This window comes from Stegodyphus dumicola, chromosome 9, assembly GCF_044657685.1.
Source record: "Stegodyphus dumicola isolate Sdum_Otavi_A_Nest chromosome 9, ASM4465768v1".
Taxonomy (NCBI): domain Eukaryota; kingdom Metazoa; phylum Arthropoda; class Arachnida; order Araneae; family Eresidae; genus Stegodyphus; species Stegodyphus dumicola.
The window spans coordinates 167,517,476-167,661,654 of record NC_140776.1 but is presented as its reverse complement, the minus strand read 5'-3'; the positions used below and the strand labels follow the sequence as shown (position 1 = coordinate 167,661,654).

At 33.8% G+C, this 144,179-nt stretch overlaps 1 long non-coding RNA gene across 1 annotated transcript; it reads left to right on the top strand.

The window, feature by feature from the left end:
• Positions 1 to 35,354: 35,354 nt before the first annotated feature.
• On the top strand, positions 35,355 to 98,041 carry LOC146995546 (uncharacterized). The gene is made up of 3 exons (XR_015043236.1): positions 35,355 to 35,560; positions 61,015 to 61,147; positions 96,193 to 98,041. It is a non-coding gene; the product is annotated as an uncharacterized LOC146995546 (long non-coding RNA).
• Positions 98,042 to 144,179: the final 46,138 nt, after the last annotated feature.

Sequence of the window (144,179 nt, the reverse complement as noted above, 5' to 3'; positions counted from 1 at the left end):
GATTTTTTTAATAATTTTTTAACCCTTGTTTTGGATTAGCCCTTATATATTTATTACCTTTTGAGGTATGAATTAACATAGTGACTTTTTGCATTCAGTTTGTATTTTAATGAACTCTATAAATTCTCTCCTTTCAATATTTTTGTTAGATGATACTTTCCTATGAAACGGGAGATCTAAATCTTCAGGTAAAAATTTAAGAAATATTGGGTTCAATAACTGGCCGTATGAACAAGTAGTAACATCCTTACTACTTAAATTTCTAACACAAATTTGTAACTGATCATAGAGTGTGGTTAACTGAAAAACATTTGAAGAGCTTTTTAAGTTCCAATCGCAAGAGCATTTGAACACCTCTCTTCTAAACTTTTAATAACTTGTAACCCGCTACACATTTATACGCAGAACCAGATAATAAAATTCTCAGATATGTATATTTGTCTATTTTGAATAGACCAGGGTTAGAGTAAATTGCATTATCATATGAATTAAAAAATTCCAGCCATTTACTGGGAACACCAAAGAATTTTTCTATGCTCAATTTAGGTAACTTTACTGAAGCACTACTTTCAACAACATTGTTATCGTTCAGATTATTACTAATATCATTACTAGCTGCAAGTACACTTCTGTCATCGACTTCACCATTTACGTTTCTGTATTTTACCAGTAATCTTAGCTTTACACGTTATTAGTTTTTCATCATACTCATCACATGCAAGTAGTTCGTTATCATATTCTTTTCATCAGTTATTAGAACGTCGATCTTTGAGTCCAGGTTTAAGTTTCTCATGGTATTCGATTTAAAACTCATGTGATGAATATAAAACTCCTATATGCTCTTTGTTTAATTCTGCCGATAAGTTTCTCAAGTTTATTTAAAAGTGTACTAACTTCACTACGCGCAATAGCAAGTTTCTTTTTCGTTTTTCCTAGATCATCCGTCATGTTTTGTTTCAGAGTTCGATATCAAGAAATAAATAATTCAGAACATTACCGACCAAATTCTATGTGGCAAGGTCCTCACTGTTGTTCCTCCAGACAATGAATGGTCATGATGTACCTCAAAGTTTCCCAGAGGTCTGGGGTTACATGGGGTTGATTGTTTCCAAGGAGTTTAATTAATAATATTAACATGCAACATTTATTACTATGATAAGCACAATACACAACACTATAGGGACATACTGATGATATATATTTAAGACTGGCGTTACAAGGTTTTTGCCCTTTCGAGGCTTCAAGATATGCGTCTTAACATGTTGAGTTACAAAAACTAACTGAAGCATTTTTGCGCGATGATAGCGCTATCTATCTACTAAGGGCAGAACAACTCTAATTAATTAACTTTTTCTTTGCTTATATGAGAAATGCTTTGGAACTACGATTTAATATGCAGACATTTGCGAGAATACACATACATACACACATAAAATGAATTTTCCCCTGAAACTTATTTAAGGTAATTTAATTTAAATTTTAAACCTTATATTTTGTTTGCTATGATATGAGCCATTGTGGAAATAAAATTCGAAATTCAAACGTTTTTGTGAGCACTCACAAACAGAAGACTAAATTTTGCCCTGAGATTCATATAAGGTAATTTGTCGTGATGTCATTTATCTAAATGTTGATTATTTAAATGCAAAAGAACCTGCACATGCAGAAGTTCAAATGAATTTTCGCAAACTACTCCTCCCCAAATGTATGAATATTACGCCTGAAGCGCCACCTGTTAACCTTTTCTCGTCCACAGTTGGCAACAAATGAAGTAATCGGAATTCATAATAATGCTTTCGTTGGAAAGAACATCTCTACAAACAACACATTCAGGTTCTGGATTCTTCTGATTGTGGCCAAAGGACAAAAGCATATTTCAAATAGTCTGCGATATAGTAGTGTTTTACAAAGCTTTTTCTTTTCTTTTCTTTTCTTTTTTTTTTTTTTTTTTTTTTTGGCAGATTGTAGACTATATTCACCTTCATCTGTATGGGAAGGGGCGGACGACGTACTTGGTTTTGGACAATCCTTTCTTTGCACGAAATTTAGTAACGTACCTTTCGTTTCCTTCTTGCTCATCCTGGTAATTGATTTTTAATCTACCTAATGTTAAAAGAAATAGAAGTTGTAGCACAGTATTGAATTCAGTGGTTTTTAAAAACTTACGCTGATGTATAGTTTTCAGTTATCCAAGCGTGCAGAAGAATGTAAGCAAAATAAAAAGGGAAACTTAACCTAAGACGTAGGACCTAAGACACTATGTAACCTAAGACACTACGATAGATATTCAGCGTTAAAGTAATCAGCGATACTCACGGCAGACAGGGTCACACTAACTGGTGTACTAAGTGTACGACACGGGGATTTATGTAAAGTGATTTAGATACATAGTAGACAATTTTTTATATTTTTCATCATCGATCATATTATTATCTAAACTAGTAAAGTATTCCTATTGTAATGTAGGTGCTGTTGTACGAGGTTGTGTTTCCAAAATCCCAAAATCACGATTTGGACACCCCATGAAAAAGAGGCAACGAATGAAACTGTGACGCTGAAAATTGTTGAGCTTCATTTATAAATCATAATAATCAATAGAAGAGAATATCGTGAGCGTTCTCCTACATGTAACTTTAAAAATAATGTTTTTTTGAGTTGTAGCAGCGTAGATTTTTGAGTGCATACTATATTTTGTAAAACGCTGTAATTGCGCTTGTCACTATAATTGCTTTATTAAATGGTTTAAAAAAATTAGATCCTTGTTGTGAATTCTGATTATTTCGAGATTTTAGCAAAGCTATTTTATCATTCATGGATTCGTTTACTAAAAACAGAAAAGAAACCTCAAGGCGAGTGCTCTCCGTTTCTTTATTGAACATTTTGGAAAAGTTAGATTTTGAGCAATTACGATCAAATACAAGCATATTGTGGGGAGGTATCTTTTGACGTTTTCTACTATTATTAACTGGAGGCTATTTTACTCCTAGTTTAAAACACTTTAGAAATATCTTTAAAAAATAACCGAATAATATATCATTAGTCACCGTTTTACTAGGAAATTTTGAATAAGCTCTGGTAAGAGCAGGATATATTCCCGCTGAACACCAGAATACGCAACTAAAACATCAATCTGAATAACGTCCAAGTAAACGACAGTTTGTATCCATGCAAAAGCACAAATTGCGTCTCGACTTTATGTCAAAATCAGTTTTCAGAGTGCCGTGCGCAATTTCCTACCCATAAATCATTACATTTTGCGCCAAACTCAGTTAATGAATTATTATACGGTAAACTAGATTATTCTGTCAAGGCAAAGCACACAAAGTCCACTATTCTAAGGGAAGAGGTTTCGTCGAAGACGAATTCCTAATACCAACGGTTCCTTATTGTATTCGTTACACATTGGGAAAACCGACAATAAACCTGGATGTTACGCATGGAAGACATTAGCCTGGATTCGAACGCAGGCCAAATTACTAGTATTTTACGGTCTTTATCACTCGACAAGGAGTGAAAACTACTTGCAGCAACTCCTTTTCTCATATACAGCAATCCATGTTAATTTTTACCGATCAAAGCCACAATATAGTAAATAATTTCAAAACCATGAAACTGCACATCGGAAAAATATCCAAGCAATAACCTTAAATAGGAAAATTTAAAAAGGTTATTTCCTTTTAGTAAATAGCGGTGGAAATACAAGATATTCAAACAAATATTCATCAGACACGCTACGTACATAGAACCGATGATAGATTCATAAAATGTATTTTACCCAAAAAATATCTTAGTGTTCTCGAAGTTTTTACAAAAATACTGGTAAGTCTCATTTAATATCGCAGACCAGAAGAGCAGTTACACTTGAGGCTACTAAGAACATTAAGCATAGCGCAATGGAAAGCGGATCTAAAAGACGAAATTCTGTCGGATATCTCAACACTCCGAATTCAGACTACGACTAAACCTACGACTCATAACTGAGCTACAACTCAGGTAGGAAGTAACAATTAGGGAGAGCTAATGCTCTCTCCGGTTTTACAAAGTTTTCATCCGTGAAATCTCTGGTAAATTCCATTTCTCGAAATTACTGAAGGGTATATTCGGTTAAAGTTACGTCTACAGCTGCATATAGGATCAATTACAGTTATTCACTTACAATGTCCCATTACAGCGGTGGGACCAAAATCTCTCCAAATCGTCGCCAGTTTCGGCGACTATTGACGATTTCGCTGTAAATTTAACGACAAAAATTAACTTCCGAAACCATCGCGAGCTTGGCGATATCTCACCAACTTAGAGAGAAAAGCATTTACTCAATGTTAAATAGAATTGCCCTGTATTCTTATTTTTCCGGCAGAGCACCTTCGCTTTTGAACATTTCATGTTACAGTACAAGACAAATATGAAAATTCACATATAATTTCAATAAAAATACTTACATATCTAAAAAAGTCGTAAAAATTTTGTTTTTAAAGCTATATGTAAGGTGTAATCCGATCCCCTGGACACCGATGTAATACGTTGTGTTAATCAACAATGATATTTGCAACACTTATAAGCACAAACTGAAATACGATCTTAAAACACACATGTGTGAGAATGGAAGTATTGAATTGTACTTTACTGTGAACACTGTGATTCCTGAAAAAAGAGAAGTTCGCAAACAAGCGAAGTGGATACAATTTACATATAATTTCTTCCGTGTAATTAATAAGATGCAGCTAAAAAAGCGCTTTCTTCAGGCACGCGTAAAGTTTTCTTCAAGCCTCTGGCTAGAATTCTTGCTCCTGCGAACACGATAATTTTCCAGAGCACCCAGTAAGATTTGGGACACTTTGTCGGGAAGAGGTTAATTGAAGGATTCCCTTTTAACTTGCATTAAACGTGTGGAAAATGAAACTGCGTTTACTGCAGAAACATTTTCTGGCGAACGGCAAACTGAAAAACACAGCTACGATTCTAAAAGTTACATATAATATTCTCAATAATCACCGCTTTACCTGAATTTGGTAAAACAATTATTTAAAAATATTTCTATAATATCCGTTACATTTACGTTTTTTGCAGAAAAATTAAATCTTTTATAAAACACATTTATGTTTTGTGCAGGAAAAATTAAATCTTTTAGAAGACATTTGCTTAAGAAGAAACTGGTAGATAAAATTTCGATAGTATTTTTTTCTAAAATAAATATATTTGATCACTTTAAGACGCATTTTTCTTCGAATCAATGCCTGTTATCAAAAATACGGCGAACAAATAGAAAACCCAAAAGAAAGGGCCAGATTTGATCTAAAACTGAAATTATAAATGTTTCAGTTTCTGCTGCGTGCAACAACTGTAAACTATCTTCTCATCTATTACAACTTTTTTCAAGGTTATCAGACATATATTTTGGAGCTACCAACTATCAATGATTATTTTATGAATGGTAATCATCGGAATATTACATATTTCTTTAGATAGAAAAGCAAAGTATTTGTAAGATTCTCTATTGTGTAGGCGGATAAGTTCTTCTTTAATATTTTCATATTTATCTAAATAACTTGGACTCAATTTATCTGTCATCATATGGTACGGATAAATCGTTGTGATGTGATAAATCGCTCTGTACTTTGTTGATTCACATTTAATACTATTATTGAATTTAATTATTACTTAGTTCCCGAAGTTTATGCAGTTTTATTTCAGTTCACATCAGGGATCCCCATTCCTGGATTATTCTATCTAGATCTAGTTTAATGAATTGACAAAGGGACGTATAATTTTCTTCCCTACAAAAATATGTCATTTGTGATTTTTCGTCATTTATTAAACAGCGAGCTAAGCTTTAAAGCTAAGCCGTATTTTTGTTTAGAATGTTTCGATACATTTCATTAAAGCTAAATTTGATCACATTTCATTGAGACTATATTTATTTTTTAACTTATACTGTCGGTTCCGTGGAACGACGCCAGGCAAACGAAAATTCCAGTGCCGGTCCCCAGGAACCGACGCCGGCCACACCGAAAGTTCACTGTCCGTCCCCGGAGACCGGCGCCGCGCTCAACGTGTTAAGAAAATTTCGGGCCGGTAAGTAAATATGTATTTAATTCAAATATATGAATTGGTATGTAATCTATATAGATGATTGATTGCATTTGAGTTCCATTTCGAATACTCAAAACTTAAACACAAAGAACTAGAGCCAGCAGATACATAAATCAGTTTATTGAACACAATTTAACAGAATCGTTACAGGTGATGAGATGTGGGTCGCTCACTTCACCACAGAAACCAGCAACTCACGATTGATTGGCGTCACAGGGATCCACGCGTCGGACGATCTTCAGTCAGTCTACGCACGGAAATTGATGTACACGGTATTCTGGGATTGTAAAGACATTCTGCTCATTGACGTATTGGCGAGTGGTGCTCCGGTGAAAGCTGATCTTTATTGCGCTTTACTAGAGAACATCTGAAGAGCCATTCAGAACAAATGGTTTGGGATGCTCAGTGCTGGTGTTGTGGTGTCCTATGACAACATCTGACGCATTCGGGGAATTCCACAAAATATATGTTGCAGACGTTTCGCTGGGAGATGTCTGACCATCCATTCTGTGGCTCCGATCTTGCTGTCAAGTATTTCCCCGTGTTATTGCACCTGAAGACGTTCTTGTCCGGGCACACTTTACACAGGTGAAATGTTGCAGACAACTGTGACGGGCTGCCTTTCTTCCCAAGCGACAGACTTCTACGACACTCTAATGGTAACCGACGCTATGACAATTGGTACAGTTCCGATATTTCTTATGCTGAGAAGTAGCAGAAATATAGCTGTATCTTTTGCAATAGGTCTTTCCAGGTAATAAGGCTTTGTTTTTTATGATATGCGGCAAAGTAATTTTTCGGACGACCCTCGTATTGTTTAAATAATCATTATCAAATGAATTAACCTTCATCTAAATCAAAATCTAACTCATTGAAATCATCATATATATAAATTTCCTTCTAAATCCAATCAACTTCCTCTGCTAAATTTTAATAATCATCTAAGACATCTAACTAAGCATAACTACCCGAAACACATCTTCATGTTAAACCATCATATATATATTATCATCATCATCGTCATTGAAAACACCGCCAAATTAAGATAAATCATCATCGCTCATCAACTAAATAAAAAGCAGTATCATCTAAATCACCACCATCAACAATATGATTCTCATTTGATCATCGTATTCATCACCTCAACCGTCTAAAATCACCATCAAAATTGTTATCTGAATAACCAAGAAAGAAATTATGAAATTATCACCAGATAATTCAAAACCATCATTTAAATAATCATCATGATCGAAATCATACCATCAGTTTAAACCGTCGTATATGTCATCATCACCATTATCATCCTCGTGATAGATAAATCATTATCCTCCAGATCGCCTAAATAGAGAGCAATATCAACCAAATCATCATCTTCTTCATCCTCATTTAATCATCATCGTCTTCATTGTCTAACTCCTCTAAATTATTATATAAATCACTCTCACATCATGTATAAAATCGTCATCAGTCAAAACTGTGTCACCATCAAATTCATCTAAATATTTATTATCACTTAATACACATAGTCATTTTAACCATCATGAATATCGCGTCACCATGACCATCGTCAAAATAAGATAAACCATCATCCCCCAAATCACATCAGTCATTCTAAACCATTCTATGTATCATCTTCATCATTGAAGTCGTCGTCAAAATAAAAGAACTTCTCCTAAATACAAAGCCCAATCACCTAAAGTTTTATTATCATCCTACTCAATTATTCATACTCTTCATCATTAAACCATATACTCACGATCACCTAAATAAAAAATCATCAGCAGTTAATCTAAATTCTCGTCCTTAAAGTACCAGTTAAATTATTTAAATCATGATTTTTTAGTGTTTCGCTAGTGTGCCGGCAACAAGAGCCAGTTTCATTCAGGTACAGACAGAAGGATATCAAAGGAAGTTCACTATCAAAATACAGGTACAGGTATAGTAACCAACCGCCCTCGGGAGATGCCAGAGGCTTGGGTACGTAGCCGAAACCTATGCCTTCTTAGATAACGGGACACTCGGAAGTGACGTAAGAGTTTGAATAACGTAATGTTTCAAAAAGTTTTGTTTTTGTTACAAAGAAAATATTTTTTAAAGTTTCATTTCTTCCGGAAACGACGAATTGTTTTCTTTTTTTTAGGCAACGGCCTCTTGAACCTCTTGAAATCTTGTTTGTAATGACATTAAAAATTTCCCTTTTATCATTAAATCTGTGTTTGTTTTTAATATTTGTTCATTTTGCATAATTTTAATATAATAATAATAAGCAAAATGCAAAATGTTAATCGTTAAAGAAAAATGCGACAAGAGATATAAAATTAAAAATTAAAAGAGAAAGAATTAAATTTATATATCAAGTCTTACCAGAATAGAAAAAAAGAGAAAGGATTTTAAAGAATAGAATAGTTGAAGGGGTGTTGAAAGCCCAAAACCTTTCATAAAAGGAGGATTTCTGATATTTGCATTTTAAAATTCTCTAAAATTTTAGCTTTCTTAAAACGAACTACTGCTCACAGGTACCTGAAATTTTTATACCTTCTTTACTACGTTTCCAAATATTTGCCGAAATGAGCTTTTTATTATAATCAGTGCTCAATTTTACTACGCGTAACAAAATATTCTGTAAAATACTCTAAAATTTAAAATGATTAAAAAGCTCGTTTCAGGATACTCAGCTAAGTATTGTGATGTTCCTTCCCTTAGCGAAAGACGTTTCCAAAACATTTTATCTGCGTGCGGCGGAAGGCGGTTAAAGGAAGGGAAGTAGTTACGCCGGAAAACAGAGTGGAGGCAAGCTGGTGGGAAGAATACGAGACTTGTGACTTTGGCGGTTGGACCGGCAGTCATGCCGTGTGCAAAGAGATAACTTAAGCTAAATGCATAGTAGTGGTATTTGTTTTATTGTGTATTGTGTAATAAATTAGTGGATAAAATTTCAAAGCTGATGGAGATTATTTTCCTATTATGGCGAGTGCATGAGAAATAGACGAACCCGCCTCGGAGTTGAAACGGCTCGCGGTGCAAATCGGCGCAGTCGATAGGATAAGATTGTGAAAAAGGAAATCACTAAATAGTGAAAATGATAAATAAATATGGTCGTAAAAAGTTACTGAAAGTTATAAAATGAAATTCGGTGATAGGTCACGAATGGATCTACGATGTGAGAAGATTTTTATGACGAAAGAAAATGGCGCGTTTAAGGCCATGTGTGCGAATAAATTCATCAGATTTGTGAACGCGTGATGTGCTAAAAGGTTAACAGCCAGTGTGTGGTAAAATGTGATCATCAATGTTCATCATCCTAGTGAAATCGTGAAAAGTTAAATCAGGGGTAACGTGAATTACCGTGTTGTAATCATGTCAAGTTACGTGCCAGTGCAGTGTGCTCATGATTAAAGTTTACAGCGTCAAGTTGTGCTCTTCGTTCGACATTTCCACTATCGGGATCAAAAGTAAGTCCATATTAATTTATATATTAACCATATTAAGAAAATTAAATTGGTTTTATGTCTCTTAATAATTAGAATGTCTGTTAATGATTAGAATGTCAGGCGTTACAGCCAGTAGACACTGAGAAAGTATATTTTATATGCAAATGAGAAATGATGGTTCTTTTTTTTATCAAGATATAGGAGATATTGCATGTTAAATGAAAGTTAAAATAGTTCGAAAATATGATATCAGAAGTGATTCTGAAGCATTTGATTGTTTACTCAGATTACTAAGCAAGGTCGAACGGACTTCTTTGTTATCTTGTTTTACCAAAATGTTTTAGTTACTGAAGTTAATAAGTAGATTAAAAAATATTCGTCTAACCATTTGAAACAATACGTTTAATATGTGTGTCAATACAGGAATGCGTAAATGCGTTACGGCGCAATGCCGCAGTATTCAAAACATTTTATTTTCAGGCTAATTTAAAAGATTAGCATATTTCTTTTTGTATTTATGTGTTTAACAATATATGGTTAAATATATGTTAAAAGTTTAACATGAGAATCTATTATTCATTATTGTGTTCCCTAATGATAGTGTATGCTAAGTAAATAATTGTAGCATTCAGTAGTAATGAAATATGTATGTTTGCCTGTAAAGTCAAGTGTTATTATTGTATTGCATGTGTAAAGCTGTAAAACGGAAATATCACAGATTAATAAGGGTCTTAAAAGAAGAAATAGCGTGTCAGAAGAATCAGACGAAGTCATAAAAACCATGCAGACTTAAATTAAGTTAAAGGAAATGGGGCTACAGCTAGAAAAGTGTAAGTTGGAGGCAGATGCGGCTAAAAACCTGTTAAAAGAGATAGGATTTAGGGAAACACAATTAGAGAGAGAGCGAGATAAAAATTAAAGAAATAGAGAGTAGGAAAATAGATAAAGAAGGAAGCGTATCGGAATCAGAGGAGGATGGGGTTTCAGATTCTAAGAGCAAGGGAAACGATTATTGAAACATTTGAAAATAATGAAAGGAGTTATGATTGACCCACCATCGAAAGCTGAGAAATGGCCGTTCTTTTTACATCATGCTGAAGTGATGTTTAATCTCTATAAAATTTCTGCAGAAGGGAAAATTATTTAGCAGACTTTAAAAACAAAAGTTCAAAGTTTGATCGCGACTCTCGATGAAATGGATTTAAATAACTATATTATTATTAAAGACACAGTATTCAAAAAATTCCAGATTCCTCGGAAAAACCGATCGAGGCAGGCTGGTGGGGTGAATACGAGACTTGGTACTTTAGCGATTGGACCGGAAGCCATGCCGTGTGGAAAGAGATTACTTAAAACATGTTTTGCACGCCTTATATTATGTATATAATTATATGTATACTATACTAGTGATATTTGTTTTATTGTATATTGTGTACCGTTATGTGTAATAAATTAGAGGATAAAATTTCAAAGATAGAGATTATTTTCCTACTATGGCGAGTGCATAGACGACCTGCCTTCGTGGTTGAAAGGGCGCGAGGTGATAGATGTACTTTAATTATGTAAAAACCTTCAAGCCTGTAAGAACAGCAGATTTTCAGAAAAGGTAATCCAAAAATGGCCAATTTAACATTATCGCTATAGGGTTTCCAACACCCCTTAATAAAAAGGAGTAAAATATTTTTAAAAAAATGGCATTTATGGAAATACAAAAAAGAAATATATTTAGCTTATAAGAGTATATAATATTTCTGTAAAATAAATAAAGTGAGCATTTAAAAACAATTTTTTTAAAATAAAAAGCCAAAACGAAATATTTATAGTTTTTAAAATAAGTGTTACTTTTGTAAAATGAAAGAAGTTAAAATCTTTTTAAAGTAAAAATAGCGAAAAGAAAAATTTAAATTAAAGTTTCACGTTATTAAAGTTAAATACTGAAGAGAAAAACATTTTTGATACGAGAAAGGGAAAATAAAAGAATTTTGTCAAAATTGTCAAAATTGCATTTACACAAAATGCAACTTTGATAGAGATTCGCTTTCCTTTAAGCCTCGGGCGTCTCCCTACGACGGTCGGTTACTATTAAGCCTGTTATTGTAAACTGGCTATTCAAATTACAGTCGGTATGCGCAAAGGGGGCCTGAATCTTCATCCTGAAAAATAAACAAAATTATTGTCACATATCACATAAAAATATCAGTTAAATATTATTGATAATTCAATTCTGAGTCACAAGCATGAGAAGATTTGAGAAGGTTATATGGCATACGCAAATAACCAAAATGAAAGGTACTCGAAACGGATGACTGTGCACTGTCTGCAAAGGTTCAGACCGGATCTTGGTCGTTTGTGGTAGGCATTGACTTCCAAGTACAAAAGTGTTTTGAAAAACGTAAATTTTTGCGCTTTGGTATTTTTAAATTTAAAGTAATTTGTTTTGTAAAAATTAAGAAGTCTAGCTCTTCATATGTTTCTCCGACACTCATAATTTTATGAGGAAAAAGTTTGCACTCGTTATGAAATAATTTTGAACATAAGTATCTCCGTCTGATTTCGATGGACATTAGTCAATTGTTTTGTGATTTATTTCTTATAACCAAAACGGAAGTTTCCGAAACAGAAGTCTAGGTATTGGAGGAAAGAAAATTAGTCAGATTTCGTACTTTGTGCAATATTAACCGTTTCATATTTGAAAAGACAAAACTTTGCATCATTTAAAACAGTTTATTAATTGAAGTATATCCACGGTTGCACAAATAAAGTGCGAGTGAATATTTTTTGGACAGAGAGTGTACTATTTGACGAAAAGTGCTCAAAATGGCGTAAATGGATAAAATGGATTTTGTGGGAGTAAAATCTCGTTTCTGGTTAAATTTCAAATTAGTAAATTATTTATTATGATTTAAAATGTAGAAAACTTATACTTTTATTTTCAGCTTTTTTGAAATGAACTCATTTGCAGCGTGTCAAAAAATGAAAATACTTCTCTCAAAATTTAATTTTTAACGTTCTATTTTGGAAATGAAAATACCAATTAACAGTAGACAGAACTCTTCCTTGACTTTGTAAATTGTTCTAGAAATCCTTGACTTCCTTTAGCTGGTAAAAACCTGAAATCTCTTACTAAATTTGGCATGGAATATGCCAGTAAATTTCAAACGTAAAAATGTGCGCCATTTGTTTTTGCATAAAAATTTCTCATATAAATAATTCTTGGATTAGACTTTTTTTTAAAAGTATCTTGACCCAAAACGTTTAAACTGTTTTCTTAAAACATTTGTTTGCTATTGAAAATTTTATAAATATAACTAGGTTGAGTTTTGAATTAATGAAATTACAACGCATAACCACATTTTTGGAACATTTTTTATCCGAAAACGTGATCGCATATAAATCAAGTTGTTATATCGCTTAATTACAATGCATCAGGTCTTTAGTAAATAAAGAAAGCAATAAAATACACATGGTGGTTTGGCAATACCAAAAATATCATATCCTGCAGCAGCTCTTCTTGATTATTTCATACCTTAGGAAACACGAGCAAATATGTGAATTGTGGAAACATTGCAGGAGAAATGATTATCGGGGAAATTATTTCTGCAAGGTAGGAGGTGATTTGTATTCATTGTGGATGGGGAAGAGAATGTTATTCTAGGGTTTCGAGAAATAAGGAACATAATTTGGATAAGAGTGCACTTTCGACCAAAGTGAATTTGCGGAATTAGGAGTCATGTTTCTTCTTTCTGTAGTCATTTGAAGCCGTGGTTCTGAACATCAAAGACTTAACGATATCACATTTGATTTTAGTGAAGTGTAGTTCATCCAGTGCTTTCTTCAGCAGTAGTTATGGCTTTCGCCGAACGAAACAAACACAATGCAAGTTTCAAATGCCAAGTCATTCATTTTGCGAAAGAAAATGGAAATCATGCAGTTTGGTTTTCGTGAGTGCTTCGTACACGAGTGGAAGAAACCTGGAATTTTATAATGATTGTTGCGCCAAAGAATAAATGTGCATTGCATAAAGAAGTAATGAAATAGCTTACCTTCGGCGAAAGTGTTGGAAAGTTCATTGTAGAAAATCCCCATCATCGCTAGAATGAATTAATAGTAACAAGAAACAGCGTACGTTTCTTTGCCTTCAAAATAGAAAAAATGAGTGCAAATGGAAGTGAAAACTCTAAAGCAAACTGAGTTTGTGTATTCGATTTACTTCACGGAATAATTCAGTTCTCCGAGAAAAAAAGACACAATTTTTTCAAAGGCTTCGGAAATACAGAGATAAAACTTTGATGAGTTTTTAAAAATATGGAAAAATTTAATTACTATCACGTGCTGCAAATATGGATGTCATTCCAGTAGCTTTGATACCGTAGGAGATAAATAAACAATGATATAAAAGAAAAATAACGGTTAACATAGAAACAATAGGCCAACGAGAAATCTCAACTCACCGTACTGATCTAATGCTTAGCCGAACGTACGAAATTAAAAGCCCATCAATATCTTTAAAAGAAAGACTTTGCTGAAGTGCAATTTCCCGAAAGTGTTTTCACCCGTATTCACGAGAAATGATCGGCGGAGAAAAATGTTGTGAAATTGTGGATAAGAAATATTTGGCAAAAGCTTCCTTTTGTCTCAGATAATCAAGAAAGTCCAATACTTTGGGACATGTTCAGCCTCCATCTAACGGATAACACAAATATGTTGTTGAAAGAGTGTTATACAGATATGACAGTTTATCCAGGCGGATTATTGCCATTAGTTCAGATATTAGACATATATGTCAATAAATCATCGATAGAATATTTTAAACGTTAGTGGAATACTCGAACAAACGTGAGGGTGAAAAAAACAATTACAAATGGAGACCAAATACGTCATGCCAGTCCATAAATAGCGTGTCAGTAAATAATAAAAGCACGGAGTAAAATTAAACCCATTTAATATATGTGGTATATCTGAAGGTCTAGATGAAACGGAAGATGATTATTTATCTGTGGATCAGAGAAAAAGTGACGGCGAAAATGAAACAGAATTCGATGATGTGCTTGAAGGTATAACTTAAGCCGAATATGAGGAACTTGGATCTATGGAAGTATGGATCAGATGTGAAGGTGAAAATGAAACAGAATCCGATAACGAAAATTTTTAAGTACATAAACTGTGTTATTTCTTTTAAAGAAAAAGAATTTAATTACACGCAGAAATCTAATTTTCGTATGCTCACTTTTTCCATATTTCTAAACATAACATTTTTATAGCTGGCGTACAGCGCGTACACATAAATTTCCATCTTGCATTTTCTTTTAAAAGTGGCCTTATACGCCTGAATATACTATAACAAACATAGCTGAAACTTAAGTGATAGAGATATTTACATGCCTGCTGAAGCATTATATTCTGTTTTTTTTCCCTTCTGTTAGTGTATAAATGTTTTCAAAATTTCGATGTTACGTTTTCGATCTTTGTGTTGAGAAAAGAGATAATGAATTCAAATTTTTATCTCGGAAAACAAAATTCCAAATCAGATTTCTAAAGAAGAAGTGAAATTCTCTATAGCTTTACTTTCCGGACTAATTAAAATTAAGAAAAAGAAGAGAGGAAAAAATAACTGATTTGGGTAACCAGAATATTTAGCCATTCAGCATCTATTGATGGGAATGTATATAACTCTAATGAATAGTACAGAAATAAGGTAAAGTTAAGTTTCAGTTTGTAGGCCCTACATTTCAAAATGGTTTTAATACAGCTTAAAGCGCATAGCTAAAGATTATGCTCTCAACCGCTTTTTGAATAATAACGTCAGAGAATAATTCTTACAGTTACAATGTTTTCAAATAATCCATTCCTTCAAAAGTAATCTATTGCACTAAGATAATGTGTTTTCGAGGGCAGAAAATGAAACAGAACGGCGAGATCCATCAAAGTATTATCCTGTAATGCTTTAACAAATCTTTCGCAGTCTTAAGTAATAGAGAAATGTGGTAGAGCTTCATCTTACACTATAGTATTGTAATCATATTATTTATATTATGTGACTATGTGTCTCTATTCCATGTGTGGGAAAAAAAACGTCTCCAACAGGTTTATATATACGATACCATTCAGATAAACGCAAAGAAAACCAACATTTCCATCTAATAATATTTATTTTATTTTAGTTATACCATTTTCTAGTTAGATAACCAATTTGTGAGCAAGAATTTGTATCGTAACAGTGAATCATATTGCTGCCAAATTCCAAATATAAAAAACTAAAGCTCACGAATCACAAACCGAGAATTTCTGTGAGATTTGTGAGGTGCGAAGGAATCTCTATTTTGAAAGAAATCGAAATTGATATAAATTCGCTTTATAACATATTATTCAGTTTATTTCTCTAATTATAATATGATTCTGATTTAATGTATACACACATTTTAAAAGTTATTTTTTCGCTCATTTTAATTTGTAATCTTGAATTTTTACACTAGAAAAATCCTGAGTAGACACGGAAACTGTGGTATGTGAAACTACATTTAAACAAGGTGAAAGCAAATTAAAAGCTAATGTACATACTACAATAGCTTTTAATTTGTTTAGAATTACAATCTTAGTAATGCAACTCAAGCTGATTAACACATAATTAAAAGCGGATAAACATTCCTTTTTGAACGTTTCTTTGAATCTTGATATAAAGTTCTATAAATATCTGCAGTTGGATAAGACAACTCTCAGGGTCAAACAAATTTTAAAAAGAATGATTATTTAGAATATCGCTAGTGGGTGTATGAATGAAATTTGTATAAATTAATTTCATGAGTTCAATTCTGAAATATAAGCCATGCAATATTTATTTGCACAATTTAAAGCCAGTAGCATAACATAAAGTTATTGTTGAAAAATACTGTCATGTGTAAAGCTATGTGTTAAAAAAGTTAATAAACTGTGACTTTCCAGGTAAAACCGGAAGACCTCGCAGCCATGAAAGGCACTGAAAACATAGATCTGAACTACGAAAGAGTGTACTTAGTTGCTGCTAAAATAATGCTGATATCTTAAAGTTAGCATGACTAATTACTACCTAATAATATATCAGTAGTTACACTTACCGAGCAAAATATTATCAAATGCTGTCCATATACTAAGAATACCATAAAGTTCTTCATAATAAAAATGTTATTGATAATAAATTTTGGTAAAATGGAGCAGGTGTATGATTTATTTGTTCTATTTTTCTTTTCCGGGGCTTGCTTCGTTTGGTAATTAAATCAATCGTTCTACAGTTGTTATCGAGTTCTGGCTCTTGTCGCAGTTCATCCGGTTTCCTTTTCGGGTTTGACAGTTCTTTTCCAGTTCCAGCTTGTTTTTCAGATGAGGATTCTTTTCCGTTTTTTGCTTTTTTTCCAGGTATTGCGTCTTTTCTGACTCGTCTATATTTTCCAGTTCTGGCATCTTTTCCCGCTCTTGCTTCTTTTCCAGTTTTTGCATTTTTTCCAGTCTCTTATTCTTTTTCAGTTCTTCTTTGTTTTTTAGTTTTTGCATTTTTTCCAGTTTCTTCTGCCTTTTCAGTTCTTCTTTGTTTACTAGTTTTTGTATCTCTTTCAGTTGTTTCTCCATTTTCAGTTCTTCTTTCTTTTCTAGTTTTAGTATCTCTTCCCGTTTTTTCTTCTTTTTCAGTTCTTCTTTCTTTTCTAGTTTTTGAATCCATTCTAGTGTTTGCTTCTCTTTCAGTTCTTGCTTCTTTTCTAGTTTCTGTTGCTTTTCCAGTTTTTGTTTGTTTTTCAGTTCTTCCTTCTTTTCCAGTTTTTGCTTCTTTTTCTGCTCTTGTTTCATTTTCAGTTCTTGCTTCTTTTCCAATTTTTGCTTCTTTTTCAGCTCTTGCTTCTTTTTCAGTTCTTGCTTCTTTTCTAATTCTTGTATCTTTTCCTGCTCTTGCTTCTTTTCTAGTTTTTGTATCTTTTCCAGCTTTTGCTTCTTTTTCAGTTCTTGCTTCTTTTCTAGATTTTGTGTCAATTCCAGTTTTTTCTTGTTTTTCAGTTCTTGCTTCTTTTCCAGTTTCTCCTTCTTTTCCTGTTCTTCCTTTTTATTCAGTTCTTGATTCTTTTCCAGTTTTTGCATCTTTTCGGGTTCTCGCTTCTTTTCCAGTTCTTTCTCGTTTTCCAGTTTTTGCTCCTTTTCATGATCACAAGGAGGGTTTTCCAATCTACAAAATAATCAGTATATCTTTATTTCAGTAGTAAAAAAGTTAAAGTAATGCAACGACTATCACGTTTAACATGTACAACACTTCCATATTTAGATACTACTCGTATATAACACTTTTGGCTCAGTTTCATAGGGAAAAATCTCCCCGTAGATTTATTGCCTGACAGAATGTTTTTCTACAAAAGGCGAATTTGTTGCTTTTGTTGTTCTGACCTAAAGCCAAGCAGAAAAGTTAAAGCATTTGGCGTGATTTGTATGCAATAAGCGACCTCCATGAATCTCACGTAGAGCGTAATAATTTGCAAAGTTTCAGTGTCTTACTTTTCCTTACTTAATTTTTACATAAGTTGTAATAATAATAATAGTAATAATAAACAGGTGGCTTAAAACAGAGGGAAACAATGGCGAAAATTGCAAAACAGGAGGAAAAATGAAACTGAAATGAAAAATGAAACAACTACAAACAAAGGATGGAAAAAGCATTTCAGAAGATATACACGTAACGTTCTTTCTGAATCAGCAAAACCTGCATTTAAACGAGTATACGTTTGAAAGCTTTGCATTCATTTATTTTTTGAATTAATTACTATTTCTTACGCATGCCAGATATTTTAAATTTCTTCAATTTTTGTATAATTTACTTACGTATTTTAACCATTTCTTATTATTATCCAGTAGAGGTAACCTTACACATCATTAAAATATCTCCGAGTTTCCTCATTTAAGTCATCTTTCTCGCAGATCAATCTCTTTGCATCGCTGGCTGCACAAGTTTCAAATTTTCTCTCGTTATTCCGAATTCGGAACATATTGCTGGTCTATTTCGTCGTCCAGCAGAGCAGCACTAGGATTTTTGCCATCATTTGTTTTCAATTGAAAAATTTATTCTCATCTTCAGTTGCATTCTTAAAGTTTTATTATTTATACAGGAATAAAGAAAGAAATCAAACAAAGCAAAACAAATTAGGAAAAGAAATATCTGTTTTCTCCTATATTTATTGTTCCCTGTAATTTCTTTTGCCTGTTCCATTAAATTTATTGAAAGAAAATTTGCTAAGTCTTTCAAAATGTATTTCCTAACTCCTTATGCGAATTAAGCCTTTCTGAGCGTTTCGGCTACACTTTAATGGCTTTTACAATTTAATGTTTGAATATTGACAGCTGCCTATGCTGAAATATTTTCTCCATTGACCATGAAAAAAAAGAATTAAAGTTCCAGGAGATTTTACAATGAAGGACACATATTTCTTATTTGAAGGGCAAGAGGATAAAAAAAGATATTTTCGGATGGGAATATGTAGCATTTTAAACACCGTGTTTGTAAATTTCATCATATAGTAGCAACACTTGAGTCATAAGTAATTATGCACATATATGAGAGAGACGACGATGACGAAAAATGAAATGGCAAAACATGGCCGAAAACAGTTTCCTGGCCGGTACAAACAACACAAAACACAAGAAAGAACGGACACCAGTTATGCTTAGCACAAGAGAAATTAAAAAATGGGAACAAAATTAGACACTTATGGACCTGAAAGAAGGTGTTCGAAATTACGACCTGCACCCTGATGCAGGTATCACATCTCTCGCACATCGAACATAAGATGTTCTGGAAAATACCGTGCATCCCCAGGACTTTCCCAGCAGCTGCCACAATATGTGCCACAAGTTCCTGTGTGACTTCTAACAGGGTTTCGTGCACTAATGTGTTGACGTACCCCGAGAGGAACTGTAATGCAAGTAAGGTCTTTTGATCTTGCTGAACAATGCACTGGACTACCCCTGCCAAACCCATGTTTAGGATACTTTCCGAAGGAACTTTCGAATACTTTCTTTGATGACGATCCCCTGTTTTTGTTCTTATTTCTTAGTTTCCGCTGCGCTAAGAATAATAAACAAATACCTTTACACTGTTCGTACCCTATTTTTCTTGTGTTGTCTCTCGTCACTATGGCGCGAGGAAAGCGTTTCCGATCATGAATTGCAATAAACGATTATATATATCCGATCAATGACAATGATTACATGTTTTTAATTTAATTTTTCCTTTTACAATTGAAATTTTGTTCTTCATGATGATTTAATTCCAGTCCCCGTTAAAACATTGTTAACAATTTACCTTCAAGTTCCTTCAAAACATCTTTCAAAATATAACTTACCAGTACGGATTCACTATTTTAAAATAATTCTACTTTAATTAATCTTAGGAGATAATATAATCAATTAATCAATATTGTTAAGGAAATAAATTATTTATATATATATATATATATATATGTTACCGTGAAAGATCTAAATTGGAGAATGTCGACTTTCACCGGAGAATGTCAACATGCACCAAATACGTCGGTGAAAGATGGAATATTGCATTACATTCTTGTACATTCGGACCCTCACCGGTGTATGTCGACAATCACAGATATGCTCTGGTGTAGGTCGAAAAGAGAGGAGTATATATACACGCTCTCATTGCAAAAGGAAGTGTTCCACAAATAAATGCTGTTGTAAAAGCAAGGGCCTCTTGTGTAATTGAAAGTGTCATAAGAGTTTAAGTTGTTGCAATAAATAAGATTTGAATCACGTAATTTAGTAAGTTTTAAATTCTATTATTTTCCTTTCTCATTTTGAATGTACAGTGTGTTTTAAGTTCTTAATTTAAGTGCGTTTTTTCGTGACCAAATTACGGAGAAAATATAATTGTTCAACATTTACCATTAGTAGATGGTGAATATTGACATTTACCGGTGTAAGTCAGAAATAAGAGTATTTGGAAAATATTTCGGACATACAACAAGCGACTATGTGAATGTTGACATTCACCGGTGAAAGTCGACATTCTCCAGATTTCGGTGTTTCACCATAACATATATACGATAAACGTATATATATAGATATATATGTATATGTGTGTGTGTGTGATTTAATGTTAGGAATTCTGATCGCACATACTGATCTATAGTACAGAGCAAATTTGGCAGATGAATAAGATAAAATATTCAGACTTATTTCAATTCACATTTGCGGCCCCAATTCATTTGAAATTCTAAATTTACCTATTTCTAGAATATTTATATTTCTCATATTGTTGGAATAGGAAGAAAGTAGCACGACGCCGTGTCAGCGGTGACAGAGATAGGAAAAATGTGCATAGTTCTACAATATTGTGGTTTAGTAAGAGAAATATTTGATTCAGGAAATTTTATATTCCCACTTAGCTAAGTCATCATCTTTATGTAAAAATCATGTGATGGGGATATATATATCTACATAAACATATATTTTAAATAATTAATTTTTAATTTTTAATTTGTTATTAATTTGAAATTATTTAATATTATATATTAAAAAATAATTGCAATGAAAAGTTAGAATCTCGAAATTTTTAATATGTTTGATGAGTACATTCTCAAAACTCGAGCTAAATAATATTATAAATCTCTGTAAATCTAGAAATATATATTCTAACAGAAACAGGTGAAGAGAACAATTTATATTAGTTTTGTTCCGAATAGAGTATGGGATGGATTTCAATGTTTACTTAATTTGTTTTACATATATATATATATATATATATATATGTATATTATTTATAAACATAAAGTCCTTTTTGTCTCTGTTACTTAATTATATCAACTATTTGAAACTTACTTCTCATTCACAAATTTTGCAAACTGGTCCTTTAAAGACGTGTATTTTGTATATTAGCTTTATGTTTAGATATTTCATTAGTTAATGCAATAAAATTTATTCATAATCAAAAGGTATTACAATAAATTTGAATTCTTCACAATGTGATTTTCCAACTTAAACATTTATAACCTATTTTTGTAATGAAGGAATGAAAAAATCTTTAAGCATTATAAATCTGAAAACGTATTATTTTCCAGACCAGCGTTTTTGTCAAAAAATTATTAAATGTATAATTAAACTGGACCTGAAACATTATGTTTTGTTTTATTATTTTTTTCCGAAATGACTTACGTCTCCGACACGTATTGCAATCTCAAACATTGGGGTCCAATTCTTCGAGTAATTGTTCGCTGTAGTATATTTCTGCTTCTCCTTCTTCTTCTTCAAATATACGCCGATAATTATTTGCGCTGAAATATTTTTATTTTATTAAATATATATGTTCATATGTTTGAAGTCATTAACTTAATAAATGATTATTTATACGTTTTTTGACAAAAGTAATAAGTTACAGTTTGCGAGCATTTTTACACATTGTCAAAGATTTTTAAAAGCGCTATGTTCCACGAAGAAAATATCTTTACTTATTCAAAATCTTCAAAAAACAATAAATATGGAAATGAATATTCGTCTTATTAGCCTAAATTCCATTATGAGGATATACAGGTATAATAGGAAATGAAGCTGCGGGCACCAGCAGCTCAGAATGTCATATTAAAAGGTCTGATTGACATCTATCATCTCACATCAAACCTTGCAATCAGGAAAAAAAATTCCAAACACGTTTTCATAAAATAACAAACAGGATGGGACGAGGAAGATACAACAAGATTGCTCCACGGTTACTTCCCGGAAGTATCCCTATAAAGAATAAATTTTTTTCTCCAATTAGATTGGCAACAAATCATGGAAAGTTTCCATTTTATTTCCAGAGATTCTTAAAAAGACACTTAAAATGCGAGCGCGAAAAACCTCCAAATCTAGCAAAACCTAAGCTTTATAAATGGCACTCTCCATTACTTTCCATTCTTAGAAAAAATAACCAGGATTTGCATCAAAAATTCCAGAGAAACTTTTTTCTACAATATGAAATGTGTGTCTGCACTTCATCAATTTATGAAATATATTATTGAAAGTGAAGGAACTGTCATTATAAGTATCTAAACATATTACAAGAGTGAATAAGCAAGTATTTAAGAACAAGTAAAATTTTTAAACGGTGGCTTCCGTTGACCAGGCTGATCAAATTTCCAGTCGAGCGCAATTAATCAATGTTTGGGCTCTCAATCTGATGGCTCCGTATGCTGAACCGATGACTGATCAATCGTTTGCACAATTTCTGCACAGGATTAAAAATTGCCTTCCCACAAACTTCTTCACTTAATGGGCCATGCGTTCAAAACATAGATTTACACGTTAACTCAAATGTATAAAAAATTAGCGAAAACAAAAAGAAGTATTAAACGCACAATATCTCTTCGGATCTTCTTATGTTCCTGATTATTACATCTGCTGAAAACAATTTAATACGTTTAAATGCAATTACATTTCACTGAAGTAATCTATTCATTGTTTAACACTTTTCTGCTGTTGACTTCAATAAATTTATGATGTTTGGTATTTCATTTGTTTCCAGCAACACCTAGTCTCTTTGCAAAGAAAAATAATATGAATTTTTTTAGTTAAGAAATGATTTAGATGAAAAATTAAATTTTACTGAAGATAATGTCTCGGTTGTTTCCGTTAAAAGAAATTGGCGCTTTCCTAATTCAAAAACATATCTCCATATGTATACATAACATACATGTAATTAATTTACACAATAAAAAAAGGTTCTTCTCATGGTATCTTGAAATGGGTAGATACGATAGCTGAAAAACAAGTGTCGAACAAAAACGGAGCTGCAAAGAGTGATTTGTTTTACTGATATTTATTTTAAGTAATTCTGTTATTCGATGCATGTAATTTTGTTCAAATTCGTGTTACAAATTGCTTTATTCTCTGATGTAAAAGGAATTATCCCAAATTTTATTCAGAAGATTTAAATAACGGTTTCGATCACAATACGCGGCAGTTACTAGTAAAATATCTGGAGCAGTGACTTTTTTGACGTCATTTAAAACGCTTAATTACAGGGCCGTAGTACAATTCCCAACCCACCCCCAAGCCCAGGAGTATTGCAATATACAATAGTGACGTGATCGAAGTTTCTTTGGAAATAATCGTTGTCATCGCATATTAAGTAATCATAGTCATCAGCATCATTATTTACAGCAATGATTCTTAAATGATTTCGACCTACGGCTCCTAATGACGCCGCTGAAAACTTGCTCAACAGTGACAAAAAGAATATTTAAAAATACAATAAAAGCTTGAAAGCTAGGGAAAATGTCTGAATTTAATTTCCTTTTATTTAAATAACGCTTAATTTTTTAAAGGAAATTGAATATTTTAAACAGGAATTAACAGTATAAATATATGTAGGATTTTGCCTATTTGTTTTTTTTTTTTTTTTCCTTCGTAACATCATATCCTCTGGAAGGGAGGGGGGGTTGAGTTTGGAAGGAGGTACCTTCTAATTTCAAAAATTCTTGGTAAAACTTTTCGACTATTTTGGAAATATGTTGGCCCTTCTCACTTTCAAATCGTAGAGTTTGTTTAAGAGAAATTTTTATGTTAAAAAAATATGAAATAAATAGTATTGCCAAACTTGAAACTTATTGTTATTATTATTACTTGAAACTTATTGTTATTAAGAAAGCACGTGATTCCATATAACGTCATTGTATGTGGAAAATCTTTAGTTAATGTCAGTATTTTAAATGAATAGCTGCTTTTGGCAACTTTCATGTTTCATCTTTATATACGTGACACGATATGCTATCGCTACGTTAATTCTTTTACTGAGATTTTGAAAATTTGTTATATTAAAATAAATTTAAATCATAACCTCAAATGTATTACCTGAAGTGTCAAAAGTCTTTGTTTCCTGACTTGGCAAGAAAAACGAATCGCTGGTTGCTTGGAAAGAATGAATACATTTTCTTCATAACGAAATGTCTCTATGCATTTTATGCTATTCTAATTTTATTAATAAAAATTTAATTTCTTTTATTGTATAGTTCCTTTCTGAGTAGAAGTTTAAACTTCTGTAGGTATTTAACGTATTTTAGATGCAATGTTACTTTACTACAGCTACATATTTTTTTTTTTTTTTTTTTCAATTTACTATAATGTCTGAACGCAAGAAGACAGCACAAATGTTACAGCGAGCTACAGAAAAAATGAAGTAAAAAACACTAGGAGACTCAGCAGGCAAGTACAAGAAAACTTGCGTGCTTCAAAAATGAATGAAGTTACAACTAGAAACTCAGCAGGCAAGCATAGTGACAAGAAAGGTTACGCATTCAGGAAACTGAAGAAAAAACGAATAGGAATTCCAGCAGACAAGCAGCAACTCAAGAAACTTCGCTTGCTCAAACTGTATCAGAAACTAGTAGAAGACACAAAAGACATTCAGAAAACCAAGAAACACTGCGTGCTCCGGAAAGGGAAGCAGAAGCGAAACGGAGGACAATTAGGCAAGTGGAACGTCAACAGAATATGCGTGATGAAGAGAAGAAGTTGCAAGTCAACGAAGGATACAAGACTCTCCGCGTCATCGTCAGATTCGACAGAAAATACCAGAACAGCTCAAGAACCTGCATAAACAACTCAAGACGCTGCAGATTACGGACAATTTCGGTTCGAAGAGGCAGAGCTTATACGAGGAAACAAGCTTCGCATGAACCCATCACGACATACACGTAGTACTCTTCACAATGCAGGAAGTTTACTTTGAGCAACACACTGTATACCTAGAGCTCGTAGATATATATAGTAAAGATTTTGCTTTGTCAACAGCCCTCTAGTAAAATGTATGAAGTTTATATTGACATCTCACAATACCTGAACGAAATTTTTCTATTTACCTTTTCATTTACTATTTTCTAAAATTTTTTATCAGTAATCCTGTCTATATATTATAGATATCTAAATCAGAAAAATTTTATTAATTTTCTTTAAATGTATTTAAGTGAGGAATACTTCGCCCCTGTTCATACCGAAACAACACGAGGTAATTGTAGATAGCTAGAAAGTAAAATGTATACAGCAGGCTGTACAGCAAGAGACATCTATAAATGGGGATAACACAAGAATGTTATATACTGGCAGAGTTTTAAAATAAGAACATATACATCAGTGTTTTAAAAATACGAATTTTGCATCAAACTGCAAAACAAATATCTTAAAATCTGTCTTTCATGCATAAGAGTTCAGCATTCGGAAAATTGTATTTTCGTAAACGGTTTAGCAAAAATAACAAAAATTATTGCCTTGAGAAATGGATAATCTTGGTATGAATCCGAATTACGCCAAGACTACTCGTCAATGGTTGTTTAGAATACGCCCTTAATGTATATATATAACCCTTAAAAAACGTAAAGTGAGTGAATCTATTATTCGAGTGTGTCTTTATATCTTGAGTAATTAAGAAATACAGTAAAGTTGCATTTATCTATCTCGATAAAGCTAACGCTATTGCCCGAATAACAACGTTTATTTAACACTTGATATAACCAACTTCATATACATCTTGAAATAAAACATAAATTTCCTAATCAGATACTACCAATTGCAGAAAAAATACAAAAATAATGGAATTTCTAATAACACTACAGGTAACATACCGAGGAATAAACTGCGCGGCAAAACTGATGCAATCTACAATATGTAAACCAAAAAATTTATGTACCGCTATAGAAATGCAATAGAATGAGAAATGAAACTATGATGAGATTTATAATGAAAAATTTACCATAAACTATTAATATATGACATTAGTAAATATATACTTTTAATACTATTCATTTAAATATGCTGAAACTTTCATAATATTCATTACTTACAAACGCTTTCTAATCCATCGAAGCATAGCACAAGCCATTCTCAATTCAGTGCTGGTGCACGTCAATAAAATAAGGATAAATCCAAATTTTTACAAAAAATCAATCGCTTTGACTCGTTTCTCAAAAAACGTATATCTACAAATGCAGTATTAACATATCACATCAATATAATTCGGGATCAAAAAATCTCCAAACAACGCATTAAACGCAAAAAATCGCATTAAGGCACAATGAAGAATTTTCACTCTTACAATCACTTTTACAACAATATAAAATAGAATCGAATTTCTAAACTAAGTGTTCATTGTTACACCATATTTCATTCTTGGGGAATCTTTCAAGATTGTTCAGTAATTCTAACTGTTAACTGGTTTAAATAGAATTATGATTTCATATATATGCACAGACTTATACATGTATATATTAATACGTATATGTAGTAACATACATCATCTTATTAAATGTAGGCGCATAATTCTAAATTAATTATACTAGTAAACATAATTTATATATTGATAGCAGTAGACTTTTAAAATTATTTATTACTATCTGCTTGCTAACGATTATATAATTAAGTACAGTGGTACCTCGACATACGAGTTTAATTCATTTCGTAACCTTGCTCGTATGTCAAATTGCTCGTATCTCAAAGCAATTCTACCCATTGAAATTAATCGAAATGCCATTAATCCGTTCCAGCTTCCAAAACACTACCTCAGTTGTTTTTGTTAAGTGTTTTTGAATAAGAAAAATGTATTTTCTTATTCGAAAATAAGAAGAAACATTTATCTATAAATAACCAATACATATTCTATAAAAACATAATTAAAAGAAAATGTGAAGTGCCTACGGAAGCGCTTAATTTTTGTCACTGGTCTTCGCTCTTTTTGTCATGATCTGCTCATTTTCACCCGCAGATCGTTTAAAAAAACTGTCCAAGGAGGTTTGTTTCTTCCTCCCTGTCAAGGTATTGCGGAAAAGAGTTAGGCAAGTTTCGTTGAACAACTCCGATGCACGACTAGTTGGAACTTTTTCGCGATGATTTTTATCCACGAACTCTACAACATTCTCCTACATTCCCAAGATCAGTTTTATATCTCTTGTAGGGATAACCTCCTCTATCTCTGGCTCCTCTTCAAAACTAATTTTTCGTTGAACCACCGTATGCTGCTGCAAATGCAGATCGTGTAACTCCTCGGCTGTCAGCTCCTGAGACTGTTCCTCGACGAGTTCGTTCACATCTCTCTCATACGCCTCCAGACTCATGGATTTTCCCAGAGAAACAAGCTCCTCTACCACTGACACTTTGGGTTCCAATCCTTCGAATGCCCTTTCAGCTACAGCCTCAGGCCACAGCTTCTTCCATACAGAGGTTAAGGTCCTCGTTGTAACACCCAGGCGAACCTAATCAATTATTTTTAGGCATATCACGATGTTAAAGTGGTCTTTCCAGAACTCTCGAAAGGTAAGGTTTGTGTTCTCCGTTACCTCAAAGCAGCACCGAAAAATGAGCTTGGTGTACAACTTCTTAAATTTAGAAATCACCTGCTGATCCATGGGCTGCAGGATAGGAGTGGTGTTGGGTGGTAGGTAGGGAACTTTTATAAACTTGAACTCTTCTAGTAAATCATCTTCGAGATTTTGTGGTTGAGTAGGGGTATTGTCGAGGAACAGAAGGGCTTGCATGGGTAATAACTGGCAATTTTTCTTTTAAAATATTATATGACTTAAAGCCTCTGGGATTTTCCGAATGGTATAGTAGCAGAGGTTTGATTTTACAATCGCCACTCGCACTAGCGCAAATTGCTAATCTATCCTTCATGGGTTTGTGACCTGGCATCGCCTTCTCCTCTGCCGTTATGTAAGTTCTATTCGGCATCCTTTTCCAGAAAAGCCCTGTCTCGTCACAGTTGAAGACTTGCTGGGTATCCTTTGGCTACTATCAGTTCGGAAAACATTTTGATGTAAACCTCAGCTGCCTTCACATCCGAACTTGCTGCCCTACCATGCCTGACGACGGACTGAATGCCGGTCCTTTTCCTAAAGTTGTCAAACCACCCCCGACTGTCTTCCGATTCCTCGTTTGTAGAAGTGTGTGGGATCTTCTTTAGCAAATAACCGTAAATCGCTCGGGCCTTCTCACATATGATGCTTTGTGTTAAGGTTCCTCCTTGAAGCTGCTTCTCTCTCACCCACACCATCAGTAGTTTCTCCATCTTTTCACGGAGAGAGGTCCGGAGCTTAGAAATTATTGTAACGCCCTTAGTTGGCGTTATACCCTTTATCAACTTCTTTTGTTTAACCCTTAGCCTGTCGAGTGATTTTCTACGAATACCTTTAAAAATGTCACTAATTTTGGACCGAGCTTCCCTTAAAATGTAGGGAAAACAACCCTAAACCTCTGAAAATTGCTAGTTATTGCTATTGTTAGTTCTTTCCCCTTCCAGGACACTTAATCAAGGGTTCCGACTGTAAGTGAGATGGATTACTACCATAAATCAGGACTTAGAAGGGAAGGGCTAGCTCATAGAGCTTTTTCCCCTGAAGCAGAAAGTGAGAAGTGATGACGTAGCCATGATGACACTGAGCACGCCAATATAATTCACAGCTTGGAAATTAGCGTTTTTGAACCAGCGTTTAAAATGAGCTGTGTGTGAAAGAGCTATAATTTGGAAGAGGCAATGCTACTGCTTTATGCATTTTAGACTGAACCATTAAAAAATTTAATAATGCTTACTCAATTTTAAAGTAATAGATAAAATGTGCTATTCTTTTAACATAAAGTTCCGTGGCTTTTTTTTTTATTTTTATTTGTAGGTTTTTTTTTTTATTTATTGCACATTTATTTCTAATCATTTCTTTATTTGCATGCTAACTGAGAGAATTTTTCTACTGCTTCTAAGATAATTATAATAGTAGCTATTTAAATTTACTCAAAAAACAACTTTACATTGATATAGGTTTAAACATATATGACATATATGGCAACATTTCTGCTAACCTACGTTTGATTTTTTGCCTAATTGTAAATTTTACATTTTTATAATTATCTTCCGATTCAATATAATAGATATTTTTTAAATAATTTTGTAATTTATACTTATATCTATATTACAATTAAATAAATGTATATAAGATTGTTACCTTAATTTTGACAAAATAGCTTTATTCAGAGTACCTAAAAAAGTTATTTAATTTTTCAAAAGTGTGAGTAAAGGAAGCAGGTCTTTTTATGCCAATTACTTTGATGTTTTATACTATTATATTTTATCTAGAATGCTAATCTAGCACAAAATCTAATCAATAATTAGTTACAAAGGATACAATAAGAATAACTTTAACAAGTACTTAAAAAAATTAGTTTGTTAAATACTTGTTATTCTTGTTGGTACTATTCATAATACCGAAGATATTATCGATTAACTCATAGAAGTCAGATGCTTTTTGATTTCCTGTGGGGTGAGTATACCTTTTGCGGTACTTTTTGAAAATAATGTTTTCTCTGGAGCGACTTTTTGTCTCTCGTTTCCCTTGAACATTAAATAATTTGGTTTTAGTTTGTGACACAATTTGATTTCTTTTCAATCTCTATTTAAAACCTCTTTAATAATATCAAAATTTAAAACAGTTACATCTTCTAAAACAAATCCTCTATCTAAAACGCGGTTTCTCAGTAATTTGAGGCAGAGCGCGAAATGAGACTTCTGATTAAAACAAACTGCACATTTTGAAAAGAACCAACTTAGTCCAGTTTAGAGTCATAGCAGAGTTTTCAATATATATGCATTTCGTCGAAACTGAGAACGCATATTTTTTCTACAGAATACAAATATTCTCCTCTTTCCTTCTTTAGAGTAAGAACATTACTTTGAATTCTTGGACTACACTAAAATTTAGAAAACACTAAAAAATAAAATAAACACCATTTCTTTAATTTGCTAATACTAGGTAAAGATATTCCAAATTTTTCCTTATTTTTTTTTTCTTTCCAAAATTATATCTTTAAGATGACAGAGCTCTTATGACAATGCAACGTGAAATATTTTCACTAGTCCACCTGATTTTTTTCTTCTTTTTCAGTAATGCATTAATCTGCGTCTTTATAAAAATAGGCTTTAGACATGTTTCCAAATTCTCCGATGTGTGCTCCCCCCAAATTTCGCTATTTGAGATTTTAATTTCTGATACCAATTTCTGTCTAGATGTCGTCCACCTTCTTTGTCGCTGAAAACATTCTAAAATTTTTCTTTTCTCTATTTTTCAATACTTTAATACAATTTAATACAATTTTCTAAGGATATTATTTTGTTCTTCAAATTATCAATGCATTCTTGTTTATCCTTAAACATTCAGGATGATCTACATTTTCATTTGTGAGTTTTATTTCAAAATCATTAAAATTTGATTTAGTATTGTCATCATCAATTTCGATTTATTATTGTCATCATAATTTACTTTCGGCACAGCATTCCATTTCAACAGTTTCTTTTTGTGGCTATCCAAACAAGCGATTTTTCATATCATCTTCATAAACACTGCATAGAAAATGTTCGCTGCAGATTTATCCGCTCTTCACATTAATAAAATCTTCTCTTTGACATTTGTTTATCCATTCTTTCGTCAAAAGCAAACTCTCATTTGGATCCTTTGGTTCCATGAAATAAAATATCTCATCCTTTCATACTTCTATAAGTGCTAGGGCACGTTACTGCAGCGCAAAAAGCCATATTACGTAAACGATACTTTACAATATAGAATTTAAAATAAAAACTGACTAAAATTGCATATATATAAATTATTTTAAATATATACATTATTAGAAAACAGATATGTATATTATTAAAATTAATTTGGGATATGTAACCTCTAGAAAATCGTCTCGCAGCTCAATGAAACTACTGTTTTAAACGCGGGAAATCAGGACAGGTGGCATCACAGTGACGTCAGATTATTGCCTGTTACGTCCCCCCATCAGGCTCGCGTCGGCGAGGAGTCGAACAAAAAAATGAGCTAGCCCTTCTATTTATCCCTGACCATAAATATTAGTACCCGTAGATGTGAGCTGTCAAGAAAGTTGCAAAAGACTCGTTTCTCCGTGATGACCGTATGATTGCTGCAGGGTTCACTTGCGAATACTATCTTAAAAGTTTTCTTTTCTCTTACTTTGAAACAACTTGGCTTTAAAATTTACCCGCTCTTTTTTTTAATTATTATTAATGTTTACTATAAATTACCTAAATCTCTGGGTCATTGATTATCATATGAATTTCAATGCAGCTTGGTTAAACTGCTATTAATAAAATTCCTATTAAAAATATCTGGTGCAATATTCATTCTTTCTGTGAGATTCCTGCAACATTTGAAAAGCAATATTTATAGTTCGATTGCATTTGATACTATTTCTGATTTTCTATGTTTTTGTCATAAATTAAAAATCTTTAAATCTTTCAACATTTTTCTATGTTCTTCATTTACATGCAGATATTAATTTTTTTAAATAATTTCTTTTATTTTTAGATATTTATTAGATTTTATAGATATTTATAGACAGATATTTTATACATATTTAGCATAATATTTGTATAATTATTCTGAAAAACATCTGTTTTATTATTTCTGCCAAATTTAATCAGTTTAACTTGATGTCATTTTTAAACTTGCTTTTTAAATAAACTCTAGTTAAATATTAAGGATATTGCAAAATTTTAACATTTCAGGCATATTTAATGCTGAAATTTACTTCGTTTTTAAAACGGATGTTATTTTCTGGAACGATTTCGTTTTTTGAATGAACAATATATACGTAAAAATGTATACAAATATGCTGTTTTAAGTAAAATTAGATATTCAGCGAAGCTAGAATTTGGTAACTGAATGTCTTAATTTCAAGGGCGAGAAAAAAGTTTTCTATGATCATACGTGGATAGCTGTTTTGAAAAAGGATGGGTTTCAAATGTGACTTATTTTTCATCTGATTTATGAAAACAAAAAATTAAGTGATTTCAGGATATAGCATAAACATTTTTTTAAAATATCTTCTCGATCTCAAAGAAATTAAACATACCTGCCCTTGGTATAAATAAATAATAATAATGCCTTTGTTTCCGCTTTTTATTAAGCAATAATTTCGAGATTTTTTAATACAAACTTTAAACTTATTAACTTTAAAACTTTTATTATTATTTTATTATTATTTTTATTATTATTATTTTTATTATTACTTTTATTATTATTTTAATTATTAAAACGGTATTAACTTTTAAACATCTGATCTGTTTTTAAAAGCAATAAACAAAACATTTAAGAGTTATTTAAGGGCTGAAACGGTGATAATATCAATTTAAAATTTGCATTTCACTTTTTTTACATACACTATTCTATTTTGAAAGGGAATTTTAACCCAAAACAGTCTTCATTAATTTTCAGTTGATCATGAATTTATCGACTGAGTTTAAAAATTCTTGCCTTCCTGTCCTTGAAACACTAGTACACTTTGTCTGAAAAAGGATTAAAAACATTACCCTATAACAAAAACCTGAAAAGGAAAAATGGCACATAGTTAATAAGAAACAAATTTATTAGTTTATTATTATATTATTTATTAGCTAACAATATAGTTGTTGAATATGGTATTTTTGTAAATAAAGGGTATTATTGTACATTTTGTAAAAAATAAGTAAGCATTATATTTACTAATTATAAAAATTATTTATTATTTAAAAAGTCATTTTAAGAATAAAATTCAAAATTTTTTGTGGAATATATTTTTGAGGATAATTTCTTTCCTAGGAATTCCAGCATTCAATTTTTTGAAGCATTAAGTTTTAAGAAATTGTCTTGCTTCAACGCAGATTTAATTACTCACATGAAATCCCTAACAAAAGAAAATGTCTTTAACAACAGTTTTTATTAGAGTAAATATTTTTATTATTTTAATACTACTAATAATATACAAACAAATATTTCAGTTCACTACAGCTGATTGAATAAGAATGCTGGATGTGTGATGTTTATCCTGGATTTGTTGTTGGCAACCGAACAGGTTAACGGCTTGGTGTCTTCATGATTTTCCCCATGCGTAATGCGAATTCAAGCCAATTTCATTTTGAAAATTTTGTAAGATATTCTCTTAAAACAGATAATCCATGTCTATTTTAACAACTATAAAAAAATAATTTATGAATATTTTTCGTTTTACGACAATACGAGCAAAATAATTTTCTCTGAAAAAGTATGTGCACCAGCACTTCTTATCGGCCGCAGTTCACTGCATCGTTCTTATTCTTTACAGTATTTTTTTCTAAGAACTTTTTGTCATTAAAATGCACTATTTATAATCTGTCATTTTCTTTTGTTCTTCTGTTATGTAAATAATCAACTTAATATACATATTTCGTAAGCTGAGAAAGTCCAGTAACGGTCGAGAGTTAAGATAGTTGAGCATGTTAAATCCTTGCGGCTGCATGGGAGGTTTCGAGGTTTTTCATAAGTGTATGGTGAATTACCAGCCTGTTTCCCTAAAAAAACTCTTTTTTTAGGTAAGTAACCCCTGTGTGCTTTACCATAATCCAAAATCTTTGGCGCGTGTTACCTTATTATAAAAAAGGTTTCAAACTGATTTTTAGCTTAAACATTATTTTCAGTATTAATTATAACATCAATTGCATCAATAGTATTCTCAATATTAATTGCAGGTTTGTATTCATACATATAATGTACATAAAAGCGGCAAGCAGAATAAATTTATATGAAATTTTATATCATAAAAATTTAGATTAGAATTGTTCACAGCATTTGAAGATTATATGACTAAAAGATTCGCGTCTCGTAAAGGACGTTTAAAGGAAAAGAATTCGTATTTCGTTCACATGAGGGGAAACCACGAAAGCTCCCCTGCAATTAACTCATTTGCCTAGATTTGAACACCTTCAAATTACCGTCTTTTGTGACCTTACCGAACTTAGCGCTCAGGGCTCACTCATATTTAAAGAATTGCTTGTGTGTTATAAGAAAAGAGGAATAGAAAAATTTAGGAATCGAAAAATTTAGAAAAATGTAATAAGAGCGCAAAAAGAATTTAATTCACTTAACCCTTTGTTGCATCATGTCCACTCTAGTAGAAAATAGTTTAAATTTGTTTATTCTTCTGTAAATGTATTAACAGATTCCATTCCTGTGTTTATTCATTATATATTATTAGTACTTTCAACTGTCGGTCATAGATGGCTGTATAGCATCACTAAGTAAAGCACTGCTATTTGGAAAATGGAAGTAGCAACCATTTCGTTAGCCATTTCGTGTTTCGAAGTTAGTACAGTTTCTCATAGTAAACATTATATAATATTGCTTATATTTTCTTATACTGCCTTTTTTTATTCATAATTAGTAATTTTAGACATTTTATTTTAAGTGTCAGTTTGAGAAAATTGTGGAGTGGGTAGATAAAGATCTACCGAAAAGAGTGAATTGAAACTCAAATGTACTGCTTATCAAGCCAAAACTCCACTGGAAATGTTTATGCTTGGCAAGGAATTTCTAGAACATTTGACATTTTCTCACATGCACCAAATCCACGCATTACCCTTTCCTGGATTTGAAGAACTCACAGAAAGAAAGAGGGGGCAGAAATGCTGACAACAAATTTTATTGGTCTTTGCAAATTTTATTGTCACGAAATCTTTGCAAACGGTTCTCAGAAGCAGTCCCGGATCTAGAGGGGAGCAAGCCGGGCGGCAACATCTGCGGGCAGCAAATTCAAGCGTGTTACTGGATCGTATTTGGAATGTTGTCTAATTTTGATACAATTTAGTAATTTTAAAGACCACTTTTAAGAATATTTTTAATTAATTAATAAGGAACAATTTAATGAAACAAACAGTTAAAAGAAAGCTAAGTACATCCGAATACGACCGTAAAATTAAGATCAGAGAGAGGACAATCGAGGAACTCCAGGCGTCACTGACAAGGTCAGACCAACGAGATAGTATACTGATAGAGAGCGTATTGCAACCTTCAACCGGTTCCAACATTAGTGTCACGTGACTGCTGCGCGAATTCCGAAAGTCCGGAAATACTTTACATTGCTTTCTATGGGACGAAAGACTGCTGCTCTGCTTGGTCACATAAAATTTAAGTAAAAATGGTTATTCGCTGCGGCGCCTACGGATGTAAAGAAAGTTCCGTGAAAGGAGGACTTGTAACCTTTCATAGGTAAGTTAAAACTGCATGATTTATTATTTTATTTTCAGTACTTTTGTCATTTTACTATCTCTGTTGAATTGGTTGGAAAGTTTCAGCCATATTGTATAAGAAAATTGGCGCCGTATATGACATTTTCAGCATGTATTATTAGCATCAAAATGTATTAAATACTGTGACACTATTTACTGGAATCACTCTTTACAAATAATTGAATTTTATATGTTTTTTCCGTGTATTCCGTTGAAATAGAAAGCTGCGCCAATTGGCGTTAACTTTTTTTTCGCCAAGTCGTACGCGTTTTGATTTCATAAACCTGAAATTACTGCCTGAATTACTGCCTGCGATAAAAAAGAGAAAAATGCTATTATTAGCATTAAATTATTGAGAAAAGATTGTGCGATATGTTTACTTTGTTAAAAAAAAGCTGAAGATCTTGATTCATGCAACATTGAACATAAACATTTAAACAGCATTATTTTAAAAAACAGATTACTTTTATAAAGCTCAATGCTTTATCATTATTTTCTATAAAATCAATTAAAATAAAAATAACCTGGATTATAATTCTGTCTCATCTACGATGCTGTTAGAAATTTATTGTAATTGAAAAAATGTGATGTGAAAAACTTACCATATTTTAAATAGTATTTAAAAAAAAAAAGGAGAGTGAGAGAATTTTTAACTGTAATATCGTTTTGATTCTAATAATAAATACCGAGTTGAAGTTTGTTACCCTTTGATACATATTCAATATAAAATATTTGTTATAGTTAATAAGTATTGATCCCCGCCATGACATACAAATGAGTGTGGAAATCAGTAATTAAGATTGCATTATTTTGTCCCAGTAATATAGTCTCAAGAAAAGAGAGTGCATTATTTTGTTTCAGTAATATAATCTCAAGAAAAGAGAGGCAATCAATGGCATAAATACATATAATACAATGTGATTTTCTTTTTCTCTTTAGGATGCAATGCATTAAAATTAAACGAGATTTTTTTACCTTCTCAAATATTATAACAGTAGTGGAATTAATTTTTTAACGTTATTCAAAATTAAAGTTTCCATCTCAATTTTTTATTATTTATTTTAGATTTTCTTCCTAAAATTATTTAACCTAAACTTCTTAAACAATGGTGCATATAATTTAAAGCGATTATTAAAAATATAGATAAAATATTCAGGAAAAGAGGGGTTAAGTTATATCTAAATAAAATTGTAAAAATCGAACAACCTAATTCAGGGCCGTTGTCTGCTGACTGCTAACAGACGGAAATAAAAAGCACTACCTGCCATATCAAAAGCGGGCCAAACTGGCGATGAACAGCCTAAGCTATCACTCTCCAAGAGCGCCAAGAGCATTAGTCACGTGGTATATGTTGGAGACACCCAAGCAGACGAATTCTCTGTGGGTGAGCTGTCTACCTGTTATATGAAGTCGTTGGGTCAGACGACCCTGTCCTGGAGGCTCGCGCCTCTGCCAACTCAACACAGCCTAAATATAATAAATCTGGGGGGAAGGGGTTATGACTAACCTCATTTTATTTTTCACTGCCGTTCGCTTGCCTTCCCAAAAGGGATTATTGCACATTTATGCAAGCTCACTTCAGAATGTCTTGCCCGATCGTATACCAACTTCGCGGAATTAATTGAAGCCCTCCTCAATTCTCTAAGGAGGTAAGAAAGGAGGTTATTTCCTACCTCCATGCAATTCTCCTCGACAACTACAATGGTCAACGTTTCAGTCCCTCACTTTAATGTACAAAGGGTGACACACAAAGAAGAAACTATGAATTACGAACGAATTACTTTCTTTTATACTCATATTATATTTTTATAATAAAGAATGATGAGTCAGAACTTGTTTACGCTCCACAGGAATTAAAAAATTTTCAAGTTGCAACATTTAGCTGCTATATGTTATTTTTGACAATTATTATATAAAGAAGAAGTTTGGGACTTAAATACGAGTAGTTAAAATTTTGCAAAGCGATAATTAATGTTCTAAAATATAATTTTAATATATTAAAATTATATATATATATATATATATATATAATATATATTATAATAGAATGTCTAAAATAATTCTTGAAATAAAAAGGGGTCAATTAATGTCAAAAACTAAATAGGAAAAAATTGAAATTAAATTGAGTTATCGTGTTTCTTAAAATTACCGTCCATATTTACTGATGTAATTTTAAGAAGTGTAATAACCGAGTTTAATTTGAATTTTCTCCTATTTAGTTTTAAGATTACTTGTCCACTTTTAACTTAACTTTGGAGGTAATGTTTAATATATCAGTTTTGACGTATGTAAACCAGATAAATTAATGAACCTACAAGAAATTGTTATATATATCTACTATATATATTAAATAAACCTATCAAATATCGGATTTAAGAGAAGATACTACAGTACTAATATTAATTTGCATCGCAGTTTAATTTTTTGTTTGTTTTGTTTTGATAAATATTTATGAATGTTCTTAGATCTTAAATTTCAAATTCAACATTTTAGGTAAATAGTTCTAATCTAAATTTAAAATTTTTTTCATTCAAAATTCATTGCAAAATTCGGCTTGTTAATCGGTTCTAAATTCATACAAATATTGTTAGTAGACCGACAATATATTTTCAGCACAATTTTTACATTAGTTACATAATTAGCACAATTTTTGGAAAACTTCAATGCAAAGCAATTGTTCCGTACCTAATTATAAGCGCTACTGTGGCAGCGTGATGAAGAAAAATAAAACTATTTAAGTTACCTTGGAAATCGCAGACGACTTTTTATTTTTAGATTTTGGTTTCTAACGGTTTGTGGAATAGAGTTAAAAAGTGTCGTGAGTGTTTTCAAAATGAAAGTAAATAACGTTCTTTTAAAGCACCGAAATTTTTTAACAAATGTCTAAAATCATCAGCAGCAATTTCTGTGAGATTTTAGTAATGCGTGAGTTTTTCAACTAAATATTACTGTGGAATTTCTTGTCCAACCACACAGCGTTTTAGGATTTTCTGCAAAAAAACTCTTTTATGTCACTTGTAATTCTGCCGAATAATTGCTTTCAGATATAATATGAGTCTGGAGATTTCCTAAAATATGTGAATGCTTGAAACATCTACGGAAAATATTACAACAAACATCTTTTAATAAATTGTTTCAGTGAGAGCTTCTTACGTTTCTCCGTGTAGTTACCTAATTCTGTGTAATCATTAAAATAAGAAGTTTCATAATTTTCACGCTACTACAATACATTTTAATTCTGATTTTTACACCTTAAACAACTCGTTGGAACGTGTAGACGAAATATTATATTATTTTCTGCACGACTACATTTTTTTAAGGATAAATGTATAAGTTCTCATCTAAGAAAAAATTTCGTAGTAATAATCAGCTGAAAAACTCGTGTATTACTAAAATCTCACAGAAATTGCTGCCGCTTGTTAAAATATTTCAGTGGACTGCGTTTTAAAAGCACTTTATTTACTTTCAGTTTAAAAACACTCGCGGCACTTTTTAACTCTATACTCTCAAAACTGTTAGTATCCAAAATCTAAAAATAAAATGTCGTCTGCAATTTCCATGGCAACTTAAACGGTTTTCATTTCCTTGACCGCGCTGCCACGATAACCCTTATAAATTAGGTACGGAACAATTGTATTACATTGAAGTTATCCCAAAATTATGTAAATTATGTAACCGACGTAAACACTGCGATGAAATTCGCTTTATTGCCTATTGTCATATTTTGTGTGAATTTTGAATTACCAAATTCCATGATTCGAAAGCGAACAGTGCAAACACTATACGAAAAAAAATACCTCTATCGGGAGTGGCAGTCTCTCGAAACTCAACATGTAAAATAAAAAAAAAAATCACTTAAAACGTTTTACACTTTTTAAATTGCTCTCACGGTGTGTTTCTCGCATTCAAAAGTAACAACGGTATCAAAGCCATCAAATTCTGAATAATGTAGTACTCCACCCGAATATGAACACCTGAAATCCCGAATCTGGAATCTATTAATATTTATGTTTCATTGTCTATTTCATATTTTGTAAAGATTTAACGAATTGTTGATTAACAAATTTAACGATTCCAAAGCGAGGAGTGGTAACACTCTACGTGTTACCACTCCTCGCTTTGGACGTACGCAATGAAATATCTATAGTGGGCCGTGAGTGTCTATCGAAAATTTAATTGGGAAAAATTTTAAATCAATTTTGTATTTTGCAAATAAATAATAAAAACAGTTAAACATTAATTTTTACAAGCAAGTCCTTTCCGAGAAATTCATGTAGAATTGGATATTTAGTCAAATTTTTAGTCCAAAGGGGCTTTGTACCTGAAGGACTATTGTTTTCGTTTTGCACTGAAGCCTTTAAAAGGCTGTATCACTTTTCAAATCGTTGCCACCCAATACTATCGCCCTGCATTATATCTGAAGAAATTAAATAATGAAGAATCTGCATAAATGTATGGATGTTTCTCGCATTGTGATAAAACAACGGAATCTAGAGCTATCAAAATTTGACTTACGTAATCTTCCATAGAATATGGGCACGTGGAAGCCCTAATTTTAATTTGAAAATTGCTTTATTATAGATTTCATATTTTGTAACACTTCGATGAATATTTGATTAAAAAACTCAACGATTTCAAAGCGATAATTGGCAACGTTGTACAAAAAAAAAAAAAAAAAAAAAAAAAAAACTTTTTATCTCCAGCGCGCGGGACTGCGTATCGGAAATTCTAAAGATACGCTCAATAAAAAAATATTTTGCGATATTGCTCTTGAACTGAATTTAATGGTTTAAGTACGAAGAACACGATATTCAATAAATAAAGGTAACACACAAAATATTAGAAAAACGTCCCTTTGGACGTAATTTAAAGTCTGGAACCTTTTAACAAGAGTACACAAACTTACTTGCATAACAATATCAACATTAATTAATAATGGATTAATACTAAATGGTATGATATATATAAATGAATAATATAAAAGAATAATCTATACTGGTATATATCAAAGCCACAAATGAACATAATAATTAATAATATAATAAAACTCAATGATATCAAAAGTTCTATCTAAATTAAATCTCGAAAGGATATAACATCTGGATCGATCTTCTGAATTGTCCTTTGGGCGTGCGAACGAGGCACGCTCGAACATGTCCATCTCTTCCTATAATCACGTTTTCAATTACACCCATGTCCCAAAGTAGTTTGGATTGTTTTGGTCCTTCTACCAACACAACGTCTCCAGTCTTAAGGTTCTGCTCAGTTTTAGGATTAGCAAAGTTATGCGCATTTCTAAGATGGAGTAAATATTGCTCTTTCCACTTGATCCATGTTAATTTTAAGAGCTTAGATTGGTAAAGCTTCCTCCTGGTTAAAGTCTCTTTGTCGGATACCTTGTTAAAAATTTCCAAGAAATGCTCGGGAAAGTTAAATGTACCACGTCCTGGCAATAAAAATTGTGAAGGTGTGAGCGGGCGAGGTTCACCCAGCTCGTTGCTCTCATATGTTAGAGGTCTATTATTTAGCACACACTCGAGTTCAGTTAATATTGTAGAGAGCTCTTCGAAAGTCAGTAATGCTCTCCCTAAGATTTTCTTCAGAGGTTCCTTGATGCTTCTCATCAAACGCTCCCAGAACCCTTCCCACCATGGGGAACGATCAGGTATAAATTCCTATGTTACCTCTTTGGATGTCAAGATATCTCTCACACTTGGCTCTGATTTGATTCTTTTAAACCCTTTAATTATTTTACATGTGCTGCGGAAATTCTTGGCATTATCTGAATAAATCACTTTGCAGCTCCCTCTTCTTGCTAAAAAACGTCGTAATGAAAAAATGAAACTTTTTGCAGACATATCTGAAACCACTTCAATGTGTACAGCACGAGTGACGGCACATGTAAATAAGGCTATATACACCTTTTTGTGGTTACCCGCTTTTTCTCTAATAGTAACTGCTCCCGTTAAGTCGATGCCTACAACTGTGAAAGGATTACTTTGGACTACACGATCTCTGGGTAACTGACCCGTTAACTGTTTGGCGGGCTTCACTGCAAACTTTTTACACACCAGGCAAGCGTTAATAACTTTCTTTACTACTTGTCTTCCTTTAGGTATCCAAAATTTATTCCTGACTTTGGACAATGTTGCCATGACTCCTGAATGGAATACTTTTATGTGTTCACTAAATATCACTAGTTCGGTGAACTTCGTTTTGGGCAGAATAATGGGATGTTTTTCGTCATCTATTAATTCTGCTTGTTCCAAACGACCTCTGACACGCAAAATACCTCTACTGTCCAGATATGGTGCTAAACTGTAAAGCTTAGAATCTGGTGTTATTAGATTATTCCTCTCTAGTCGTTGAATATCCGAAAAGTAATTCGCTCTCTGTACTTGTTTTATCCAGTACTCCTCAGCTTCTTGGATCTCCAATACAGTAAGAGGACCTTCTTCACAGGCACGTTTTCTTAGCTTGGCGACAAACCGCTTTACCCATTTATTGTAACTCTCAACAATTTTTCGAGAGTGCTGAATTTGGTAATGTCTAACGCATTTTCTTCTTCTGGAATAGTCACCTGAACATAAGTGCTTAAACGTTCCAAATTTTGAGAATCAGTTTCTACTTTAAACTTCTGCTCAGGCCATTGATCTTCAGAATCTTTCAACCATGATGGACCATGCCACCAGTTATTATCTTTCACCAATGCATTTGCTGTTTCACCACGAGTTAATTTATCTGCTGGGTTTTCCGACCCTGGACAATATTTCCACTTATCAGGCGAGGTACAGTCTTGTATTTCTGCAACTCTATTCGACACGAACTGCTTCCACTCACGCGCTGACCCCTTTATCCACCACAAGCAAATTTCGGAGTCCGTCCACAGAACTAACCTACCTACCAAATCCTGAAACATTTTCAATAAATATTTTCCTAACCTAGCTGCAACTACAGCCCCCATCAATTCCAACCTAGGGAGGGACAACTTTTTTAACGGAGCTATCCTACTCTTCGACATTATAAACGACGCACATACCTCTCCTCTCTCATTCTTATATCTAAAATATGCCACCGCTCCATATGCCACTACTGACGCATCACTGAAAATATGAATTTCAACCGACTGACCTTTACTTAGAACTTCTGTAAAGTAGTACCTCTCTATTTTCAACGCGTTTAATTCCTCAATTTCAGCGCACCACTTTATCCATTTGCACCGTAACTCCTTTGGCAACTCTGCATCCCACTCCAAACCTCTCTCCCATATTTCCTGCATCAGTCTCCTAACTCGCACCACAAATGGAGAAATAAATCCGACTGGGTCAAACACCTTAACTGCTGTGCTTAACACCGATCTTTTACTATTTCTCAACGATTCCAAACTACTCAACAATGATGTAACGTCTACTTTCAAACCATCCTCTTCTAAGTTCCACACCAAGCCTAACACTTTCAACTTACTATCTGTCTCAGACCTACTTTCTTCACACAACCCTTCCTGAACCCACAAGTCATACAGCTCTTTAGAATTAGTGTTTAGCTTTCTCAAATTAAAACTCGCGTCTCTCAAAATAGATACCGCCTCTGATGAAAGACTGAAAGCTGATTCTACACTTTCCCCTCCATAACACAAATCGTCTGCATACAGTGAGCTATTTAGCATCTCGACACAGTTTTTGTTTGTTTCCGCATATTTCTTTAAATGATGTTTGATCGTCGCACTCAATAAAAACGGTGAACAATTACATCCAAATAATACTCTGTTCATTTGCATAATTTTAAAGTCCTCACTGTCATTATCAGGATACCAGAGAAATTTTAAATATTGCCTATCTTCCCTTGCTATCCCAATCATCAAAAACGCCTTTTCTATGTCACCGCAGAATCCAATTTTAAATTTTCGAAAGGAAAGAATGATATCCAAAATATTCGGATTTAGGTTTGGGCCCTTTTCTAAGCAATCGTTTAACGATAGCTTTCCTCTTTCGCAACTGCTGCAATTAAATACCATTCGAACTTGAATGCTTTTTTTATCTTTACGGACCACTGCTCGGAATGGCATAAAGTATCCCTCTCTCGTATCCTCACACTTTTGAATAATGTTGTTTTGTGTCTGAAATTTAATTATTTCCATAAACTGTTCCCTCACAAAGCTATTACCTTTTAACTCTCGCTGCACCCTTTCGAACTGCCTCTTCGCTAAACCAAAATTATTTTCCAAATGCTCTGGACTCCTATTCCACAACAAGCGAGCCTCATACCACCCGTCTACATATTTCAAATCCTCTTCAAATTGTTTAATTATTCGCTCATCGCCAGAACCCCTTTCCGACGCGCACTCAGAGATTCCTAGACTTTCAATCTCCCAAAGCTGACGAATCTGATCCGATATTTTTAATTCCTCTTCCGAATCAATGTGTATAAACAAGCCGGTGGAGTCTGACCCTGAACTTAGCTTCTTACTCTCTCCCCCCACTCTACCACTCAACGTCCAACCGAATATGCTTTCATGCAGTACTAAATAGTCTGTTAACCGATGTGTTTTCCCCGTTAAGATGCAGTTCAAGTAATCATTCCCAATTAAAATCTGTACCTCTGCCACTTCACTATCGCAGCTGTCAGATAAGTGAAATCCTTGTTGGCGAAGATTGTTTATAATTTCTGCAGATGGCCTGGGTAATGCATTGGAACATATGGTTTTTACTTCGAGTGCTTCGATGATTAGAGTGAACCCGGTCTTATTTTTTAGAGAAAGTCTTTTTCTTTTAAATTCTCGCACTGGAGGATTCGAAGATGCAAATGTATGAATTCTTAATCTTTCTTTACCAATAGTTGGTAAACTTGCTTTTCTGGAAATAGACTGACAAACATAAGATCTTTTGGAAGCAGAATCGCATAACAACCTAACGTTAAATGTGGAATTATTTCCTACCAGTTGACCTCTCAATGTTTGATAATAAATCACGTCATTAGGAATTTGCTTGCTCAGTGTTTCGAGGAATAGTGAACTAACGTTTGTCTCTTTTGCTGCGCTCGCAGTATTTTTAATGGATTTATTTTCTTGCCCTTCTGCATCACACAGGCTCTCTAAATGCGACAAAGATTTGAAAATATTACATTTAACCCATTTTGCCTTACAAAATGGTTTTTTGTGACCCTTTTTTAAACAGCGCTTGCACTTAAATTGATCGTATAGTGTTTTGTGTTTCTCTGAAAAACTTAAGTCGCAGTTTTTAGAAAGGTGAGATTTAAGACAAAAGTCGCACATATAATTTTCGACTGATGTATTAAGCGTCGCCGCTGATACCATTTTCTTTTTAATTGGAGCAACACTCTTACGATAGTTGTCGGTATTTCTTTCACTGGTTATCGAAAGTGTTTGTTGTTTAAGACCCAGAGTTAGTGATTTTTGCGCGCTTCTACTTCTCTCTTTAGAAACAACAATAAATCTGACACTGTTGACTCTGTGTCGACCTTTTGCTCCCTACTAAACTGTAACACTAAATCTTGCGGTATACACTTATATAAAATAGGAAGTAATAGATTGCCGTAAGAATTAAAATTAATATCTAATGTCTCTAAACTTCTTGTTTGAACTGTTATTTCATCATATAGTTTTTTTAAACTGGATACGTCACTTGATCGGCGTACTGGCTCTAAAGCTAGGAGAACGTTCAAATGCGCGCTAACTAATATTTCTTTTATCCCAAATCTGTCAGTTAAGATTTCGATGGCCTTTATATAGTTTTCTCCTATTAATGGCAATCGCTTATAGCTTTTGCAGCTGAACCGGTGAGTAAAGATCTTAAATAGTTAAACTTCTCAACATCTTGAAGCGTATTGTTTTCGTGAATGGCAGCTTTATACTGAGCCCAAAATTCAGTAAATTTACATAAATCGCCGCTGAAAGTTTCTAAGGTAATGCGAGGCAATTTAGTATTATAATTAGTTTTGATTTCCGAAACTTGTGAAGTTGTTCCGGTTTTACCCGCATTTTGAATATATCTATTGACTTTAGATTTACATCTAATGATGGATTCGCTGTATTCTAAACAATGTTCTACTTCCGTCTCTAATTCCTGAACAGTGCTTTGAGCATTAATAACTTCATCATATTTTAACAAGCTAGCTTCTCTCTCGATTAACACTGAAAGCGATTCCTGCAACACTTCTAGGTTCGGATTCTCGCTTTGCAATTCCTCATCTAATTTCCTTATTAATTTTGTTACACTGGTACGAACCGAACCTCTAATTTTTCTATTTCTCTCGACGGTTTCTTCAAAACTCATTATCAAAGATAAATTGCATGCAGATAAAATGAAATGACTCACCTTCCCGGCCGATGCACCAAAAACTTGATGTATGTAATAACTTACTTACATCTTCTTTATCGGAGGTTCTTGTGTTCTATTGGCCAAACAAAGACACTTTCCTTTAACTAAATCTATTTAATGAAGAGAAGACTATGTACAAATATTATATACAGATTACAGAGTATCTAGTTTATGTCACTGTCAACCACTCTCATCAACCTCTCAACCCTCTCTGCCGAAACTCTTAATTAGCTAAACATACGGGCGGCGCAGCGCCCTCTATCTCTTTTTTTTCTACAAACCTTGCAGATGTTCTTTATTTCTTTAAATATAATACAGGGCGACAATTTGGTGACAAGAAATTAGACCAACGCTGAAAATATTGACACTGTGGGTGACGTACCGAAGTCAAGTGTGACATGCGACAAGTGAAATAAATGCATAAAGTATTTCAGATTAATGATATGTCATCTTTTAACGCACTATTTACTGTTTAAAGCTATGATTATTATTAAGTTACTTATCAGAAACATCTCATATATTAAGTGTATTGGGAAGTAATTCGAATGGTTTTGATATTGAGAAATTAAGGTCGATAGCCTATTTTTCATCTGATAGTCTTATCAGGTTCAATGTTTCTTCTAACCTTCTTCGGAAACATACAATGACCTGACTAGAACAGAGAGCTTACTAAAGCTATGTTCACTAATTGTAGTAAGTAGACAGGATACAGACGAAGGGTATACAAAACCCTTTATTTTTTTCTTTATATACAATGACTTCCGTACTTCGGAATACAATGACCCTCCACTCGGGGTCTAACTTAAAAGATATCAAAATAAAACTAAACTCTAATTTAACTTTAGAATAAGATTGGCCTTATAATAACAGAAAGCGTATGTAGCACAGAGACTGTGAACACTACAATACGTTTAATTTATCAAGAGGATTAAAACCTCTGGCCTGGAAGGCAAAGTAGCAACTGCGTAACTTCTAAGGTAAGCGGCCTGCTTCGAACTCACGGCTTCCTCTCTTCTGCTTGGCAAAAAGGCCACACTTAAATACTTGGCGTTCGCCAGACAACTTTGCATAAACTCCTTCACGCTTATAATTCTGGCCGGAAGTAGAAAATAAGAAGTGATAGTAAAGATTTAAAATAAAATAAACGTTAGTAAAACTTAAGATCCTTACATACTTCCCGCCAGAGTTAATTAGTTTGAAACTGAGGTCTAAAACGACCTTGTTGAAAACTTTTAGCTCTAGAAACTAACGCGAGGCCAAACTTTTACAAACATAACTTAGCTAGAAACTAGAAAATTTTAAAAGAAAGAAATTTGTTACAATAGCAGCTCCCGGAATATACAACAATCTTTTTTCTTTTTCATCTGTACTGCATCAAAACAGGAGCTTTATTCAATTCTGGTTCCTTCCAGAGATCTGGAAGGAAAACTAGTTTAATGAAATGTTACAGAATGACATTGCAAATAACATATAGAATATACTTTTCTTAACATTCTTATTTCATTCATGACTATTTTAATTATCTCTCCCCGTGCTCTCTGACATGTGTTGTAAAAACACCAAACACGAATGTGTTTCTGTCTATGTGTTCAACACTTCCTCCTACAATCAAAACACTAACGTGTTAAAATTCAACATACGAGACCTCTTAACACACCCTAATTTCAACTCTAGACCCTGAGGTACTATTCTGAAAGTGGCTAACTCTAAAGTGTAGCGTCAGAGAGCCTAACTACATCATTCAACCTTTAACACATATTCACCATGATTTAATCTTTACAGTCACACGAATAACAAATTTTTTTAACATTACTTTCACTTTTACCATATCACGTTATTTCTAAACATTCAAAATAACAGTTCACATGTATACAAGAACATATCAAGATGCCGTTAATTTTACACATTTGAAAACATACATTAGTAGTACATTGTTAACTTCTATTCTTTTCAAAGCAAGTGCCAATTCTTTCTACATTGAAATAATACTACATTTCAAAAAGTCTTTCAGACTAAAACTTCTTTCTTGTTAGAATGTTTTAAATAAAATTTATACAATAACTTTTTACAATATTTAAGTCTTTATACAACGCTATTATACATCAACTTTAGTTTTACGCGCGAGTAATTGAAAAACATAATAAGAAAATCGGTCACAACTCATTTCTCGCCCTTTTGGCGATAAAGGTAGACCTCGCATGAGGTAAAACTTCTTCAAATCTGCCACTTGCAGTAAGAATGAAAGATTAACTTAAGTTTGTAAAGTAACACAAAATTTTACTTATCTTTGTAATATTCAGACATCCTTTTCTGGGCCCAGTCTTTAAAGGTGCTGCAGACCGTAGCTTGGTTGATCCTCCTTCTTGTACGGGCTCGCCCTTCAGTGCTTTCCTCTGGAAGCTTCCGTTTTTCACCACTACGGCCACCCTTGAACATCTTCCTTCTGTCCTCTGCTTGTGGTCTTGGCCGTTTGAAGGCAGCTGGTCTTGGTGGAACCGGGAAACTTCTGTCGTGATCCTGCTTGGACCTCGTTGTTGGCCGTTCAAATTTTTCTTGTACTTTTTCCTCCGCCGCTGATGGCCCTTCCGCAGTTCGGCGACTTTTGCTGCGGAGAGTTCTGTCGGATGAGTCAATCTTCCGTTTCACAGCCGGGTTATAGTTGCCGTCCTTTCTCCCGGTCTTTTCCACATACGTCGTCCTTCTCCCTTCTTCATTCTGGGGGTGTTCGTGAACTCTGTTTTTTGGACGGTGGAACGGCTTCTTTTTCTTTGTACCTTCAATTTTTCCGCGGGGCAATTTTCTTTTCACTTGCTTCTGTCTCTCATTGGCTTGCCCTTGTACTTGTCGTTTTCCCACCTCTGGAACTTGTACCTGCGGTGTCTGCCGTACCGGATCCTGCAAAAGATCTGAAAAGATTTGCATTTTATTACGGTCATAGAATGGTTTTATCTGGTCAATGTTTGCGGAACAGGTTTCACCATTTCTTGCCTTTAATACTACAACAGCGTGAGTTATTTTTTCTATAACATATGGTCCTTCAAAGCGTGGGAAAAATTTGGCAGTTTTATCTTCTGGTGCTGAAGAAAGTGAATGCTTAATTTTTAGTACTTCATCCCCTACTTTATAAGTTACTCCCCGTCGTTTCAAGTCATAATACAATTTTTGTTTTCTTTGTGCTACTTCTGTATTCTTTTTTTGCTTCTTTTATTAGTTTTTCTATATCACCCATTTTAAATTCTGGGGCTCTTTGTTGCACATAAAATAGTTTATCTAACGGTGTTATAATCTTTCTGCCTAGAAATAACTCAGCAGGAGTTTTTCCCGTTGTATCATGTTTTGCGGTCCTAAGGGCGAAAGCAAATTCATTGACATAGTTATCCCAGCTTTTATGAAAATTTTTAACATAACTACGGATAATTTTCACTATATTTCTGTTGACCCGTTCCGCTATATTTGATTGCGGCCGATACGGGACCATTTTTAAATGACGTATGCCCAGTTTTTGGCACATGTCTTCAAATATATTACTTACAAATTGAGGACCATTATCCGATATAACTTTTAGGGGCGCCCCGTATTTTAAAATATATTTATTTAAAATAGAATCGGTAACTAATTTCGCGGAGGCTCGTTTTAAGGGAACAATTTCGGTCCATTTACTAAAATGATCAACTATAACAAGGAGATAGCGACTTTTGTTTAACTGACTTTTTGGGAAAGGGCCCAATAAATCGATACCGATTATTTCATTTGGAAATTCGGATTTAATACTATTTAGAAACCCGGCCGGGCGGAAATTAATATAATTAACGGCTTGACATGTTGGGCAGGACTGGACATACGCCCTTGTTAACTTTTGCAGTTCAGGAAAGTAGACTGCCTCGCGTACGCGTTGAGTAGTTTTTCGAATACCAGCATGAGAAGCTAAAGGGCTGTCATGGAGCTCTTGCAGGATATTTAATCTAAGACTAGCTGGGATAACAGGTCGAAATTCGTTGTTGGAATTCGTAGTTTTTGTATAAAATAATAGACCATCTATTAGTTCGTAATGGGCCGCCCTATTTCTTATCGCCACAATATCTTGGTGGCTAAAATTTTCAGGATCCTTCAAATACTCATAAATACTTCCAAACTCAGGATCCTTACCCAGTTCGGTTATTACAGTTTCTCGGGAATTTATTGTACACGCTGTCAGCATTGCAACTTTTACGGTATTACCCTGTTCGTCTAATTTAATTCGTGACAGGGCATCTGCTACGGTATTTTCCTTTCCGGGGGTATGCTTGATTACCAGATTATATTCTTGCAGCTTGAGTGCCCATCTTATTAACCTTGGGGATAAATTTTTTCCAGAGTACAATCTAGTTACCGCCGCATGATCAGAATATACTGTTATCGGCGCCTTTCCAAAATAGACTCGGAACTTTTGCACTGCTAACAGAACTGCAAGTGCCTCTCTCTCGGTCGCGGAATAGTTTCTTTGTGTTTGATTTAAAGTTCGGCTAAAAAATGCTACTGGCTGCTGATTTTGCGAAAGTACCGCTCCTACCGCATAATCCGAAGCATCCGCTGAAATTTCTAAATTTTCATCCTTTTCAGGAAATTTCAACACAGGGGCTTGCGTTAATGCTTGTTTTAATTTTTCGAAAGCACTATTGGCTTCGGCCGTCCACGAGAATCTTGCCTTTTTCCTTTTTAATTTTAACAATGGCTCAGCGATAGCCGCAAAATCTTTTATAAAGGACCTATAATATGAACAAAGTCCTAGAAAAGAAGAGAGCTTCTTTGCCGTGTTTGGAGTCGGATACTTTTGTACAGCGATTATTTTTGATTCATCTGTCTCGATCCCTTTTTGCGATATTTTGTAACCTAAATATTTTAATTCAGGGGCTGCAAATTTGCATTTTTCGACATTAACTTTTAGACCGGCCTCATTTAATAAAGAAAACACCTGTCTTAAATCCTGTACATGTTGGTCTAGATTATCACTAGTAATAATGATATCGTCTAAATAGATAAATGTGGACTTTCCGAGAACAGGTCTTAACACAATGTCCATGCATCGCTGAAATGTTGCTGGGGCGCCTGAAAGGCCAAACGGCATACGCAAAAATGCATAAGTGCCAGACTTGGTTATAAAAGCAGTCTTAGGCACGTCCTCAGGCCTGATCCCTATTTGAAAATAACCATTCGTTAAGTCTAAAGTTGTCATAAATTTGGTTGATTTTATGTTCCTTAAAATTTCTTCTATAATCGGTAACGGATATACCGGATATTTCGTTATGGAATTTAATTTACGGTAATCAATAGCGAATCTCCACCTTTTTGGATGCTCCAAAGGATAATCATTATTTTTCTTACATAAAACCACCGGACTAGCATAACTACTTGAGATAGGCGTTACGATCTTTTTACGTAGCATATCGGTAATATGCCATTCTATAATTTTTTCCTTATTCTTATCATACCGGTATGGTTTTTGACGAACCGGCAATGCATCTCCGGTGTCAATACTATGGTTAGTAACCTGGGTAAATCCTGGAATATCACTAAATAAGGAAGCAAATTCACTTACCACTTGTCGGATTCTATCTTGCTCGTCATTAGGCAGGTGGTCGAGATTTACCCTTGGCGGTTCAACCTTTTCTACACGCACTGGTTTCATCGTCAGCTTAAGAGACGCTTCATTAAAATCCAGTGTAGCTTGTGCGTCTGAAAGAAAGTCTATTCCTAGTATTAAGTGTGCTTGCAAATTCTTTACTATAAAAAACATCACCTTTACTTGTTCGTCCTTGATACGGATGTACAAAGGTACTTTACCTACGCACTTACATTGTTCTCCTTGCGCCGCTAATACTGTTGTATTATCCGCATTATATATGCGGTATTTGCGAAAATACTTTCTAAAAAAGACTTCTGCCACACAGGAACACTGCGCGCCGGTATCCAGGAGTGCGGTGGCCGGGATATTATTTACCAAGACTTCAATCTTCGGAAGAGTTAAATTTTTCACCATTACTGTATTTAACTTGTAGGAAGAGGGGTTTTCGTGGCCTTCGGATTTCCGCACCCTCTCGTCAGCAGAAATCCGTTTTAGTTTAAATTATTTTTTCTTTCGGTGCTTTCCTTCTTTCTCCACTGGCCTTGAGACTTTTTTCCTGGGTTGCTATTGAACTGTCGACGTTCGCCGGCTGTTTTTGAATGCTCGGGTTTCCTTGCCCACTGATTCGCTTTTTCTCCGTAGCCATGTGCTTGAGTTTGCTGTAGTCTTGGCGTACCAAATTGGTTTCGCTGTTGATATTGGCGTCTTCTTTCGACGTCCGCCGTTCTTCTACTTTCAAACTGGATTGCTAGCTCAAATAATTTTTCCAGTGTAGTCGGATTTCTCAATTCAATAAAGTCTTGCACTTGGGGTAGTAACCTCGGCAAAATCACTTGAATTATTTCAGGATCCGGACGGTTTCCATACAAGAGCTTGAAAACGTGAATTTTTCTTAAAATAAAGCTCGAGAGGTTTTCGATTCTTTGTTGATATATACTGAAAAGTTCTGTTTCTAATTTCGCACGATCCCTTACAACAGGGAAGGCTTTTAGTAGGGCAGTCTTGAAATTTTCGTAGGTATAGGTGGGACTTCCTGCTTGACCCAAGAGACTTCTGCCGATACATTTGAACCAGTTAAGCGCTTGGCCCCTCAAAGCGCTGGTAGCTAAGGTAACTTTTTGAAACTCGTGCACGGGGTAGAGCATGAAGTGGTCATCCAATTTTTCCAAAAAACTGGTTACCTGTGAGTTTCCATTAAACGTTGCTTCTGGTTTCATCGAAGCGCGCATGGTCTGGACAATATACCCAAATCCTTCCAGGGCGGCAGCTGGCATTTCTGGATTCTGAGCTGTTTCTGCAGGCAGCACAGGTTCTTCTTGAAACTCGGCCATGGTTATTCTTCGTCGGGCGCCACTATCAGGTTCAATGTTTCTTCTAACCTTCTTCGGAAACATACAATGACCTGACTAGAACAGAGAGCTTACTAAAGCTATGTTCACTAATTGTAGTAAGTAGACAGGATACAGACGAAGGGTATACAAAACCCTTTATTTTTTTCTTTATATACAATGACTTCCGTACTTCGGAATACAATGACCCTCCACTCGGGGTCTAACTTAAAAGATATCAAAATAAAACTAAACTCTAATTTAACTTTAGAATAAGATTGGCCTTATAATAACAGAAAGCGTATGTAGCACAGAGACTGTGAACACTACAATACGTTTAATTTATCAAGAGGATTAAAACCTCTGGCCTGGAAGGCAAAGTAGCAACTGCGTAACTTCTAAGGTAAGCGGCCTGCTTCGAACTCACGGCTTCCTCTCTTCTGCTTGGCAAAAAGGCCACACTTAAATACTTGGCGTTCGCCAGACAACTTTGCATAAACTCCTTCACGCTTATAATTCTGGCCGGAAGTAGAAAATAAGAAGTGATAGTAAAGATTTAAAATAAAATAAACGTTAGTAAAACTTAAGATCCTTACAGTCTAATACATGCTGAATTTTTTACTACTAATATTTATGTTATAAAAAAGATATATAACTTGATAGTATAATTCGTGTGGACTCCTTAATCAAGGGGAAGTTCAAATAAGCAAAAATCGTGCATACATTTATAAATTTTTGCACCTGCGCATTATTTTCTTGCGAATAAACTAGGAAAGATTTGAAAATTTGTGCGAAATGGGAGAAAGTGCAATGTTTCAGACCCATATCCTCCACTCGGAAACCTTTCTTTGCCGCTACAGCCTTCCACCCCTCACAAACGATGCAACACGTGGAAATTTGAAATGTTTATGACCAAACCTTCCCTTGTCCTCCTCATCCCAGCTGAGAGGAGTTCAAAGTTTTCGTGGAAATGCCCCACCCCTCGGCATCATTCCTTGTTTCCTCCCCCCCCCCCATGGCTGTAAACTTCCAGGGTAGTAGCAGGAGCAACACACTTTCTTTAAACAATTGAGTTCTGTTATTAAATTTAAAAGGAAAATATTTTACTCATTTCTTTTAAAGTTTTCGATTAAATTTGAAGTATGTTATGTTAGACTTCTATGAACAGTTACATTTCAGAATGTTAAAAAAATTTTTTTTTTCTTGGTATTTAATGCCACACTACCCGTTGCTGCATCCCCCCGTCTCTTTTCAAGCTCCTTCTGATGAATGTCAGTCCACACCCAAATCGTAACCTCCACTTGGAATTTTTTGCCTTATGGCTGTAGTGTCCTCCCTTCCCAAACTATGCACACATAGCTATTTGGACGACCCCCATCCCAAGCAATTTCATCAGAACTTTTAAGGATAAAGGCACTTCTGTAAGAATTAGAAATGTTTTTTATAGTTATGAAAATATGTATTTACTCCTTGGATTAATTTGTTTCTGTTTGTACTTGGAAATATATAAATTAGCAGTTCCGTAGAAAAATAGCCATCGAATCTAGTCATTTCAGATATACAAATTATAACGGAAATTACATTTGTAGTTTTTGAATCAATAAGTTGTTTCAGTAAACTGGACAGTTTGATAGTTCAGTTGTAAACTGGACTATCAAATGTGTTTTCGTCGGAATATGAACACGAGACTCCGATTTGTAGCCGGACGTGATTCCAACTCCAAGGTAAACGAGCAATTTTATTTGTTATATGAAAATGCTATTTAAAACAAGATTGAACATTTCAAATGATATACCGGGTACGTATTTATTTTATGATTTGATAGAAAATTTGCATTAATATTTAAAACTGCTCCTGAGCGAGATATACGAAAATCGTATATAAATATAAAAACAAGACAAACACATTTTTGGGGAAAATATGCCGTTTTGTGACATATTTTAGTTGTACCTATGTATTGTGGTAGCGCCATAAAAAAGAAATAAAAACGATTTAAGTTGCCATGGAAATCGCAGATGACCTTTTTCTTTTTAGATTTTGCAATCTAATGGTTTAAGAGAATAGGGTTAAAAAAGTGCAGTCAGTGTTTTCTAAATGAAGGTAAATGAAATTAAATAAAAAAATCGCTAATTTTTAAAATACAGTGCACTAAATTTCTTGTAAAAAGCGTCTATAATCGCTAACAAAATGTTCTATTATTCCAAAAGGGTAATTTGGCCAGAAGAAATCCTAATTTTGTTTTGGAATTTTACTTTGATTCACTATAATTGTCCTTTTACTTTTCAAATTGTAACCACCCAATATTAGCGCCCTGCAAGCCTAATGACTCTACAAGCGGTTATTAATTTGGTCTCATTATTAAGCCAAGCGGTCTAATTATTTTGCCTTTATTTGTTCTTGGAAAAACTCGTTTGGTATGCACACAGTGATTTTTGGTTGGTTTATTAGCTTATAGCAAAGAACTGGAGGTCTATCTCCCTCAGGGGAGGGATATCTTCGTGGAGGACTTTCCAAAGGGAAATGGCTCGTATACACGTTACGCAAGGTGAGAACGCCCATGTTCGCGGGACTCAAACCTGAGATCGAACTACCAGTGTTCAGCGTCTTCACCGCTCCGCCGCTAGTTGGGCAGAGCCAATGTAGTGCGCAATGCCGAGGTTGTGCACGGTGCCGAGTTTGTGCAATTCTAGGATATTTTTTAAGTGAAAATAGATCGATGTGTATATGGGCAGAGCGAATGTAGTGCGCAATGCCGAGGTTGTGCTATTCTCTGATATTTTTAAGGTGAAAATAGATAGATCTGTACATAGACACCGAGTTTGTGCAATTCTTTGATGTTTTTCGGGTGAATACGGATCGTTGTGTACAAGGGAAAATGAGATAATCTGTGAAGCCGAGCTGTAATGTAACGTATTTTATGTGCAATGTTTAACGTATCGTTTGTGTATTTTAAATTTGTACTGTTGTTTTAATTGTGAATTATATTTAAGACATCATTTTTCATTTAAATTGTATTTTTAATTTTTATGTTTTGATATGTTTATAATGCTTTCCGTCTTGCGATATATATCGATAGCCCGACGATTTACTCAACAGTAGCAAAACGGTAAACTTTCGCACTATAAGTAACTTTTACCTCATTATTATAATACGTAGTGTTTGCTGTCGTAATTGCACTTGATAATATGAGTTCTTTGATAATATGTGCATGTGTATGTGAAGCATTGCTTAGTGTTCCAAATTTGAAGTATTTCTTTTCTAATAATATTTTCTTTCATTGTGAGAAATTATATTTTTTTATTTATTAATGTGTAGAATTCTAGTATACCTGCATACAGAAAATATGATATGATTTAGGAATTTAAAAACCTGTTTTTCATTAATGTGAAATTTAAAATTTTTAGAAAATAATGGAAATTGTCTAGTTACTGGTATGTAAGGGATTATGTCGTTATGTAGCAAAACGTTAATTTGTAACTATGATAAAATTGATATGTTCCAGAGTATTAATTTAAATTTAAAAAAAAATCTTTTTTTTATTTGTATAAAATGCTGAAGCTGTATGAAATACAAATATGAGAGACTGCGACGTTCTTTATCGTTTTAATAATTGGTAGAATTTGCTTACTGTATCATAGTAGTTTTAAATATAAACAATTTATTATACTTATTTTCAGTTAAGCCTAAGCTTAAATGTCAGAAATGTAAATTTAAAGTAAAGAATTTGATGTTAATTTACAATACTAAACAATTCATTATTGTTTTTTAAGAGAAAATAGAAATTACGCGTAGCACGGAGAATACCATGGACCTTATAAGAAATAGACTAACCCAAACGGGTTTTCTCTCTCGTCTGAGGCGTTGCCGGCTGTCACCATGATAACATCCGGAAGAGTAGGGACGACTCGCAGAAATTTAACATTGGTTGCCTATTGCAGCGTGTATAACTGTGAAGAAAAAGTTGGTTGTAGAGCCTCATTTCACAAATGAGAATTTCTACATAATTTTAATTTTGAAATTGAGATTGATTTTTAAAAATTTAGCATATTTATCAAGCATAATTAGCATTCCAAATAATTATAAAGCTATTGCATGCTTTCAGGGCTAGATATTTTTTTAGCTTTTCTTTTGCTGTACGGAAATTTGTAACTACTTCTTTTAGAAAATAATATTTTAAATCTGAACTAACAGAAATATTCAAACAAACAATTTTCTCTTGCAATTTTTATGCTTTTTATTGGTGTAAATACGTAAAAAATACTAAAATATTTAAAAACGAGTTTTTGAAGGATTTTTTTTAAATTCTAAATTTTTCTGCTTTTTTAAAATTATAGATAAGTATTATAGCACGATTTCTATAAAGGAATTTTATTTCAATTACATTTCATAATACATCATAGTGATAAGCACGTTTGACATCTTAATTTTTATACATTTAATTCCAATATTAAAATTGTATTTAACCGTAATAATTAATTTTGCTTGTATTTTATAGTCATTATTTTTAAAATTTAGTTTTAGTTCTGCTTAAGATTTTTTTATTTACTGTTAATTTAATTTATTAACTCAAAGCGGCGGTAGCCTAGAATTGCTGCTAGTTTCGAAGCGGCATTTTGCACTGTTTTATTATAAGTGTCCTTGCAAATTGTTGTTACCAAATATTATCGCCCTATATTATATGTAAAGAAATTAAATAATGTAGAATCTGCATGAATACATGTATGTTTCTTGCACTGTGACAAAAACGACGGTTTCTAGAGCCATCAAATTTTGAATTATGTAATCCTCCACCCGAACATGGGCATCTGGACGGCCGAATTTCGAATTTGTTTTAATCTATTTCATATTTTGTAAAACTTTAACGAATTTTTGATTAACAAACTCAACGAGTTCAGAGCGAGCACTGTACGGAAAATAACAGTTTTATCTCCAGTGCGGAAATTCTAAAGATATGCTGTTTTCAAATGTATGTGGTTTACGGGCGAAGAACATGATATTCAATAAATATAGGTAACACAGAAAACTTTAAAAAAAAGGTTCCTTTTGGGCGTAATATAAAATCTGATTGCTTCTAGATTTTATTTTATCTTTTTTCCCGTCATTAGGCTCAGAAAATTTTATGCTCCGAAATTTATGAATTATTAAAATAACTAATTCACTTTAATGTTAATAATTTAATGATCGTATAATCAAATAAATATGATCGTTTTGTAATGTTATTATAGTTTGGAAAATCACTGCCTGAAAATGTTAATTAAATTTAAAACTTTTTTTATCAGATCTTTTTTAATTTTACCTTTTTTCTTTCATAGCATCACGTACTATCAATCTTATTTAATTTTACTTTATTTTTACGCAAAATTAAGTTCATAAATTTTGTGCTTAAAGTTTTTACCGTTTTACCAAAGTAAAGATGTTTGTACAAGGATTACGCGTGAAAAAAATGCGCGAAATGCAGTAAAAAGTGATTTAATGAGATATATTAAATCCTATTTGGAAAATCTGTGGCTTTCATAATCTCATCATTATACAACGCATCACATTTAATAAATAAAAAGAGTTATGTGATACAAACGCCATAGGTTTGTATCACACCAATGATAGATAAACATCCCTATATGGATGACTTTCTTGCTAGTATGGAAACTGAATCACGCATTATTATGCTATATCACGGGATCAAGAATTTAATGGCTCTAATGAAATTGCCTATGGAAAAATGGGCTACAAACTCTTTGAAACTCAGAGATGTACTACAAACACATGAAGAATCTCACAAAAAGGGAAACAACTGTCTTAGGTATTGGCTGGAATACAAATTCTGATACTTTGAAGCACGCATTCAAGACTTCCGTCTGTGTTTCTACAGACAAACCACTTACAAAGAGATAGTTACACCGCTGCATTGCTAGTTTTTATGATCCCTTAGGACATTTTTTCACCGTTTACTATCCTTGGGAAAATCTTATTCCAAGATATATGGATTCTTGGAATCAAGTGGGATGATACATGGATTCTTGGAATCAAGTGGGATGTCGGTGACCTTTTGAAACTACCGGAATTGATTTTGCTGGACCAATCTACGTAAAAAATAATAAACTCCATTACAAAAGTTTACATTGTCATCTTTACATGTGCTACAACTCGAGCTATCTACTTAGAATTAGTTTCCGCTCTGTGTACTGACGTCTTTCTACTTGCATTACAACGTTTTGTCTCTAGTCGTTTACTTCCTCATACAGTGTACACTGATAATGTGACGACTTTTTGCGCTGCGGACAAAGACCTCAAATTATTATGGCATACTATATCCTCTGCCAAGGTACAACAGTTTTATGCCCACCACAACATCAAATGGAAATTAATCGCCCCACGAGCGGCTTGGTGGGAAGGATGGTGGGAAAGAATGGTAGGCTCAATTAAGCGATGCCTTTGGAAAACATTAGGTAAGGCTCTTTTGTATGAGGCTGGTTTGATCACTGTATTATGTGATATTGAAGCCGCTCTTAACAGTAGACCGATTGTCCATGAATACGGAATAAAATATGACTCTGAGGAAGCTTTAAAACCCTCGCACTTCCTCATAGGAAGGAAATTAACAACTTCCAGCCACACAAATTCTGAAACAAATTTAAATTGTATGTTGAAGAATCGTCAACATTTGATGGACTCCTTTTGGAAAAGATGGCAAAAGGAATATCTAATGGACTTGCGTACATTTCATCAAGTGCGGAATCCATCTGAAACAAATAAAATCAGTAAAGGGGAACATTGTCCTACCACAAGAAGATGTTAGACCTCGCAACACCTGGAAAAAGGCCCGTATTGAGGCGCTAATCCTTAACCGCGACAAGTCTGTAGTTGTATTCTGCGCAGCAATGGACATACCATTACCCGACCTGTGCAGCTGGTCATGCCCCTGGAGATTAACCAGGGTGGGGAGGATGTCGCGGCAAAGCCAGCGAGCTATTGAAAATAACATTACCCTTTTATGAATGGCATCACTTACGTTTTTGTATTCATAAATGTTTATTTTGCTTGTTCTATACTTTATTTTTATGTTAGGAAATAAGTAAGTATAAAACACTATCTCTTAATAGTGCTTAACTTTAATTATTTCAAAGTCTTATAACTGTACTTTTTGTATGTTATACTTTTATTTTTATTAGAGGTAACTTAATTTTTACCCCTCTTTCTATTAAATTTTATCGAATACATATTTTCTGACTGATGGTAAGGTAAATCAATTGTAATTGAAACTCAATCTGGATAATAAGTGTGTATACTTAATTTCTGCTGAAGAAACAACTTATATGGTGTTGACACTTTAATGAACTTAATTGTTAAATAATAGTTTAATTTTTACTGTACTAAATTCGTTTATTATGTTGAAAAGCTATTTACTGGTTCTGTAATTTTTCACATCCAAAGTTGTCGGTTGGGAATTCGTTTCTTAGAATTCCTTATCTGGAGATTTCTGCACTCCGAAATTCTTTTGCCAAGCGTTTCAGCACATGTGCTCGCCATAGTGGAGTGGGCGAGCACCCACTCCACTATGGCGAGCCCGGGCGACCACTATGGCACCCCGGGCGAGGCTAGTGCGTTCCCTCTTCCATCAACAGAGAGGAGGTTGACCCAGCGGAGTGCATTGTTGAACCGCGATGGTTCGCGTCTTCTGGAAGTCGGGAAACCCCTTTCCGTGAAGATTTCTATATTACGCCATTGGAGGTTGCCGTACTTGGCGTTCTTCCGATCATCATACTTAGCCAAATTTTTTATAATCTCGCCAGGTCCAAAAGTTGCTGCGTGATTGGAGGAGAGAGTTGCAGAGAGGGAAAAAAACGTATACTTCATCTGAACAACTAGGAGAGTAGCAGCGGCGTTCTGACTATCTGAATTAGAAAAATATGCTACCTACTTCCATCTTCTGCATGGCGGACTCGAGAGAGCTTCAGAGAAATCGGACGGACACGTAAAGTTGAGGATTTGCTGAATAAGAGGCCCTGAGCCTTGATCCACGCAAAAATGGCCTCTGGCAAGTTAGACGTTCGCAACCTTCCTGATGGAATTGTTGCCTTGGATGGAAAATTGGAGCCAGACCTCGTCTTTGATATTATCTTTTGTTGATTTTATTTCTTTGCTTATCCCTTTCTTTTCATTTCAACAGATAAGCTGAAAGCCTTTGAAAGGAAGTCGATAACCCTCCATCTAGAACCCTCTTCTTGTATTTCAAGGTCTAGGGTGAATAGTTCATTTTATTCCCGTACGGTTTGGAGCCCAACTTATAATTGTTTTTGAAGGTATGTGAATTTTTTCCTTTCTAGCGGTACTTCTACAAAGTATGTTAACCAGCCACCTCTTAATAATTGTAATAAATATTGTGATTATCATGACGCTATCAGTATTGTAACCTAATCTCTTTATCATCATGCATAAACGTAGTTTGATTTTACTTACCTTGTATTGTAATTAATTTTAATTAATTTTTTACACTAGACCATATAGTATTAACCGAATGGGTTTTGCATATTATTTATGACACAACGCAACTCCATTTATATTTGTATACTTGTCTTGCTATAACATATGCTCACATGAATTATTCTTGAAATATAGTTACTGAAATTGAACATCTATGTACCATTTCAATATTGGCTTATACATACTAAATGTTATGAATTTTCAATTACACATTGATGGTGTTTAGTAGTACCTATAGTAAATGTTTTATGTTATAGTATTCTATACTTAATATAGAACAACTTGAATCATCCTTTCCCTAAATTTTGAATCAAAGAAATTAAACTTAATTGTTGAGTGAACTACCTAATCTTATACGCATTAAACATTTGCATCCGTCCACACTATGTAAGCCATTATTTTCTCAAACGAAATTCCGTCAAGTTTGTTTAGTTTATTTTAATACAGTGGGAAGCACAATAGGGCTGTCTGTCTAAGAAAAAGGCACGGCTTCGTGGAGCACTTTCTGAAAAACAAAACTGGCTTGATACACGTTACCAAAAAGCCTATGCAGCCAGACCGTTCGCCTGGATTAGAGCCCAGGAGGGAGCTACCAGTGTTCAGCGATTTAACGGCTCGGCTACTGGTGTTCCTTGAAACATTGTTAAGACTTAGCATTTTACAGTACGAAAAAAAATACGTATCCTAAAAGCTAGTTGTTTGAACCTAGATGTATTTAAGCAAACCAGCGAATACATTTTCTTTCCGTTAATTAGCATTATTACGACGATAATTTTTATGGCAATAATTTGCAGCTATTTTAGAAGTTAGTGATTTTGAAGCCAGTTTCACACTATTATGATTGACATTAAATTAATTGCTTCTCCAAATCTACAAACTGCGATACAAATCTTATTCAAAGATTTGATGATACTGATTTAATCATTTATATGATTTGGCATTACAATAGTTGTTAGAATATTTTATTTTCATAATTATATTTTCTTTTACAAGAGTTTGTGTGAAGATATTTGATGTTTATCGGACCGTCATTAAAAAGGTGTGCACATCAATTACAGATTTGTTGTTTAAAAAAAATATCAAGTTTAAAAGGAAAACCATAAAACGAAATGTAGGTAAAATTTTTTAACAGTCTGCACTACGTTCAGTACCATGTTAAGGTGACTGTAAGGTACACGTAAATTATGTCAGTCTTGTAGAGATTAATATAAAAGTAATAAATTTGAGACTTCGTTATGCAGGAAATTCAGCAAGTACTTCCTTACTGTTTTTAAACAAATGCATGATATTTTCGTTCATTGCTATCCATCCATCCATGCATGTATTGCTGGAAAATATCTATAATCTCGTGATTTTGAAGTGTCTGGTGTGCAAATATAGAAAAATAACACTTCTCTGACTCCTATGGAACCAATATTTTATTCCTTACGATGTTATAGATTCTTATTCATAAGATTTATTTACATTTTACATGCACGTAGCATCGCGTGACAAAAACTCGAAGTTTGTTTACTTCGTTCTTCGCGGAGACTAGAAGGTGTTGCCATTCCGCTTTAACTAAATTTATTTAGAAACTTGACGGAACTGAAGCGACACTACAATCTGGCTCAATGATACATTTGTCGCAAGGATGTATAACATAATAATGTCCAAACCTGTGGCAAACGGTATCTAAAGTGGGGTGAAAATGGGTGACTATGCGTCAAGCACCCATCTGTATTTATCACTTCTAACCTAAGAGTAAACGTCTCATAACACTTTACTAAGTTTTAAGCAAATGTTTTCAGCGTATAGCGATTGTAATGTCAAATTCGGAAATGTAGACATTCAAATTAAAAAAAAAAATGTCAATTTGTGTATGAAGTGCATCTGTCACGGAAACAGTTTTCGATTCCATGACGCTATGAATTTTCAAAATTGTATTTGCTACTTGAAATTCTACCTGTAATGAAAAAAAAAATTAATTATTTCTTACAAACTACATTTTTCGTATACCCCTGTGCTATATGTAGTTTAAAATCACGTACAAATTGTTGAGCGTGTATTTTTTGTTGATGCTTTTAAATCAAACTGCTTTGCTTATAATAAACAGAGCGGTGGATATGTAACAAATAGTAATTCCCTGTCTTTTTTCCTATTTCCGCTTGCTGTTCTGATGTGGAGCTGATCGGTGCTACATGAAGCGAATATATTTAGGTCGTAAAGAAACGTCTTTCGCAGAACGGAATACAATTTAACAAAAAACTGATATTACATCAGTTGGAAATAATCCCCGCTCATGTCAATTCAATTCTGCCATCTGGCTGGGAGGTCCCAAAGGGGCTTTGGTAAACCAATCTGTGAGGTGTCCGCGCATGTTGACCATTAAGAGCGTCCTCCATGTTGTCAAGCAAAGCGTAGTCTGATGTCCACCCACTTTGCATGTACATTTTTCATTTCCAAATCACTATGCACAATCGCCTGCAATGTTCCTTGCGCAAGCCGTGACTCTTGCTGCATATTTTTGAAAGTTTTGTGTCTGCTCGCCATAATTAAAAAGGAGACAGCTGTCACATTTGCTGCTGCATGCGATGTTGCTGGTCGTCTCGCGCTGATGTCTTTGGCTGCGGTCTCCACTCCACTGCTGAACTTGGTATCCGACCAACGGGATAACCTGTGCCTTAAGGGTGATTTGTTCCCTCACACCAACACCATGCGACGATGGATCTCACTACCCTATGTCCCTTCCTTCCATAGGAACCACGCTGTCCAAAGTTGACCGTGATAATCCTCTTCCATCATTGCTGTGACAAGCTCTCAATGACGATCTCGAAAGGGACGGGGGCTGAATTATACCGTTTGCTTGCAGCAAGATCCATCTATGCATTCTGAGTAGCTCACGCCCCCGTGAGTCTATTTCTCTTGTTTTTTCTTCGCAAAGTGTGATAGTTTCGTTATGAGGGCCGTTGAGTCAATCATTTCTGTAGGATACAAGTATAGTTCTAGTTAAATGTATTTTAAAGGCACTAACTCTTCAATTCATAAATCGACATCAAAAGACGTGTTACACAAACAAAAATGCCTTTGCTTTAAATTCGCACAAACCAATCGATAACTTCAACGGACGGAGACTGTTTCAGCAGTGCACTGCATACCTTACTACACCCATTTGCTTTCCAGCCACTTGCCATGTATAACGCTTTTTTCTATCCACCTCAGCACTTTACTTCAAGACTGCTTCAAGAAGAATATTGCCACCGGCAAGTTCCTAGGCAGAGGTGACTCAGAGTTCCGATCATGTCACTTATGTTACTCCACTGACTTCAATGCTATCTGAATTGTTACTACCGGCTCCTAATTACTGATGTCTTCACGAAATCTTACTCTACTGCTGCTTATGATATGAACTGTCTTCAAAATACTATGAACTTCCCCCCTCTACTTATTCATTCTTTTCATATTATCGTCTGATCGAAAATAGTACAACTAACTGTATTAGATTAGCAACTAAACACATACCCAATCGAAAAATGTACTGAATACCAAATTCTGTTACTGAATATTAAATCAACGCATTTCAGAATTAAATAACAGTTAGCTATAAGTAAATTGATAATCAGGTAACGTAAAGGAGAAGGAAACTATCATTATATAAAACAATTTAGCTTTTTAAAAATGCTGAATTATGCTGATTGTTTAGCTGTGTTAATTTTTGAGTATGCATTAATTGCTTGCCCCTGAGCTTTTGCAGGTTTGCTTTACCTGCATGTTCAATTTTATCGTTCTGAATTGTATAATCAGGTATATATATAGATATATTACACATCTATTTGTTGCTATGATAAACTAATGTTTAGTCCGCAGTTTCTTCTCTGTAATGTAATGGAAGATTACAGTGCGCTCTAAGCAATCTATCGCTATATTTAGATAAAGCGAGAAACGTAAGAAGAATGTAAAATCTCCTTTTTATTAAGAACTCAATATATTTGAAGAGAAATCACTTCGTTTGATTACAAAACAATGGAAGTAATACAAAATAAAGAAATTTTAAGTTTAAACTAAGTTAAACTTTAAGTTATTCTGAAGGCTACATATTGCTATGACTAACTCTCAAGTGGGTTGAAACCTATATGTGTACGATGAGCACTAACGGCAAGAATACAGCAACTCTGAAGACGACAACGAACGTAAAATTTAAAGTAGTAACATAGCCTTCAGCAGGCAGAACAGGCTCTCACTAAACAGTCTAAAACTTTCCTATAAATACACTTTCTTCTCTACCCCACTAAATACTCGTCAGCTAAAATTTACATTCTGTCAGAAAAACGGAAATGGAGAACACACAACGATAACGGAACGGAAAGATGCGTAATATAAAAGAAGAACACACAACGATAACGGAACGGAAAGATGCGTAATATAAAAGAAGAACACACAACGGAAAGATGCGTAACATAAAAGAAGTGGTTAATTAAAGTAAATAAAATGTTTACAGTTTTCACTTAACCTATGGAATCCTATTTCGATAAAATTATTATATGTAAACAGATTAATATCCGTCGTATTTAAATGTGTATCTACATTTGTATGGTCAATTGATTCCTTTGCTTTCATAGAAAACATGGACCCTTGATTTATGATTGTTAGTTTTTCTCGAGAATCAGATAATTTAAATTTCGAAACAGTCATTTCGATTAAGAATTATATCGCATTATCCATGTCACCTCACCTGTTATAACACAATCCAGGAAAATAAAGTTTCTTTAAACTGCGATTATATCTTTCCAATTGATATATATCCAGCTTGATTTATTTCACACTATTACACCACGCTATAACATATGATTGTGGCTGCGAATGCTAACAAACAAATAGAGGTACGGCGTATGTTCTTGTTTCTTTACTTCATGCTCTAAAACAACAACTCAAAACTGTGAAAATGATAGAAAATGTTTATCAGCCAATGCAGTGAAACCAGTTGTTACACTTTCATTTAATTTTTAAAAAGACATTATCTTTCATTCTATTGCACAATTGCATCGTTGCTTTGCTACTTATCTTCCCCTCAAACAATTATTAATATAAAATAGCCACAAGATAATTTAGTCGAATTCAAAAAAATTAAAATCTACAATCTGGCCAGGCCGTATGCATAAATAAAAGAACATTTAAAACGGAACGTTTAAATATTATCGTGTACGTAAATCTTAAAATGTGGCCAAACAACGAAGAAAATTTATTTAGTAGAAGAGTACGATGGCGAGTTATTAACTCCACTATCAAGGAACAAATACTAATATAGTACCATATGGTTCCTCTCGCGCTTGAACTATCCTTCGAATGAACGGAAGTTTATGTTCTGTTAAGACAGATTATACACTCTTGAGCCCGAGACTGCCTAAGTACAGATCCTGCCAGAAACATCAACGGTTTTCTCACGACAAACCACGGTGGGGGTGTCAGCATGACAGTTTTACGTCTGTGATTTGCAGAGAGGATGCTTAATTTTTAATTCTCGACAAGAGAACTCTAGGACGTTACTCGCAGGTAATCAAAATAATCATTCTTCTTAGACCCTAGACTTCTTAAACTTTTATTAGACTTCTACAAATGTCTAAATACGTATAAGATTATGCATTTCACTTAATAATTGAACTTAATTTCTGTGATTTAAAAGTAAGGGACAATTTGTTCAAATTTAAAGTTCACACTTTCGAGTAGAAAAGTTTTTATATACATTATCTTCATAAATTTCATTAAGCTAAATTTTAATTATATTTAAATATAAAATCTAAGACAACATGCATAATGTAAATTAAAAAAAATAATGAGAAATATATCCGAAATTTGTGAATTTATTTCTAAGCCGAAGTTTACTAAAATTTGCGAAATACGCCGAGGAAGCAATATCTCCATTAAATTCCTTCAAAGTGTGTTTTCGAGATTCATCTTTGGTAAAACTGTTGCCTTATTTATTACATTATCCTCTAGGTCGACATATTTTAAAGATTATTTTAGAGGAGGAGTTAGAACTGTAGCTAAAGCACAACGATTGTAAAAATGCTACTTCCTCGTTCCAAACGAAATTAATAATGAACCTAATAAACAATTATGTCAAATTATCCTTAATTTCGCACCAGACTATCTCAGTTGATTCAATTGACCAGTAATTTCACTTGATAATTGAGTTTAATTTTTGTGATTCAAAATCAAGGGAAGGTTGATCAAATTTAAGGTTCAATCTTTAGAATAGAAAAATTTGATATACATTATCTTCATAAATTTTATTAATATAATTTTTAAATATATTTAAATATAAAATCTAAGACAGCATGTATCATGGAAATTAAAAAAAAAAATAATGATAAATATATCGGAAATTCGTGAATTTATTCTGATTTCTATCAGTTCTAATTTCGTTTTTTAACCTCTCTCTTAGAAACTTTTTACAACTGAAATGAAGTGAAAGGAAATGGATGAAACAGTGACTAAAATAAGTGCTTGAATTCCTGCTGCAAAAAAGTTCCTATTTTAATAATCATCTTATGATAGTTCACTTGGTACATTTTGATAATGAAATATATATGTTCACAGTAAATACCATATCACACAGATATTCTGGCTAGACTTTTTTTTTTCATGTTCTGCAAAATTTTAAAGGCTGCTTATCTCAGCATATAGACACTTTGCTACTTAAGCATTCGGGCAATATTATCAAACTTGTATCATTTATCGGTCTTATCACTGAAAACATTATCGAAAGAGCACCGAAGGGGCGAATCACACTCGAGATAAAAGAGCTCCAGGTTTGCTCAAGAATATCTCAGGGGATGGATCCAAAGGCCACCCAGTCCTTTTTCTCTTACTATCCTCTTCAGAGATATTCTCTACTATAGCAGTTTACGCTCACCAGTGGCCGATAGTTAAAATTGCTGAACACTGGTAGTTTCCAGCTATATTCGATTCCAGGCGAAAGGGCTAGCTGCATGGACGATTTCTACATTTGCAAAATTTATATGAAGCAGTTTGTTTCCCTTACAAAGTCCTCTACGATGGCATTCTTCCCCTTAGTAAACTTAGTGCTTTGAGATAGACAATTAAACGAAACCAAACTAAAGAATAGAAGTTCAAGTGCCTCTATGGCACATAGAAACTACACACGTAACGAGGATCCATGCCTTCTTCAGGTTTCGATCACGAATCCAAGGCTTTGACAACCGGCTTCCCTATCTTCATACCAGATATTGGCTCAAAAGAAATATTTTAAAGGACTTTTGAGATCAGTAGGTTAAAAAAAATATAGATTATCCCTGGAGTCACATTATAATCATAATGGGAGAATGATATATTTTCATTATAAACCTGATCAACATTTGAAATTACCCGTAAGAGTTTTGGTATGATTTCGGTCTATAAGATTCATGGTTTGATTCATACTTTACTTAATAGTAAACTTAGTAATCATACTTAGAACACGCTTCTAAATATATCGGAAGACGAGACAGCTAATGTCAGATTGTACAAGTACAGCTGCTGAATTTTTTAAACTCAGGTAATTGACCAGGGTAATAATTTGCAAAGATTTGTTGAGATCTTGTATTCAGCAAGTCGTGAATATTCTAAACTGATTTCCTAATACTACAACAACAAATTATAGAAACGTAGCAATTTAAAAACTCATTACAAAGAGTTTTCAATTAAAAGTTTTTATTAAAAGTTAACTGATATATTAATATTTTAATAAAATTCCATATTTAAATGTATATGAAATGAAATATATAATAAGAAACAAGAAAATAAATTTGGCCTAAAATTTTTTTTCATTGTTTTAGAATAATTGTTAGTCAAAAATAGAGCGTTGGAAACTAAATTGCAACATGTTGTAGCACAGAAAGTCTTGAGTTCTAAAAATATGTAAATGTTTCAAAATAAAATAAACTCTTTTTTAAATATTAGCTAAGCGACTGAGAGCTCTCTAAGAACCATTTAATATATCTGAAGTGCCTAATTTATGCAAGGTCAAATTGTAAAGCATATTTCCCCATTATTACAATGGCTGGCTTGTTTACTCGTACGCTGGTATGAAACATTTTTCTGGCATATTTTAAGGGTTGTACATGCAGCAATTAGAACTTGGCATCCAAAACTTATTCTCAGCATTCTTTTCGCTGCTGGCAACAGCAAACAAAGTAATAAAAGAATAAAACTCGGTGCAGGCTTTTTTGCAGATTTCGCTTAAACTGCCAAGAAACAAAACTTAAAAGGGTAGGTAACAGGAATAATGGTTTTGATATTTCCATGAAAATTGAAGCAATATTCACTTACACACTCCAACAGTCCTAGTCTTTCACATTTGTTTTTTACACTTTTATTACAGCTTGTATAATGATGAGTGAAATCTCAATATTTAAGAGAAAATAAAAATCTTGAAACCAAATGCAGATCAATATTTTCGCCGTTTTCAATTTTCCGTACCTAGTTGAGTCACGTACATTATGTCAGATACATAGAGGTTAGTATAAAAACATTAATATTGAGACATTCTCGTTCATTGGTGATACTGCGATACTGCTGTGCTGTGTGGGTGTCTACTGCCTCACAATTACTTCCCAGACATTCAAAGTAGAGAGATGCGATGAAAAAAAACCTGTTTATTCTTCTGAATGGAAAACGCGATGATATTGCGTTCATTGGTATAGATCAATATCAGCATTTATCTTTTATAAATGTTTAAGAAGGTCTGTGATTACTGTTTACGTACTTTTAAACACATGAATGCAGCTTATACGGGTTGGAATCTCAAATAATTCGGAAATTTAGTTCTTCAAGTTTCAAAAAATTTCAAATTCCTTCAATTAGGATAGGATTTCTTCAATTTTAATATATTAAGAAATTGAAATAAATATATTAAGAAAACAATTGATAGCCAGTTTGTTGCTTACCAGTTTTGTCGTGTAATCATGTGCTACATTAAATTTAAAATTAAAAACCGACATTGGTGACGATTGTTGTTAAGTTTCTTGTTTTAATCAAACTGCTTTGCTTGTTTTATGCAGAGCGGTGGCTTTGAATTTAATTGTAGTTCTTTTATTTTTCCTGTTTGTTTTGTGCTTGAATGGTTTTCGTTCAGTTTTATGTTCGCGACAAGAGCTTTCAGGAGAGTGGAAAGGTTTACGGAGTTTAAGACATTTGATTTAAAGCGTGCGCGGCAATGATTCTACACTTCTAAAAACGTTGTCTACAGATGCATTCTCAGGCATATGCGTAAATGCACATTCCTCAAGTGAAATAAAGTTAACAGTTTGAAGACCTTAGAATTTTTGAAAAAGTAATTCATTTAGGTTTTAAAAACCGAAATTATGTTTTATTCCGGAGCGATTTTCAAAACCCCGACAGGAAGGGTTTGTCATTTAAAGTTTTAAATAACAGTAAAGGATTTCTACTAAATTTTCCAAGTGTTAAAATGCATTGTAAGTCTAACGTGTTTACTACTAATATGGATTTGATAGCAAATTGTTTACATTTTTTAACTTAACGAAAATAAGCCGCATCTCTTTTTGTGATTAGACAGGTACCAAACTACCTGTTTTCGCAATTACACACCTAGGCTACTGGCCCCCTATAAGCAGAAAAGATTTAACATTTAATTTACCACGAGTTACATTAGTACACGAAGCTGTATGTTTATTCTAGCAAATAATCAAAGAAACAAAAACTTCTGATACTCGGGCATTCAACAACTATAGCATAGAATATCTTTACTTTCTGCTGCTTTAATGCAAAGTAATCCAGCCTTTTAGCTACCCTGGGCCACACACAAAGAAGATGAGATATTTTGAGACACACAGATCATCTATTATCAGTGGCAACTCGTGATCTCCAAGTAAGCAAATCACATAATTGCATAGATTTCATTGAAACGTTTTGGATTTCTCAGGTTTGACTCTTGTAAGAAATTGTTTAATTTGACCTGTAACAGAGAATTTTACGGGTTTGACTGCGTTTTTTGAAATTTGCTCAGTGAATACCACATTTATATGTGCATATATAACAAGCGCAGATATAACACATTTAAGTGAATCAGTGATTGATTTATTTAGCGAGCCCTCACTGCCTAACGATAGCTGATAACAGAAAAAAGTAAAATATCTTTAAACAACATAATACTTTTTTTTTAATTTACGATTGAGTGAATGCAATGACAGCAAATTAGAAATATTTTGACATTTGTTTTAAACTTCATACATAAAATTTCATTGTAAATTCAAATTGTAATTATAACGAATCATTAAATTAATATAGTATTCAATCAGTTCCAGTGTTAAGCCACGAGTAGTTTGCAAATTTGCTCCGGCTGTCGTCACACAATGTGCTACTACGAGCGATGCATTGAGTTGAATGCTCAAGGTGTGTCAGGAGGATATGCTACGAAGTGGAAAAGGTACTGTTCAACTTCACATTTGAGAAATTAATGTATTGATGTCTGTTTCGATCGAAGTATTTGCAACTCTGAGGAAGTTCTCAAAGATGTTCATCCAATTATCTGGTTTTAATTTTACTCTTACATGAAATATTTGCTCAGAAACTTACTGCCAATTGTTGATCACAGTGAATACGCGTGACTATGCAGTGAGGCATATTTATATCTCGGTGGGCATAATTTATAGCATTCCAACAAAAAGAAGTCATGAATTTTCCTTGAGCTAAATGTCCGATAGCGGTTCTGAGTATTCTATTTGTAAATTTGTTCCCAATACCTATATCGACTGTAAATAAGATGACCAATTGAAAAATTTTGATTTGGTCTCCGAAAATTTTAAAATTTACTTTTATATTTTTTTGTAAAATAATAAGGTAATACCACGTATATTTTCTTATTTTTAGGGTTATGTTTGTCCAATGTATTGAAATGTACTAAATAATTGTATGGATTTATTTGAATTTGCTTTATCTGGCCATTTATAGCGAATTTCATTACAGTCCGTTTCGGAGGGTCAAAGAACCCTTTCATCCATTCTAAAGGCCAACGTCGAATTACGATCGCAATGACAAATTATGTCACAGGAGATGAATCAAGATATTCCTCTTCCGCTTCGTTCTCTCTTCTTTGGTCTTATTGATACTTGCTTAAGTCCAAGCAGTAGATGTTTTTTGCTTTGATTCTTTGTCATCAAATTTTCCTTGAGCAATTTCTTTGTGAGATAGCAATTCTGTAAACAGTGTTTGAAAATTCGTCAGCAGTACTTATATCGGCCTACCAACGGCCGAGCAGTAAAAGCCGATGATAACTGGTAGTTTGGTCCGGGGTTCGAGTCCCGGCGATCGGGTAGTGTTTTTTCCCATGCGTAAAGTGGATAAGAGCCAGGTTCCCTTAAACAGACCTCCACGGTCCATCCCTCTGTTTCCGTGTAGTACCAAAGGGCGGAGCATGTTGTAAGTAAAAATATCGATATCTATTTTGTTTAACAACAAAGGTGTTCGATAATTTTCGAAACTGTTTCAGAATTTTCTATTTGCATATCTGAAAACTGACGCAATTAGTATTTTCACGTTGTCTTTATCCGCATGTATTTCAAAATGGAACATTTTTTATACTTCCAAAACTCTTAATAATTTCGCAGTAATCTGTACAGTACATATTCGTTCTGATGCAAAGGACAAGCAAAGATCACATTAGTCTATCAAACTCAATATTGTATAAAATGAAATAAAATTCTGCAGATTTCAGCATTTGACACTAACCAACTAAATGTTTGTAAAAAAATTAATTTAGGTATCGGGCAAAAAATTAAAATTACTACCAAATTCAAAATATTAAAGCCGATTAGCACATTGTGATTTAGCGCATATAAAATGTTTTAAATCAGTGGTATTAAAACTTTATGGTAGTACGACCCATAAAAATGCAAAGGCATCCAAAAGACAATTTCACGACCACAATCAGAAACTCAGTTCTTAGTTATAGACCATCATTAAGATTTTTATGGCATTTGTTCACTACGTGACCCATTGTAAATTTTCAAGATTTCAAATACGCTCGCAACACATAGTTTACCATAATACCAATGTTTTCAATAATTTGCAAATACGACTTCGAAACAAGGAAATCTACTGTTTAACAAAGCAGTTTCATTACGTAATATTTCATTCCTAGTCTGAAGTGAGATAAAATTCCAAACTTACCTCTAATAAACGATATAAATATAGACGATAAGGAACTTTCGGTCACAGGTAAATAGCTGGGAAATTAAATTAGGATACAAAGACTTCTTTCGAGTTTCAAACAAATGTGATTCTGATAATTGGCAGTTTATGTTCATTTCTGTTATGAATGAAAATTAATTTTTCTTATAATTAAATCGTTTTCTAAATACGGTTCCGATATTTGGCAGTTTGCATTCATTTCTGTTATGAAAAAAAATCATGTTTATTATAATGAATTTTTTTTAATTACGGAAGACATCTATGTACGTTTATAATACACCTGTTTTAGAATACATTAAATTTATCAATAGGTTAACTTTTAAAGAAGATTTACAAAAAGTGTCATAAACCAAGAAAAATCTGAATTTAAATGGCAGAAACTATTATCTCGGAGGTATTTAAATTTTTGCTGAACATAAAAAGCCCAAAGTTGAAAGCATCTAATTGCAAAAATTCGAAACGTATAGTACGAAAAACACATTAATCCTAAAAGCCAGTGTTCTTTAACTAGAGCCCATCGAAGCGATCTTACATTCTATCTAGCGGAACTCTTACCCATCTAGCGGAAACATTTTCCATTCAGGTAATTAGCATTGTTATAACTTTAAATTTTATGGCAAGAATTTGGAGAAATTTTAAGACTTTAATGGTTTTGATCCCAGTTTCACATTATTTTGGTTATCATTAAAAGCAAACATGAGTAACGTCTCTAAAAATCTACAAACTCTGACATAAATCATGTTGAAATATTTGAAGATATACAGATATCATTATTTATATGACTTGGCAATAGGATCGTTTTTGGAATATTTTTACAATTATATTTTAATTTTATTGCATTTGGTATAACGATGATTGATGTCCCGTGCACAGACTGATTGCAGACATTTTGATAAAAATTTTAAATTTTAGAAAACAATCTCGTAACAAAACGCAGATCAAGATTTTTACAGTTAGTATATTTTTTCCGTACGTATTTCAGCCACGAAAATTGTGTGAGACTTGTAGAGATTCATATAAAAATCTTCATCGTGCAGGAAATCTCACAAATACTCCGTTTTTTTTTTCTAAACATATGCATTTTCTCGCTCATTGCTATTCATCAAGATTAGCATGAATCTTTGAAAACTTTTTAAGGACAGTTAAATAATTCGGATATATAGTTCCACAAATTTAAAAAAAAATCAAATTTCTTCATTAAATGCATCTGACATGCAAGTCAAGTTTCAATTCGAATATTCCACGTATTTTCAAAATTATATTTAGAGTTTAAAATTATACTTAATAGGAAAAAATTATATCTAATTCATTACATACTACTTTTTTCGTATAGTTTTACGCTCTATGTATTTTAAAATTAGAATTAGCTTGAGATAAAATTACGGTTTGCGTATTTTTTTAAATAAAACTGCTTTGCGTACTTTACGCAGAGCGGAGTGTGTGGAATAAATTGTTGTTATTTTATTCCTAGTGTTTGGTTTGTTATTTAAATTATTTCTTCTGCTTGCGATCCTGCGGAATTTGTCAGGATGTAATTCAGATTTTGGTTTAGAGCGTATTTGACAATGATTCAATACTTGAAGTAAACTGCACAGAATTTCAAATTAATTTGGAAATTCTTATTTAGAGATACATTCTCAGTATTAAGGGCAAATGCGCATGTTTAAAGTGAAAAAAACAATTAACAGTTTGTGGATTTTACAATTTTTCAAAAATCCAAAATTGATTTAGGCTTTCAAATGTTGATTTATGCTTCATTCAGAAACTCTTTTCGAAAGCCTTACAGGAAGATTTTATTAATACTAGTATTTAGATGACAGTAAAAACTTTCTGCTAAACTTTCAAATTGTAAAAAATTTTTGTAAGTCTGACGTGTTAAGTACTCATCTAGTTTTATCAGCAAATCCTCTACATTTTTTTACTTCGAAAAATACCTCCTATTTATTTTTGTGACTCGACCTGGACCAAACTATCAATGCTCAACAATTTTAGCCCTCAGCTTTCGCTATAAGCAAAAAAGGCCTAACATTTATTTTTTCAGGAGCACTAATAGTACACGAAGCTGCATATTTATCCTGGCAAATAATCAAATAAACAAACTTCTCATACCCGGATAATCGCTTGAACACAGGCATTCAGTAGTTGCAGCATAGAGGCTCTTTCTTGTATGATGCTTCAATGCAGAGGAATCCAGTCTTTTTGCTAGCCTGGGCCACACTGATAGCCACAGATGAAGATGAGATACTTTGCACTAAAAATATAATTTCCAATAAAAGCGACAACTGATAATCTCCTAAATAAGCAAATTACATTTGAATTTTGTGTCTAGGAGAGAAATGTATTGGTTTCACAACATTATTTGAAATTTGCTCAGTGTGTATACAGCTCACCAGCCGCCGAGCGGTAAAGTCGCTGAACACTGGTAGTTCGGTCTCAGGTTCGAATCCCGCGAACGGGCTGGCCCAATGGGAATTTTCGTGGTTTTCCCCATGTGTAACGCATATACGAGGCAGTTTCCTTAGAAAGTCCTCCACGAAGGCATATCCCTTAGGCAGATAGCCCTAGTGCGCTTTGCCATAATTAAATAAACCAAACCAAACCAGTGTGTATACATATCACAAATGCATATATAAAGGAAATAAAAGCGAGTCAGTCAATTTACTTGAATCATATAGAGAGCCGCCACTATATGATACTTGAGATATCTGGCGACAAAAATCAAACACTTGTTTAAGAAATTTGAATCCTTTATTATTTTATGACTCCTTTAATGTAATTACGGCAACATCGAATTATTTACACGATTTATTTGACACTTTATACATAAAATTTCAATGCACTAAGGATAGCAAATGAATAACATCTGATTAGGAGTGCACCTCTTCAATCTACATTCCCATCGCTGTTTAAGATAAACAAGAATAAGTAGAGAGTCAGATTTCATAGCATTTTGAAGTGAAGTGGTAAGAAAAGCAGTAGTGGAGTATGTAACAGTTCAATAAAGACATTAGAAATTAGACTTGAAGGCAGTGTTGATGTCAGCAGAATAAAATAAGTGACATCATCCGAACCTTTCCTGAGTCATCTCCGTTTACTAGTTTGCCTAAAGCAATAATAGGCAAGGCGAAGATGAAAAACGGAGGGAGCTAAATACGGGTCCCCCGCGGATGCCTGAAACTGAATTCACGGATTCAAACTGATCCTACAGTCAGTGGACTCCACTACAAAGACACATTGAAACTTCTAGCACTATCAACTTGCGAAATCCCCATTTCCATTCATACAATTGCCCGCGATCTTAAAGAATCGCGTAGACGTCTTCTCCTGGACACAGACATACTCTCCTACATATTCTCAACAAAACTGGTAATATGAAATGAAATGAAATTGCTTGTGTCTGCAAATGCTGTAAAGGTATTCATTTCTGTAAAATAAATGTTTTTGCATATATTTTCTAGACTTCGTTATTATCCTGCATATTTATTTTTGAATATATTAAAAATTTACTGATATTTTCGCAATGGTGTTCTTTATAAAACATGGTGTTTCTCAAGCTTTGTAGGGCAATGAATATTTTTATATGTTAGGATTCCACTGCACGAGTAGCTCTAGCTATTTTCAAGGTATATTTTCATAGATATTACGAAATTTACTTGCGTTTAAAATTGCATTAGTTGAAACATAACATATGTAGATTTTGTCAAAAGCACTATCTGCAGCTAGCCCGCTCGTTGATCCGGAAAATGACGTTCACGGCATAAAGCGGAACCAGGATATTCTCAATATTTTAAAACGGGTCTTTTGATTTAGATTTATATTTAACAAACATAAATCCATCTGCGGATTCCTGTTTTCTCACTCTTCAAAGCCCTTATGGGACATTGATAACGCAAGTAATGTTCTTTAACTTGAAACTAATGCTATGACCTGACCTGTCAAACCAGACTGCAGTTTTGGGTCCATGATATCCTTTCCCCCGAGTACAGTCGGATTCCTGGATTCCTTTTGTTACATACGGATGGTCGGAATTTCCTTTCGGTTATCTTCGACATCTGGGTCACCCCGTTTATTTCTCCTTGCCTCCGAATTCTCCAATCGAGAGTAGCCCTGTCTGTAATTATATATCGTCATGTGTCTGACGGTTTAATTTCATGGCGTCGGCAACGTTGCACTTTTGTGTTATAGCTTAGACATACAGCGTAGATCCATCTATCTACAGTTTTGGAACAAATATTTGGAAGCATTTCGTAATCCTGTAAAGCAGTTTTTGACAAAAATATTTTCAATTTCTTTTATATATTTTAAGATATGAGCTAAATCTGATGTATGTTTTGTTCCAGTACTGCTATTGTTACTAGAATGACTATCGTGACTGTTATATCCTTTCATACCTGTTCTTGCAGCTTGCGCATTAAGATCTCTCGTTACTATTAGATTTATGTAAGTAGTAATTCATATTATTATTATTTGAGGATTTCGGTCTGCAATATCGAATACATTTTTTGGGGGCGGGAAAGTAGAGTTGTTAATATTTCCAATGTTAAATTTCGGAAATGGAGTTTTGACCGGGTATTGCGGTTAAGTTTTTTGTTTTTAGAGAATTTAATACATCCACGATGGGAAGCAGGGTGGCGACCGAAGAAAATCGCAAAAGTGGATGTTTCCAGTTTGCTTGGATAGGTGCAGAAAATGGGATTTTGGAGTATAACTCGTAAATAAAAGGCAGATTTCTTTGTGTTGCCCTCTACGAAAAATTAAGTTGCTGACTGAAATAAAACTCGGCGTCCTTTTAGACTGTATTATGCTTTAGAAAAAAGTTCTAAAAATCAACCGATTACTAGTTTATTTTTCAAGTAAAGAAGCACTGTTGGCATACCCATATTCTTGTGCAAATCATCAATTAACATTTCAAAATTTCATTGCAAATTCCGCGAATTTTTTATGATATGATGAATTGTCGTCACTCTCTGTAGATCAAGTATCCGATGTACGTTGCTGAAACCTACTGTGATAAAGTTCGTAAGCTGAAGGAACAACTGAACTACAGCACCAAACTCCGCCCATCAATGGCGAAACGCTTAAGACGCTGAACGCTATAAATTTTCCCTGGGTCCCATTCCAGGCAAACGCGTTTGCTTATGGAAGTTTTCTCCGTGTGTAATTCGGATATGAGATTGTTTACCTTAAAAGGTTCTCCTTAAAGGCAAGATACCTTAGTATATATATCTCTCTCATCATCCATCTCTCATCTTTTTCCATTACGAAATAAATCAGATTAAACTAAACGAAACGAAACTAATCAATAGACATTACAGAAGCACAATATATTCCAAACCACAGCTTTGCGTAAAGAAGCAAAACTGTTTTTTGTTTCAAAACCTTCTTTATCGTCTAACCTTCTATGTCGTCATTCCGTTTATTTTGGATCTTGCATTGTCGCTTCGCAAACTGGTGAGGGCCTTTTCAACAACATTGCACTTGTATTACTTAGGCTCATAAAAGTGATGAAATAAAAACGTCCGAGAAACGGAGCAATATCTTGAAGTAAAAGTATGAGATCCATATATCACCGGGGCCAAAAATGGCGTTTGTTATATGAGAAGAAACACAAGACACGCTGAGGGCTGCACCCACGCTGACGAGAACTGTAGTATAGGTGCAATACTTATCAGCTTCAAGTGCGATAATTTTCAATGAAACCTTTGCAATAATGTGATTTGCCTATTTGCGAGGTAACGTGTTGCCACTAATATTAGAAATTAATTGTGTAACCCAAAATATCTCATCTTCTTCCAGTGATGCCTAGGGAAGCTAAACGGGTAGGTCTTCTCTGGAGAGGATCCGCCAGCAGCCGAGGGGCAAAAATGCTAAACACTAGCAGCTTGATCCAGGTCGAATTACAAAAAGAAAGAGGACGGATCTTTGTGACGTTAAATAAATGGAAAAATGTTGCTCACGAAATTATTTTAGCATTTAACACGTTAGACTTATAATGCGTTTTAATATTTGAAAGTTTAACAGAAACACTTGTTATTTATATACTTTAACTGATAAAAAATATTGTGGGGGTGTTAGAAAGCGCTTCTGAATAAAACATAATTCAGCTTTTGAAAGCTCACACCACCTTTTTTTAAAGCTTTAGAATCTTCAAACTACACACTTTGTATAACTTGAAGAATGAGCTTTTACGCATATTCCTGAGCATGCTTTCCTAGATAAAGTGTGTGTGTGATTATGGCAAAGCCTCGAGGGCTGCCTGCCTAAAGGGAGGGATGCCTTCATGCAGGACTTTCTGAGGGAAACTGGTTCGTATACACGTTACACATGGGGAAAACCACCTAGATAAGGATTTTAGAATTGCTTTAGAATTCGATCAATATACATCAGTTACAGAATCATGGTCGCACACTCTCTAACTGAGATTTTAGAATTACGTTCCTAAAAGCTTCAACGATAAACAAACAGCAGACCGATAAAAAGACCTCGTTATCAAAAACAATAAAACTAAGATTCTTTTTTCCATAGCCACCGCTCTGCCTTAGAAGGGCAGCGCAGTTTTATTAAAAATTCATGTTGCAGTTAACTCATTTAGCTGAAGTTTGTGTAATTTTGAACTGTATATACCACAAGAGTATACGATAAAACTAGTACGTAACACATTAGTTAGAATGTCTTTCAGTAAATATAATCTCAGTTTCTAAATAATTTTAATCCCTTAACCGTGCCATATACTTCAGAAGAACGCACCACAGATGGAAAATGTGTTTACGGTTTAATTTTGTTTTTTATATCAATACAATAGTGAGAAAGATCTTATTTACTTAAAAGAAAAAAATGAATGCAATAACTACTATATTTTCGCCTTTGGCATACACATAAAAAAGTAATGGATTGCTCACATCTGGCACTGAATTACAACAGATAAAACACAACTTTGAAGTTAAATATCATGTAAAACAATATTATTAAAACAATATCATTTTGAATATTCAAATTTCATAAATCTTTTACTGTACGATATTTGCCCAAACACGATAATGCAGACAAGCATATACTGCACTCTTTGCAATAAGCTAGTTCTCACATTGTTTCCTTTTTATGAGATTTACGATAGCATAAAAAACACTGTCTGGTTACAGTAGATTCTTTTTCGTTGGCGAAACATACTGAAAGTATCGATATGTTGGCCGCAGGAAACTTTCACAAGTACGCCCTAGTAACTCAATATTTAGCTTACTTTGTTTGACAATTTTTTGCTCAATTGCTATTCTGTAGTTCATGTTATTTTCCACACGTCCTGCTGAATTAAACATAAAGGAGAAATTCCGTAATGTCTGGTCTAGAAGATGGAAAAATAGCATTTGGTAATACTTTTTACCCCGTTTTTCTTTCAACTGGGTTGTCTGTAACATATTGATCAACTTCTTCAGCACCTACCATGATGTTGGTATAGACATGAGCTGATTTTAGCTTAAGCAAATCCTTCGTAATGGCGCGTACTGTGCCGTACCTATCAATAGAACTTTCTTGCAACAGTACATCGCCCAACTGTGGAGAAGTATAATAATTGAAGGAGACCAGACAATATCCTTTGCCTAGCAGTGGTTTCACCAGTCATCAGACGTACCAAAATGTTCAAAATCATTATCATGCTTTATGCCTTTTCCTGCGTAAATAATACTGGAAAAAATATCCAGTTTTGCTCTCGAATAACACAAATGTCTTGATCACAAAGCAAGATCTTTTTAGCGGCATGTATTGGATCCATCCCGGTCAACCCTTACAGAGCATCAGATTTTCATTTACAGTGACATCGGAATCTGGGATGTATAAGTAAATAAAATGTGGCTCTACACTTATATGCGCTCTAAGATCACCAAATGTGACGATATGTGCTCTGCGCTGGTTTTTGGCACGATTGCCTGTTGTATGGCAACCCTTTTTAATGAAAACTGTTTTGCCAGAGTGGTTTTATTGTCCGTTCGTTCGTGTCGTGCGTGTTTTTAAATGGCCTATGTTGCAATGAGAGATTTGGTTGCAAGAGGGTCTCGGAGATTAATTTTAGTGGCTGTGCATGATAGAAGTAAGCAAATGCTGATGCAATGTATTAAAGACTGGACTGAGCCTTGTACAACTATTTTTTTGGGATAGCTAGAAATCTTATAAGGATTTAGGAAAAGAAGGTTTTGAACATTTATTTGTGAACCATAGTATGAATTTTCTCGATAGTGTGTCTAGCTATCATATAAATACGATAGTGCTTACTTGGCGCATGTTAATGGCGGTATGAAATTGGTATTTCTGCTGTTCGAAAAAGCATTCATTCATGGTAAGTACATTTTATTTTACTTTTCTTCTTATTTTGTAGAACGTTATGTTCGTTGTGTTTTAGTATGAATTTCTATCGTTATTGTTTTTTTTTTTTTTGAATTGTTTGAAACTTATTTTAGTTATTTTAGTTTATTTTGTTGATTAGTGTGTAGTGCCTAGATTGCGCAATTCGTAGATGTTTTTTAAAGTTGAAAAAGAACGCTCTGTACATGGTGTTCTTTGAAATTTATTGTTGTTATGTAAATTTATTAAAGCGAGGTGTTCGTAGATTCGCTCGTTGCTTAGATTGTGAAATTCGTAGATTTTTTTAAATTTAAAACATATCAGTGTGTACATGGATTCTTGTCAAATATTTATAGCTACTTTCATACTTTTTAACCTTCTTAATTTCAAATATACTTTTAATTTTAGTTTAATTCCTATATTTTGTGACCATATATATTTATTTCATTTAATTTTAGATGTAATTTTTAACTTGTTTCGTACATTTTATACCTTCGTAATTTTTAAAGTACTCTAACTTTGAACTTGCTTATTACATTTTCCTACCATATACCTGACTTATTTAATTTCTAGATATAAGTTTTAACTCCTTTTCTATTTTTTATCGTCTTTAGTTTCCAAAATACTAAGAATTTTAACTAATTTGTTATATTTTCACATGACTTTCCTTTAATTTGTAACGATTTTCATATGTTTTAACCTTCGTAATTTCAAACAGGCTCTTAAGTTTAGCTTAATTCCTCTATTTTCTTTCCATATGTATGAGCTCTAGTTGATTTTAGGTATTATTTTTAACTTGTTTCGTACATTTTATACCTTCGTAATTTATAAAGTACTCTAATTTTGAACTTGTTTATTGCATTTTCCTACCATACGCATGAACTTTTGATAATTTTAGATGTAATTTTTATACTTTTCTGACACCGGGTTTCTTTCTTGTTTCCAACATACTCTAAAATATTTAACTCTGTTTTACAATTTGTGGTTGTAATAACGCTTTTGATTTTACTATTTCAGCTAAATTAACATACTTAAATTTCTTAAACATAGAGATAGATTTCGATTAAGCATTTTATTTTACAACCTTTAACTGTTATTCATATCCAATTAGTTGAGCCCACCAGCGGCCGAGCGGTAAAGTCGCTGAGCACTGGTAGTTCAGTCCGAGGTTCGAATCCCGCAAACGGGCTCGCTGCATGGGTGTTTTCGTGGTTTTCCCCATGTGTAACGTGTATACGAGCCAGTTTCCCTTAGAAAGTCCTCCACGAAGGCATCCCTCCCCTTAGGCAGATAGCCCTAGTGTGCTTTGACATAATTAAATACACCACCACACACCACCAATTAGTTGAATAGCCTTTACTTACTCCATATTCCATAGCACTATTTTAATTTGCCAATTCTACAATTTGTCATTTGGCAGTACTCTTACCATGACTTTGTTTACTATTTTACTTCATTATTAACTTCATTTGCATTTTTAAACTTTAACATTTCCTGCATATTCTGGTATTTCCTTTTAATTCTTAATACCCTTTATATCTAAATATATGTTTTTAGGCTCTTCAGTGTTACCAATGTTCAGTTTTGAATCTTGATTCTCATTAAGCTAGTTTGATAGATTCCGAATTTTTAGAATGAAATCTCAACTTTCATCCATAATTTTAGAACCATATTTATTCTTTCATGTACTCATACAAAATTCTTTCTTATTATTTTGAACGCTCAGTACCTTTTAATTCAGTAATTTGTACTAATTGAATGCATTCTACATCACTTTAAATGTTTCGGCTATGCACATTTTCACTTTATTAACTTTTCCTACATGAATGACTTTCATGGGAAATTGACGATTATTTACGTTACATGTACAAAAGAAATTTCTAAGAAAAACATTTCAAGTATTGAATAAGAGATGAAGGATCATCGATTTTACCCCTAGGTTACAATTTCATCTCTTGAAAGTTTGTTTTATTGAGATACATTTATTTATAACGCATAATGTTAACACATTTTTTTTTAACTTCGTTCAGTTTCAACTTAATTCACTAGAAAATTTCATATATAGACTATTTTATAATTTCTTAGACTAGGATGTTCTCTCGCAAATGTCAGTCTGCATTAATTTATTTACCGACTTATTTTCTTATGAACGAAATCTTGTGAAGTATTTTACACAACATATATCATTACGAGTATACCTATACTTACAGAAGGAACCAAAGAGTAAGAGACATTTTACCCAAATCTCCACTATAATTTCGAATATTTGAACCTTCTTCATCACAAATACAGAAATTTCTTCGCAGAATACTCAGCATTTAAATATCCCTTACTAATACACATTTAATAAGGAATAACTCATTTGCAATACAAAATTACACCCAAATAAGTGTTACGTTTTCTTATAATAGTACATATATGTTTGCATTACAGGAACTTTCTATGCATTTTCGAGAAATGTAATTTGCTAAATATTACCTTTTTCCGAGAGAAAAACTCCAAAGACCACCTAAATCATTCATCTTTTCCTGCAGTATTTCCACAGTACAGAATAACTATCTTAGAACTATTTTTTAGTATTAAGAACTACATATGAAATAAGCATTTTTCACTATAGAATATTTAAGGTTTTACCCAAATCAGGATATAATCTTTACTGAATTTAAGTTATTTACCCAGAATTCAAAACAAATGTTTAGAAAATGGGTGATAGAAAACAATATATTTACCTAAAAAAGGAGTCTTAATACATTTTTATCGGTTCCAGATTGTGGGAAAAACCTGAAGTTCACTTTATCTACCCTTGTCAGTATACCAGAAAGTCATGAATCATTCTGTAGTACAATTAACACTTTACATACATTTAACATTAATCCAAATAATTTTAATTACCTTACAACTAGGATTTTTAAAGAAAAGAATATTTATGCGATACATTATTAAATTGCTCCCACGCGTTGTTAAGGAAAATGTAATTAAATATTCACACTAAGAAACTAGCACACTAAGAAACATCCACTCAAAACATAATAGGAAACAGTTGACAGCTAAATAAAGATACATTTCAATATAAATAAACTATTTTTTATTAAAATACATACTTACTAAAATATTTTTTTTCTTACAAATTTGCTATTCGATCACGTACAGGTGACAACGAAATATTCTTTAAAAAGTCTTCATTATCATAAATACAACAGCAAGTGTCCTTATAAAGTTTTTGAGCAATTCTTTTAAAGTTCATTGACAATATAGCTTTGTCAGTATTATTCTTAGCTTTTTCGTGAGTCGTCTCCATTATACAGGGGTGGCGACGTTGACTTGGATCATCGACCGCACATCCCTCACCGATAAACACCTCGTTGAGACTGGTTAAGTACTCCTCGTAAATAACATTATTAACTTTCTGTATGCATTGCTCGCTAGTTAAATGTTCCAACTGCTGGCATTTTGATTGCCGTTTTCTTATCTCATGCGGTAACACATGTTGAAATAGGTTAGTTTGGATTTTCTGTGTTATTTCACTGTATAAATATGAAAGTTTATCGGTTTGATATGACTCTAATTCAAAACAATTTGCTAGGAGGCGGACACCACCGTAGGGACTTTTAAAAATTTCTTGAACACATTGCGCGTTTGCAGAAAATACCGCCAACTGATTATTGGCTATGAAGGATGCTTCCGAATACTTGAAATTAAAGTTTGGTAGTTTTTTCATGAAATCATACCACGTCTCAGGATTCATACTCACACCCTCAAGAGAAGATCCACAGTTGAAATTATTCATTTCTGCAAAGTTGTGTATAAGAATCCAAACATTGTTATTTCTACTTACAACGATGGAAAGACGAGACATCCGTTCTAATGACCAATAATTGATCACTTCATCAAGATTTCGTGATGACTGGTAGTGACACACTCAGCCAGTCGTCCTGGGGTATCTCGAGCACCTCATCTTCTAAACATGGTTTCCTTACGAGGAAAAGTTATTTTGTTCATGCACGGTATAGGGATTATGTTGTCATAATAACCAAAGTCCATTTCATCAGAAGAACGCTTCGCTTGCGGAGATATAATTTTTCTAAACGTCAAACTTATTCGAATAATCTTCACTTCGAGCTGGGATGGGATACCGTGTTTCCAAACTACATTAGTAGGGGGTTTCATCACTAGAAGCGATCCATGTTCCAGACTCAGAATGTGAGACATATAATTCTCTCTTGTAAAATGCATCACTCCCGTCGCACCTTAACTCAGCGTGGGAATACAGTAGGAAGGATCCAGGAAGCTTTCATCGTCTTTGTGCGCGGATATCTTGCCATCTCCGTCAGGGTATTTGTTGATCAGAACGTAATTATATTTTTCGTGGGTGAGGGCTTCCACTTCACTTTTAATTTGGTGCAGCATAGGAGTCCAGGCCTGGGCGACGATCGATGTCCCCGAAAAACTGTAGGTGAATCCATCTTCATCTCCGAAAGCGCAACAAAGTCGAGCTGGAATATATTGGTGGCCGTAAATATTCAGTTTCACAGGTTGGAAAGGATACGTACAGAGTTCCTCAAAAATAGAATTAGCCTTTTCTTTACTATGAAAATCTTTGAAATAGGATAGTATTAATTGATCATCAAATATTTCGGTCATCGTGAGAGTTAAGAATGACTGCTTTGAAGTACAATTCGTCAAGATTAGTAATGAAATGAGAAATCTACTGAGATCGAATATTTCTAAACTTATTTATATAATCATTTACTGATAATAAGGATCATTTGATACATTCTTTTAATCGGTAATCGCCTTATTTATTCCGATAACATCATGGTTTCGAGAACGATGTCGATATATCGAACCTTGTCATGATGAATCATCTAAGGATAAACAGATAGGGTAGCCAGTATCACCATAAGTTGGTAAACCATCGATTAGGGAAATGAAGACCTGTTAAAATAGGATGTGTACACATCCAATTTTAAGAAGCCTCACTTATGTCACTTCCTCTACTACTGTATTTTAAAAAGAATTCATTTTACTTACAATCTGAAAGCTTTCAGGTTTTGTTTTACTCCCAAAGAGGTGTTCATTTACTCTTTTGTATATTACTTTTATTTATTAAATATCATGTTCTTCGCACTTAAACTATAAAATTCAATTCAACAGGAATATCGCAAAAATGGGCAAAGCTTTAGAATTTCCGATACATAGACTCGCACGCTGGAGATAAAAATTTTTTCGTACAGTGTTGCCATTGCTCGCTTTGAAATCGTTGAGTTTGTTAATCAAAAATTCGTTAGTGTTACAAAACATGAAATAGATAATAAAACAAATTTCAAATTCCAAGTTTAGGCTTCCAGATGACCATATTCGGTAGAAGATTACGTTACTCAAAATTTGATGGCTCTAGGTACCTTTGTTTTATCCCAATGCGAGAAACATACATACATTTATGGAGATTCTTCATTATTTAATTTCTTTAACTAAAACACATGGCGATAATATTTGGTGGCGACAATGTGAAACGTAAACCGACATTTGTAGTAACCAACGCAAAATGCCAAACGAAATAAATAGTCCTTGAGGGCAAATTGCACCTTTGGACGAAAAATAAAAAGTCGTCTGCAACTTGAATCGGCAGCTTTAACTTTCCATGGCAACTTTAATCGTTTTTTTTTTTTTTTTTTTTTTTCTTGATCGCGCTCCCGCAGTAGAAAAGTACAATTAAAAGATGTCACAAACGGTATACTTTTCACGAAAATGAGTTTTTCTTGTAGGAATGAAGCTTATGCAGGTTGGGCTGTCAAATACTTCGGAAACTGCATTCTTAAATGTTTAAAAAAATTCACACTCCTTAGTAAAATTCGTCTGACTTAGAAACAGGTTACCATCCGATGATGCCAGCGATATTTAAAATTATATTCACAGTTTGAGATTGTATTATGATAATAATTATATAACCAATTATTTACTCACTAGTTTCCTCATATACTCATGCGTTTTATCTATTTTAAAATTACAATTAGCTGCATAATTTATTTAAGTTATCATTTTGATGAAACTACTTGCCTACTGCAGGCAAAGTGGTGCCTTTGGAATAATATATTTTTTAGTTATATGTATTGTGGGTGAAAAGCGTGGGTATTTTTCCTCTCCGAGGTCATAGCGGCTCTAACAACGTTAATATCGTTATTAATCTCTCGTGCATTTGAAATAGGTGAATAATAAACAATGTACATGTTACTGGCAATATTGAAACGCAGGCTCGAAAGCCGCATGCATTTTCTCACACGAAGCATGTAATTATTTTTCAAATACATTTTTATGCCTTTTCTTCTCTTGTTTGTATGTCGCCATTTTTTTTTAGTGTAAAATAAAAGTTATTGCTATGTTCCATCATTGGTGTTTACGTCAAATTGTTTAAGAAGTATTGCAGGGTGTGGGTGAAAAACGCGGGTATTTTTTCCTCTCGGACGTAGGGGGTCATTGAGTGCTTTTTTCTTACAATCGTTGAGCAGCGCTGTTACTGACCTTCTTTTACTTTCAAATCTTCATCTTTACGATGAGTTCTAGTGTTCCAGAAAGCTCTAGAAATAAACCTTTCCGAAGCGATTTTAAGAAATAAGAATTTAATGATTACAGTTTGTGATGAAGAATCACAATTAGGAAGACTGACCATCCCAGTTACGCAGCCAACACGCAGAGCGAGTGAGATGACTGGCATTTCTATTGCCAGCATAAATAGAATTCGTAAAGAATCTGAAAGTAAAAGAAAATGTTGAATTTTCTTCCCCTAAAAAAGGAAAAAAAGAGAGAAACTGTTGTAAGTACAGGCTTAGATAATTTTGATTTGGATATTATAAGACGAGCAGTTCAGGACTTTTATGTCAAGGAGACGAAAGTGCCAACTATAACCAAACTGCTTCCTGTATTAAAAGACACAATCAATTTTCCTTCGCAAAGAGAAACGCAAAGGAAGACTCTCCGAGAAATTGGTTTCATCTGGAAAAAGTCCCGGAATAATAGAAGCGTTTTACTAGAAAGACCTGACATTGTTTTGTCAAGAACAATGCATTTGAGAAATATTAAAAAGTACAGAGAAGAATCCTGTCCCCTAATTTACATAAATGAAACATGGGTGAACAGCAATTTAACGTTTGGAAAATGCTGACAATCAAATGAAGTCAGTGGGATTTTAGAAACAGGGAATGCCTCTCGACGCATAATAATTTTATGTGCTGGTGGTGAGATGGGTTTCATTCCCAATACTAGTTTAATTTATAAAGCGAACTCTACAACTGCCGATTATCGCGGACAAATGACTCTTCAGTATTTGAAAAATGGGCAAACGAGAAGGTAATTTCAAACCTACCGCCAAATTTCGTTATGATTATTGATAATGCGCCTTACCATTCGTGCAGCTAAATAAAACACCCAATGCCTCCCAAAAAAGCAAGTTATAATGCAGTAGCTGACAAATCACAACATTTCTTTTTGTCCGAATTTGCGAAAAGTGGAGCTGCTGTATTTAGTGAAACAAAATGCTTCCAAAGTCAAATCTTTCAAATTTGATTGTATAATGGAAGAGCAAGGCCATACAGTTCTGCGGCTCCCACCATATCACTGTGATATAAACGCTATAGAATATGTATGGACTGAAGTAAAAAATTATGTTCAAGTCAGAACATGACTACAGATATAAGCATGTCAAATTTATTACGTTTCACAAACGAGATTATTGAAGGTGTTTCGGTGAACAACTGGAAGACGTACTGTGATCATGTAAAGAATTTAGAAACTGAATAATGGAGAAAAGATGTTATTATAGAAGAATTGTGTGAACCATTTAATTTTACTGTGACCGACAATTCGGATTCTGAATTCTCTACGAGTTCCAAGGACCCTTAATGCTACGTCACCAAAATAAATGTAAAGGGGGAAAAAGGTATGGCATAACTAATTAAAACTAAAATCATTTTATGCAGCCTCTTCTCATTAAATTGCTTTAATTTATTTATAGGTAATTTGATTATATTTATAAATATATTTTATTAAAGAATATTTAACAGATAAAAGTTTTTCATTCAATGTTTGAAAGTATTAAAAATTAGCATTATATAACTTATTATTAATGTATTTGTTACCTATTAAATTATTAATAAATTAATATTATCAATTAAATATGTATAAACTGATGATGAATTGTATTAAGACAAATAGTTCTTTTCATGGTTTTTCTTTGAAATGTCACGATCTGATGTTTCTGTGCATTTTAATTTAATTCTGTAATTTTAAAATTTCACGGTACATCAGCTTAAAGTGTATAAAGTGCAGACAAAAAATTTCTGTTGCGCAGCACTCGAAAGATAGAGCGTGATATGGAAGAACCATTTAAATCTAAACCGGGTTATTGCACTCACCACTACATCACTAACAGATATGCCCACTTCGCCCCAAGCCGGACGTTTACATAAATCTGGTATTCGTGGTCGGACAGTGCTGCCATATTATTAATTTGAATTACATGCATTCAATTCGGTAAGTTTCACTTATTGACATTGTTCAATTTTTCAACATTGGTCTAAGTTCTTTCCCCACATGTGAGAGATTTCTCATTAAAATTTCTCTAAGATAAATTTACGGTTCTACGATGTTTGTCGGCATAAAATTTAGATAATTGAGTGCAACAATAACAATTACAGCATATGGAAGTTTAGATATCGTTTGAATTATAACAAATTTTAGCATTATTCATTCAAAAATGAGATATGTTTTCTTTATCCCGATGATGTCTTCTGAAATTACTAGAATTTTGAATCGAAGAATTATTTCCGTTTGTATTGTTAAGGAATTTTTATCCCAGAAGGGACGTTAGCCGCGAATGGAATAGTCAGGCTCGAAATGGCATTTTAAGCTGAACCACTATAAATGGCGTATCAATTTTCAAATTGTTGCCCCCAAATGTGTTCGCCCTGTATTATATTTAAAGAAATTAAATAATGAAGAACCTGCATGAATGTATGCATGTTTCTCGTATTGCGAGGAAAAGGTACTTGGAGCCATCAAGTAAGTAGAGCCATTTTTGAGTAACGTAGTCCTCCATCCGAACATGAACACCTGGAAGCCCAAACTTTGAATGTCGAATTTGTTTTGTGATATATTTCATACCGTGTGAAACTTTAGTAATGGATTTTTATTAACAAACTCAGCGATTTCAAAGTGAGCGGTGGTAACACTGTACGAAATAAAACATTTTTATTTAAGCTCACAAGACTGTCTATCGAAAATTCTAAAGATTTGATGTTTTTAAATATTTTCTGATTTTTTCCTTATTTTCCCTTCATTTCCTTATTTTTATTACTTACTACGTGTAGATTAAAGGCAAAAACCATGTTTCTGTAAAATAAAATATATTATATGTATTCAAAGTAATTTCATATTAGAAGTACTGTGAGATAGTGCTAGTGTTAAGTATTTCAGAATGATAAATATTGTAACATGACACCAAATTTCCAATATTTTAATGTGGATGTAATTTTTTGAAATATATATTTCGTTAGATTTGGAAAGAAAAACTATATGTCCAAACAATGAAGATGTGATTATCTTTGAACTCTGCTTTTTATTTCAGTCATGGTCTACTTTGATTTATAATCTTCTTCATCTCCAGTAAATGTTTTTGTAAGTACATAGGTAGCAAATCTAAACAGATGTATATGTCAGATATTTGAAATCACAATAGCAGGTTAAAAAGTAGTGTAAAACTTTTCTTCAAGAGATAATATTAACCAGAAATCAGAGACTTTTAAAACTTTACCTCAGCCATAAACTTTACATATAGCAGATACCAATTTTCAGTTTGGAAATAAAATAAATATAAAATAAGTATATAAAAATCACACCATATAGGAGTGAGCAGAGTTTTGTAACTCTTTGTAATGTGCGTGGTTTCACCCGAATATCGGGCGATATCTCGCTATCGAGAAGAGCGAACGAAGAAAGGGTCACTACTTTTTTTGTGTGAGAAGGAACCGCTTTTTACTAGAGCGAAAAGTCGCTCCCTCGAGATTGGTGCCATTTTGGCATTACAGGGAGGTGGGATATCACGCCTTTGGAGTCGGATACTAATCTTTGGAGTTTAAAGTTACCTATTAAATTATTAATAGGGAAAACCAAATGAGTAACAAATTGGTTATACGATTTTTTCCGAGCTCAAACCGTAAATATTATTTTAAAAATCCATGACATTATCGAACAAAAAGTATTCCCATGTCAGATGCATTTTTTGAATAAATATGATTTTTTTTTTTCAAATTTGAAGCTCTAAATTTCCGAAGTATTTAAGTGCAAACTATGTATGCTGCATTCATTTGTTTAAAAGTTAGTAATGTTGTACCACAGACTTTTCTTTAAAATTTATCAGAGTGAAGAAATAGTGCCGTTAACAACTATTTAAAAGTAATCCCAAAGCAAGTTTCGTAAAATTCCATATAAGTGTTGATTGAGACATTATTGTTATTTATAATGGAAAATGTAACACAAATCTAAAACGAAGACTTGTTGTAATAAAAGAGTTGTAGTTACTAATCTCGCTTGTCAGAATCAGATCAAGACCACGAAATCCATCGCGGCAAGGGTTCAAGATTGCGCTTGTCTTTGGCAAGAATCATTAAGACCATACATCTGACTGTACCACTTTGTCCATTTCGGCTTTTAATTTTGAACGTGAGTACCCCGGGGTAACTTGTCGGACGGCCTACTTCCGATCTTCCACTAGACGCAAACTGTACAGAGGACTTTCGGCTCGCCCGTATATTTGCAATGCTCTCATGCCGCAGGTACAATCATTTACAAACATTCAGATCTTCTCCGAAATTCGAGCCCGGGTCCTTTATGGCAGTCAGCGGCGCTAACCACTCTCCCGATTGAAATGTATAAAACCACTATGACAAAGCTGAGACAGTTTGTCTTGTAGTTCAATTGGAAATATTTGTAAAGTTTAGTTCAAAGTTAACTATATGATGCATTTGCACTTAAGTTAAACTTTTACGTAGCTTACCAGTAGCACAGCCGCTGTCTAATGTTGGACTTCCGATGCATTTGCCAGGAATTATATTTTCATGAGGCAGCGGTGATCACTCCACTAGCCGAGTTGAACTGCTACTTCTAAGCTGTGCCTCACTGAGTTTAAATCTGTATAACCGTCTGATGTGAGCCAAAATTGTAACATGAACAAAGAAGGATAGGACACCTGAAAATGTAGGAGTTAATGAATCTTACGAATAGCTTTCGCAAACTTCCTGAAGGTGAAATTCTTTTGCGCTCGTCCGAAACTCCAGATTCCTTTGCCTTCGTTTTTTAACACAAGGTTGCAGTGGGAAACGAATAAATATTTTTCGAAGTTTGAAACCTTAAAACGTACCACTTGGCCTGATTACGACCATAACCGATAAACTTAGAAAATATAATTGAATAGATTTTTTAATGAAATTAATCTAACGAGAAATTCAATCAGATACAGGTTGGTCCCTCACGATATACTTCGGAGAAATTTGAATCTGTATGATAAGAGTTACATCTTTCATTTGCAAAAAGAATGCTTAATTTTTATTCTCAAAAAGTGAACAGATCCCACTTCCGTAAGACTTCTTTCGCAAGCAATCGAAATACCTAGACACAGGTTCTTGGATAAAGTAACAGCTCGCGCAATATGTACTAAAAATGTCTAAATGTGTAAAAGATTATGGAGTTCACTTAATAATTTAGCTTGATTTTAATTGTGGTTCATGATTAAAGTAATTGTGAACCAGATTTAAGGTTCAGAGTTTGGAGTAGATAAACTTAAAAATATATTAGCCCGTAAATTTTATTAATATAAGTTTTAAATTTATTTAAATAGGAAAAGGAAAAATGGAAACTTGCAAAATCTCAAAGGCAAGCAATCAATGCATACTTAAAAATATACAGCTAAACCCACAGCATAATTCTGCCATTTTAAAAGGGCTAAATTGTTTTATATAATAGTATTTTCTTTCTTCTTTACGTTAACTGCATATCAGTTTCCTATACCTAACTGTTCTTTAATTCTGAAATGCGTTACTTTAATATTCAGTAACAAAATTTGGTATTCAGTACCATATTTTTCGATTGGATATGTGTTGAGGTGCGGGTACCGGGCAGTAGACCTAATTTAATGCAGTTAGTTGTATGATTTTCGATCAGATGATGATATAAAAAGAATGAATAATTAGAGGGGGGAGTTCATAGTATTTTGTAGAGAGAGTTCATATCATAAGCAACAGTGGAATAGCATTTCGTGAAGACGTCAGTAATTAAGAGACGGTAATAACAGTGCAGATAGCATTGAAGTCAGGGGAATAACATAAGCGACATCATCCGAACTTTATCTGAGTCGCCTCCACCTAGGAGCTTGCAGATAGCAATATGTTTCGAGAAGCAGTAGATGAATTGTAACTGAAAGTGCTTAGCTGGTGGGGAAGCGCCCTACATTACAGGTGGATGGAAAGCAAACGGTTTTAATGGGGAACGTAATGCAATGTTGAAGTAGTCTCCGCCCGCAGAAGTTAGCGATTGATTTGTGCGAATTTAAAGCAAAGGCATTTCTGTTTGCGGAACTTGTCTTTTTTTATGTTGATTTATGAATTGAAGTGTTAGTGCCTTTAAAATCTATTTAAGTAGAATTTGCTCGATGCAGGCTCTCACAACGAAACTGTTGCACTATGAGAAGAGAAAACAAGTGAAATAGACACAGGGGGGCGTGAGATACTAAGGAGCTGGCTGCAAGCGAAAGGTGTAATTCCTCTCCCGTCCCTTTGGCTGTCGTCATTGAGAGCTTGGGCAATAATGTTAGAAGATGATTATCACGGCCAGTTTTGGACAGCGCGGGACGACCAACAGCATGGCATACAGCAGCAAATGTGGCAGCTGTGTCGGATTTGATCATGGCGAACAGGCGCAAATCGTTCAGCAAGATGCAGGAAGAGATAGGGCTTGCTCAAGGAATAGTGCAGGCGATTGTGCATGTGATTTGAATATGACAAATGAGTGTTCAAAGTGGGTGGACCTCGGACTACGCCTAGCTTGACAAAATGAAGGACGCAGTCAATGGCCAAAATGTTGAATCTTTTACCGAATTGCATGCAATTCTCTATATATGGTGCCCGAACACCTCACAGATTGGTTTACCCTTTCGGAACCTCCCAGCCAGATGGCAGAATTGTATTGACAAGAGCAGGGATTATTTCTAACTGATGTACTATTACTTTTCTTTAAAAAATTGCATTCCGCTCTGAGGCGGCATTTGCGCCATTGATTTCCGTACGACATAAGTATATTTGCTTTAAGTATCACCGACCACCTCGACAACAAAACTAGTAAGTAAAAATCGGAGTTAAGTATTTGCTACATAGCCACCGCTCTGCCTATTATAAGCAAAGCAATTTCTTTTAAAAATGTTATAAAAATGTTGTACGCTTTGTTACTCTCTGTGATTTTAAGTACATATAGCACAGACGTATACGAAAAAACTAGTGCGCAAGTAATTAATTGCAATTTTTTGATAATAAACAGTAAACATAATTTTGAAAATCCATAGCGTCATCGAATCGAACATTGTTTTCATGACAGATGCATTTCATATAGAAATTTCCCGAAGTAATTGGCAGTGCAATCGTTATACGCTGTATTCATTTCTGTAAAAGTTGGTAAAGGTGTTAGAGGTTTACTCTTATAGTTAGTCATCAGTGATAAATGCTGTTGGCTGTTTGACTCATAGTCACACATTTTTTCCCATTTTAGATCTCGTTTGCGACCGGTCTGGACATTATTATGTTATGTGCCCTCGGGGCAAATATATCATTGGGCAGGATACACCGCAAGATTACAGAGATTTCCCGGCAATTACATGCATGAAAGGACGCATAGCAATGGACGAGAATTCCATGCATTTGTTCAGAAATAGAGCCGAAGTATTTGCGAGATTTCCTGCATGACTAAGTCTCAGTGTATTACTTTTATATTATTCTCTACAAGACTGACATAATAATTGACTCGGACTGTTAAAAGATTTTTGCTTTATGGTTTTGTTTTTAAACTTAATTTTTTAAACAACAAATATTTAATCTATGTGTACATTTACTTAATGACGGAAGTTCTCAATCATCTTCCCACAAACTCTTGTAAAAGTAAAATATTATTATGAAAATTAAATATTCTAACAACTGTTGCAGTGTCAAGTCATATAAATAACTAATTCTATTTATACTAGTATTTGTATGTTACTATATTTACTATTTATTATTAAATTTCAAAGTATTAAATTACCTTCATTAATTTACAGTTACTAAAAACATTCTGAAAAAGAACTACTTCAAGTCTAGCGGCCATCAAAGGCGGATTCAGAAACGAATGCGATCACGGGCATCTTCATCGCATTTTCCAGGACGGAAAGGAGACTAATGCTCTTTACAGTATGAAAGCTCCAGTAGGCAAGGCTGTCTTTTTCTGGAGGAAATACGTGATTGGGATGACTTATAAAGAAAGAACCCAAATTAAAATTATTATACTTGTCTACAGTTGGCTCATGTACTGGTACAAGAAATCTGCTGATATATACGGTACAGTATGTTAAATTAGGAATGAGTTGCCATCTGATTTCAGAAACCACATTACGTGAGGAGACGTTCGACAACTGAACGTGGAAAAGTGAAAGAAATTGAAGCTAAAAGTAGTTTTCATGACTACAGAACTCCTATGAAAGGTGTTGATAAAGTTAATCACTATGTTACAGACAACCCGGTTGCAAGAAAACGTGGTAACAAGCATTACCAAATGTTATTTTTTACATTTCCTAGATGAGGCATTATGGAACTAGTTCTTTGTGTATATTTCAGCAGGAGGTGCTTAAAATAATATGAACAGAATAGCAGGTTCCGAACAAAGGGTGGAAAAAAGTAAGCCGAATGTTCAGTTGCCAGGGCGTCCTAGTGTAAGTTTGCTGCGGCTAACAGATAGACACCTTTAGAACATTTCACCAACCGAAAAAAAATCTACTCCAATCAGAGCGTGATGCTATCGCAAATTAGATGAAAGAGGGAAGAGGATACTCTAAAAGGAGACTCTAAGGAAGAGGATAAGACTGCAGCGTATTTCAGAGTGCAAGTACACGCTTGTCAGCACACCGTGTTTTGGCCTTTTATCATACTGTAAAAGATTTGCGAACTTTGATTATTCAAAATCATACCGTTGTAATAATATCTGTTTACATTAAGTTTAGCTACAAACTTTTGTTTAATTTACTGTAATTCAATACCATACGTCTGTAACCCATTATTTTTTATGCGTATGCCAAAGTAGCAAATATAGTACTTATTGCATTTAATGCTTTTCTTTTTACGAAATAACCATTTTCTGACTCGCAAATTGATATAAAGAACATAATCAGAGTCAAATATATTTTCTATGTTTTATGCGTTTTTGATTATTCAAAATCATACCGTTGTAATAATATCTGTTTACATTAAGTTTAGCTACAAACTTTTATTTAATTTGCTGTAATTCAATACCATACGTCTGTAACCCATTATTTTTTATGCGTATGCCAAAGTAGCAAATATAGTACTTATTGCATTTAATGCTTTTCTTTTTACGAAATAACCATTTTCTGACTCGCAAATTGATATAAAGAACATAATCAGAGTCAAATATATTTTCTATGTTTTATGCGTTTTTGATTATTCAAAATCATACCGTTGTAATAATATCTGTTTACATTAAGTTTAGCTACAAACTTTTGTTTAATTTGCTGTAATTCAATACCATACGTCTGTAACCCATTATTTTTTATGCGTATGCCAAAGCAGCAAATATAGTACTTATTGCATTTAATGCTTTTCTTTTTACGAAATAACCATTTTCTGACTCGCAAATTGATATAAAGAACATAATCAGAGTCAAATATATTTTCTATGTTTTATGCGTTTTTTGACCTATGTGACACAGTTAAGGTATTAAAATTAATTTAGAAATTTACTTACTATAAAACATTTCTGAGCAATTTGTTAAATACTAGTTTTTTGTATACTCTTACGATATATGTAATTTAAATTTAAATTAGCCGTCAAATTTTTGTCTTTTAAAATGAAACTGCGCTGCCAGTTCTAGGCAAAGCGGTGGCTGTGGAAAAAAAAATTGTAATATTTTTTCTATTGTTCGATTTGCATATAAACCTGTTTCTTCAGTTTGCTGTTCACCACAAAAGCTTTTACGAATGTAATTTAACAATTTGATTTAATGCGTGTGTGGCGATGATTCAACAACTGATCGTAAATTAATTGAATTTTAAAGAAATTCTTAAATTCTTATCTAGGAATCACAATATGCGTAAAAGTTCGCTTTTCAAATAATTTGCAATTCCAAAATATTAATGTTTCTCAAAAAAAAAAAAAAAAAAAAAAAAAAAAAACTTTTATATGATTTTTCGAAAGCTAAATTATATTTCTAACGTGTTAAGTATCTAGAACTAGTCTTGCAATGGAATTCGAATGTATAATTATATATATATTAAAAAACGCATTTATTTATGCATATTACTTTTCACTTTCAAACTCTTAAAACTCCTGCAGCATTAACTGCAGTCAGTGGATGGGACTATAACCACCCGGCATATCAGAGTTTGAAATTGGATGCTTACCTACATTTCATTTTAATGCTTTACTCCGAGTTTAAACCTAACTTACAGTTCATGATCGATTTGTAAAATAATATTGTAATAATATTTCTTCTTTATGAACGTAATATTATTACAATAATATAACAGGAAAAAAATCACATAAATGTAATAGAAATTTACAAAAAATATTATAATAATATGATATTGGAAGAAATAATACTACTATAATAGTATTTTTCTTTATATTAACTAGCCCACCAGCGGCCGAGCGGTAAAGTCGATGAACACTGGTAGTTCGGTCCTAGATTCGAATCCCGCGAACGGGCTGGCTGCATGGGCGTTTTCGTGGTTTTCCCCATGTGTAACGTATATACAAGCCAGTTTGCCTTAAAACGTCCTCCACGAAGGCATCCCTCCTCTTAGGCAGATAGCCCTCGAGGCTTTGCCATAATCTCACACACATACACACCTTTATATTAATTAATACTGTCTTGTCTTTCTGATTATCGTTGATTACCTTTAATGCGGTTATTTTATTCGCAGTCTACAATGACATATCAATTGTAATTCCAAACTCACTCTCAATAAAAGAAAAAAAAATCTGGGCAACAAAAGGGCTTTAGGCACTGGTAAACAAGTGGGAAATTAAATTAGGATACAAGGACGTTTTTCGTACTTTCAAGAGAAACGTGAGTCTGATATGTGCTGTTCTATTTATTTCTGCTGAGTGAAAATTCGTTTTAGCTGCAATAATTCTTTTTTAAAAAGAATACTAAGGATTTGTGACAATTTAACGATTTTAATTTTTTGAGTCTAATTTTAGGTCATTTTCAACCACTGATCCATAGATTCGGCCACTGATCGTAAATTAATTGCATTTTAAAGAAATTCTGAAATTCGTATCTAGGATGTATTCTCAAGAATATGCGTAATTCGTTCTTCAAGTAATTTGCAGTTCGAAGACATTAATGTTTTAAAAAATAAAGTTTATGTGATCTTTCGAAAGCTGAATATTTCTAACGTGTTAAGTGTCTAGAACTACGCTTGCAATGGATTCGAATACTTAATTATATGTATATATTAAAAAACACATTTATTTATGCATATTACTTTTCACTTTCAAATACTTAACCCATATTTTACCATTGTCCTATATACAGGACAGTACATATTTGATGCGTGTACAAAAAAAGTAATAATGTTTAAACTATTTCTTTCACATTTCATTATTGCTCGAAAGCTGCTTGTTATATTAGGTAGTTTCTTTTAAATTTTTACTTTTACAAATCTGTTGTCTTAAAAACATACAAAAAGGACTAATTCTGATTTTTTTGCACTTTATGTTTTGAAAGCATAAAAAAAGGAAAAATTGCAAAATAAAAAATATGAATTTATTTTAAATAATTTTTAAGGGCACTAATGTTTCAGAAGGTCAGATAATTTTGAATGTTAATGTTAGGCTGGGTTAATATACAAATCTCACAGGTAATCCCACAGTTAATCTCACAGATAGTTCAGCTTTGTAATAACGTTTAACCAATTCAAGCGGGCGCAGATTTTAAATTAGGTTCCAATACTCTTTTCTACATTTGAGTCTAACAAAGTAAATTTTGATAATACAACACAGTAGAGGTCCATGTTGTATTACATTGAATCTCCATTCATAATTAGCATTTTATAGTAAGAAACACCACTAAACCTACAGGCAAGTTGCCTGAAAGTAGAGGCCATCGTAGCAATCTTACGTGGAAAGTGAATACATTTTCCCTTCAGTTAATTAGAATTAATCTGACATTAATTATTATGGCAACGGTTTGTAGAAATTTTAATTCTTTAATGGTTTTGTATTCACTTTTACATTATTTTGATTATCATTAAAAACGAACACAAGTAACGTCTTTCATAATCTACAAGCTGTGACATAAATATTATTGAAAGATTGGAAGATAGGGATTTGCTTATTTATATGACTTTGAATCCAATCGTTATTAGAACATTTTATTTTCATCATTATGTTTTACTTTTATTGCAGCTTGTACAGAGGCTGTTCGCACATTTTTAGACGATTTTGGTAAGCGATAATAAAACATCATTTGCTGCACAAGAAGTAATTGCAATTGCACTATATTTTTGAAAGTCAAAATTATCGTCTGGGGCTGGAAAGTTTTGTTTTTATTCAAAATGGCGAATTTAATAAAGCAGTGGTTCGAAGGCTACATTTACGCTCTTTCCGAAGAGAAATATTCATACTCCATTATCCAAAAACGATGTGAGAGTCATGGTTTTGTGATATCTAAAGCATCGATAGGTAATATCATCAACAAGAAAGGAAAAAAAAAAAAAAAAACGTCAAATTGCAGCCTCAAGTGGGACAAAAATTCCAAACAAGTATCCAAGGAAAAAACGGACATCTTCTACTATTGCAAAAGTACGTTGTTTAATGTTAAAAAAAAATCCTCCTAGTCAAAGGACAGTGGCAAAATCATTAAAATGCTCGGTGTCCACTGTAAACAAAATGATAAACGTTTATTTAAATCTTAAGAAAGCGAAAAAAACGCAATGTGCATCGTCTTCTTCCTAAGCATATCGTTCAACGCAGGATACGCTGCAGAATTCTATATTAGAAGCACTTATCCAAAGAAAAATGGAAAACAATTGTCACAATAGATGAAGCATGGGTGTATTTAAATGATTGTAACAAAAAAAAAAAAAAAAAAAGAGCCATTTATTATCATAAAAGGGAAGAAAAAAATTTAAGTGCATGGTTCAAAGAATCGAAAGAAAGTTTTTCTAAGGGATTCATGATTGTTGCTGGTTTTTCTTATAATGGCAAGTTAAAAATAAAGAGAGTGCAAAAAAATGTCAATACTAACTCCAAATACTATCAGAAACATATTTTATCTCAATTTTTCTGAATGAAATACCATAGCTTTACCCACAGGGCCATACATCTGTGAGACTCCATGAGGACAAAGCTAGCAGTCACACATCAAAATCCACTGTAAATTTCCTAAAAGAAATGGAACAAAAAACTGGTATCAAAACCATACCCTTCACTGATATCCCTACTAAATCTTCCGATGGATTTTTGTGCTTTCGGACTTTTAAACACTGCATTATCCAAACGTTGCCCCAAAACCCTAACAGGACTCTTGGAAAGCTGTTTGGGAGGAATGGGATAGATTACCTCTTCTGCCACTTCAAAAGGCATTATTATCCTGGAAATTGCGGTGTCGAAAGATAGTTCAGAATAAGGCATGTCAAATAGAACATTTAAAATACAAGAATTTTATGTAATTTAGTTTTGTGAATGCAATATACATCGTCTAAAAAATGTGTGAACAGCCTCTGTATAATGATGATTGAAGCTTCAGAGCTTTTCCTGCATTAAATCAGTGCGTACATTGATTACAGACAAGTTGATTAAAAAATTAATTTCAAGAAACAAATCTTATAACAAAACGCAGATCAACTTTAAACGCTCAGAATCAATTTTCCGTTCCAAGATGAGACACGTGAATTAAATCAAACTTGTAGAGATTAGTAGTAAAATGTTATAATTTGATTTAGTCTCAGAAATACTTCATTTCTGTTCCTTAACAAATGTATGATATTCTCGTTCATTGCTGCTGATCAATACCAGCATTTATGTGTGATACATTTTCAAGAATATCTGTGATAACAGTTTACTTACTTAAAAAACGAATGCAGCTTATATAGTTTGGACTGTCAAATATTTCGGAAATTTAGTTTTTCAGATTCGAAAACATTTCAAGTTTCTTTTGAAATGCATCTGACGTGACAAAATGTTTCGATTCAATGGTGCCATCGATTTTTTAAATCAGATTTATAGTTTCAGATTACAATATTTATGATAGGAAGTGCAAGCAATTTGGTATTCACTAGTATTTTCGTATACTCTTGTGCTTTATGTGTTTTAAAAATGCAATCAACGCAGAAAAATCGCATTGAAGTTTTAATTTATTAAATTAAACTGTTCTGCGTATTTTAGGCAGAGCGGTGGCTTTCGATTAAATTGAAGTTTTATTTTTATTGTTTCATTTTCACGCTGTTTTGGAACCTGTTCCCGCTGTTCTGTTTCCCGCAAAGAACTTTAGGAAATATTTCAAAAATTTTTGAATAAAAGCGTGTGTTTCGATGACTGTACCCTTGATGTAAAATTCACATAATTTAAAGAACTACTAAAATCCTTATCTAAGGACGCATTCATTGATGTTTCATTCAGGAGCGCTTTTCTAGTGCCCCACAGAAAGTTTTTATTAATTAAAAAATTTCAATAATAGTTTAGGCTTTCTGCTCAACTTTCAAATATGAAAACGTGTTTTACACCTAACGTGGTAATTATCAATATGGTTGTTCTAGCAAATTTTCTACATTTTTAACCTTCCCGAAGATCCGTTCTTTTTCATTTTGTGATTCGACCTGGAACAAACTACCTGAGCTCGGCAGTATCCCTCTGTGCTATTGATAGGTCCCCCACTATAAGTAAAAAATGAGTAGAATTTAATTTTCCACCTGCTCCAATAATACACGAAGCTGCATATCGACAGTGGCAAAAAGTCACAGAAACAGAAATACTCAGATAATCGGCTTCAATGTAGGCTTTCAGCAGTTACATCAATATATTCTCAACATTCGTAGCAATTCGTAAACTCCCAAATAAGCGAATAACATAATTGTGTACGTTTCATTCAAAATTCTCGGATTGGCTGAGGTTAGATTTCTGAAAGAATTTTTTTCATTTAGAAATGAGAGAAATGTACTGGTTTGACAACGTTATTTCAAATTTCCTCAAAGTATACTATAAATAAGTCAGCAAATATACAGAAAATGTAAGTGAATCAGTAATTTACTTGATTCAGGTGGCGAGTTGTCACTGCCTAACACTAAGGGTGGCTGATGATAAAAGATAACTTAAAAGTATATGTAAATAATTTACAAACTTTACTAATTTATGTTATTCTAATCCAGTGACAGCAAAATGGAATTATTTTGACACTTTATCTCACATTTTATACATGAAATTACACTGTAAATTTTGATTGAAATTGCATTCGAGAAACTAATACATTCATGTCTGCTTCTATTAAAGAGAGGACAGAGTTTCAGTATTAAAGGGTAAAATTTTAACCAGAACTATAGACAGAGCTGAAGATCAAATATGATTCCAGCCACCTTATTTGAAAATTTGCTGGCAACATCTATACCGACTGTAAAAACAGTAGCAGAATTATAAAACTTTTGACATCTTTTCCGAAAATATTGAGATTTGTTTTCAGATTCTTGTTTCAAATCCAATATTGTTACCCATTTTTAAGTTCTTTCGGTCTAACCTCTTGAAGAGTAAATACTTGTATATATTTATTTGAGGTTGCTTCATCTGACCGTTGAAAACCTATTTTATTACAAGTCATTTCGAGCCACGAAATAGCACATCCGTCCATGCTGAAAGCCAGGCTTGAATCCCGACGCAACTGTAAAGACTAAGGGGGAGCCTTGATATTCTCTGGCGCTTCGTGTTCGCTTCTTGGATCGAACTAGTACTTGGTTTTGACCGCATATTGGACGAGTCTGATTTAATGCTCCGTTATTAATTCAGATATTCAGCGGGAATCTATACACTTCTTGCTGCGTCATGACGTTAATCTCTCATACTGGTACTTCACTAATGAGACTGCCCGACCATTTCTACTCTGTGTTACAGCTTTATTCGTGGCAAGTCTGAAAACCGAGGTCATTTCTTTTTCAGGCTGTCTTCAACCGAGGAATATTTTCTGCATTTCAAAAACGCTTAATAAATTCGCAGTGATGTATATAAAATTCAGATCCTTTCTCATTATTGGAAACAAATTGAACATTTTAAATATGATTAGCGCATTGCAATTTAGCATATATAAATTGCTTTTAATGAGGGATATTCAACCTTTAGGGCAATGGGACACCATACAATTGCAAACAACACCAAAAACCAATTTCACGGTCATAAACAGAGACTCTTAATTAAATAGCATCAATTCAGATTTTTTATGGCTTTGTTTCACCTTGCGATCGTACTATAAAATTCCCATATTCCAAATGGGGTTCAATTGCATTATTTTGAGCAATTTGCATTTGCGATTTTTGACAGAAATGAATCCTCAATACTTCAAAATATTGCCTGCTTGTGTATAGAAGATACAAATGATATATGAGTGTACAAATGGACATTAAAATAGATAATGCAACAATAAATACGTCAGCCTGCTATAAATATTTAAGCATAATAGTGGATAAAATGCTTTCTTTCAAAAGACATATCTTTTGCATCACCGACATGGCAAATTCGGCTCTAAATTGGAAGAAGAATTTCTCCCGCAACATTTTACCAATCGTGTTGCTTTAGTTAAACATCCAGCTTGATCTCATTCTAAGAAAAAAATTAAATATATTGTAACGTATGATACTTATAAGAGATAGGACAGCAGCTTTATCGAGAAAAAATCTCGACAATTCTCTCCGAAACAATTTTATAAAAAAATTCCTTTGAAATATTTCGGAAATTTCAGGAGAATTTATGAGATTTCGGGAATTCAATTTTTTTGCTGTTACGAAACATATTTGCAAATTTTACATATGCTCATCATTAGTTTTAATTTTCACAAAGCCGATTTCAAAGAGGAATATCTTGTACATTTAAAGTACTCTCAATGGATTCGTAGTGATCTATCTATATAATACATATGCATTCTGATACAGCAGGCAAACAAACCCACAGCGGAATATTCTAGTTACTCTATAGTACTGCCTAAACTATATAAACTGCGTATAACCACATATGTGTCAAGGTACTAGTTTCCCCTCACTTCATATGAGCTGGTAAAAAGGCAGCAGACCAGCAATAAAGTTCCCCATTCGCATATTTGTATTCAGATTTCTCAGTTTTACCTATTGTCTATTTTCTCTTTTCTATTTCTGTTATGGAGGTAAACGATCTTAATATAACAACTGCTCAGAAATTTTTGATAGTTGGCCCTTTGGAACTTAATTAAGAAACACCTCAATGCAAAGCCCAGTGTGAATGTATTTCTGGTTACATTGAAGTACTGTTATGTGCAGTAGAAACACATCTACATGAAGGTATGAGATCGGCCCTTTAATCGCTCTTTCACGTGAACTGAAATTGCAGGTGAAAATCGAGTAGTTACAAAGGCATAAAGTTTCCAAGTTTATTTTGAGATGGTGTGAAAAACAGTGTTGATGTGTTATTAAATGTACATGGACCCCTGAGCATCCGAGCGGTAATGTTGTTGAACACTGAGAGGTCGACCTGGGTTCGATTCCAGATTGATGGTCTTGGCTGCATGGGCGTTTAGATTCAAGTCCTCTGTGTAAGGCGTATAGGAGCTAAATTACCTTAGAAAGCCGTCTACGAAGGCGTCCCCCTTAGGCAGATAGCTTGCGCATGGTTTTTCAGACTCAAATAACACCCCCATTATATTACATCATTCATCTTGCGAGTTTGTATATATTTGCTCTATACATTTAAGCTCGAATAATATGTTAAGTCATTATTTGCAGCCCTAAAGTTTATAATCCACACAGTGTTAATAAAATATTGTAGCCAAAAGTCTTTCTTCAGTTACATATAATAAAATATATATTTGTTTACTGGTATAGTAGGTTGCTGACCAAAAGTGTGCACGGAAATCAGAGAATGAACTTAAAACTTGCGCTTGAATTTCATTCGTCGAAGTTCAACTCTCGTTGCAACTTTTGTGTGGGGTCATGGGAACCGCTGCATTAAATACTATCTCTTTCTACCTGATTTAAATATGCGCGATCATAAATTTACATTGTGGCATGAAAACGGAAATGGTTAACACACAGTAAACATGCGTAACATAAAATGACTGGTTAATTAAAATAAATGACACCTTTGCAATTTGCATTTAGCCTATCGAGTAATATCTCGTCAAAGTTACTATATTTAATCAGATTCATGTCCATCATATTTAAGCACATATGTATATATGTAAGGTCAAAAGTATCCTTTGCTTCCATAGATAATATTGACTCTTGTTTTGACAATTGATTTATGTTCAATGTTTCTTCCTTCCGAGAATCTAAAAATTTCCGTTTAGAAACAGGCGTTTGGACTCTGAATTAAATTGGATTACCCATGCCACCACTGCTTCACAACAAATTCCCCGAAAAGTAAGCTTCTTTCAACCGCGATTATATCTTGTCAACTGATATATATCCAGCTTGATTTATTTCACGCTCTGGTATAAATATAGAGAAATACGATCAAATTTGAGTGTGAATGTTTATCAGGAAATACATTTATGGCATAAGTTCGTCTTGCTTTATTTCACGCTCTAAAACAAGTACCGCAAACTATGATGATGCTAGAAGATGTTCATCAACCAATGCAATTAAACAAGTTATTACATATTAACTGAACTTCATCTAAAAATTGTCTTACGTCTCTAGTCCTTAATAAATTCATTGCTTTTTACAGTTTTTCATCTCATGCAGTTATTAATTTAAAATGGCCTCAATATATATTCAAACAACCGAAGCAATTAAATTCCCTCAATTGGCTAGGCCGCATACATACGTCCAGGAATATTTTTAACACTAATTTCAAGTATGAACGGGTACCTGCATATTAAACTGTGGCCAAACACTGAAGGATGTTTATTAGAAGAGAAACCATCCAGGTGAATAATAGTAGCCGCATTTTCGAATCATGAATACTATCTTTTCCGTACAAATTTTGAGATCTTTGGACTTTTGAGGGCCAAACACTAAAAAGGCTGGAGGGTTTTAGTGAATGTTTAGTGCTTTACTTTTCATGCAGTTACAAAACCATTATCTCTCTTCGTCATACATTTAAGCTTTGATTCTTTCCAGCCAAAGTAAAATGTGCCAAAAATCCTGCATGCAGTTTTATTCCGTTATTAAGCTGCTTGCCATCGATATTAGTGGAACGATTGCTGAGGACACTTTCTGGATGTCACACACGCTCTTGCTGTTGCAAATCCAGCTTTTCAAAATATGGCATGAAAACATTTCATTCCAATGGAGACCTAAGGGTAATAAATACCCCAGCCGTCATAGTATTTGCAAATCGTGTTTTACAATTTGTGTCTGTGCAAATTATGTACTTCAGGCGTATCAAGTGCTTTTTTGAGAGCTCTCACTAACGTCTCTTTGATAATGTCTATATAGAATTTACTATATTTTGAAATATTTGTAGATATTAGAACAGAAGACTTTCTTTCCTACAACAGTTTGCAGTTTAGTGACCAACACTCTATTTTTCGGCAGCAATTATTGTAGTAAAATGAAAGGTTTATTTTTGAGCCAAATTTATTTACTTGTTTTTTATTAGATTTTACCTATTTGTCATTTCATATACGTGTAAATATGTCATTACAATGTAAATATTTCAATCAGTTTTTAATAAAAATTTCTACTTGTAAACTCTCTGTAGTTGATTTTTATATTGCGCTGTTTCAAGAAATTTTTTATTGCTCGCTTTATCTAATTCTGATGAGGAGGTAAATGGTTTTAAACCATAGTAATTTTAAATTATTGGCATTGGTAGGAAATTTCTGTCTGGATATTTCGTCGCGAAAATTTAGTCTTTATTTCACTATGATTTGTGTCATATACCAATGAACCTATTAATCTGTAAAAGCTATCCGTTCCGCTTTTTGCTTTAGTGTCGTATTTATGTGTTATAAAATTTTAAAAAAATAATACCAAATAAAATATAAAATTAAAAAATACTGAAAAAGTTTTAAATCATAAAACTTCCAGAAAAAAATCAAAGCTTGATTTTTCCTATCCTTAAACTTTCTCGAGCTAATGTAGCTCTGTCTAGTGTGCATCATCATAACCAATTATGCTATTTTCCTATTTCTGCTCACTACTTAGATATTTTCTGATGTGGAGGTACAGGGTTTTGAACCATAGGCACTCTGTACCTTATAATCATTGGCTTGGAAAGCACACATGACCTGTCTGCCTAAGAGGTATGCCTTCTTGGAGGGAGTTTTAAGGTGTGGTGTGGTGTGGTGTATTTAATTATGGCAAAGCACACTAGGGCTATCTGCCTAAGAGGAGGGATGCCTTTCGTGGAAGACTTTCTAAGGGAAACTGGCTCGTATACACGTTACACATGGGGAAAACCACGAAAACACCCATGCAGCCAGCCCGTTCGCGGGATTCGAACCTCGGACCGAACTACCAGTGTTCAGCGACTTTACCGCTCGGCCGCTGGTGGGCGGAGGGAGTTTTAAGGGAAACTAGTTAGTATATTCCTCAAACAGACGACCTATCATGAAAACGCCCATGCAATCAGCACGTCTGCCTAGAATCAAGCTTAGGTCGAAGTACCAATGTTCAATAGCATAATTGCTCATAGGTCCATGTGGTTTGAAAACACATCAATACTGTTGTCACACCATCGCAAAAGAAATCTGGGAGTTTTATTCTTTTGCAACTAGTTGGATTTCAACTAGAATCCATGGTCACATGAAAACTTTGACAGAGAGATAAAAAGGGCCGGTTTTTTACCTTGATGCCGATGTAATTGTACTGCACATAGCAGTACTTCACTGTAACCTGAAATATTGCCACCCTGGGTTTTGCTTTGAGAATTTTCTTAGTTAAATACCAAAGGACCGACGATTATAAATTTCGAATTACCTACTATCTTAATCATCGTGTCATTCCACATCAGATATTCCAAAAGTGAACAAAAAGGGGAAAATAGACACTGCCTAAATATGGGAAAATTCAATGGGAATATAGTACTTTATTGTTGGTCTGTTGAGCTTTACCAGCTCAGATGAAGTAAGAGATAACTGATATTTTGACAGATATGTGATTATACTGAGTTTCTGCTGTTTAGGTATTACTTGCCAGTAACCTCAGATTGTCCAACTGTGGCCATGGTGGTGAGAAGTCCCTTATTGAGTTCTCGAGCCGAGTGAATGTGAATTTGAGCAAGGGGGAAAAATGCTTAATGTTGTAACAATTTCTTAGAAACATTTATGTGAAACAAAATTTATAAGAGTACAATAAACAAACGTTACACTGAGAGAGCAGCTTTAAATTATTATTAGGTCACAACCAAAATTTCTGTACATGAGACGTCGAAATGAGGATTATTTTATTTGCTTTGTATACCAAAAATTTTGCCATTCCTTTAACATTTAATTACTGGTACTTCTTGCAGAATATTTTACTTTGCAGTAAAAAATATCTCTTCATAAAATAATCAATCATCCGAATCATCGTCACACACATTGTCAGATTTCTGAATTACCTTCCTGAACGCTGTTGCGGTGAAATGTAAACTGAAGAAAATATTTAAGCACACAAGCAAAGCAGTAGATACATTAAAAAAAAAAAAAAATACTTTATTTGAAGGCCACCGCTCTGCCTAAAATGGCAAAGCAGTTTGATTAAAAAAAAAAGAAGTGATTTGCCTAAGTTGGTTATAATCCGTTTTAATTTAAAAAATACATAGAGAGCACGAGTGTATGAAGAAACTAGTGAGTATGAAATGGTTATATAGTTTTTATTATAAAGATAATAATCTCAAACCGTGAATATAATGTTAAATATCGGTGGCATCTTTGGATGGAAACTTGTTTCTGTGTTAGACGAATTTCATTATGGAATATGAATTTTTTTTTAATTTTAAGAACGCAATTTCCGAATTATTTGACACCCAACCTGCATAAGCTTCATTCATAGAAGGCAAACTCATTTTCGTAAAAATATACGAATTGTGGCATCTTTTAGTTGCACTTTTCTACTGTGACGGTCGTTTAGACGTTTGGTTTGGTTTGGTTTATATGATTATGGCTCGCAGGATTCGAACCTAGCACCGAACCACCAGTGTTCAGGGACTTTACCGGTCGGCCGCTGATGTACCTTTAAAACGGGGAGGAGATTGGAAGCCTCTCACTGTATGCTTTTCTCTGCTGGAGGCCGACACTTACAGAATCTCAGAACTAAATGCATTAAAAATGAATGAGGAATTATATAGTAAAGTGGAAAAATAACTTTAGAGAATTATCAGATTTCAAAAAAATAAGATTTGTCATTAGAAAAAAATGTAATGTTTCGATCTAAATTAAGAAACTCGGCTCTATGAAAACAATATGCTGCAGTGGCCGGAAATAAAATGCTTTTATCTCCCACGTGGCAGCGTTTTGCCATCCTGTAAAGCCAAAGATACTTTCAAATTTTATCAGGAAGGTTATCAAGCAATAAATTGAGCAATTTAAAGACAATAAACAGAGCTCTTAAGAATATGTTTCTGTACGTTTTAGTGTGCTTGAATTAAATAAACATATGTTAAAATTTTGATTTGTCTACTTAGAAAAATTCAATATTTTTATGAAAATCCACTAAACGGACTCATCGAAATTATCACATACCTTCTTCTTTATTATGATAATTGTGTTAGACTGCTGGTTACGTGAATGATTAGTGATTAAGAAATAACATAGAGAATATAAAAATGTGTACCCTCAGCTCTAACTCTGTATTGGGAATCTTAAAGATATGCTGTTTTTATGTATTCTCTTCATAGAAAAATTTGAGATTGTTGACAATTGATCATTTTTCCTTTGTATAATGATCCCAGGCCAACATTGTCGTTGTATGTATGTTTTTCGTGATTTTCCCATGTGTAACATGAATACGAATTAGTTTTATCCTTTGTGTACTTTGCCATATTCCAATAATATACGTGTAACGTGCATGCACTAGGCTTCCCTTAAAAAATCTTCCATGAAGAGAGTTCTGATGGCTTTGCCATGATCAAATAAAAAAAAGTTTGTGGCGTCTGGTTTATTATGTAACGGAAAAGGGCGCAAGGGGCTGTCTCGCTAAGGATCTCTGAGAAGGATGCCTTCATGGAGCACTTTCTAAGAGAAACTATATTTATATTACACATAGGTTTAAGCACGAAAACGCCGATGCAGCCCGCCCGTTGTATGCGATTTTTAACTGCGATTTTTAACTGCGATTCAACTACCAGAGTTCACTAATTTACGGCTAGGGCAATGGTGAGCCAAAAGCACGAAACGATTCATTAAGTTTACATTAACATTTCTTCTGGTCAGCGGCAAACGGAAAATACAAAAATCAAATACAAAAAAGAAAAGGGGACTGACCAATACTTCTACAGTAACTTCACAGAATAAAGACAATAATAAAATTCTAAAAATTTTGTGATCCAAAATATTTATCCATGATTCCGCTGAAGAATCTTAACACATCTAGTGAAAAATATATATTTTAACAATAGTCATTTGTGCCTATTCACAAATCTGTTTGTCCACTTTTTATCATATGAAACATCTTCTTGGAGTAAACTATAACATCTGAGGGGATAGGCGCTTGTGTGACGGCACACCTCACTCCCTAAGCTGTATGTGAGCTTACTCGCTTCTTCCAGCAAGCTTATAATGCAGTTTTGGGTTCAAAGCCCGGTAGGTTAGCGACGAGAGTGGAACGCAAGACAAATGCGAGTTTTATATTGTCTCGTGATTTCGTAATTTTACAGGATGCCTCATGAATGTGCTGTAGCCACATGTCGTTGGAATTATAAAAATGGCCCCAAAGTTGCTGTGTTTTGCTTTTCATCCGAGCCTGAACTAAACCTTAAATGGATAAGAAATCTACGAAGGAAAGATCGCTTTCAGCTTACTAAACATACCAAAGTAAGTTCATTTTTATTAAATTTTTTACGTTTTGTGTGTTTATCAATGTTTATTTTTATTGATAAATTTGTGATGCTAATGGTTTTGTTATTAGATTTTGATCTGTCGATAAGAAGTTTATGGATAAGTGATTTTAATCTCGCCTGTTTTAATCATTTCAATGAGATATTTTCCTTTGTTAAAAATTTTAATCATGAAAATTGTAATATTAACTTTCTCTTATTCTTAATTTGGTATATGAATGAAATAAAGTTCCACAAGACAGGAAGCATTTTATCAGGTAACGTTTGTAGCTTTGGAGAGAAATTCCTAGAAATTATCTTCATCAAGGACTCTAGACGCTCCTTCGTCAATCGGATTCTTTTCTTATCAGCTTTCGACTATGGAGAAAAGCTGTTTACTTATAAATGTATTCATTCTCAAGCAAAGCGATTGTCATTAGTACAAAAATTCGTTAACTCTTTCATTCTCGGAATAAGATTTATTTTACATTGTAAATTAAATAGGGCTTTAGAGATTTTCTGGAGTGCTATTCATATTCGTTTTTAATGGTAATAAAAATAATAAAAACTCGAACTTCAAGTAAATAAGATATTGAAATCTTTGCAACGACGTATTTGCGACAAATACGTAATTCAAATAGTCTCCAAGGAGGGTCGGGCTGCGTACCCCCCCTTCCACATCACATAACTGAAATGTTTTAGCGGCCTGCATAAAATTGACCGCCAATTTGAGAGCACTGATATATAGTATCTTTGCGTACATACGTGTTCTTAATAGATTGAAATCCCGCAGAATTGACTACATCCTGAAAAAGATTATTTTGCAAAAGAGGAACACCTTACAGTTCTGAAACCTTTCACAAAAAATACATTTACAGCTCTTCTGAGTATCACATAGTCAGTAATTATACTTCGAACTTCTAAGAACGTTAAACACAACTCACTGCAAAGAGCATCTAAAACGGCGAAGGTCTCCTGGATATATCAATGCTTTGAAGTCGCTCTAAACAAACAACTGAGAAATACTTGGATACAGATATGATTTTCCAGGGCTTCTACCGCAGCTGCAGTGTTTTCGTGTAACCTGAGGTATCATCCATTCTGGGCCTCATGTTTAAAATTGCATGAAAAATTCCCAAGGTGAGAGATCTTGCGAAGAGAAACTGACGCCCTCTCCGGTTTTATGCAGTGTTCCCCTGTCCGCCGACATATTTCTAGTACTTTCTGCTTTTCGAAATTACTCGAAGGCATACGAGAGCCAATTACGGTTCAGCTACAAAACGCATACAGTTATTTAATCACAATTACAGTTATGCAGGGATCGTAACAAAATATCACCAGAAATGTAGTCACCGCAACCATCACCAGCTTGGCGATATCTGGTCAGCTTAGAGAGATAGGCATTTACTCAATGTTAAATGAACTTGCCACTGTATTCTTAATTTTTCGAAAGATCATCATTCCTTTCAAGCATTCCATATTACATTAAAATTAAAAATACTACTATTTCACATGTAATTCGAGTAAAATTATTTACAAATATACAAAATTTGTAACAGTATTATTATATTGTTAGTGTGAATTCTCTCTGAGGCGATTAACAAGGCTCCAGCTTATTTCAATCTATTTTGGTCATCTTAAGAGAAGTTTAGTATTGATGTTACTATTCCCAGAAGTATTAGTCATATTTTAAACGGTGAATGTCTTAGGAAGCTAATCACTGTAAAATATTTCGCTACACTTTTATATACAGCATAATTGCAGGATCTTTTTTTTTTTTTTTTTTTTTTTTTTTTTTAGCTTAAAAGGCGTTATCCCAGAAGGGCTATTGATTTCGTTTTGGCATTTACCGTTGGTTCATTATAAACGGCGTTTCACCTTTCAAATTATTGCCACCAAATATCAGAGCCCTGCGCTATATTTAAAGAAATTTAATAATGAATAATCTGCATGAATACATGCATGTTTCTCTCATTGGGAAAAACAATGGTATTCTTAAACATTTTTTAACTTTAAGGAATTTTTGACTAAGTTACTTAACGATTTCAAAGCGAGCAGTGGCAACACACAGTACGGAATAAAATATTTTAATCTCCAGCGCGCGAGATTGTGCATTAGAAAGTACGCTCTTTTTAAATTATTTTGCAATACTGTTGTTGAATTAAATTTTACGTCTTAAGTGCGAAGCACATGACTTCTAAGAAATAAAGGTAACACACAAAATATTAAAAAAGCGCGCTTTTGGGCGTAATATAAAATCTGAAAGGTTTCAGATTTTTATATTAGAATTTATATATTTTATCTTTTATATATATATATATATTCAAATGCTTTTTTTTTTGTCTCTACCGGAGCAACAATGACATACTAGACAGATGCCTTTTGAATACAATGTGTAACTAAGCATTGACTCGTATAGATATTAAATTTTTCAGTTATTTATTGAATTTTTATTGTATTAAATCACTAATTAAAGCTCATCATGCAGCTTATCAAAGCATTTATAATTGCGAAATCTGAAAGGACCCATGCAGATTTCTCCCACAGTACGCACAGTGATAGTTTCTATTTACAGAACGATCTACTTTAACGTACTGAATATAGCTGCAAGCACGAACGTCTGGTCCTGTTCATGGAATACTAATCTGATAATTAGTAATTTCTCAACATTCGGAATAAAAGAAAGAAACTAAAAGCATCTTGGACCAGTTTATATAAGGAACGACTGATATAATGTGGTATGAAATACTTGTAAAGAATTCGTGTCTGTTAAGATTTGTGTAATCAAATAGTTACCTAAGTAATTTTACAAAAGCGTTTAAGCAGACAGATTTTATAAATGTACTAGCAGCAGAACTCATAACATGAGCAAGCTGCAACTAAAGCAAAATTTGTAAGTCGTATGTACCCCTGAAAACAACTGTATAATTCAGTATATTCAACTGTATATTCATTATGAGAGAAGTTTCTTCATTCTTTCCAAGCAACAATTCGTAAATATTTTTTTTATTGCCGAACCAGAAGCAAAAACTTTTCACACTTCAGGTTAATAGGTATGACGTCATGTTTTAAATTTAATGTAAGATAAAAATATTTTCTCAATATTGATAAAAGAATTAAACTGGCAATAATATATCGTGTCAGTTATACTAACCTGAAACAAAAAATGTTGCCAACAACAGTTATTTAAATTGCTATTATTAACGAGCAGTTTTCGACACAGAGTGATGTCATGTGCAATCGCGTGCTTTCTTTAATGCCAGAATATGATCTTACATAATAATAATATGTTTAACGTTTGGCAATGTTATTTGTATTTCATACTCTGTAAATCTCACTAATTTTTTATTAACAAACGCTGCAATTGGAAAGCGAGGCAGTAAGTAGCAACACATTTCAAAATGAAGCATTTTTATCTCCATCGCGCGAGACTGTTGCCACTCGGAAAAATGGATGCGAAAATTAGTGTTTTCAGAGATTTTAATCAATATCTTGGCTGATTACAGTCGTACGAGGTTGGAACAGATCGAAATAGCTTTCCACAAATTGAAATCGGCAATAATATATTTAAGGTTTGGCAATGCTATTTTTATTCCAAATTTCATAAAATCTAGAAATATTTTAATAACAAACTCTATGATTTGAATGCGGGCCTGGCATGCCACTTGAAAAATGAGGGCGTACGAGGATGAGAATTGTTGAAATGCCTTCCCAAGAATTTTTTGGAATTACTGGGTACCTCTCTAGAAATTCAACTCTCCGCCGATCCGGAAGAGCAAATGCCAGAAACAATCAAACAGGCAGATGGGCACAGATTTTAATAGCGTAGAGAAGTTTCGGTAACGGAATATTTTAATGAGAGGTTTAATTATTTCTTTGTAATAGAAAGCAACTTCTTTCAAATTTTGAATTACATGACATTTTAGTGTACTTTTAACGAAAGCTTCACGCAGCCGCAAACATCTTCTGCGCAAACATTTCATGTTGGCGTGTTTTACCATATTTTGCCAAACAATTTTTGCTTTAGAACACTATATTGTGAAATTTTTTAAATCATATCCTTATTATTAAATACAAGGTGTCTGAAATGGAACTATCAGGCTAGCAGATTAGAACCATCATTTAATTCCAGTTCTGTTGCAACAATTCAGCTACAGAAAATCACCAAATAATGTATACAGCTTTAAGTACTAATGCTGCATCATAGGGTAATATAAAGGTTTGGTACCGAAAGTTCAAAAATAAGGACTATGGCATTCAAGAAGCAGAGCATTCTGGCCGAATTACTGAAGTTGGTCTGCGAGAAATTAATGGAAGAAAATTAGTATTCAACCACTTCACAGCTTCTTAAGTGCCATGTACATTAGCCGCCTAATACATTTCATAAACTTGAAGTACAAGCTCAGTCGCTGTGTGCCATGAGCTGACTCAAGCGGATAAATACGGTGTATTCCAGCCTAGACTAATCTGCTCAAATATCAACGCAATGGCAAAATTCTGGAGCGGATCGTCACTTGTGATGGAATGTGGATTTACTTCAACAGCACAGTCGGAAGAGGAGATTAGTCTGCACACGGTGGCCCCGTCAGCAGCGTCGCAAATTGTAGTCTGACTAACAGAAAAATCATGCTTTGTATTTTGTGGGCTTGCTTGGTTCTCCACAAAGATTATCTGGAAAAGGTAAAACCCTTGACAATAAGGTATATAGCGAGATGCTAGCCCGTGTTGAATCTGCTGTCAAGGGAAAATGTCGAAATGAGTTCCAGCGCAAAAAGGTAATGTTTCATCAAGATAATGCAAGACCATATGTGTCTGCATTCACTGAATGAACTCCGTGCCTTCTTGAATATGATCTTTTGCTGCATCCACCATATAACCGCGACGTCGCTCCTTCGGACTTCTACCTTCTTTCAGACTTGCAGCTACATCTTGCTGATGCCATCTTCCATTCTGCAGAGGACCTCCGAAATGTGGTTGATCTGTTTTTGAACTCGTGACCACCAATTTCTGGGCCGAAATCTTTGAAAAACTACTCAAACGTTGACAGAAATTCATACATTTGGACGGTGATTACTATCTAAGGATACTGTTTCTTTGTTTTTTTTTCCAACTTTAACAAGGAAGTTGTTTGGCGCAATACGTTTTACTGTCAGATACATCACGAACACGATAAACAGCTAACAGCGTTTTAACGATTTCAAAAAGAATAGTGATCTAACATCAGTACCAAAACCACCGCTTCGCCTCAAAGAGACAACGTAGTATTATTAAAAAAACAGATAAGAAAATAAGTTTATGTACTGTGTATTGGACATTTGCAAATTTATGTACAAGAGTAAGATACGGAAAAACTAGTGGTTAGGAATGTAACAATATTTCTTTTGAAAACCTATTGCAGTTTAAAATCCATACCAATATGCGGGGCTTAGAAATAAAAAAGGGTGTACCTAGAGTTTGATGTCTTAACCTCTTTTCAAGGGCAAACTTAGTTTTTGGAAAAATTCAAGAAATGTTTTGCAAAATAGTTGAAGTCAGTTTTTTTTTTTTTTTTTTCTAAATTAATACTATATAAGATTTTATTTCTGTCAGTATTAATTTTACCCTAAAGCAGGAGTGGGAAAACTAATGCCGGCCTGCCCGCAGCATATTAAAGAACTACAATAAAGTATTTATACATTTGCATGAAAAGTTAAGGTGTACAGTTTTTTTTAATGTTCTTACGTATTGTGCTAAAAATGTGAGTAGCTATAACGTAGTTAGAATAATAATTTGTTTAGTGTTTCTGCACATAGTGAACTTTGCCTAAACGGTGCAGATTAATTATAGGTATGTAGACAATGTAATGTTTTGGCCACTGCCTCAATTCTAGTCCTTCTAGGATAGGACTTTCATAGTGACTTTCTTAGGCTTAATTAACACATTGATTATGCCCGAACTAATCTAATATATTATTATTATAACTATTGTGAGATAAATTGTGACTAGGGTATGTATTAATAGCATAAGTACGGGGCATAGTTTTATCCTGCATCCACTGTAGAATTGTTCGTAGGTATTATTTAATTGAATTGTATTCGAATGTTGCAATGTACATAAGGTGAGCGGCCCACCATCGGCCGAGCGGTAAAGTCGCTGAACACTAGAAGTTCGGTCCGAGGTTCGAATCCCGCGAACGGGCTGGCTACATGGATGTTTTCGTGGTGTTTCCCCATGTTTAGCGTGTATACGAGCCAGTTTCCCTTAGAAAGGCATCCCACGAAGGCATCCCTCCCAGGCAAATGGCTCCCTTATGCAAATGGCCCTCGAGTCTTTGCCGTAATTAAATACCCTTACCTAACCTGTACATAAGGTGTTTAGATTGGCAACGGCTGTACGTCCATATCGTGACTAGTTCTTTGACGATTGATAACAGAAAGGAGTTAGATGGGATGTGAGCTGTTGGATAGTTTACAGTATTATGATTAAGCCTGGAGATTTCAAGTCACTGATAAGTTCTGAAGACAAAGTTTATTTAGTATTGTATGGTTAGTACTTACGTAAATTTTTTTAAATCTAGGTTTACAAATCATAGCTGATGATATTAGACTCAGATTTTCTTAAGAGAATTAGGCTGTGACCTTGCGTGACGTCGCTGAGGATGCTTCTTGAACCAGAGATGTCATTCCCTTTACGAACTGAGAACGTTCGATTTTGTAGGAATGACCAAAACATGATAATAATTTCTCGCGGGAAATCCATCTCGACGAGCTTGCGTGTTTATTTATGCCAATGCCAATAATTATAAGTTACGGAGTGCCCATGATTCAAAAGAAAAATATCGAAGTTGTAAGCAGAAATAAGAATATTGCCTAATTGGTTATCATGATGCACACTAGAGGGAGCGACATTAGCTCAGAAAGGGTTAAAGATAGGAAATCAAGTTTTGATTTTTTTGGAAGTTTTATAATTTTAAACTTTTCTTTTGTTTATTCGTTTTTTTATTTAAATGAAAGTGCTTTTGCTATTATAAGTACAGCGGTGGCTTTGGAATAAATTGAAATTTTCTGTTTTTACTTTTCGCTTTTACAATTAAATTGTTTCTTCGGTTTGCTGTTAACCGCCAAAGCGTTCAGAAAAGTAATTCAAAATTTGATTTAGAGCGTGTCTGACGATCATTCAACACTTGATGTAAATCCTAATCTAGGGATATATTCTAAAATACATGCGTAAATGCATGTTCTTCAATTGAAAATAAGTTATGGATTTGAATATTTTAATATGTGTCAAAAATACTGATCTCGATTTTAAAACGCCGACTTATGTTTAATTGTGGAGAACTTATCTACAGTCTCGCAGGAAGGTTGTATCAATTAAAATATTTCCGTAAAAGGCTTTCTGCTAAACTTTTAAATTTTAAAACTTACTGTGTGTCTAACGTGCTAGTTTTAATATAATTTTGTCAGTAAATTTTCTACATTTTCAACTTCACGGATATCCGTTCCACACAATTCTTGATTTGACGTTTCATTTTGAAATGTAATATATCCTTAATCATAATGAATATATATATCATTAGCATAAAATCGGCCTTAATCAGTACCTTTTTGAAATTATTTAACTTATATCTGTTTAATGTGTTAGACTGCGATCTGACTACGAAAATCAGATTGCGTTTTTCTTAATTCTTACCATGTCCACGGTGGAAAATAGATAAAGAACATTAGCTATCAGGAAAATGGAGCTCTTATTTCGGATTTAATTACTTGGGGAATGATTGAAAGGTTGAAAGCTCACTTTGCAGATATCGTCGTAGTGTGTCCTGCTCAGGCAGATATTCCTAATATGCTTTACTGCCCCTGATTACATTCTGTTGTTAATCTTCCACAAGTTAGTGGTCCACCAGCGACCGAGCAGTTAAGTCGCTGAACACTGGTAGTTCGGTCTGAGGATGGAATCCAGAGAAGGGGCTGGCTGCATGTGCGTTTTCGTGATTTTCCTTGTGTGTAGCATGTATACGAGCTATTTTCCTTTAGAAAGTCCTCCACGATGTCATCCCTCCCCTTAGGTAGATAGCTTTAGTGTACTTTGCGCGTTATCTCAGTAAACCAAACCAAACCCACAAGTTAGCTGCTTTAGGTATATATATGCAGTGAAGGATTTGTTTGTGCCACCGTCAGATTTCAAGAGTTTGCCATTTTTCCAGTTTCTGTCATATTTAGTAATGAGAACCAGCTGCTCTCGCAGTTAGCTCTCTGCAGGTCTCTGCAGGTCGAAATTTTCAACTGCGATGTTCCCCAGTAGATTCAGCAGTAAGGGACGATTCAAGTGGAAATCCGTATGTCTTGTTTTCCGCTGACAGATTTCAATCGTTGAGGTAATGACATCGTTAGGAGTATTGGTGAAGGTGAAGCAGGAGTATTCGACCAGGTTTTCAAATTACCAGGTGCTCAGAAATTTCCCCACTCGGCTGCTGGTGGTTCCTCCTCTATAATCCAAAAAGACTTAATATTTAATTTTCCACATTCTAAAATAGTACGCGAGGGCTTACCAGCAGCCGAGCGGTAAAGTTACTGAACACTGGATCCAATCCCAGGAACGGGCTGGCTGCATGGGCGTTTTCGTGGTTTTCCCCATGTGTAACGTGTATACGAGCCAGTTTCCCTTAGAAAGTCCTCCACGAAGGCATCCCTCCCCTTAGGCAGATAGCCCTCGTATGCTTTGCCGTAATTAAATACACCACACCAATAGTACGCGATGCACATATTTACCCTGGCAAATGATCAAAGAAACACAAACTTCTTATACTCGGTTTCTTGCTTGAATTCAGGCATTCAGCAGCTATATAGCATACAGGCATTTTTCTCTTTGATGCTTTAATGCAGAAAAATCCATCCTTTTAGCTTCCTTGTGTCCACAAGGGAAGAAGATGAGATATTTTGTGCTAAACAATTTTTTTAATATCACTGGTAACTCGCGACCTCCCAAATATACAAATCACAAAATTGCATCATTTTTATTAAAAATTCTCGGATTTTCTAAGGTTTGACTGCTGAAAGAAATTTTTAAATTTCAACTCCAGGAGAGAAATGTAGGGGTTTGACTGCGTTGTTTAAAATTTGTTCATTGTGTATATGCAAGAAAGCGAATATACAGAAATATGTAGCGCATATATACAAAATTTAAGTAAATCAGTGATTTACTTAATTCACATGGCAAGACGTCACTGCCTTATATTAATGATGGCTGATGACAAAAATCAACTTCGAAATATATTTAAGTAATTTTTTTAAAAAAATAATTAATTTATGATTTTTTAATGCAGTGACAGTAACAGAGATTTACTTTGACATTTTATTTCACATTTCATATACAAAATTCCATTGTAAATTTTGGTTATAACTACAACAAATCATGAAATGAATGTACAATTCGACCTTAAATTTGAGAAACTAATTCATTAATGTCTGGTTCGATTGAGGTGGTTTTTAATTCTCAGTAAGTTCTCAATATGTTCTTATTCTAATTTTAATTTTAATATGCTTCACGATTTGAAAGTAGTTTTTACAAATATAGCTGAATCAAATAATGATGACAATGAATACTGCATGACTATGCAGTGAGGCTTAGTTGTCTCTCGGTACACATGACTTATAAAAATCCAACAAAGAGACGTCATCTGTTTTCTGTTGAGCTCAATGTCATACAGCACATCTGTGTATTCTCTTTGAACATTTGTTAGCAATATCTGTATCAACAATAAGTAAAGTCGCAAAAATAGAAAAAGTTTTATTTATTTTCCGAAATTTCTCAAATTTATTTTCATATTCTTGAATCAAATCAAAAAGTAATGTTACGTTTTTCCCTCCATTTTTAGGGTTCAGATTGTTTAGAATATTGAAATGTGAATAACTCCATGCATTTATTTCGCCTTGATTTATCTGGCCAGTCAGAACGCATTTTATTTCCTTCCAGTTCAGATCATCAAACTAGCCAATCCTCGCATCCTGAAGGCTAGTTTTGAATCCCGATCGCAGCGGTAAAATATGTCATCGGGGCGTAGATTTCTCTCGTGGTTCGCACTCGCTTCTTTTCCACTGATACTTCCCTTCGGCCGCGCACTAGACGCTCTAGTATTAATAGTTGTTAATTAACATGTACAGCGGGAATCTATCGGCTTCTTCCTATTACTTAAAATTTGCACTGAATTGACAAAAGTTGTGGTACACATCGTCATATCGTGTCAGGACCCTTTTTGCACGGCGAAGTGCTGCAATTCGACTTCGTATGAACTGTACAAATCGTTGGCATTCCTCTCGCAAAAATATTGAGGCATGTTGGCTCTATAGACGTCCTAGTTGAGAAAGTGTTGCCGGTGCAGCATTTTATGCACGAACTGACCTCTCGACTAAGTTGAACAAATGTTCGATGGGATTTATGTCGGGCGATCTAGTTGGCCGAATCATTCGCTGAAATTGTCCAGAATGTATTTAAACCAATCGCGAATAGTTGAGGTCCTGTGATATGGCGCATTGTCATCCATAAAATCTCCATCGTCCCATCCATTTTCCACGCGCTCTACTAATACACGAAGCTGCATTTTTGTCCTGGAAAATGAACAAAGGAACACGAAGTTCTCATACTCGGATACTCGCTTGAATACAGGCATTCAGCAGCGGCAGTATAGAAGCTCTTTTCTGTTTGATGCCGTAGTGAAGAGGAATCTAACCTTTTAGCTAGCTTGGGCCAAACTGGGACAAGATGACATATTTTGTGCTACGAATTGAATTTATAATATAAATGACAACTCGTGACCTCCCAAATAAACAAATCACATAATTGCGAAGGTTATTCGATTTGACTGCTAAAACAAATAGTTGAATTTCACCTGTGGGAGAGAAATGTACGATTCTCACTGCGTTATTTGAAATTTGCTCAGTGTGTATTCTATATAAGAAAGCGCATATACAGAAATTTTAAGTGATTTGTTATTAACTTCCTAATACAAGCCGTAACACTAACGAAACACTAACGAAAACTAGCGAGAAAAATAATTTTAACTATTCTAAACATTATTAATTTATGATATTTTAACATGAAAACTCTAAAATCTAGTTATTCTGACACTTTAAGTTCATTTTGTACACAAAATTTCAAATGTAAATTTTGGCTGTGGACAAACTCATCTGGTTTAATTGACGTGTCAATATTCTCAGAAAGTTCTCAAGATGTTCATCCTATATTCTGGTTCTAATTTTACTCTAAGTGTGAAAATACGTATTCGTAAATATACGGACTGCTGAATAATTATGACAATGAATAAGTCACTACTATGGAATGAGGCATGATTATCTCCCTGTAGGTATGACATATAAAATTCCCACAAAGAGACCTCATCAGTATATCCTTCAGCTGTATGGCAGATAGGAACAATTATTCTATTTGAAAATTCGTTGGCAGTATGTATATGGACTGTAAATAGTGTAACAAAAAATGTTTTCATTTGTTTTTTGAAATCTTAAAAATTTTATTTAATGTTGTTGTATCAAATCCAAAAGCAAGGCTGCATATTTTTTCCCTTTTTTAGGTTATGTTTGTCTAGCTCTTTGGAATGTAAGTAATTGTATGCACTTATTTCAGCTAGCTTTATTTGGCCATTCATAAAGCATTTTATTTCAATCCAGATCTGTGCGTGAAGTAGCCCATCTGTCGGTGTTGATGGCCAGCTTTGGATCCCGATTGCAACGATAAAATATGTCTATTGATGGAAGTTTCTTTTAAATTAATTTTTCATTTATTGAATTAATATTAAAAATGGTATCAGAAATCTACAGAATTTTCCCTCTTTTCTTTCTGTTAAATGAAAACTGGACCAAAAAATTTTTTTGTTATCCTTAATATTTGATGGATTATCAGTTTGCCGACTTCTCAGAATAATTAAATCCTCTGACTAACAAATTACGTTATTAATCTTCTTTTTACTGTTATATGCAAGATAACTCTTCAAAAATTGCTATTTTAGATATCATTATTTGGCGTAAATTTCGAATTGTACGCAATTATTATGCACTTGGAAATTTAAAACAAACTTGGAATTTTTTAATTCAAGGTGTCCACTTTTATTTATTAACGAAAAATAATCTAGTGTGTGGACTGGTACAAAACTATACCTGGCTACAACCAATCATGCACAAGAATTCGAAAATTCAATTGCTTATAACGACAAGCGCCCGATATAAATTACGGACAAAACATGAACGTCTTCTACCAGTACTAGTAGTGAAGTATCACGGACAGGACTAGTGATACCAAATCGCATTATAGCCCATTAAAGGTTCTGCTATGAAATACACAGAACATAACTACAAAAATTCCGGAGATTCATCACTTTGTAATCCAGCATGGCGTGGACATATGCCTGGTTTCGGAAACCCATGCTAACCCCACTCATCGGCTTAAGGTTGCGAATTTCTCTCTCTATCACTGCGACTGGCCCCATCACCGCGGGGGTGGAGCACTAATATATGTGAAACGAACTTTTGAATAATGCTTCAAAAGTTCCAGTAATTCCTATGGAATTGAGGCCGTCAAAGCAGTTGTCAAGCTGCCCAAACTCGGTTCAGTGATATTTTGTGTCGCTTACGGCAAACCCAATAAACTCCCAACTACCAATAATCTTGATGTTTTAATGGATAAAGTCTTTCCCACTATTTTAGGATGCGGTCTCAACGCGCAGCACCCATGGACCTTATAAGAGATAGACTAACCCAGTGGGCGGGGCGAGAGTCAACGACATGTCGGCAGGAGAGAGTAGGGACGATCTGGTTTACTTTAACACTGAAACTTATGGCGTTTGTATCACATAACGCTTTTAAATTATTAAATGTGATACGTTGTATAGTGATGAGATTATGAAAGCCACAGTCTTCTCCAAATAGGATTTAATATATCTCATTAAAGCACTTTTTACTGCATTCCGCGCATTTTTTTCACGCGTAATTCTTGCACAAACATCTTTACTTTGGTGAAACGGTAAAATTTATGAACTTAATTTTGCGTAAAAATAAAGTAAAATTAAATGAGATTGATAGTACGTGATGCTTTGAAATAAATAAGGTAAAATTAAACAAGATCTAATAATTTGTTTTTAATTTAACGAACATTTTCAGGCAGTGATTTTCCAAATTATAATAACATTACAAAACGATCATATTTATTTGATTACATGATCATTAAACTATTAACAATAAAGTGGATTAGTTATTTTAATAATTCATCAAATTCGCAGCATAAAATTTTCTGAGCGTAATGAAGGCGAAAAAAAGATAAAATAAAATCTAAAAGCGCTCAGATTTTATATTACGCCCAAAAGGGACCTTTTTTTAAAGTTTTGTGTGTTACCTATATTTATTGAATATCATGTTCTTCGCCCGTAAACAACATAATTAGCATGTCTTTAGAATTTCCGCACTTTAGATAAAACTGTTATTTTCCGTACAGTGCTCGCTCTGAACTCGTTGAGTTTGTTAAATAAAAATTCTTTAAAGTTTTACAAAATATAAAACAAATTAAAACAAGATTAAAACAAATTCGAAATTCGGCCGTCCAGATGCTCATGTTCGGGTGGAGGATTACATTATTCAAAATTTCATGGCTCTAGATACTGTCGTTTTTGTCACAGTGCGAGAAACATACATGTATTCATGCAGATTCCACATTATTTTATTCCTTTAAATATAATACAAAGGGTTAATATTTGGTAACAACAATTTGCAAAGAGACACGGACATTTATAGTAAAACAGCGCAAAATGCCGCTTCGAAACAAACAGCGTTTCTAAGGTTACCGCCTCTTTGGGCTAAAAAATTAAATTAACAGTAAATAAAAAAAAAATCTTCTGCAGAACTAAAAATAAATTTTAAATAATATTCACTATAAAATACAAGCAAAGTTAATTATTAAGGTTAAATGCAATTTTAATATTAGAATTAAATGTATTAAAATTTTTAAGGAGTCAAAACTGTTTATCACTATGATGTATTATGAAATATAATTGAAATAAAATTCCTTTATAGAAATGTGCTATAATACTCATCTGTAATTTTAAAAAAGTAAGCAGCACAAAATGCATTTTTAAATATTTTAGTATTTTTTACTTATTTGCACCAATAAAAAGCATAAAAATTGCAAGAGAAAATTGCTTGTTAGAAATTTTCTATTAGTTCAGATTTAAAATATTATTTTCTAAAAGAAGTAGTCACAAATTTCCGTACAGCATAGGAAAAGCTAAAATAATATCCAGCCCTGAAATCATGCAATAGCTTTATAATTATTTGGAACATTAATTATGCTTGATAAATATGCTAAATTTTTAAAAATCAATCTCAATTTCAAAAATAAAAATATGTAGAAATTCTAATTTGAATAGGCGCTACAACCAGCTTTTTCTTGACAATTATACACGCTGCAATAGGCAACCAATGTTAAATTTCTGCAAGTCGTCCCTACTCCTCCGGATATGATCAAGGTGACAGCCGGCAACGCCTCAGACGAGGGAGAAAACCCGTTTGGGTTAGTCTATTTCTTATAATGTCCATGGCAGCACCACGATTGGGTTGCAATAATACTAACTTAAATGGACAGACTGTGCAAGATTATATGAATAATCATCCGGTATATATTTATGCACCAGAAGAAACTACTTATCGGCCTAAACTTATACTTAATATGTTGAATAGGAAGCCGAACATCCTGGACTTCTTCATCACTACGACCAGTGTACCTATGGCATTATCCATAATCAATGATATGACATCTGATTACGTGCCAGTTCTGGCTTATGTGGGAGTGAACAAATCCAAGGACTTGCCCCCAGGAAATTTAACAGTATGGGATATTTTTCATGATCTGCTTATGATTTCCACTCTCCTTTTCCGCCCGCTAAAGGATAATACGGATATAAACTGCGTCACTGAGATATCCACAAGTTTTCTCAAAAGTACCGAAAACAGTTTGAACGGAAGCTCCTTAGGCATATTAGGGAAATAATCATTTTCCTCATTCGCTTGCGAAAAGATTTTAATTGCACATGGGATCCTGTGATTAAGACATAAATAAATAGACTTATTCGACTCATCAAACACCTGATTCAGACTCATTGGGCCAGTACGTGGAATGAAAAAATTGGAAAAAATACTGGACTGTAACTCTATTTGAAATACACTAAGGGCATGAAATGTAGTAGTATTTTAATGTAACAGTCCAAATTAAAAGTGCTAGGGGTTACATGCACTCTAACCACGAAAATTCTAAAATCTTTGCTGAGCATCTGTCAAGTCAATTCCTCCCGAAACCTCTCCAGCTAATATCGATTCGGACAAGATGTTGCGGAATATATCAGCGAATATTTAAACTCGGTCAGTGTAATGAACATTGCACTTCTCCGCACGAGGTGAATTCTGTCATTAGATCGCTTAAACCTAGAAAGGCTCCCGATAAAGATGCCGTTAATAACCGGATGCTTAAAAACATGCCATTTAAAATTATTTTTAAAGTTGGAGGCCTTCGTAATGCCTGCTTGCACAGTAATTACTTTCCCAAGGCTTAGAGGCATGCAACTGTTTTTCTGATACCCAATCCTGGAAACTCACGTGAAAATCCTGCTATTTGCAGGCCAATAAGCTTGTTGTCATCACTCAGCAAGATTCTAGAACGTTTGATTTGCAATCGCATGAAAAATGACTTCCAGTGCTTCGCTGATCATCAGCACGGAATTAGAAAGAGACATTCTACGTGAAGGCAGCTTGTTCGCCTTAGCTGGGTTCGTTGGCTCAGCCCTCCATAATAAGAAATGTGTTGCAATCCTGACGTGGCCAAGGCTTTTGACCGCGTCTGGCATCCAGATCTCATGTACAAGCTATAAGCTGATTAAGTTTGGACTGCCTCGTAGCCTGGTTCTGCTGATTAAATATTTCTGGGAAAGGCGCACCTTCGATGTTAAACATGGAAATGACATCTCCAGCGTTAAAAGCATACATGCGGACGTTCCGCAAGGCTCTATCTTGCGCCGATATATTACATTTTGTATTTCAACGACTTACCCAGTTTCTGGGGTTGGTAAAATTTACGAATCTGTTCTTCTCTTTTATTTTGTCAAGAATATACCGTGGGGGAGCAGATATCATTTTCCTTTATGATGTATTTTGGAGTATTTATTGCACATTAAATCTTGATACTTACTAAGTCAATGATTGCATCTCCGACATTCAGTTTCGTGTCGAGTACCAGTTTAGCAATAATAATATTATTGAGATTCTTTTTGAAAATTTTCGAATTGCAAAGTTTTAGCAGGCGCCGTGTAATGAGGCAGTACATAAGCGAATGGGGGGATTGCAGTTCCCCATCTCCCAGAATACATCATGTGGTTTATCAATACCAATCATGTGATGTCTACGCTGCTCGACATTGGCGTTTCATAGCATAGTCAAACACAAACGCACATTCCATAATAATAATAATAATAATAATAATAATACGTATCTTAGTATGGTAAATTTGAAAATATATGACCCTGACATCGTTGATGTTTTAAAAAACGAATTAGAGGGCAAAAGATTATTCATTAAAATATCAGCTGGCTATATTATTTAAGAATTATTTGCAAGTTTACTCGTACGTTTCACTGCTAAACATGTGCAATCGTTTATGTACTTCATTTGATAAATTTTTCAGACATATTTCTGAAAATATTTTAATCGCTTGTAACATTTACATTAAAAAAAGAAATAAAGTGAACATTATTCTTTCAGTTGACTTCATTTAATTCGACATTATATATTTCGTTTTATCATTTGGCAACATGAGTAATATTGTTTTTTAAATTTTTAAACAAAAACCAATTACTTATGTGATTATTTTACAGTAACTATTCTGAGTTAATTATATTGGGATATGTGTACATTTCACATTTCATATTAGTAGGGAAATGTCGTATGAGTTATTAAGAACGCATGCTAAAAGTTTTAGATAATAACTTTATTACTTTTATTTCGTTCGTTTTAGTTTCCTTTTTGACGAAATTGAAACAAAATGCTTTTGTTTTGTGAAGAAATGGGAGATATATAACGCTTGCTCGAAATATATTAAAAGTATGTATTAAACCAAAATCAAGATATTATTGACTTTGCCGAGCATTAAATTGCAGATTTGTCTACGCTGCAAAACTGGCTAAATAAATTACCTAAAATATATTTTCTGCAAAATAAGCAATATCTTTAGGCAATATTTTGACCAAATAGTTTTCTTTATAGGTAGTGTCTTCCTTCATTGTTTCATAATACTGCCAAATAGAAATCCATTAGTACTCCCTTTCCTAAATTGATTAGTCATATATGTGTTAATGCATTGTAAGTACTTTACATTCATGCGACATCATCTAAGTACGATACCTGTTACAGGCTAAAAACCAAAGAACGCTAGAAAACATCAAATATTTTATTTACACCGTCATCGATTAGAATACACAAATCCATAAGCGGTTTTAAGCATCATAATATTTAACCTTTCAAATTACTCATAAGATAAAATTAAGCGATTTGCAAGTGACAGATAGAAACCCGCTACAGGAGATATTAGTCAAACCTATGAACCAAATTATTTCCGGGAGCTCATAACAAATTGTCTATCGTTTTTCCAATAGTCACGTACACCAGTGATGCATCTGCATATAGAAATTAACGCAACCATTTCTGGAATGAAAGCGTTATCAGTATATAAAAGTATTCAGTACTTACAATTATTCACATTCCCGTGGAATTACCTTTCTTTGAGGGATATGAGAAATTTTTGCAAAGTCATAAACAACCGTAAAAAAAAAGGTGTGGGTAACACTCCCTTCGGTACGCATTTGAGATTACGCTCTCTCTTTCTAATTAACCCTGAACCCGTTAAATGAAGCAGATCTGCCCTCGTTCATGGTCTTATATTATAAAAATAGCATTGGCTTAATCTCTTAAAACGCTACCCACTTTTTTTCCGTTTATATTTCTTAGCTTTAATACAATGCTTTTATCCTATTTTGAGCTGTCAGGTAACGTGCTCATCTGTCGTGGAAAATTTCAAATTGCCGCATGATTTGACTCATGTTTTCAAATCAAGAAAGCATCTCTGCTCGGTGTGCAGCTGCTCTGTATTTGTGAACAATAATCCAGTTGAGTAGATAATATCCTATGATATTTCGGTATTTCTTTCTGAACTTCGAAGAATGAAATTCGAGAACAAATTCAGAGTTTGAAATTCGTGTGAAATTTTGGTCAGCAGTATATTTTACAAATAAACAAATATTTACTTAATTATATTTAGTTGAAGAAAGTCTCTTAGAGAGAAAATTTACAGTGTATGGATTATTCATTATTGCTACAAGTAATGAGGTTATATATTCTTTCAACTTATATCTGTAGGACAAATATATACCTACTGGCAAGATAATTTATGTAATATGATAAGTGTATTATTTGATTATAGCAAAGCACGCGTGGGCTGTCTGCCTAAAGATAATGAGTTCTTGGAAGGATTTTTAAGGGAAATTAGTTACAATATTGCTTAAACAGAGGACATATCATAAAAACCCCCATGCAACTAGCGGTCTGCGTAGAATCGAGCTCAGATCGAAATACCAGTGTTCAGCAACATTATTGCTCGGGTGTTCAGCACTGTTTTCACATCATCTCAAAATAAATTTGGAAGTTTTAGGCTTCTGCAACTACTTGAAATTCAACAAAAATCCACGCTCACAAGAAATCTTTGAAAGAGCGATTAAAGGGCCAGTTTCATACCTTGTTGCAGATGTAAATCTACCGTATATAGCAGTACTTTCCTGTAAACTGAAATACTTCCACACTGGGTCTTGCGTTGAGAAATTACCTAATTAAATTCCAAGGGATCAGGGATTATGAATTTCAAAGCACTTAGTACCTTAAAGATTGTTTCACTCCAAAGCAAATATTCAAAAAGAGAACAGAGAGTGCAAAATAGCTAAAAATGGGAAAATTCAATGTGAATATAGCACTTTATTGCTGGTTTGCTGTGCTTTCCCAGCTCAGATGAAGTGAGACATAACTGATACTTTGACCACATATGCGATTACACTTGGTTTCTACTGTTTAGGTAGTACTTGCCAGTAACCTAAGGTTATCCAACTGTGCGCCTGTGGTGAGAAGTCCCTTACTGACATCTCGAAGAGAGTGAACGTGAATACGAGTAAGGGGGTAATGCAAAATGTTATAGTGCAGTAATTTTGTGGAAACATTTATGTGGAACACAGTTTATAAAAGTATAAACAAACATTGCACTGAGAAAGCAGATATAAATTATTATTAGGTCTCAGCCAAATTTCCGTATATGAAACTTCGAAATGGTAACTATAAGGAGTGTTTTCTTCATTTCTGCAACATTTTATTTACTTGTATATCAACCAATCTGACGAAATTATCCATATTTTATTATTCATTTATTGGCACTTCTCGTAGACGTAAATAAGATCTAATCAGAAAATAATCAAACAACTGAATCAACTGATTCGGCGAGCCGTTACTGCAAAATAGTAATTAGTTAGTATATTGACAAAAAATAACTATTTCTTACTGTACTATAAATATTTATTACTTACATATTGAAGTAATTAAATATTATTAATTTATGATTTTTGAATATAGAGGTAGTGAAAGAGAATTATTTTCACATTTTACTAGAAATTTTATACGTAAAATTTCATTTTAAATTTTGGCTGTAATTGCAAAAATCTTAAAATTAATAAAATTTATTTTCGTATCAAAACGAAAAAATACTCATTTCTTCCAATTTTTACTGTTACATTTGTCAAACGTGTTGAAATGCGGAATTATGTGCGTTTATTTGGGCTTGCTTTATCTGGCCATTGAGAATGCATAATTTTTTAATTCACTTCGGAGAGCCAAAGAACCGTTTTGTTAAAAGCCAGCCATAAGTCCCGATCGTAATGGTAAAATACGTCTTCGGAGTCGGGTTTCAGTATGTCACTTCCGCTTTGCATTCTGTTCTTGGGTCTGATTCATACTTGCTTTGGTCCTCCTATTGGATGCCCCTGTTTTGATTCTTCGTTGTAAAAGCTGTTTCTGAGTGGGAACCTATACACCTCTTATCGCACCATGACTTCACCATGTTCATATGACGATGGAAGAGCAGCTGGAATCAGAAAGAGCCGGTAATATCGTAAACAGCACTGCGATAGGTCAGTAAGAGAATAGGTAACTTCTCTGCTTTTTAGAAACCTTCAGCGAGAGGTCATTAAAACAGTTGATTAAACCTCTCTACCATGCACTCTGACGGGGTCTTTTAAGGTATCATTTGGGTTTTGTCGATGCCGAGTACATTGCAGAGTTATTTAATTACAGACGATGCAAAATTTCTTCCTTGGACGGAATGCAGCTGAAGAGACACTCCGAATTTGGAAATTCAATACTGTATCACTTACCTGTGGAACAGTGACATCTCTTTGATCAGGCAGAATATACACTTCAGACCACTTGGTGAAGTGAGGACGAGGATTGGATTTACTGCAATCGGCAGTTCGTGGCTAAGGTTACAGGATGGCAAAGGCGATGCTTTCAAATTTACATTGTAACCTTGCAGCTTCTCTCGGCTTCGTTTCTTCGGTCCTATCCGACCGGCACAGGCATCGAGAGATCAGCATCACTATGATGTATTATACTGAAACTCTATGAAATGTTATGTTCTTAACTCAGTTAAAAGCTATCATGTTCATGCCTACATACTATAAAATGCTAATTCTTTACTCTGTTAAGAATCAGCATTTCATAGTACGAAAACAACACGAATCCTAAGAGTTACTGGTCTGAATCTAGGAACAATTGGACTGATTCTAAACGGCCAGCGAATACATTTTCCATCGAGTTAACTAACATTATTATGACATTACTTTTTATCGCAAGAATGTGGAGATATTTCAACATTTTAATAGTTTGATTACAGTTTTACATTAGTTTGATTACCATTAAAAAGGAACATTGGTAATAGCTCTGAAAATTTACAAACTGTGATATAAATCTTATTCAAAGATTTGAAGACACAGATTTTATTATTTATGTGACTCTCCATTACAATCGTTATCAGAATATTTTATTTTCGTAAATTGTTTTACTTCTGTTGGAGCTTGTATAACGATGATTGAAGTTTGAGGAACTTCTGGCATCAAATCAGTTCGCACATTGACTACAGATATGTTGTTTATGAAATTTAAATTTAAAAAAATCTATCGAATTGCAGATCAATGTTTTTCACAGTCTGAATCAATTTTCCGTACCTAGCTGAGACACGTAAATTATCTCAGACTTCATTCTGGCATAATTTACATTCATTGTCTGTAACGTATGTAAGATTAGTATTAGAATGGAAAAATTGAGTCTTAGTGGTGCGGAAAATCTCACAAAAACCTTCGTTTCTGTTTCTAAAATGATGTGTGGTATTTACGGAGTTTGCTTTTGACCAGTATTAGTATGTATATTTGATAACATTTTGAGAACATCTGTGATAATCCTTTAGTAGCATTTAAAAAAAATGAATAAAATTTATATGGATTGCATTGTCAAATACTTTGGAATTTTTTTTTTCAAATTAAAAAAAAAAAAAAAAAATGCTTAATCGCTTCCTAAAATGAGTCAGACATGAAAAAGGGTTTCGATTCGATGACGAAATGGATTTTTAAAATTATATTTACAGGTTTAGATTACATTATACTATTCAAAATAATATTTAGAGACTCTGTTTGCATTTATTATGAAAGGAACTATAACCAATTCTTTACTTACCAGTTTTTTCGTAAACTTGCATGCTATATGTATTTTATAATTGAAAAACATGTGAAGTTACCGGTTGTTTTCGTATTTTTTTTAATAAAACCGCTTTGCCTCTTTTGGCACAGCGGTGGATATGAAATAAATTGTAATTTTTTGTTCTGTTCTTTAGTTTTGTTTTTAAGTATTTTCTGATTCAATTCTAGATGCCAAATTGACGGAACTTTAGGGAAAATTTCAAAAGCTTTTCTTAAAGATGCATTGTCAACATAATGCGTGAATGCACATTCTTCAAGTGAAACAAAATTTGCAGTTTCTAGATTTGAAAATTTTTCAAAAATAATTTATTCAGGCTTTGAAAAGCTGAATTATGTTTCCTTTAGGAGAGATTTTCAAAACCTCCACACGAAGGTTCTGTCAATTAAAGCTTTAAATAATACTACAAGCTTTGCTAGCCTTTCAGATGTTAAATCTTATGTGTTAAGCATCTATATAGTTTTCTCTGGAAAATTTCTAGATTTTTTTAATTTCACGAATGTCCATTTCATTCCTTTTCTTTATTCGACCTGGATCAATCTACAAACGTTCAACAATTTCACATAACACCTGATTGTAGTTCCCCAACTATAAACGAAAAGGACATGGAATTTAATTTTCCACGCACTCCAATAATTCACGAAGCTTCATATTTATACTCGCAAATAATCGAAGAGAAACTTCTGATACTTTGATATTCGCTTGAATACAGGCATTCAGAAGGTGTAGCACAGAGGCTATCTGTTTGACGCCTTACTCCAGAAAAGTCCCAACTTTGAGCTTCCCTGTGCCACACTCGAAGAAGAGGCGATATTTTGGACTACGCAATTAATTTCAAATATCAGTGGCAACACATGACAGTCCAAATAAGCAAATCACACAATTGCATACGTTTAATTGAAAATTCTCAGACTTGCTTAGGTTTGAGAGCTCAAAGGCTTTTTCACTTCTCCTCTAAGATATATATTTACGGGTTTGGCAGCGTTATTTCAAATTTTCTCAGTGTGTAATTTATAGTATAGGAACTGGGAGAACTGAACGCAGGTTAAGAAAAAGTTATTCTTGTGAAGGAGGTTTCGTTTTGCTAATTTCGATATCCCTAATTTTCAGAGAGAGAAGAAATGTAATGTCACCTATTTCTATGCTGTATCTTTATCAAAATATGTATGTACTCCACAAAATGTATTTATCTTCAAAATAATGGTTAACCAAAGTTTAAAGAAAAGTGGTGCCTGTTTGCAATTTGGTGGAAAGGAGAATTAGAAACATCTTCATCAAGTCTTAAAATGAATCAATTAACGACTGCAATTTCTGATGTGTCAAACATGAGAGATATGTTTATTAATTATAAATATGAGTACAAGGAAGATATTTCCAACAGACAATCACATTTTGCATTAAGTCGTGTAAAATGAATGAAAACTGAAAAAAGCTGTATTTTCTGAATTGTCAAATAAAAAAAAAATATGTTTACTAATTATAAACTTGAATACGAAGAAAATAAAATGCTTCCCATACTTTAGCTTTCTCGAAAGTCTTCTTTGAAGTTACTCAGAGCAAGGCTGTGGTCAAGTTAAAAAAACAAATGTAATACATGCAGGGAAAAGGATAATACACATTTTCAGACATTTTTATAAATAGCTGACACAAGGGTTTATTAAATCGAAGCAATGACAAAAACAGATCATTTTGTGATGTGTCAAAAGTGAAAAATATGTAAGGGTTATCCAATGGAAAGGTACGAAATGTCGTAACAACCATATCGGTTGAAATTTGAATATGTCGCTTTGGAATAACGTAGTGAGACCTCTGGGGACGTGAACGCATTATCCCACATAATTGTGTCCATGAGCAGGCGGCCGCACATGACGTCGGATTGGAGTAGGCAGTGCGTGTGATGACATTTTGGCGTTCACAATGCAAAAGTCGACGACTGAGGAGCAGCGAGATATCATCAGATTTCTGAGTGTGGGAGGAGTTCAACCGACGGATATTCATCGCCGGATGGTGAATGGAGCGAATTGGCACTCCACCTTTCTCGCTGACTTGACCGATATTTAGTCTGATCCGTATACGGCCACCCTCCGGCGATGAATTTCGCAGTATAGAAGACCGTATATATATACGGCGCAAGTATATGTACATACATACAAATATTGCAAGTATATATATAGTATATATGCATACATATTATATACTTGCAGTAATGGCGCAAGAGAATTTTTTAAATTTAAGTTTACTTTTTCTTGTGATACATATATATATAAGTAATATGTAATATTTACTATATATAAGAAAGCGCATATGAGAAACATTAAACTGAATCAATGATTTACGTGATTTACATGGCGAGTCGTCACTGCTTAACGCTAACGATGGTTGATGACAGAAAGAAAAAAAAATGAGGCGGTATATTTTAACGTTTCTGTTATATTTATTTATTAAATATCATGTTCTCTGAACTTAAATCATAAAATTCAGTTCAACAGCAATATTGCAAAATAATTTAAAAAAGAGCGTATCTTTAGAATTTCTGATAAACAGTCTCGCGCGCTGGAGACAAAAATGTTTTTTTTCCAGTGTAGTGTTGCCAATGCTCGCTTTGAAATCGTTGAGTTTCTTAATCAAAAACTCGTAAATGCTTTACAAAATATGAAACAGATAATAAAACAAATTCCACATTCCAAATTTGTGCTTCCACATGGCCATATTCGGAAGAGGATTACGCTTTTCAAAATTGGATGGCTCTAGGTACCGTTTTTTTATCGTAATACATTTAAGCAGATTCTTCATAATTTAATTTCTTTAAATTTTACATAGGGCTACAAATATTTGTTGTAAACACTTAGAAAAGTGACGCATAAAGTGAATCGACACAAAATGCCGAAGCAAAATTAATAGCCCTTCTGAGCTAACGCTCCATTGGGCTAAAAATATATTTCACTAATTTAAAATTTATTAATTTGTAATTTTTGGAATGTAGTGACGGAACATAGAATTTGTTTGATATTTTACTTTACATTTTGTATATAAAATTTCATTGTATATTTTGGTTGTATTTACAAGAAATCATAAAATTAATATAATATTTTTGACTTCAGAGTTAAGAAACGAAACGATTGAAGTGGTTGCATTTCTTAAGGAGTTCTCGAGGTATTCACCTGATATTCTGGTTTTTATTTTACTCTTAGCGTGTTTCACTTGTTCATGAATATATGTTCTACCAAATAATGATAACAGGGAATAACGCATGACTAGTGAGGCATATTTAAGTCTTGGTGGCCTGATTTATACAATTCCAACCAACAGACGTTCTCAATTTTTCCTTCAGATGAAACTCATATAGCAACTCTGTGTTTTGTACTTAAAATTTTTTAGCAATAGTATAGCAAAAATACAAAAATCTTCATATCTTTTCCTAAAATCTTGAAATTTGTTTTCATATTTCTATATCAAATCAAAACATAATACAGCGTATTTTTTCCAATTTTAGGGTTATATTTGTCTATGAAGAACTGAAATGTAAATGACTGTATGCATATAAATAGCACTTTTTTTATCTAACCATTCATAATGCTATTATTTCAAACCAATGCGGAGCATGAAAAACTTCGCTCATTCATGTTGAAAGCCAGCCTTCAAACCCAATCTCAAGGTTAAAATACCTCGAGGATGTAGCGTCTTGAGATTTGTATAGAGGTTCGCTTTCAATTCTATGATGGCATTGATACTTGCTCTGGTCCGCAAGCATTGGAGGACCCTGCTTGAAATCTTCGTTATAAAACGACGCGTTCAGTACGAACCTGTCTGCCTGTTAAATGACTTTAATCCTTTATATTATTACTTTAAAATTAAAACGTGAAATAATTTTCAAAATTTATTGATAGCTTTGTTTTTGCATGTCTGGAAAATAAAAAAATTAGTTTTTTCAGACTGTCATTAAGCTTGCCAATTTCTGAGAGGTTTTCTATCCTTCAAAACCTCCTAATAAATTCATAGTGATCTATATTTTATATATGCTTTCTGATGCAAAGGACAATCAAAGATCATATTAGCATATGAAACTTAACTATCACATAAAAAGGAATAGTAAATACGAAGCCGAAATACAGATTCATGACGACAGTCGGTCAGGTTCGATGTAACGGTATTTAGGGCACCATAATGCCTGGGCACAGTGTCCTACCCCTAATCGAGCAAAAGGTAAAAGCTTAAAAAGAGTATTAAAAGAAAAATAAAATGATAAGTTAGATGATTCAAAAGATAAATAAGATTTTCTTTTAAAAAAAATTTGGAAAGCATTAATTTTTTTTACGAAACAGAAAGCCGTCGAGCAGAGGAGACATAGGGTAAACAGTAGGGAATCCAACTTCCGGAAATGGAAAGAGATAATACACAGTTAAAAATACTAAATCTAATGCTATAACAAAAATGCAATTAGAAATACAGCGTAGAACAACGTTATACAACACAGAACAAAAGATGTAGGAAAAAATATAGCTTTAGTTTTCCATAACTACTGTGATGTTCAGAAAGGCCTAAGTAGTGTATCCTTATTATCATAATTACAAATTAGCTCAGTAATGATGAGTATTTTCATTTTAGATTGAAAATGTTTAGCAGAGGGATAATGAAAGTTTCTGAGTTTAACATACCAGTTTAATACTCAGTTTTTCATGAATTCTGTTGCTCCAAATGTAATAAAGTGCATTTCTACTCTGCCTCAAAACAGAGTTCTGGGCAGTTTGCAGTTTTCTCCAGTCTGTTTTACATGAACACTCCTAGACTGGACAGGCAAAAACTACAATCAGAAATGTTACCCTTAGTTATATACCATCAATTTCAGACCTTTTTAAAACTTTTATTCACCTTGTGATCTCACTATTAATTTTCGAGTTTCCAAAGGGGATCGCGACCATAATTTAATACACTATTTTAAATAGTTTGCAATTGCGATTTCGACAGAAGTGAATCTACAGAGCACCGAAGACGTTTTATAATAAAGCTACTTTATTTGCACTCTGATGTAACATCTAAATTAAAATTCCAAACTTACCGTAAATAAAAGGAAATAAAATACAGGGTGATTCTAAATTGTTTTTACAAATTAAGAAGGGTGATTGAACCCATCCAGACGAGCAATTATTACCATAGAACATACGGTCGCTTTCCCCTCTCTAAAGCAGAAATGGGGAAAGTACAAACTCATCGAGAAAGAACAAGCAAGGACTATCTACTAGGAACTATCAAGAATTAACCTTATACAAATTTGTACTGTGAAGAAGCAGCACTTTGCTCTTAATTAGAAAGGGAGCAAGCGAATCAAAGCAGATGGTGTCTTTGAAAACGGCACAAAATCATCATTTCAACTATTGCCTTAGTAATCGTCCGAAACATTTCGTGATCGCCATGGCGGAGTACACGTACGAGGGATTAACAGATACTCACCTAGAATGGACGCAAAGCACGAAGATTGTACGAACAGAAGTTTCCACTCATCGGATTCCAAGTTATCCTGCCTTTTCCAATGATGATCGCAAAATGCGAGAAACCAGTTCTTTTTCCGTCTCAAAAAGCAATGAAGGACGTTCGCGAATTTTCGCTAAACAGTAAATCTGATTCGCAACGTTTGGTCCCGTTCATTCGCTTTTCCAACACTGTTGTAAGTTCAGGGTGGAATTCTAATATTCCTCTTTTCTGCCTCTCAGAGTGAAATTTTATCCTATGGTAATTATTGCTATGGTCTATGGTAATTATTGATCCTCTGGATGAGTACTAACACCCCTCTTAATTTGTAAAAAACAATTTTTGGAATCATCTTGTATGGGCATGAATAGAATTTTAGTCACAAGTAAACAACTGGCAAATTAAATTAGAAATACAAAGATTTTGTATTTTGAAGCAAGTACGATTCTGATAATTGGCCGTTTTTAATCATATCTGCTACGAACACTAATTTCAAAAGCTATAAAATACTACTCAATTTTGCTATTACGGAAATTGTTTTTTAAAAAGGAAAGACATTTATATACGTTTGAAGTAAATCTCTTAGAATATTTTGATTTTATTATTAGGTTTAATTTTAACGCAGATTTAAAAATCGAAAAGATTGAAAAAGCGATGGGAAATTTTAAATTACATGGCAGAAAATTAAAATAGCGGTATTGAAATTTGGGTTCAGTCCAGAACTAAAAAGCATCTTACTGCTACCATTCTAAACCTATGAAAAGATAATTTATCTTTCTGTATGCTTGTAAAAGTAAGAACGTGTATTACCTTTTATCCAAATTAATCCTCTGAAAAAAATTCATTGAACGTGAAAGAACACGCTTTTAAAATATATCTCGCTGCAAGCCTGTTGCACAAGATTTCAGAGGCATAAATGTTAAAAATAAGAGACAAAACTGTTAAAGTAATACTAATATTCGTAAAACTCCCATGTTCTATTTTGTAGCAACATTAAATGTTTTGCTTGGATGAGGTAATTAGGTTATATTTCCGCAAGAAATGACAGAGGCATGTACAATTTTTTATATGGCTGATTTAACCAACTGAGTGGAGGGAAGCCGTTACTTATCAGCAAATATTCTCTGAAAACTTTGTTTGCTCTCATAGGCCAAGTGCCTATCTTCTTCATAGTAATATAGTATTTAAAGCTTTAAATCTGAAATTTTGGAATATATTACAATTTCATGCACATAGCAAATCTTTTTTATTTTGCATGACATCCTCAAGTAGAACATCGAAAGCAGAAATATGAAAATTATGCCTCATGGATATGCTGACTATTGTTAAAGTTGGTACGTTACCCCCTGCACGAATTAGGTTAGGCCAGGAATGGCGAACTTTTTCGATTAGTGCGCCAATTAAATTACGATCTAGTATTTATTTTCAGATGTCCAGGGTAGCTACTGTTATATTTCGTTTTAAAAATCATTTTTAAACCCCAGCTTTGATTTCAATAACCAGTAAGATTAATATTCAATAATAATTTCATTTCACTAATCCTTTAAAGGATAAGAAGTTGTTACATACTCACGAACATTTTCTCGCATTGACGCGGAGCATTGAATCTACGTAAAAATGTTTAATTTTCAAAATTACTATTTGTCTCCATAGCGCAATGTGAGAATCTCTGCCCTAATATAAAGGTTTTGTGTGACACTTAATTGAAAATACAGGTTTTAAATCCTATAAAAGCCTTTTATCTTGACACTCTTCCTAATTGTGATCGTTAGGTTTATCCTAAGTTTCTAACAGTTAATTTTAGTTAAAGGTACTTTCCTGTCTTTCCTAGTTTCAACTTACAATTTCCTACCAGAATGTGTTTTTAGAGTCGCGTTTAATGCAAATAAGTAAGAGTGTTATTTAAGCCGAAATTCCACTGACTTCGTTTTCCTGAGTTTCGCCTCAGAGTTTCTGACTTGCAAGTGTTCGATTCTTGGCTACGTCTCTCCCTAAGCTATTACTAATTTCGGCTGCATTACAGGCAATTTAGTGCTTCGCTAGCTTATTAGGTATTTCGGGGCCAACTACTTAGAATTTTGATAGTTTCGGCTATATCTTTTTAGTTAAGTTTTATGTCTGATTACTTTGAGTTCGAGCCCAAGTAGAGGCTTTGCGCTCTCTGAGAAAGGAGCTGACTGTACACCCATATTTTGAAGAATAAAGGGTAGTTAAACCTTTATGAGTTTACGTCTCTTTTCATGAACTAAAGCGATTATTCGCTTAGCTGTTCACGAGGTTCCCACACATTTAGCTTTTAGATAAAAGAGAGGAACATCACATTATACTTAGAAAATTAAGTTATCTGAATCGAAAATAAGGCGCTAGCGTTCATAAGTGCTCTCATTAGCGAAAGATTATTCCACTATATCTCCGAACATCAGTTTTTTTGCATATCCAAATCATCATGCATTCATGTTCAAATTTAAGTAACCGAAACCGAAAATATGTCATTGTCTGTAACTTAATTTGCGTTCTTTCTTTATAAGTCATCCCACTCACGTACTTCCTCAAGAAAAAGTCACTGTTGCCTGCAGAAACTTTCATGCTGGAAAGAGCATTAGTCACCTTTCCGTCCTGGAAAATGCGATAAAGACGCCCATGATCGCGCTCGTTTCTGAATCCGCCTTTCATGACCGCTAGACTCGAAGAAGTTCTTTTTCAGAATGTTTTTAGTAAATGTAAATTGATGAAAGTAATTTAATATTTGGAAATTTAATAAAAATAGTACATATAGTAACATACAAATAACATAAATAGAATTATTTATTTATATGACTTCGCACTGCAACAGTTGTTAGAATATTGTATTTTCCTAATAATATTTTACTTTTACAAGAGTTTGTGTGAAGATGATTGAGGTATGTGAGAACTTCCGTCAGTAAGTAAATGTACACATCGATTACAGATTTGTTGTTTAAAAAAGTAAGTTTAAAAACAAAACCATAAAATAAAATGCAGATGAATTTTTTAACTTTGTGAATCAATTATTATGTCAATTTTGTAGAGGATAATATAAAAATAATACACTGAGACTTAGTCATGCAGGAAATCCCGCAAATACTTTGTCTCTGTATCCGAACAAATTCATGATATTCTCATCCATTGTTGTTCATCCTTCCATGCATGAATTGCCGGGAAATCCCTCTAATCTTGCGATGTATCCGGTCGAATGATATATTTGCCGCAAGGGCGCATATCATAATAATGTCCAGACCGATGGCAAACTGGATCTAAAATGGGAAACAAAATGAGTGACTATGCATGAAGCAGCCATCAGCATTTATCACTGATGATGACTAACTATAACAGCAAACCTGTCATAACACTTTACTAACTTTTAAAGAAATAAATACAGCGTTTAACGATTGCATTTCCAATTATTTCGGGAATTTAGACCTTCAAATTAATAAAAAAATATCAAAATTCTATATGAAATGCATCTGTCATGGAAACAGGTTTCGATTCCATAAAAAACTAATATCATATCAGTTAGAAATAATCCCCGCCCATGTCAATACAATTCTGCCATCTGGCTGGGAGGTACCGAAGGAGCTTTGCTAAGCCAATCTGTGAAGTGTTGGCGCACCACATATGGAGAAGTGCATGCAATTCGGCAGCAGATTCAACATGTTGGCCATTAATTGCGTCCTTCATTTTGTCAAGCAAGGCGTAGTTTGCACTCACATTTGTCATCTTTAAATCACCATGCACAATCGCCTGCAATGTTCCTTGCGCAAGCCCTGTCTCTTCCTGCATATTGCTGAAAGTTTTGCGCCTCTTCACCATGATCAAATCCGACACAGCTGCCACATTTGCTGCTGTATGCGATGCTGCAGGTCGTCCTGCGCTGTCCGAAGCTGGCCGTGATAATCATCTTGCATCATTGTTGCCCAAGTTCTCAATGACGACGGCGAAAGGGACGAGCTCTGACTTATACCTCGCTCTTGCAGCCAGCTCCATCTATGCATTCTGAGTAGTTCACTCCCCCTTGTGTCTATTTCACTTATTTTCTCTTCGCATACAGTCCACCAGCGGCCGAGTGATAAAGTCGCTGAGCACTGGTAGTTCGGTCCGAGGTTCGAATCCCGCGAACCGTCTGGCTGCATGGGTGCTTTCGTGGTTTTCCCCAAGTGTAACGTGTATACGAGCCAATTTCCTTCGAATGTCCTCCACGAAGGCATCTCTCAAGCAGATAGCCCTCGAGGCTTTGCCGTAATTAAATAGCCTAACCTAATTTAACAATTCGCATACTGCAACAGTTTCGTTGTGAGAGTCGCTGTGTCAATGATTTCTGCACGATACATGTATAATTCTACTTAAATAGATTTTAAGGGCACTAACTCCTCAATTCATAAATCGACATCAAAAGACAAGTTCCGCAAACAAAAATGCATTTGCTTTAAATTCGCCCAAACCAATCGCTAACTTCGACGGGCGGAGGCTACTTCAACATTGCATTACGTTCCTCAATTACAATCATTTGCTTTCCTTTCGCCTGCCATGTAGGACGCTTCACCACCATGGACCTTATA